Source organism: Blennius ocellaris (genome assembly GCF_963422515.1).
Source record: "Blennius ocellaris genome assembly, chromosome: 22".
NCBI lineage: Eukaryota > Metazoa > Chordata > Actinopteri > Blenniiformes > Blenniidae > Blennius > Blennius ocellaris.
Window position 1 is genome coordinate 196,856 of NC_137671.1, and position 138,764 is coordinate 335,619.

General features: G+C 51.6%; 11 protein-coding genes across 18 annotated transcripts in view; 2 read left to right on the forward strand and 9 right to left on the reverse strand.

Annotated features, from left to right (window-relative positions):
* Positions 1-9,965: 9,965 nt before the first annotated feature.
* On the reverse strand, positions 9,966-11,479 carry LOC308146308 (microsomal glutathione S-transferase 1-like). The gene is made up of 4 exons (XM_080518057.1): positions 11,431-11,479; positions 11,018-11,141; positions 10,663-10,754; positions 9,966-10,578 (listed from the first exon to the last, which is right to left on the reverse strand). The coding sequence occupies exons 2-4, from the start codon at positions 11,132-11,134 to the stop codon at positions 10,335-10,337; spliced, it is 453 nt and encodes a 150-aa protein (XP_080374183.1). The 5' UTR covers positions 11,135-11,141; positions 11,431-11,479; the 3' UTR covers positions 9,966-10,334.
* Positions 11,480-21,444: 9,965 nt separating this feature from the next.
* dera (deoxyribose-phosphate aldolase (putative)) lies at positions 21,445-35,145 on the reverse strand. The gene is made up of 10 exons (XM_080518646.1): positions 34,936-35,145; positions 33,089-33,186; positions 32,428-32,575; positions 30,861-30,956; positions 29,726-29,775; positions 26,950-27,034; positions 24,561-24,689; positions 23,257-23,369; positions 22,846-22,995; positions 21,445-21,919 (listed from the first exon to the last, which is right to left on the reverse strand). Exons 1-10 carry the CDS (start codon positions 34,964-34,966, stop codon positions 21,863-21,865), a joined length of 957 nt encoding a protein of 318 aa, XP_080374772.1. The 5' UTR covers positions 34,967-35,145; the 3' UTR covers positions 21,445-21,862.
* A 939-nt stretch (positions 35,146-36,084) lies between these two features.
* On the reverse strand, positions 36,085-46,806 carry msrb3 (methionine sulfoxide reductase B3). Of its 3 annotated transcripts, none has more exons than XM_080518278.1 (8): positions 46,682-46,806; positions 45,197-45,308; positions 38,831-38,939; positions 38,532-38,609; positions 38,309-38,337; positions 37,732-37,829; positions 36,904-37,146; positions 36,085-36,303 (listed from the first exon to the last, which is right to left on the reverse strand). In XM_080518278.1, exons 2-7 carry the CDS (start codon positions 45,294-45,296, stop codon positions 36,922-36,924), a joined length of 639 nt encoding a protein of 212 aa, XP_080374404.1. In that variant the 5' UTR covers positions 45,297-45,308; positions 46,682-46,806; the 3' UTR covers positions 36,085-36,303; positions 36,904-36,921. The 3 variants fall into 3 exon arrangements, with proteins under 3 accessions (XP_080374404.1, XP_080374405.1, XP_080374406.1); XM_080518279.1 differs by lacking the exon at positions 45,197-45,308 and adding an exon at positions 43,057-43,171 and having other exon boundaries at positions 46,682-46,805; XM_080518280.1 differs by lacking the exon at positions 46,682-46,806 and adding an exon at positions 43,057-43,171 and having other exon boundaries at positions 45,197-45,297.
* A 7,273-nt stretch (positions 46,807-54,079) lies between these two features.
* lemd3 (LEM domain containing 3) lies at positions 54,080-64,062 on the reverse strand (the record flags this gene model as incomplete). The annotated part of the gene is given in 15 exon segments (XM_080518281.1): positions 54,080-54,201; positions 54,295-54,417; positions 55,358-55,436; positions 56,496-56,601; positions 56,664-56,745; positions 57,500-57,593; positions 57,595-57,679; positions 57,982-58,084; positions 58,551-58,652; positions 59,204-59,349; positions 59,952-60,031; positions 60,457-60,530; positions 60,972-61,041; positions 61,329-61,369; positions 62,784-64,062. Coding segments are annotated over 14 exon segments (2,463 nt in total). The 3' UTR covers positions 54,080-54,201; position 54,295.
* A 1,205-nt stretch (positions 64,063-65,267) lies between these two features.
* tmbim4 (transmembrane BAX inhibitor motif containing 4) lies at positions 65,268-70,669 on the reverse strand. The gene is made up of 7 exons (XM_080518277.1): positions 70,485-70,669; positions 68,804-68,912; positions 68,394-68,499; positions 67,825-67,858; positions 67,604-67,721; positions 66,826-66,871; positions 65,268-66,466 (listed from the first exon to the last, which is right to left on the reverse strand). The coding sequence occupies exons 1-7, from the start codon at positions 70,573-70,575 to the stop codon at positions 66,260-66,262; spliced, it is 711 nt and encodes a 236-aa protein (XP_080374403.1). The 5' UTR covers positions 70,576-70,669; the 3' UTR covers positions 65,268-66,259.
* Positions 70,670-72,984: 2,315 nt separating this feature from the next.
* LOC308146455 (DENN domain-containing protein 5B-like) lies at positions 72,985-91,253 on the reverse strand. The gene is given in 23 exon segments (XM_080518276.1): positions 72,985-73,395; positions 73,553-73,754; positions 73,861-73,987; positions 74,349-74,431; positions 74,802-74,989; positions 75,143-75,261; positions 75,526-75,671; positions 76,319-76,440; positions 77,378-77,506; positions 78,855-78,927; positions 80,032-80,113; positions 80,224-80,376; positions 81,279-81,590; positions 82,602-82,698; positions 82,769-82,919; positions 83,216-83,447; positions 83,576-84,139; positions 86,846-87,033; positions 88,116-88,582; positions 88,584-88,762; positions 89,965-90,065; positions 90,621-90,668; positions 91,055-91,253. Coding segments are annotated over 23 exon segments (4,071 nt in total). The 5' UTR covers positions 91,179-91,253; the 3' UTR covers positions 72,985-73,211.
* Positions 91,254-92,818: 1,565 nt separating this feature from the next.
* On the reverse strand, positions 92,819-102,081 carry LOC308146253 (uncharacterized protein). 4 transcript variants are annotated; one of them, XM_080517985.1, is made up of 4 exons: positions 101,906-102,081; positions 94,450-98,803; positions 94,306-94,365; positions 92,819-93,693 (listed from the first exon to the last, which is right to left on the reverse strand). In XM_080517985.1, the coding sequence occupies exons 2-4, from the start codon at positions 98,672-98,674 to the stop codon at positions 93,638-93,640; spliced, it is 4,341 nt and encodes a 1,446-aa protein (XP_080374111.1). In that variant the 5' UTR covers positions 98,675-98,803; positions 101,906-102,081; the 3' UTR covers positions 92,819-93,637. The 4 variants fall into 4 exon arrangements, with proteins under 4 accessions (XP_080374111.1, XP_080374108.1, XP_080374110.1 ...); XM_080517982.1 differs by having other exon boundaries at positions 92,819-93,686; positions 94,306-94,368; XM_080517984.1 differs by having other exon boundaries at positions 94,306-94,368.
* Positions 102,082-102,861: 780 nt separating this feature from the next.
* Positions 102,862-109,522, reverse strand: ttll12 (tubulin tyrosine ligase-like family, member 12). Its single transcript, XM_080518140.1, has 14 exons — positions 109,318-109,522; positions 108,650-108,798; positions 108,000-108,198; positions 107,251-107,410; positions 106,845-106,978; positions 106,696-106,772; positions 106,367-106,483; positions 105,759-105,953; positions 105,570-105,681; positions 105,308-105,459; positions 104,814-104,895; positions 104,666-104,734; positions 104,429-104,567; positions 102,862-103,170 (listed from the first exon to the last, which is right to left on the reverse strand). Exons 1-14 carry the CDS (start codon positions 109,507-109,509, stop codon positions 103,019-103,021), a joined length of 1,929 nt encoding a protein of 642 aa, XP_080374266.1. The 5' UTR covers positions 109,510-109,522; the 3' UTR covers positions 102,862-103,018.
* Positions 109,523-110,235: 713 nt separating this feature from the next.
* Positions 110,236-120,517, forward strand: rint1 (RAD50 interactor 1). Of its 3 annotated transcripts, none has more exons than XM_080517872.1 (15): positions 110,236-110,496; positions 110,975-111,100; positions 111,577-111,692; positions 112,391-112,564; positions 112,646-112,786; positions 113,422-113,599; positions 114,344-114,454; positions 114,701-114,926; positions 115,626-115,772; positions 115,865-115,959; positions 116,043-116,147; positions 116,342-116,562; positions 117,642-117,822; positions 118,090-118,208; positions 119,742-120,517. In XM_080517872.1, exons 1-15 carry the CDS (start codon positions 110,317-110,319, stop codon positions 119,932-119,934), a joined length of 2,313 nt encoding a protein of 770 aa, XP_080373998.1. In that variant the 5' UTR covers positions 110,236-110,316; the 3' UTR covers positions 119,935-120,517. The 3 variants fall into 3 exon arrangements, with proteins under 3 accessions (XP_080373998.1, XP_080373999.1, XP_080374000.1); XM_080517873.1 differs by having other exon boundaries at positions 117,729-117,822; XM_080517874.1 differs by lacking the exons at positions 110,236-110,496; positions 110,975-111,100 and having other exon boundaries at positions 111,584-111,692; positions 112,404-112,564.
* A 6,137-nt stretch (positions 120,518-126,654) lies between these two features.
* LOC308146600 (prolactin-like) lies at positions 126,655-130,570 on the forward strand (the record flags this gene model as incomplete). Its single annotated transcript, XM_080518503.1, has 7 exons — positions 126,655-126,708; positions 126,794-127,038; positions 128,221-128,359; positions 128,619-128,708; positions 129,506-129,610; positions 129,686-129,820; positions 130,382-130,570. The coding sequence occupies 7 exons, from the start codon at positions 126,655-126,657 to the stop codon at positions 130,568-130,570; spliced, it is 957 nt and encodes a 318-aa protein (XP_080374629.1).
* A 1,124-nt stretch (positions 130,571-131,694) lies between these two features.
* hspa14 (heat shock protein 14) overlaps positions 131,695-138,764 on the reverse strand; it is an 8,167-nt gene continuing 1,097 nt past the window's right edge. Inside the window, 13 exon segments of the mRNA XM_080518397.1 lie at positions 131,695-131,824; positions 132,166-132,236; positions 132,313-132,425; positions 132,428-132,443; positions 132,446-132,478; positions 133,068-133,283; positions 133,364-133,466; positions 134,625-134,780; positions 135,282-135,443; positions 135,636-135,740; positions 137,006-137,096; positions 137,366-137,471; positions 138,418-138,466. Of these exon segments, the coding sequence (XP_080374523.1) occupies positions 131,737-131,824; positions 132,166-132,236; positions 132,313-132,425; positions 132,428-132,443; positions 132,446-132,478; positions 133,068-133,283; positions 133,364-133,466; positions 134,625-134,780; positions 135,282-135,443; positions 135,636-135,740; positions 137,006-137,096; positions 137,366-137,471; positions 138,418-138,466 (1,309 nt within the window). The 3' untranslated portion in view covers positions 131,695-131,736.

Consider the following 138,764-nt stretch of genomic DNA (forward strand, 5'->3'; position numbering starts at 1 on the left):
CTCAACAGGATCTGGACCAAAGACCAGGTCTGGGCTCAGGTTGATCACTGCAATTTCAGGTGGGAAGGCGAGTTCCTGATTTAGGTCAACAGTGGCAGAACAGAGGCAATCGGTTGGTCTGTAGCTTCTACCTTTCCCGTACGAATGATGTGGGCTTCTGGACGGTGGTCTGGGCCTCTCGGGGCAAAGTACTGGTAGATACCCTCTTGCTCTCCAGTGCAGCAGCTAGGCACTTTAGCACACTCGCTTCAAAACAGATCCGTGCAGAGATACATGCTCATGAGCTACTGCCACAAGAGTGGACAGATTGTCACATTTTCCTTTATATTTCTTTCATGTGAGATATGTGTAAACATACATGATCTTAACAGACACTGAGTAAATCCACTCTGAAACCAAACATATTGTAGATGAAAGTATGTTAGCAAACAAAAAGAAACAAGCACCTAGAATGTCCAGCAGAAGTTTATTAGAGAAAGAGGCCGGCTGGATTGTGCCCTGAACAGAATATTCAACCACAACATCTCAACACAGCTGAGCAATTACAATGCCTACAGACTTGTTGTTTTTCCAGTAATAGTTCCAGTGCACCATGAGGTCAGAATCTCTCCACCAATCAGAGCCCATGTGACATCACAGTGAGACAAGGACCCCCATCATTAACTCAGCCTCACGTCTCACTCTGCTGACTGCCAGTCTACAAGCTCTCACTGCTCAGAGTGTTATTAGGGAGGCTGTGGATCGAGCCGACGCTAACAACCACACCAAGCTCCACAAATGAGCAGGCTTGCTGGAATTGTTTGGTGGTAGTGCAGGACCTGAGACCAGAGTCCTACCGGGTCTTTAGGACTCCAAGGTTAGACTTGCTGTTGCCGATCAGCCTGTCCCCCCGATGGAGGCCGGGGCCTCACTGTGGCCACTGTTGACAGAAGCAGACACCTATAATACCCCAGCAATTCCCAGCCGGATGGCAGAGGTGGCCTGCAAAGACTGAGGAAGCTTCATCTTTGATATGTCAAGAATGGGGAACATTGCAGCATCGCTGTGAGACTGAAAGGCGGCTCCAGACGTCACACAAGCACTTCAACAGAACTGATTACTGATGTTAGACATTTGGGAATTACTACTGAGACACATTTCATTGCAGTTTGGGCCTCCAGGTGGATGGCAGAACACCATCAGCTTGATATTATCACAGTCCTCCTCTCTGACTTTGGTGCATTTACCTGCTGAGCCTTGGAGCCAAATTGCAGCATTAAAAAATAAGGTTTGTCATCCAGTGTTGAACAGAGTAAACAGCAGAAGAGAAGGTGAGAGGAAAGGACTGGCGCTCTTAATTGAGTCTGAAGTGTTTGTAGTGGTCTCAAAGATGAAGTGGACCAGTGGAGCAGCTGAACCAAAGACATGGCCTGGGGGTGGCCCCTGAGGCCTCCCAGCACTGCTGAGGTATCAGATTCACCAGGAACATGACACACACCAAAACATCCCAATGACACCTACATATATGGCCTAACACCAATTTAACCAACTTGACATGACTCAAGGTAAAAGCTGTGCTAATATGTTATTTTGAGCTAAACTCACATCTACATTTTGTCCTACTTGTTTTAGATCTTTTCTGTCAGCGCAGCTAAACTTTGGTTTGAGGTGTGATGATGGTCCCACAGAGGGCCTCCTCTTTTCTCCTCTTTAGTGCTCTTCTTCTCCGATGCTGTTTGTTTCTGAGGCTTTTCATTTTTACTGGAGCTCTTCTGTGGTGTTCTTGTTCTCTGATGCTCTTCTTCTGTGGTGTTCTTGTTCTCTGATGCTCTTCTTCTGTGGTGTTCTTCTTGCAACTCTTTGGTCATTTCGTCTTCTGCACAGTCAGCACCATGCTAATTTAAATCCTGTTACTAATTAAGGATGCAATGTATTATCTTTCTATCTTCATTGTTCTTTTTTAATCATATTTAAATTTGGGAATTGAAATAAGGAGTTACCCAGGAGACAGCATTCTGACTGGTACCGTCAAAGTGTCCCATTTCCCCAATCAAATGAAGTATTTCAAGACCCCCTGCACACCCAATCTCCTTTTACGTCCACGCATACACACCCTTTCCTCTCCTCCCTCAACCTAATCAAGTGGTGAAGTAAGGAAACAAGGGATACTAGATAAAAGTGTTGGGAATGGTAATGATGCCAAGTAATGATTTCCCTGGAGGCAATCTGATCTATTGCTGGAGGGAAGAGATGAAGAAGAAAGAGCTGAGGTGGGAGGGGGAAACAGATCAGCATTTCATGCAGAAGCACCTAAACCTGAGAGGAGAGGGAGGAGAGAGCAAAATAATGGAGAGGAATGATTCTGAGCACCATGTGGGGGGCTCCACCCTGCACCTCCTCCACCCTACCCCTCCTCCATTCATCCTTCCTCCAAGATAGCATGTATGAGAGAAAGCTCTGGGGAATGGAGGTCTAGCACAAGGTGAAATTAAACAGCTCAAAGATATGATTTAACAATGTTCAAAATTCAATAAGTGCAAGGTAAACATTAAATTAGACATGTCTGTGTTAGCAGCACAAGAGGAGGAGCTGTAATTCTCTGTATTGATCCCCTCGTCAAAAAGGAATCTGGGCGGCTGCTCCTCAAGGCTGCTCCCAAATGAAGAACAGCCAACACTTTCATTAAATGTCAGCCTGTTATACTTTTTCCAACCCTGTCTACATTGTGTTTACACTCAAATACTTTCTTACAATATGCGGCTAAATTCTGCAGGTAATTGCGACCCAGGATTAGTGGAATATAAATGAAAATGTTTCTCACATAACATTTGATAGTGATTCTACCCATCAGTGTGAACAGAATCCATTAATAGGGAACAATGTGGCCAAACCACTGTGAGCTATGTTTAATTTCACCCGGTAGGAAATGTGTTGTCGTCATCCAAGTATGCAATAGAAGCTGAAAGAGAAATCTGTCACCGATGCACGTTTATCAGTCTACTTTGTACCACAATGAGGAACGTCAGAGTCCCAATAGAAAGACATTGCTGCAGGTTGACACACAGCCCTTCATCCCACAGTAAAGCTGGGGTTTCAAACAAAACCACCACGATACAACCAGGCAGGTCTTTATCATTAAAAAATACCAGACACTATTATATAGACCTTTACAATTAAATGCTATGCCGGCAAGCTGGGAGCACATCTTCAATACGAGTCTGCATCATGGGAAGGTTCCTTCTGGTGGAAGACATCCAGTCCAGTTCCAGTCCCCCACTAACCCTAACCCAACCAGAGGACCTCCGACCAGCTCCTGCTACATCAAGCTAGGTCCCAGGTTCAACACACCCTGGAGCCCTCCAGTGACAGGGGAGGGTTGAGGACACCATCTTGTACCAGTGGCGCCGAGGATGGTGTTGGACTTCAGAGAGCCTTTAACACCCTCCAAGCCAAGCACTGCAGTGGACTCACACACTTCAGGCTTTCACTACAATTGGTATTTCTATACATTTACAATTTATAAGCATTTCATTTGTGTAGATTCTAGAGATTGTGAAATGAGAAATGTTGTGTGTACCATCTGTTAGTATTAATGTCAACCTGGATACTCAGTGGCCTTTTTTGTCTTTGTTCTGTTCTTTGTTTTCTTTGGGCTGACAATTAGGGGAACCAGATACGTGAGAACACGAGCTGATGATTCCTTTATAGCACCATTTGTTTTCAGAGAGAAAACCTCCAATTCAAGATTAAATATGTTCAAGAAACTGTGACATCTCTCCAGCAACACAGAATAAAACCACTTTAGATACTGTGATTTTGGAAGCTTCCCCTTGTGTGATATTCACTCGTGACTGTAATCTGTACGTTCATGTCTTTTCTTCGTGGAACACACCAACATCACATCCTGCAGCAGCAGCTGATCATTTAAAAGAAGCTCATCTATTATTAACTTGGCTCCTCATCATAGTAACATTTATATCTCGCCAAAATGGGCAAAATGATAGCGGTTAATTAGCCTCTCTGTAGTTTACTGAATCTCCTCCAGCACAAGTCGTTATCACAGATATGAATGGGATGGTTGCAGTTTGCTCCATGGGACGTTCATATCACTGGGATGCTCAAACCACAATAACATCCCAATAGAACAGCAGCTCTGATGGATCTTTCCTCTTAGCCTGGGTATTGATTTGGTATGGAAGCTACTAATAAACTAATTCAAGTGAATGAAATGACCAATTCTACTCAAATGCAGAGGCCCAGTTAGCACATTCTTTGTTACACTGTTAATGTGAGCACAACAAATACAGCACATACTCAAACAGACTTTAACTTCTACTCAATTGTCAGTGTCTCCATTTCCTGGGTAGGTTTTTGTGGCCCTGAAGTCCAGACCCATCCCCCTTGTGTGACCCTCCAGGAGCATCGCTCTGAAGGACACCAACCAAGTTCTCCCACTTCACAGTGGAGTTGTTTACCGGTCGGTCTACATCCCGACCCCCCTCTGGGCATGAAGTCTGCATCCTGACCCAAACAATGACATGGTTGATACAAGTTCTGGGCGTCACCCTGGGTGATGGAGTGGGCAGCTTGGCCATCTGGGAGTTGAGCCACATTCAGAGGAGCCAGTTGAGGGGTTCAGGTATCGGGACGCCCCCAGTCACCTCCTGTTTGAGGTTTAGATCAGGCATGAGGTCCCATGGTCTTCCCAGGACTCACTTAAGAGATAAGATCGCTGGTTCAGTTTTTTTTAAATGACCCCCCTAGTTCCCAAAACCTCCCCGGCCATATTGTGGTCTTACTACTCCACACAGGGACTCTATTTCGGCGTCTCCCATAATGGACAGTTGTCCATTCCTCCAAATCAGATATCGTTTAAATAAGTGTATAACTTTATACAATTATTCAAGGGAGTAGGAGGTTGATTGTAGATTATTTGTTTGAATAAAATGAACAGAAACAATTAATTGATTGTATATGCATACAATATATTTAAAAGGTCTATTCGTCCAAAGACTTTAAGAAGTGTTAACAATTCAATTTATACGAGAGTATCAGAAAGATGGTGGGTGAAAGTCAGAGACTGAAGGGGGCAGCGGCGCTATGTGCCTTTGTTTACTCTCCCATCAAGCGAAGAGACTCGACTTCCGGTTTTCCAGCAACTCAAACTTGGAAAAAAAGAATTACGGTCGGATTTTATTTCCCCAGTTTTGTTTCAGAAATGCATATCGGGAAAGCGGAATCCATCCGATTTCTGTTTTTCACTTTTCAATGTAAAAACAGGAGACAGCTCGTCTCCCGTTTTTCGTTTCCCAATATCACATCTAAAATCACAAATCGAATGGTTTCCGGTTTTTCGTTCTCTGACATGAAAAGAAACATCAAATGGCCGGAAGCTCCACGGACTCTTGTCAGTGGTGTTCTCTCCCTCGTGGCCAAGCTGCAGTGAGCCTGCAGCAGCTATTTATAGGGCTGGGTGGTGGGGAGGGGCGGGGCTAAAGGAGGGGCCGTGTTTAACCCTGGAGTTGCTGGATCTTTTGAATCCCTCGCTTTCTAGTGTGTTTCCCTGTTCAATTAGTTCCAATTATATGTTTATTTGTCCCTTGTCATTAATGTTTTGGAGTCCTTAGGTTTTAGGCATGTATTTCTAATATTAGGTTTCGGGCATATATTTTTCCATTTTTATATTCTTTAGGGTTAAGTACATTTGTAGGTTTAGGTTTGTACTCGTTGCTATTGTATTTTTATATATTGTTTTTTACATTTAGAGCAGAATATTATATATATATATATATATATATATATATATATATATATATATATATATATATATATATATATATATATATATATATATATACAATTTTTATGATATGCATCCAAGGCCTGTGGTATTTTATAAATAGTTCCCTCCAATTGGTTTTTAATAGATTTTATATTCTTAAAATATTCTGGTCTTTTTTTGAATTATTCTATTTATTGGTTTTAGTTTGGCTCTAACCAGAATATCCCCAGGTTGTATTTTTTCTGTATGCCGAAATGACCTGATGCTTTTTCAATATGTTGGAGTTTTCAATAAGCATTCTATAATTTATTTTTATTTTATTGTTAATCACCCTGCTGGTTGTTGAAAACTGGGTGATAAGTGGAATCATTTCTCTTTAATGTTTTTCTTTTTGTTCCTTGAATAATTTTAGACGTCCTCAAAGGAACGTTCTACTGTATCTTCTCTTACGTAATGATCTGAATAGAACCCTGATTGTTTCTGTAAAGTCTGTTTTTTGGGTACATATTCTGTTTTATCTTAATAATTGTGATTTTATCAGGCCCCTGAATGTGTGTTTTGGGTGGAAGCTTGTTTGAAATAGTAAAGCATGTGTGTCTGGTTTTTGTTAAGAATACTTGATGTCCAATTTTTGATTGTTTAGAAAGTTTTCCCCTTTGAATACCATCGTATCCAGGAAGGACTCACTTAAGAGATAATATCTCTGGTTAGGGTAGGGTTCGGGTAGAGTTAGGGTAGGGTTCGGGTAGAGTTCGGGTAGGGTTAGGGTAGGGTTGTGGTAGGGTTGGGGTAGGTTTCTGGTAGGGTTAGGGTAGGGTTAGGGTTAGGCTCGGGGCAAGAAAAGGAAGAGGGGCCAGGGATGCCTGAACGTCTTTGTACACACTTTGTGCTTCCATCGTAACCCTCTGTGGACTCCGGCCTCGTTTACACGGCAAAGAATAGGAGTTTATCCGCAAAACCTCCTTCACATCTGGGGTTAGGGTTAGGGTAGGGTTCTGGTAGGGTTAGGGGTAGGGTTAGGGTTAGGGTCCGTTTAAACCACACCAGTGTGCAGATCCACTGAATCGGCAAAGTTTTTAAATCTATTTCCCCTCTGCAAAGAATTGTGTTTATAGCGAAATGTTCTCTGCACACATTTCTGTGTGGATTAAAGTACAAAAACAAGACACAGCACCCTCCGGTGGACCGGCATACTAACTCCATCACTGTCAGTGTGTCTGCTGCAGCAGTGTGAACGCAACTCCTTTTGAACTGAGTCCAACGTCGTGGACATGGGGCTTTGGAGGGATGGATGGATGGATGGATGGACGGACGGACGGACGGATGGATGGACGGATGGATGGATGGATGGATGGATGGATGATGGATGGATGGATGGCTGAATGACTGGGGTTCATATGGGCAGAGATGTCAGCATGAGTAGCATCATTAGTGATGGATGACTGAGCGTTTGTCTCTGTTCACTTTCGAACCAGACGATGAAATATGGCGCAGCAGTTCTCTGCAGCCCAACGACCACTGAGGTATGGAGCCTGACAAGCATAAATTATCTTAATAGAATTTAATAAAAAACACTTTATTCCAAAGGTTTCAGTACTTTGAAATGCCAAGATGATCTAGTGTACTACCTGGAGAGAATCCTGAAGCTCAAGTTAGAACACTAAAATATTAAAACAAGAAATTGTAATCCCTGCTGGCAGAATGGCAGTGCATGATGAAAAATTAAGAATGCACAAGTGTGTCTCCCAGGTGGAGTTTTTCCAGTTATTAATTGATCTGAGAGCTGAATCTCATCCTCCATTATGGCTCAAAATGATAAAGATGATATGAAACAGATTTGAGAATATTTTAATGAGTGAATTGCCAGTATCATTTTTTTTTTTTTGCCATTTCCGCTTCATAATTTACCATCACAATGCTGTTGTTATCTGAAAACACCCAATTCTAATTAAGGAAAAAAAGTGCTTTTGTGTTAAGGTGGATGATGAGTAATGACGTCCATTAAAGTGTGGAATTATCAGAAAATTATTCTGATTAACACAAAAAATGCTGTTTTGTGGCCCAGCTCCCATCATTGTCCTTTCAAACACACACACACACACACGCACACACACTTATTTAAATATGGACTTTGCACATTAAATTGTACCTTCATCAACTCTAAATAACTGTCTCAAACCATATTCTGATGCAATAAAACACAAATATATAACATGGCAATTGACATTACTATTTCTGCAAATATTGAACCAATAATACATTCTGGGTTCACCAAACACATAAAGTCACATGAGGAGTCCAATGAATTACATTGATGTGAGCAAAGAAGAGCATCCTTCACGAGAATAAAAAGCCAAATGATACCATATTAACTATATATGGACATACACTCGATATATGAAACAGATATAAAATATCAATTAGAAACCATGTGTCAAGGTACAGTGTACAGGATTTATTTTCCCCAAAAGATTCTTTGACCTCACGTGTGGACGAGTTGAGTGTCTCACACACTCAATGCACATGAAGCCCATGTAAGACAAAAATACACAAACTGTAAGTGGCCAGAACAGTAAGACTCAAACATGGAAATATAACACGTAACTATGGCAACACAGAAACAATGTTAGGAGGAGCAGCCGCTACAATATTGTTGTGATGCAAATGGAAATGTGTTTGTGCAGAGTAGCTGGCTGGAGAGGCTGCACACGGTTTGGTGGTGGAACTGGTTGACTGTGACGGAGGTGGTCGGAGGTTTCCTCCACCGGAGCCTTCAGATGCCTGACTTGCCTCAGGAATGAGGGACCCTGGAGGACGAGGAGTCCCAAACAACAGGCCTCCCATAGACCTTGACTCGTGCAGGGACAGGACACAATGCAGACAAGCAGCCTTCACAGTCCTCGGAGGGTTTCACTGCACTCCGTCACCTTCAGGTGCAGCATGAAGCCTCCATCACAGCACAATGCAGCACATACAACAAAAGGTCTTTCACATGATGAGACAAGCAGCAACGCTGACGTAGAAATTCATCTTCGGTTGCATATTCAACTCGAGGAACCATTTTCTACGTTCCTACATATGTGCTTGCAAAATGAGCTTGAAAAGTTGAAAGTATGGTGAAGTCATAAAAAATAGATCCTGGCTCACCGTTCAATCCAAACTGGGAGGAGTCTGGCAGGAGACATGGCCGACACTCTTCTCAGGTATCAGGGTGTCAGACCTGAACCCTCAGCAGGTCCTGGACCAGGAACCCGTTCCACCACCACCAAGAGTCACCGGGTCAAAAGACCGATCAAATCCAGAATCACTGCAACCACAGCTGCTTAGAAAAAATAGTTGTGACCTTTTTGTTTGTATTGTCAACTGGTTTGGAAGATTGGACTTGATGGTCGGTGTTTTTCATCAACATGCCACTTTTTGACCAATCATCTTAGAAGTTTTCATTCTAACTTCACTATTTAAAGTCTCTCCGGAGATATTTCAGGATCAGCAGCTTCCAAGCTCCTGACACAACGTTCCTCCACAAAGTGAAGTGAGAGAAAGCAGATTGTGTGGAATGCAGGTTGAGATGACGCCTCTCACTCTGAGCGGCATCGGAGGCTTGAAATGTGTTTGTACAAACGCTAATGGAGCCAATTACTGAAGCTGAAGCACTTTTATGAGCTGCACCTGAGCCGGAAAGGACTCCTAATGAGCAGCACTTGATTTTGAAATGGCTCCCTCTAGTGGAAGAGCAACATGTTTGTACTGCAGGGAAAAACTTTATAGAAGCTAAATACTATCATGAAAAAACATGTCAAATACTGCATTTCACTCATTTTTAAAATGTGTCAGACTTTGGAGGTCTGTGTTAGAATGAAGTGAGGCCCCACACACACACACACACACACACACACACACACACACACACACACACACACACACACACACGCACACACAGATTACCGGCTCCATTAGAAATGTGTCTACAGGCTAAAGTCGGCCCTGAGAAAGATTCAATCCGGCCTCAAGGATGTGAAGAAATGATCAGTGGAACATATATATGTGTATATATAGATATATATATGTGAATGATGTGTTTGGTAATTCAGGTCTCGTACAATAGCTTGAAGTCCAACATGAAACACAGACAAAGGTAAATGTCAGAAAGCATTTCATTTCTCACAAAGTTACACACTTTGACATTAAATCACATGATGAGATTCATCGCGTCGCCGACAGGCGGGGAATCGACACAAAGCTTGTTTTTGCAGAGTCACGGTGAAAAGGACAAAGGAGCGGTTGAATGTCTGGCGTGGCGCCAGGTGTTGTGCAAGGTGTGGGCGGAAAGTCAGTCGGCCAATCACCAGCCTTCATTTGAAAAACAGACTTTGACACATTCATGAATGAGCGACGAGTTGGACTGTGTCAATGATTGTGTGTGTGAAGAGCTAGCTGTGGTAGAGCATGTTCCGACTGCATCAACAAAGTCCACAGTTCTTTCTAAAGACTGTTTGATAAAGACACAAAAAGCTGCAGCGGTGATGAAGAGAAGGAGAAACGTCCTGTCGGGGTGTGCCAGGTCTTCTGGGCTCTACAAGACCAGGACCTGCAGCACCCTGTAGGCCATGGAGAAGTTGACCCCCATCCCCAGCAGCCAGGCCAGAGCCCTGCAGGGCTGCGGCAGCGCCAACACGTACGCCACGCTGTGGAACAGCCGGGCGGCGGTGAAGAGGCGGAAGTGAAGCTGGGCGGAGGGAAGCTGGGGTCCAGTCAGGGTGTAGAGGAGGCCCAGCAGCACGAAGGGCACGGCGGTCTCCAGGTCGTTCTGGTGACACCTGCACAGTGACCACACGTCGGTGTGAAACCCTGCCGTTGAGCAAGCAGAGAAGAATCATGTCTGCTCAGCCTCGACCACCCACCTTCTCACTCGCTCCACATCTGGATGAGTCCTCAGCAGCTTCTTCCTCTCCTCTGCAGGCTTCCCCGCCACATCCTCCTCATTCGCAAAGGCCTGAAAGACACAGAGTTCATGCATGCACTGTTGTTGTTGTTGTTGTTGTTGTTGTTGTCGTTGTTGTTGTCGTTCCACAGCAGACGTGACCAGTAGGGTCAAAGATGCATGTGAAGAATCCAGGAAGAGGAGAAAACCATCATATTCAATCTCACTGTCACGTCAAAACACTTTCTGGAACTGGCAGCATCACAAGACAACTAACTAGCTAACTAACTACCGACATAACTACTGCTGGTGATCAAGATGTGAGCGACAGTCACCCCTCTGGAGAAGCGGAAGACGGCGGTCAAAGGTCCCATCAGTAGAATCTTCACAAGGACGATGGTGGCATGAGTGGTGAAAACTTTGAAGACCTCATCCTCCATCATAGCCGCCATTTTGGTTCTGTCCAACAAACATGGAAAATAGATCCAACATGGAAGCGTGAAGAAGCAGGGAAGCTTCCGTCGGAGCGTCACAACAACCTGCTGAGTTTCAGGACGCTGAGCGTTAAAGGCAGCCTCACATGTGAAACAACAGGTTTTTTAAAGTAGAAACACCTCAGCATGCTCAGGTGGTGTTAACAACTGCTCTGCTACGAACAACAGACTGAACTGAAGAAGTCCTGTTGTTCTTGTGCACAGAAAAGCACCTTTCCTGAGCCAAACCAATAGTTTCAGTGAGAACAACTTACCAGTGGAGCTCCGGACTCTGCAGGAGTGGAGCCGATCTGGATCTGTTGCATAACCTCACCGTTCACCCACTTCCTCCAGTGGGAGGAGCCTCGCAGCGAGAACCAGCTCCAGCTCCTCCGGTGGGAGGAGCCTCGCAGCGAGAACCAGCTCCAGCTCCTCCGGTGGGAGGAGCCTCGCAGCGAGAACCAGCTCCAGCTCCTCCAGCTCAGTCGCAGCTGTTTGTCCCTCAGACCAACAGGAAGCAGAGGTTTTTACAAGCGTTGCTCCAAAACTGTGGAACGACTTTCCTTTACACATCAAACAGGACGAGTCACTTCCTGTTTTTAAAACCGCTCTGAAAACACACTTTTCCTCTTTGGCTTCTAACTCAATCTCAGAGGTGGACTTTTAGTATTTTTTACAGTTGCAATTATTTTTATTGTTCTACATCATTTTTTATTGTGTGTTATTAAATTCTTCTTTTATTTGCTATGTGCTCCAGTGGGTGTGCCGCACTTTGGCCAGCCGTGTTGTTTTTAAAGTGCTTATGAATAAAGTTGAGTTGAGTTGTCAAAATGCTCTTCGGGTTTGTGTCCATCAATCACACAGAATAACATCAATCACTACATTTATGAATCATAATTCAGTTAAATTAGTTAAATTTCTAAGTGAAAGTCAAAATTAAAAGAAAACAAGAGACAAAACACTTTTTTTCTTTGGGTTTCAGGAAATGAACAGGTTTATAAAAGAAGTGAGGCTTGTTTTCACATAACCGCAACCCTAACCCTAAACCTGTGATTCCACCCAGCCCTAACCCTAACCCAGACCTAACCCACCCCGCCCTAACCCACCCAGACCTAACCCACCCAGACCTAACCCTAACCCAGCTCTAACCCACCCAGACCTAACCCACCCAGACCTAACCCTAACCCAGACCTAACCCACCCAGCCCTAACCCACCCAGCTCTAACCCACCCAGCCGTAACCCATCCAGACCTAACCCACCCAGACCTAACCCTAACCCTAACCCAGACCTAACCCTAACCCAGCCCGAACCCTAACCCAGCCCTAACCCACCCAGACCTAACCCTAACCCAGCCCAAACCCTAACCCAGCCCTAACCCACCCAGCCCAAACCCTAACCCAGCCCTAACCCTAACCCAGACCTAACCCTAACCCAGCTCTAACCCACCCAGACCTAACCCACCCAGACCTAACCCTAACCCAGACCTAACCCACCCAGCCCTAACCCACCCAGCTCTAACCCACCCAGCCGTAACCCATCCAGACCTAACCCACCCAGACCTAACCCTAACCCTAACCCAGACCTAACCCTAACCCAGCCCGAACCCTAACCCAGCCCTAACCCACCCAGACCTAACCCTAACCCAGCCCAAACCCTAACCCAGCCCTAACCCTAACCCAGCCCTAACCCACCCAGCCCAAACCCTAACCCAGCCCTAACCCTAACCCAGACCTAACCCTAACCCAGCTCTAACCCACCCTAACCCTAACCCTAACCCTAACCCAGAGTCTGGACCCTCATTAAACGCAGCGCTATCACAACGATGATCCAGGGAATATTATGTGATGAGAAGAGGATTAATTCATAAACAATAAATAGAGTAAAAAGATCTTCCTCCTATGGAGACTGCAGAGTGGAGCAAATCAAACCAAGGCGAACTTGTTGTTGGACGTGTCGTTCCAGGATTCAGGGTTCCGGTCGTGGACGGAACTCAACGTCATTAAACATGTGATATTATCAGTCGTCACTCAGGAGGTTCATCTCATGCAGGGTGGGTGAGTTTGACAAGCGGTAGATCTGAGAAAGGAATACGTGCTAAAGAGTTGGAATGTTGCAGGAAGAACGACGCTTGTATGCGTTGTTGTTGTTTTCCTGTGGTTCTATCAAACGTCCCTGCACATAGTAATCACAAGCCTCCGTCTTGTCTGGGAGGAGGGCAGCAGGGTCATGTGATAATCACACTGTGGGGAAGCAGGAGTCTGACAGAAAGACACCATTGGTCATGTGTGTATTTGGCCTGGGGCTCTTTGTTAATGCTCTGACATGTGGAAGCAGGATGCTAATGATATGTGATGCGCTTACAGATGATGCTAGCTTCCACTGCTCTGCCCAACGCTCCAAAGGCTTCAGCTGCCATCATGTCACATGTTTCTGTTTCTAACCAGCGTCGATACAAACAACAAACACCAGCTTCCAGCATCGTGGCGACCAAACAACTCCTGAATGTGAAGTGTTGACGTGACAAAGCGCTGCTGCATTGTGCTGCAGACCGTGGCTGTGCAGGACACAGTCAGCACTGGGACATGGACGTGAACCACAGTGGACGTTACAGTCTTCAGTTTGGCCACACATTTGGTTTTTAAATCTTTTGCATGAATCTCCTGCTGATTTCATCTTTTAGAACAAAGACTTGGAAATGTAACGACAGTATATATATGAGGGGAGACGTGCAAATGGGGACACTTCTGGGTTATGAAGCTTTACAGTTGAAATATAATGTTACAAACGGCTTTGTTTGTTAACGGCTGTTGGAATCCACAAGATCCACGACATGTTTCTATATATATTAATCAGTCTCCAAGTGTTAATACACACACGTATAACCCTTTATAATACATATTCATCTGCATTGGATTAACAACATAATCTTTAATTGACAAAAGGTTAGCTTTACCAAAATTATTCATAGTTTTACTCTTCCCTCATCACAATTATCAAATCAAAAGGAAAATGTGCTGTTGGAGAAAAAGCCTCTCCGCGGCGCCCCGCTGCAATTTGCAGAAAGGTTTTGTTCTATTTAATTACAGTTGTTGAAAGTATGTTCACAGTTTCCTGTATCTGCCGACGGCCTCAGCCTGTGGCTTTGAACAAAGTTTGTTCACAATGAAGACTTGAACCAGTCAGCTGAGGATTAGTTCTGATAGCAACTTGTAATTTCTCTGCAGTATTCAGTTTGAAATGGATTGTTGGCCTGTGATCAATATGTTACCGTCACACATCATGTCACTGGCGGCACAGATGATGACTTCCTCTGTGCACTTTCCCTTCTGCTGCAGGATTTCAACCAAACCCAAAAGGAAAGGAAGCGACGGGCCTCCCATGGATCTGAAACATCTACAACCAGGCCTCATCCTTTGTGCGACAGAAAACTAATGTCCTGTGATTTCCCACAAGGAGTGGTAATGGCACAAACCTGCATGGATTCCTTGCCAGCCCTGCCAGGCCCTAATTGGGAGGTTTGCTGCAATATTGTGCCATTGATTTCTTCTGGTAGCCGTGACGCTGCTGGTAGAGAACAACAATGACTGAAGAACAACCTGGCCAATGATCTTAATGCCACAAGCCAAGCACAGTTATTGATTTCATTACAGACGCCTCCCAGGTTCCAGGCACATACATTTTTTTATTGATTAGCAGCAGTGTCCACATCACTTCCAACACTGTCACATGCAGCCAATCAATGAGCAGCATGCTGAGCGCACAGAGCTTCAGCCGCAATATATTAGACAGCATTTCATCAGAGTGAGGAAGGTGAGGGTGACCCTCGCTGAGCACCTCCACCTGTGGCCTCACCTGTGGATGTGCGTCAATGAATTCTGTCTCTGCTCCCAGTCTCTGCTTGGATCTGATCCAGCTCACACTGAGTGAAGGCAGGTTCACCTGGACAGGTGGGCAGTGTCCACAGGACACACACCTCCAGGACATTCAGTCTCCACAGGACACACACCTCCAGGACATTCAGTCTCCACAGGACACACACCTCCAGGACATTCAGTCTCCACAGGACACACACCTCCAGGACATTCAGTCTCCACAGGACACATACCTCCAGGACATTCAGTCCCTCATTGGACACACACCTCCAGGACATTCAGTCTCCACAGGACACACACCTCCAGGACATTCAGTCTCCACAGTAAGGACATGCCAACTGGTCCCAGGAAGGGTTCGGGTTCGGACTGGAACCTTGAGCCTTGAGCTGACGGTGCCATCCACTGCTCCACCCACAAGCTCACAACTCAGCCACGACTTTACTTCCCCCTCCCGGACAAATAAAGTCTTTGATTGATTGATTGATTGATTGATTGATTGATTGATTGATCGGGGACGTTCCTCGTCCTTCACTGACGGGCTATTTGTGGCGAGCGGCAGAACAAGAGCGATGCAGGCGTCCTGCACAGGGCGGGGCTGCACCTCGTTAGGAAGCTATTTGAACAGAAAGGAGTTGAACCACGGCTCAATATTCCACACTTTTCCTCTCTGCACTCAAAAAGTGATATAAATCTCCTTTGGGCAGGATAATTACCAGGATAATTTTATCCATAATGATGCTTGTCAGTCAAAAGTGCTGATGAAATTAAAGAACTTTGTCTTGGTGAAGTTCCTCCTCCAGAATTATCCCAGATTTATGTCTGGGGAAGAAGAAAGAGAAAAGAGAAAGTTCCATTTCTAATCAATCTGGTTTGGTGGGTCGTGGCTGCAGGACAAGCAGAACAATCCCTGCTGTGTTCCAACTAATGTCACGTCCATGTGTGGAACTCAGGAAAGGACGGTCTGATTCCATCACTGTGCCGCGCTGCAAGTCAGACAAACTGCAATCTTTCTTCTCAAATTTCCATTCTTTTACTTGTCTTCGTCTGGGGGGGCAGGAGGGGGGGTTTAAGGGGCTACTTAAATTATTTCTGAGATGCTGTTATGAGCTTTGGTGGCAAAGGTAACGGCCTCCCGTGGATAAGAGGGGATAAAAGGGAAAAATACAAAAGGCATCACTGCCTGGATGTTATAATATTTAACATAAGCAGCGTCAAACATTTCTTAAAGGAATACATGTCATGTGTTTTCTTTTAACAAATTAACATGGAGGAATTGGGACCCTGTTATCCTGTGTATCACTCAACAAAGGAAGTGAACAGTGGCTTGTGTCAAAGTGTGACAATGACAGAATTAGAGCATGTTGTTCTTTCCTCCACGGGATCCAAAGTTTACTTTCCTCCTCACTTCAAATCTCCCTCATTTGCATTTTCTGGAGGAAAAAGAACCGTGTGTGAAAACAACATGTTTTAAGTGGAACCTTGGAGAAGTTCAGTGAGCAGAGCTGCCTGGTTCTCCGCCTGCAGGGTTCCTGGTTCTCCGCCTGCAGGGTTCCAGTGACAAAGAGGAAGTTCTGCAGCAGCTGCTGAACGTCTGCCTCCACCGCTGCTCCTCCACCCGCTTCACCTCCACTGCTTCACCACCACCCGCTGCACCACCACCACTGCTGCACCACGTCCGTCCGTCTCTGGGCTTGAGTTTCAAAGTGCTTGAGAATAAACTCAAGGTTTGCTCTGCTTGTCTAACTTTCTCTCGTTGCCTGGGTTTTGGGTTTTGGGTTTCGGGTTTCGGGTTTCGGGTTCTGGGTTCTGGTTTCGGGTTTCGGGTTTTGGGTTTTGGGTTTCGGGTTTCGGGTTTTGGGTTTTGGGTTTTGGGTTTCGGGTTTCGGGTTTTGGGTTTCGGGTTCTGGGTTCTGGTTTCGGGTTTTGGGTTTTGGGTTTCGGGTTTCGGGTTTCAGGTTCTGGGTTCTGGTTTCGGGTTTTGGGTTTTGGGTTCTGGGTTTCCGGTTTCGGGTTTTGGGTTCTGGGTTCTGGGTTTCGGGTTTGGGGTTCTGGGTTTGGGGTTCTGGGTTTGGGCTTCTGGGTTTGGGGTTTGGGGTTCTGGGTTTGGGGTTCTGGGTTCTGGGTTTGGGGTTTGGGGTTCTGGGTTCTGGGTTTGGGTTTTTGGTTTTGGGTTCTGGGTTCTGGGTGTGGGATTTTGGGTTCTGGGTTTGGGGTTCAGGGTTCTGGGTTTCGGGTTTGGGTTTTTGGTTTTGGGTTCTGGGTTCTGGGTGTGGGATTTTGGGTTCTGGGTTTGGGGTTCAGGGTTCTGGGTTTCGGGTTTGGGGTTCTGGGTTTGGGGTTCTGGGTTTGGGGTTCTGGGTTTGGGGTTCTGGGTTCTGGGTTTGGGGTTTGGGGTTTCGGGTTTGGGTTTTTGGTTTTGGGTTCTGGGTTTGGGATTTTGGGTTCTGGGTTTGGGATTTTGGGTTCTGGGTTTGGGGTTCAGGGTTCTGGGTTTCGGGTTTGGGGTTCTGGGTTTGGGGTTCTGGGTTTGGGGTTTGGGGTTCTGGGTTTGGGGTTCTGGGTTCTGGGTTTGGGGTTTGGGGTTTGGGGTTTGGGTTTTTGGTTTTGGGTTCTGGGTTCTGGGTTTGGGATTTTGGGTTCTGGGTTTGGGATTTTGGGTTCTGGGTTTGGGGTTCTGGGTTGTGGTGGTACTGAAGTGTGTGACAGGGTCTTTTGCTGAAGGTGTGGATTCAGACCGGGTCACTTGTCATGATTCATTCCTGATGACGTCGTGAAGAGCAGACGTTCCGCCGCTCCTCTGTTTATTCTCACAAACATGACAGCGTCTTGAAAGCACTGCTTCTAATGTGTGAGGTGAATGCAGCTCCATCCTTCTTCATTTGAGAGGCCCCTTATTCCCTCTCCGCCCTTGACTTTCTTCAATGTCAGCGCTCACTTCAAAAGCCTCGGAATGAGCTCTGAGGACTCCGTTGAGATTTCCCATAGCAAACAATTATTCTGTCCGTGGTTCTTTGACAGAGATTTCTCTAGATTTATATTTCTAGGCCATGAATAATATACTTTTGTTTCACGGTGTCTTGTGCTTCACAGTGGTGATGCTATTGACCCAAACCTTGAGCTGCATGTAGATCATTCTCTAAAGAGGGATCTAGGAACTGATAGAATTCAAAACAGCTCAGTCAAGAGCAGATTTATGGAAAAGCAGCGTTTAAGATGTTGGAGATTTTTCATCTTGGCTCAGCGCCTTCACATTCTGGGTTTCAGCAGGAAAAGTTCCCAAATACAAAGAAAGTTAGAACTTTCTCTTTCTGGTCAAAGCCTCCTTCCACCTTTCCCTGAGATCCCGAAGCGTCTCTGTACTCAGTTTCAGGTTTGAACACTTGGCTGAAGAATATTTGATTGTGTCTGTGCATCATCCAAAATAGATAAGAAAACCTGTCTTTTGCCACAGAAAGGGATTGTGAAGTCTCTCCAGCCAGCAGTGGTCCAACACTGGACCCTCCCTCAGGAACCACCACACAGACCCAGCAGCCGGGTCCTGAAGGAAACATGCAGAACCCCTGAACGAATACAAAGAAGACAACAAGCATCAGCTGTCCATATTGAACATTGCAGGTTCTGGCTGGACTCCTGTGTGAAGCTGGAACCTGAAGCTCCCGAGACACTGACAGGTCACGTCCCAAGAAACTCAGCCTGTAACCGTATAATGTTGGATTGCTAATCTAGCTGCACTTCACACTCCTGTTTATACACTTTCATGTTTCAATATGTGTGGAGGGTGTGTTCAAGTGCGTTCAGTTTCGTCTGTTATCAAATCATTTGCTAATCGGATTTGGAGACGCGTCTTGTACGTATGTCTGAATGTTGATTCCGGCACTTTGCTGGACGGTAAAGAGAATCGTACCTTCAGTCCTTGGTGTGCAGTCAGGGCGAGCACTGCTAGCACTGCTAGCACTGCTAGCACCGCTAGCCCTGTCAAAACCTTTTTTAGCTTTTTTTAATCATTAAAAAGTGATTCTGAAATCAGTGTCTGGAATCAATTAGTATAAATAATAATAAATTATAATAAACTTTATCCAGATGACGGTTCTATTTTGTGGAGCTCATATCTCCTACGTCCTCTAAACGCATCACAGCTCCTCTCCTCTGCTGGGCTAGCGGAGGAAAGCTGTGCTAGCCTCTGCTGGACGCTGCTATTGGGTTAAAATGTAGAGTGACCGTATCATCAGCCAATCAGATGTTGATGTGTTGTTGACAGAACACTTTAGGACCAGCAGAGTTTCTAGTGCTGGTCTGGGTGTGGTCGTTGAAATGATCCCGTGGCCAGGAGGTGACGAGGCTCTGCTGGTACCTGGTACCTGATGGCGGCTGATTTAACAAGACTGGATGATACGACGTGCTTGTAGTCCCTCCCTCCACTTCTCTTTCTCTGCACCCCCCCCCCCCCCCCCCCCCCCCCTCTATTTTTGTGTGAATAGATATCGGTCCTGGAATCATATTTTCTGTCTCACTGAGAACAAAGATGAATGAAATGTCCTCCTCGTCTGTGTCCAGGACTCGTCAGGCTTTACTCTGATCTTATTAGACCCAAACAACCACATTGACTCTCATTTCCTTTCAACATGAGGTGTATATGAGAGGAGACTGATTAATGCTTCAGTAAGAATCAGTGCTGATCAACTCGTATGACGACTGGGTGCTGGTGTTTGTGGAGACAGGTGAGCTTTGGCGGTTTTGATCTTTCAAACATGTATTCCATCTCTTCTCCCTCCACCAGGGAGCCTCCAACCAAGGTCAACGCTCAAAGGCAGAGTGCACCCTGGGAAATGAGCTGAGCATCAGAAGGAACAGCCTGACACTAGTGAAGTCCCCAGACAGCAGCCATCACTACCGCTTCCTGCCACAGAGGGAAGCAAAGACCTGCTCTACTTCCATCATTAACATCCTGCAGTCTGAGGACAATGATTCTCTTTGAACTTCACCTGCTTCAACCTTCAGTGAGCTTCTTTCAGTTCCACACCTGTTCTTCAGCCACAGCAGGACGAAGCTCCAGCAGCTGGACGCCGGCCGGACCAGGCAGGATGGACGACTTCTCAAGTTCTCACTGAAGACCATGTGGCGTGACGTGCAGCTTCTGAACATCCTCTGTAAATCACATGAGGTTCAACGTTAATACTGGTCCTGTTAGCATCTAGCGCTAGCCCGATTAGCAGTTAGCGTGTACCGTAGCTTCAGGGTGTCGTCATGTTGAACAAACATGGAGATTCTCCCAGTTCACCTCCTGGACCGCTGCACCTGGACCAGGTGAGCTGGGTGGGAGGGGTCTTTATGGACCAGGTGAGCAGGGTGGGAGGGGTCTTTATGGACCAGGTGAGCTGGGTGGGAGGAGTCTTTATGGACCAGGTGAGCTGGGTGGGAGGAGTCTTTATGGACCAGGTGAGCAGGGTGGGAGGGGTCTTTATGGACCAGGTGAGCTGGGTGGGAGGAGTCTTTATGGACCAGGTGAGCTGGGTGGGAGGAGTCTTTAGGGACCAGGTGAGCAGGGTGGGAGGGGTCTTTATGGACCAGGTGAGCTGGGTGGGAGGAGTCTTTAAAATCTTTGTTAATGAAAACCATTAAATTAACTGTTTCAGGTGCACAGTTTGCTCATTGTAATTCCATTTAAGGACCAAACTTGTCAGTGAACGTCTTCAAACTGTTTTTCTTTCATCCCATCAACTTCCTGTCATCAGATACGATCCAATAACAAATTTTTAGCGTCACTTCATTACATCAGAATATTGAATCAAAGTGAAAATCTAAATTTTTGTACCCTTTTTCATAAAAGACATAAAAACTTGTTCATAAAGAAAAGCAGTTTCCAGCCAGTTTGACCATATTAAATCTTTCTGAAGTCAAATGCTCTCAACTGAAGACTGAAGTGGAACGTTGCATCATGAAAGGTGTTGAAGTATAGAAGGAGATTCTCAACCCGGTTCTCATCAATCTGGCCTCATTTGCAGCGCCGCTGTCCTGAAGACAACCTTTCATGTTTTCCCCAACAAGCTGCTTCTCTCCACAATTAAGCGCCTCATTTATTCTGCGCTGCAGTCAAGGTCAGGGCTTGTGATATTTTAATTAAAGAAGAAAAGGAAACTTTTCTGCCTTCAAATGAAGCCTGCAATGTGTGAGCTGTTCAATGGGATCTTTTAAACTCACTTAACCCCGATTAATCCTCGGCGTTCCTCCGCTGGCCGAGCTTCCCACTAATGAAATCAACAGCAGAGAGCGTGGATCACACGTTCAGCGCGGCGTGCTGGGCGGCGTGGACGCTTGGCGGCGGTTAAATCAGCATGAGGGAAACTCCATTCTTTCATTTAAGACCAAGAGAGAACGACACGTCATACCGACGCTGAAGAACAAGGAGGCGAGACGAGCTGCTTCTTTACTACCGACTTTATTCTTCCAGCTGGAGGCGAAAGGAGCTGCTGCCTGTCTCCGTCTCAGGCCAGAGGACGGTCCTGATAGGCTGCAGACTGTCTCCGTCTCAGGCCAGAGGACGGTCCCGATAGGCTGCAGACTGTCTCCGTCTCAGGCCAGAGGAAGGTCCTGATAGGCTGCAGACTGTCTCCGTCTCAGGCCAGAGGACGGTCCTGATAGGCTGCAGACTGTCTCCGTCTCAGGCCAGAGGACGGTCCCGATAGGCTGCAGACTGTCTCCGTCTCAGGCCAGAGGACGGTCCTGATAGGCTGCAGACTGTCTCCGTCTCAGGCCAGAGGACGGTCCTGATAGGCTGCAGACTGTCTCCGTCTCAGGCCAGAGGAAGGTCCTGATAGGCTGCAGACTGTCTCCGTCTCAGGCCAGAGGAAGGTCCTGATAGGCTGCATACTGTCCCGTCACCTGGTGGTAGATCTGGGCAGCAAACAGGGAAAAACACAAACGTCTCAAAAGTGCTGAGAAAGTCGGAGGAGGAGGAGGAAAAAGCCCCCGATGATGATGATGATGATGATTCTTCATCAGTACAGTGAGGAACCACCAGTTCACTTTCATTTATTGATCATGTGCTACTTTCACAGATCCCGTCTCCTTCAGTCGTCTTCAAATCAATTCTTCAAACAAGAAAAGCCTTCTTCACAGCAAAACGTCCTCTGGTGAGAAGATGTGTTGGACAACATGAGACATGTCCTCTGGTGAGAAGACGTGTTGGACAACATGAGACATGTCCTCTGGTGAGAAGACGTGTTGGACAACATGAGACATGTCCTCTGGTGAGAAGACGTGTTGGACAACATGAGACATGTCCTCTGGTGAGAAGACGTGTTGGACAACATGAGACATGTCCTCTGGTGAGAAGACGTGTTGGACAACATGAGACATGTCCTCTGGTGAGAAGACGTGTTGGACAACATGAGACATGTCCTCTGGTGAGAAGACGTGTTAGACAACATGAGACATGTCCTCTGGTGAGAAGACGTGTTGGACAACAGGAGACATGTCCTCTGGTGAGAAGACGTGTTGGCCAACATGACATGTCCTCTGGTGAGAAGGCGTGTTGGACAACATGAGACATGTCCTCTGGTGAGAAGACGTGTTGGACAACAGGAGACATGTCCTCTGGTGAGAAGACGTGTTGGACAACAGGAGACACGTCCTCTGGTGAGAATACGTGTTGGACAACATGAGACATGTCCTCTGGTGAGAAGACGTGTTGGACAACATGAGCAACGTCCTCACAGTGTCCAGCTGGAGGACGTCCTCCGGTGAGAAGACGTGTTGGACAACAGGAGACACGTCCTCTGGTGAGAAGACGTGTTGGACAACAGGAGACACGTCCTCACCTGTCTCTCGAGGTCGGCCAGCAGGCTGCTGGCCCCGAAGCGGAACAGGTGAGGACAGACCCAGTCCTGGCCCAGTTCCTGTTGGACCAGCAGGAGCCACAGCAGAGACTCCTGGGCCGTCCTGATGCCCCCTGCTGGCTTAAAGCCCACCTGCAACACACACACATCAACTGAACTACATTATCTCTGCACACTCATTTTATTGTGAAATCCAGTCATTTGCATGAGACTTTCCTCAACGTGTCTGAATTTGAACCAAACCTTTGAATACGTGGTTCGTTATTGTGACTTGCAAAGAGCAACAGAGGAAGTTCAAGGTGAGTCTCAGAAAAGTGAGCGATGAGAAGAAGGAAGGTTTGTCCAGAACATAAACTGTTGTCATCCCGTGGTCAGTCGGTCCGCCGGCGGTACCTTGTGGCCCGTGTGCAGGAAGTAGTCCCGGATGGCTCTGGACATCACCACGGCAACCGGGTACGTGGCGTTGACCGACTCCTTTCCAGTGGACGTCTTGATGAAGTCTGACCCTGGGGGAGGAGTGAGGAAGATGAGGAAGGTGATGAAGGTGAGGAAGGTGATGAAGGTGATGAAGGTGAGGAAGGTGATGAAGATGAGGAAGGTGATGAAGGTGAGGAAGGTGATGAAGGTGAGGAAGGTGATGAAGGTGAGGAAGATGATGAAGGTGAGGAAGATGATGAAGGTGAGGAAGGTGATGAAGGTGAGGAAGGTGAGGAAGGTGATGAAGGTGATGAAGGTGAGGAAGGTGATGAAGGTGAGGAAGGTGAGGAAGGTGATGAAGGTGAGGAAGGTGATGAAGGTGAGGAAGGTGATGAAGGTGAGGAAGATGATGAAGGTGAGGAAGGTGATGAAGGTGATGAAGGTGATGAAGATGAGGAAGGTGATGAAGATGAGGGCTCAGAGGGCAGCTGCTTGGTCATCAATATAATCCTTCAGAACCAATCCCACGTTCTCAGCGTTGCTGATAAAAATAGAGAATGAAAAGACGTTTAATAGATTAGAAGCTGCCGCGGAGGAACGCCACCTCCGAGTCGCGGCTGTGTAACGACTGCTCATTACCAACACTTTACACTTCATTAAAGACATGTCCCATGTCTTTTCCCTCTCTCTCTCTCTCGCTCGCTCCTCTTTTTCAAATTGGCATAATCCTTAAGATTCGTTGTGGGGAGTCTTAATTACCAGATAATGGATAAGGGTTATTAAATGCGGGTGGTGGTAATGAAGCTCTTTTCATTTGCGCGGGCAGGGCGGGGGGGGGGGGGGGGGGGGGACGGCACGGTGGAACAGCCTGCATCACAGATTAATAAGTGAAATTATCATTTAATTTCAGGAATCTCATATGCAATTCATAGGAACACGAGGAGATTAAGGGGCGAGTGTGACGACAAAACCAATGCATTTTAATAATGATCTCTATCGGGCCGACAGTGTGTGTGTGTGTGTGTGTGTGTGTCAGGGACCACAAAACCTCATCATGCCCAAAGAAAAGATGAGCAATGGCGCCATGAAGTGGACAGTGACTGGAACTGCAGCAGCCTTTTACTTTTTGAAGCATCTCATCAGTTATCTCATCAGTTGTCTCATCTCATCAGCTGTACAGCTGTTAATCACAGCCATACAGCTGTTCAGGGTGGTGAGGTTGCAGCTGGACCAGTGAGGACCAGCGGTGTGACGCTGCCTTGCTGCCTTGCTCCACTGACCGGCCATCATGGCCACCAGGCTGGCCTTGTAGACGTTGGTCAGGGTTCCCAGCTCCCCCACGGCCAGGATGGTCTTCATGTGAGCGTCTCCACAGGCGTCTCGGAACTGACGGATCTCCTGGTACATGGCTGGAACAAGCAACAGGAGACGTGATGAAACATCTGGTCTGCAGCTGTCCTCCACTCACCTGGTCTACATGACCCTACCTCTGGTGTGCAGCTGTCCTCCACTCACCTGGTCTACAGGACCCTACCTCTGGTGTGCAGCTGTCCTCCACTCACCTGGTCTACAGGACCCTACCTCTGGTGTGCAGCTGTCCTCCACTCACCTGGTCTACAGGACCCTACCTCTGGTGTGCAGCTGTCCTCCACTCACCTGGTCTACAGGACCCTACCTCTGGTCTGCAGCTGTCCTCCACTCACCTGGTCTACAGGACCCTACCTCTGGTCTGCAGCTGTCCTCCACTCACCTGGTCTACAGGACCCTACCTCTGGTCTGCAGCTGTCCTCCACTCACCTGGTCTACAGGACCCTACCTCTGGTCTGCAGCTGTCCTCCACTCACCTGGTCTACAGGACCCTACCTCTGGTCTGCAGCTGTCCTCCACTCACCTGGTCTACAGGACCCTACCTCTGGTCTGCAGCTGTCCTCCACTCACCTGGTCTACAGGACCCTACCTCTGGTCTGCAGCTGTCCTCCACTCACCTGGTCTACAGGACCCTACCTCTGGTCTGCAGCTGTCCTCCACTCACCTGGTCTACATGACCCTACCTCTGGTGTGCAGCTGTCCTCCACTCACCTGGTCTACAGGACCCTACCTCTGGTCTGCAGCTGTCCTCCACTCACCTGGTCTACATGACCCTACCTCTGGTCTGCAGCTGTCCTCCACTCACCTGGTCTACATGACCCTACCTCTGGTCTGCAGCTGTCCTCCACTCACCTGGTCTACAGGACCCTACCTCTGGTCTGCAGCTGTCCTCCACTCACCTGGTCTACAGGACCCTACCTCTGGTCTGCAGCTGTCCTCCACTCACCTGGTCTACAGGACCCTACCTCTGGTCTGCAGCTGTCCTCCACTCACCTGGTCTACAGGACCCTACCTCTGGTCTGCAGCTGTCCTCCACTCACCTGGTCTACAGGACCCTACCTCTGGTCTGCAGCTGTCCTCCACTCACCTGGTCTACAGGACCCTACATCTGGTCTGCAGCTGTCCTCCACTCACCTGGTCTACAGGACCCTACCTCTGGTCTGCAGCTGTCCTCCACTCACCTGGTCTACAGGACCCTACCTCTGGTCTGCAGCTGTCCTCCACTCACCTGGTCTACATGACCCTACCTCTGGTCTGCAGCTGTCCTCCACTCACCTGGTCTACATGACCCTACCTCTGGTCTGCAGCTGTCCTCCACTCACCTGGTCTACAGGACCCTACCTCTGGTCTGCAGCTGTCCTCCACTCACCTGGTCTACAGGACCCTACCTCTGGTCTGCAGCTGTCCTCCACTCACCTGGTCTACAGGACCCTACCTCTGGTCTGCAGCTGTCCTCCACTCACCTGGTCTACATGACCCTACCTCTGGTCTGCAGCTGTCCTCCACTCACCTGGTCTACATGACCCTACCTCTGGTCTGCAGCTGTCCTCCACTCACCTGGTCTACAGGACCCTACCTCTGGTCTGCAGCTGTCCTCCACTCACCTGGTCTACAGGACCCTACCGTCAGACTGACGGAGACACAAGGCTTCACCAAGGGGAAGCAGAAGTCAAACTACATCAACCATCATTTACCAAAAGCTCCAGAGAGAAACTATCAGCTGAGGAACACCTGAGAGGAACCAGACCAGATACTGACCCAGACCAGATACTGAGCCTGACCAGATACTGACCCTGACCAGATACTGACCCTGACCAGATACTGACCCTGACCAGATACTGACCCTGACCAGATACTGACCCTGACCAGACGAGGTCCACATCTGTCAACACAACCTTCATGTTTAAATGAACAATCATGTTCTGAAGTGTTTTCAATGGTCTCATTCAACCCGCTGCTCCTGAATGAGCCTGTTTGGACCTGCAGCAGGTCCAGGTCTCCAGGTCCACGTCCAGGGTCAGGGTCTCCTGCTGAGTCACTCACCTTCCCACTGTCCTGGTTAGGGTTAGGTTGGGGTCAGGGTCAAGGTCAACATCAGGTCCAGGGGTCAGGGTCAACATCAGGTCCAGGGGTCAGGGTCAGGGTCAAGGTCAAGGTCAACATCAGGACCAGGGTCAGGGTCCGGGTCAACATCAGGACCAGGACCAGGGTCAGGGTCAGGGTCAACATCAGGACCAGGGTCAGGGTCCGGGTCAACATCAGGACCAGGGTCAGGGTCCGGGTCAGGGTCAAGGTCCTCACCTTCCCACTGTCCTGCCAGCGCCAAAGTCCTGCTGATCACGATGTCGATCTCCGTGGCTCCGTCTCTCACAGCCAAGGCAACTTCCTGACATGACAGTGACAACTCTACATCAAGGCAACTCAACATCACGGCAACTCAACATCAAGGCAACTCAACATCAAGGCAACTCAACATCACGGCAACTCAACATCAAGGCAACTCAACATCAAGGCAACTCAACATCACGGCAACTCAACATCAAGGCAACTGAACATCAAGGCAACTCAACATCACGGCAACTCAACATCAAGGCAACTCAACATCACGGCAACTCAACATCAAGGCAACTCAACATCAAGGCAACGCAACATCACGGCAACTCAACATCAAGGCAACTCAACATCAAGGCAACTCAACATCACGGCAACTCAACATCAAGGCAACTCAACATCACAGCAACTCAACATCACAGCAACTCAACATCAAGGCAACTCAACATCACGGCAACTCAACATCAAGGCAACTCAACATCACGGCAACTCAACATCAAGGCAACTCAACATCACGGCAACTCAACATCAAGGCAACTCAACATCAAGGCAACTCAACATCACGGCAACTCAACATCAAGGCAACTGAACATCAAGGCAACTCAACATCACGGCAACTCAACATCAAGGCAACTCATCACGGCAACTCAACATCAAGGCAACTCAACATCAAGGCAACGCAACATCAAGGCAACGCAACATCACGGCAACTCAACATCAAGGCAACGCAACATCAAGGCAACTCAACATCACGGCAACTCAACATCAAGGCAACTCAACATCAAGGCAACTCAACATCACGGCAACTCAACATCAAGGCAACTGAACATCAAGGCAACTCAACATCACGGCAACTCAACATCAAGGCAACTCAACATCACGGCAACTCAACATCACGGCAACTCAACATCAAGGCAACTCAACATCAAGGCAACGCAACATCACGGCAACTCAACATCAAGGCAACTCAACATCAAGGCAACTCAACATCACGGCAACTCAACATCAAGGCAACTCAACATCACAGCAACTCAACATCACAGCAACTCAACATCAAGGCAACTCAACATCACGGCAACTCAACATCAAGGCAACTCAACATCACGGCAACTCAACATCAAGGCAACTCAACATCACGGCAACTCAACATCAAGGCAACTCAACATCAAGGCAACTCAACATCACGGCAACTCAACATCAAGGCAACTGAACATCAAGGCAACTCAACATCACGGCAACTCAACATCAAGGCAACTCAACATCACGGCAACTCAACATCAAGGCAACTCAACATCAAGGCAACGCAACATCACGGCAACTCAACATCAAGGCAACTCAACATCAAGGCAACTCAACATCACGGCAACTCAACATCAAGGCAACTCAACATCACAGCAACTCAACATCACAGCAACTCAACATCAAGGCAACTCAACATCACGGCAACTCAACATCAAGGCAACTCAACATCACGGCAACTCAACATCAAGGCAACTCAACATCACGGCAACTCAACATCAAGGCAACTCAACATCAAGGCAACTCAACATCACGGCAACTCAACATCAAGGCAACTGAACATCAAGGCAACTCAACATCACGGCAACTCAACATCAAGGCAACTCAACATCACGGCAACTCAACATCAAGGCAACTCAACATCAAGGCAACGCAACATCACGGCAACTCAACATCAAGGCAACTCAACATCAAGGCAACTCAACATCACGGCAACTCAACATCAAGGCAACTCAACATCACAGCAACTCAACATCACAGCAACTCAACATCAAGGCAACTCAACATCACGGCAACTCAACATCAAGGCAACTCAACATCACGGCAACTCAACATCAAGGCAACTCAACATCACGGCAACTCAACATCACGGCAACTCAACATCAAGGCAACTCAACATCAAGGCAACTCAACATCACGGCAACTCAACATCAAGGCAACTCAACATCAAGGCAACTCAACATCAAGGCAACTCAACATCAAGGCAACTCAACATCAAGGCAACAGGAAAGACGGACATTGTTTGGGTTTAACGGGACCAGGTCTAAAACTAGAGCACATGACGCTGTGATGTCACGGAGGCTCAACACGCCTCCCAGATCTACACTTTTCATGTGGAGCAGCCAAACCTGGTCCGTCTCAACAGCTGGATGGACACTGTCTCAACAGCTGGATGGAAGCTGTCTCAACAGCTGGATGGACACTGTCTCAACAGCTGGATGGAAGCTGTCTCAACAGCTGGATGGACGCTGTCTCAACAGCTGGATGGACACTGTCTCAACAGCTGGATGGACACTGTCTCAACAGCTGGATGGACACTGTCTCAACAGCTGGATGGAAGCTGTCTCAACAGCTGGATGGACACTGTCTCAACAGCTGGATGGAAGCTGGAAAGTCTGTCAAGCTTTAGATTTGAGGTGTTCAAACAGAATCTATGTCACATTTGTCCTCAGACGTACGACCATCAGATCCTCGTCTTGTTTCACTCAGCGGATGCTTTACGATATGAGACATGCAGGACTGGGCGGAGACAGACATGAGAACCAGCCAGCTGATTGGTGGGACCATGATCACATCCTGATTGGTCGCCGTCTCGTCTCAAAGTGACCTGGTGTGTCTCCTGAGCCAATCAGACCGAGGACACATCCTGACACTGTCCTTGACCTTCATTGTTTCATCAACCCTCTGCAGAGATGTCCAACATGGACGTCTTCCAATCGCTTCTCACCTGTAGGCGCGTCTCCAGCGGCGTCTGTCCTGCTGGGAAACCAGTGGCAACTGTAGAGACAGATTGAGGACAACACAGTGAGACACAGACACACTGAGACAGAGACGCTGAGACAGTGAGACAGAGACACAGTGAGACAGACAACAGTGAGACAGAGACGCTGAGACAGTGAGACAGACACACAGTGAGACACAGACACACTGAGACAGAGACACAGTAAGACAGACACACAGTGAGACAGAGACGCTGAGACAGTGAGACAGACAACAGTGAGACAGAGACGCTGAGACAGTGAGACAGACACACAGTGAGACAGAGACGCTGAGACAGTGAGACAGAGACACAGTGAGACAGACACACAGTGAGACAGACACACAGTGAGACAGAGTCACAGTGAGACAGACAACAGTGAGACAGAGACACTGAGACAGTGAGACAGAGACACAGTGAGACAGACACACAGTGAGACAGAGACAGTGAGACAGACACACAGTAACACAGAGACACAGTGAGACAGACACACAGTGAGACAGACATAGTGAGACAGAGACACAGTAACACAGAGACACAGTGAGACAGACATAGTGAGACAGAGACACAGTAACACAGAGACACAGTGAGACAGACACACAATGAGACAGAGACAGTGAGACAGACACACAGTAACACAGAGACACAGTGAGACAGACACACAGTGAGACAGACATAGTGAGACAGAGACACAGTAACACAGAGACACAGTGAGACAGACATAGTGAGACAGAGACACAGTAACACAGAGACACAGTGAGACAGACACACAGTGAGACAGACACACAGTGAGACAGACATAGTGAGACAGAGACACAGTAACACAGAGACACAGTGAGACAGACATAGTGAGACAGAGACACAGTAACACAGAGACACAGTGAGACAGACACACAGTGAGACAGACACACAGTGAGACAGACATAGTGAGACAGAGACACAGTAACACAGAGACACAGTGAGACAGACATAGTGAGACAGAGACACAGTAACACAGAGACACAGTGAGACAGACACAGTGAGACAGAGACACAGTGAGACAGACACACAGTGAGACAGACGCAGTGAGACAGACGCAGTGAGACAGAGACAGCAGCCGTCCTACCTGAGGCCACAGGGAGGCGGCAGTTAGCTGCTTTCAGAGATTTAACAGCATCAGATACCCGAGACGGGTACACACACACTGCTGCTGTCGTGACTCCTGAGAACACACACACACACACACACACACACACACACACACACACACACACACACACACACACACACACACACACACACACACACACACACACACACACACACACACACACACACACACACACACACACACACACACACACACACACACACACACCTTTCATCAGGGGTGAAGGGTGCAGACATGTTTACTCATGTAGTGAAATGTAATCTGACTACTGTCCTCCTCCACTATTCCTACAACTCTGCTGGTCAGTCGCTGGTTTGGTGGACATTTGCTGGTTTGTGCAGTGTTATCACAGTGTGTGTGTGTGTGTGTGTGTGTGTGTGTGTGTGTGTGTGTGTGTGTGTGTGTGTGTGTGTCTGTGTGTGTGTGTGTGTGTGTGTGTGTGTGTGTGTGTGTCAGAGGAACTGTGAGAGAAGCAGCCAATCAGAGCAGGCCTCGCTGAGGTACATAGAGACGCATATGTAGAGATCATGGTGAATAAATGCTGAGAACAAAACCCGAGTCCTGCTTCCTGCATCCTGCATCCTGCATCCTGCTTCCTGCATCCTGCATCCTGCATCCTGCATCCTGCTTCCTGCATCCTGCATCCTGCATCCCGCTTCCTGCATCCTGCATCCCGCTTCCTGCATCCTGCATCCCGCTTCCTGCATCCTGCATCCTGCATCCCGCTTCCCGCATCCCGCATCCCGCTTCCCGCATCCCGCTTCCCGCATCCCGCATCCCGCATCCCGCTTCCCGCTTCCCGCATCCTGCTTCCTGCATCCCGCTTCCTGCATCCTGCATCCTGCTTCCTGCTTCCTGCTTCCTGCTTCCTGCATCCTGCATCCTGTTTCCTGCATCCTGCTTCCTGCTCCTGACCCTGACGGCTGTCTGGAAACACAGCAGAGTCACTCCTGCCACAAACAGTCCCTGTTTGAAAGTAGCTGGATCAGGAGGTCCAGGAGGTCCAGGATGGAGGGTGTGACCCGGTCTGGAGGATGGGGGTGTTGAGAGTCAGTACGCCAGTGTGAGGCCTGGGTTCTCCTGGAGCCTCGTTTCCTGTGATTTACATTCAAACTGGTGATGTGGAGTTTAAACCAGCGGTGGAAACGTCTTTCTTCTAGTTTCCATTGACCTGTCGTCTCCTTATGACATCACCGAGTGGAAGTGCAGTCCAACACTCCTTTAGGAAGCCTCCTAACACCCTGCCTCCTAACGCCTTGCCTCCTAACACCTTGCCTCCTAACGCCTTGCCTCCTAACGCCTTGCCTCCTAACGCCTTGCCTCCTAACACTTTGCCTCCTAACGCCTTGCCTCCTAAGGCCTTGCCTCCTAAGGCCTTGCCTCCTAACGCCTTGCCTTCGCTCCGTCACTTCCTCCAGGGGTGAAGGAAAGGTGGATAGGAAAGGAGGGACTGTTGGGTTTAGCGCCAGTCTGCTGCCAGGACGTGTCCTGAGACCAGGATTGTCCCTCAGGAGACACAGACCTTTGTCCTGCATGTGAATCTTCTTGAGCAGGTCGTGCCTGACGGGCCGGACGGCCTTCATGCAGAGCCGGTGGACGTTGGACGGCGTGTCGTCTCCAGACAGCGTGGTCAGGTCGATGCAGGTGACGGCCTTCAGCAGCCATGCGGTCTGCAGGACGAGCACATGGAAACACAACGGACACAATCCTGACAATGTCAGTGGCCGATTCTCAGTCTGTGTCCTCTGGTACCGTAGAGCCACCCGGCCCCCGGTACTGCAGTGTACACAGTACTGCAGTGTACACAGTACTGCAACGTGGGACGTAGAGGCACTTAATGGGCCATGAAAAAACTACAATCGGAACAGCCTTTATTTCTGTGTTTAGAAAACAAGAGGACTCGCAGTGAGTCACGTCACATGAGACCCAGATGTTCATGTACAACCAGAATTGTCTCACACTTTGTAGAGCTTTGAATTCAAGGATTCAAGGATTCAAGGATTCTTTATTGTCATATCAAAGAAATGATACGAAATTTGGACTCAGGTCCCGGTGAGCCAGTAATAAAATATATAGTAATAAAATATATAGAGCGTAAAATATATACAAATATACAAGAGCAGAAATGTAAGTGTGAAGTGTTTGTAGTGCAGGATGGCCTGGATCCTGACGCTGTGACTCACCTGGAACTGCTTCCTGGGGATCTTCTGAGCCTGGATCTGCTGAGCTCTCTTCTGGACGGATTGTGAGTTCACCCTCACTCTGGAGATCCACTCCAGGTCTGGGTATGACACACATTCATTGATGTCAAACAAGAGGAACAAGAAGAGTTAGGGTGTGTGTAGCTTATAAAAACATGTCACAGTAATCACAACCACAGATTTGTCCACAATCCCATCGAGGGACGGGGCCGATCCGATCCGGTATCGGGTTTCCATACCAAAGTAAATCAGGGATCTGAGATTTCTGCTCCATGAAGCTTCGTCTGCTCACTGCTGCTGAAACACTCGTGTTTCCCTGCTCTGCTGCTGCAAACTGCGGACTGGATTCCTCAAGGAGACCTGGAGGAACGAGTCAGGAAGTCCATTCCACAGTTTGCAGCCAGCCAGCAGGCTAGTGGAGCAGCACTGTGTCCTGCTGTTCATGACAACATGTTGCTGTTTGGACGTAGTTTACACTCAAAACGCTGCAAAGCATCGTGGGGGATGTCGTCAAAGCCGTTGTTCAGCCAGACGTTTTAAACCTGCAGCTCTCCAGGAGCTCTGACATCACAACAGTGAGCAGCAGCGCCCCCAGGCTGTCAGCAGGAGAGTCACACCTCCGTGAAGCTGCGTCCTCCTCCACCCTACACTCCCTGAAACAGTCCCAGCGGGTGGAGCTGCTGAGAGCTGAAACATGGTGCTGCTGCTGCTTGATGGAGAATTCCTCCTGATGGTGAGGTTGTAAACATAGAGCTAGTTTATTAGAGACCCACAGGGCTTAAAGATAGAACTAGTTTATTAGAGACCATGACGTCACTCAGACCCCCACATTGTCCACATGGAGCTCAAATACTTGGTCCTACTTCTTTTCCTCACCTTCTACTCAGGGATCGCGAAATGCCAAAGTGTTTCCCTGGACCCTGGTAAAGTTTGATAAACATACCTTTTCATACGAGGCAGTAATAAACAGACTCACAGTAAAGTAATAAATGTTTGCATGTTTTGTGTCTCCAGACGACTTGAGGTCAGAAGAAGGAGAGAAAAGAAGCAGGACAAAGTGTTTCCGTTCATGTTTATCGACCTTCTAGTGAAAGAGTCGCGGTCAGCTGAGCCTCAGTCACGAGCTCCTTAACGGTCAGCATGAAGTCCTACACTGCTCATGGGACCAGTACTCGTTACTCCCAGGTACTCAGTAACGTGTCCGTGCTGCACAAGTCACTGCTCATGTGACCGGTACTCGTTACTCCCAGGTACTCAGTAACGTGTCCGTGCTCCACAAGTCACTGCTCATGTGACCGGTACTCGTTACTCCCAGGTACTCAGTAACGTGTCCGTGCTGCACAAGTCACTGCTCATGTGACCGGTACTCTTACTCCCAGGTACTCAGTAACGTGTCCGTGCTCCACAAGTCACTGCTCATGTGACCGGTACTCGTTACTCCCAGGTACTCAGTAACGTGTCCGTGCTCCACAAGTCACTGGCCTCTGCTGTGAATCATTGACGATCCAGCTGAGACGTTAAACTGGCGAGCAGTTCTTATCCACAGATCATAGATGTATGTCGACTAGATAATATAGATCTACTATCCGCAGGACCATAGATAGAAACACTAGATATATATATATATATATACACATATGCGCAGGACTCTAGATTTAAACACGAGATATATCCCCTGAGGACTGTAAATTAAAACACTATATAAATACATCTATGCCCAGGACGGTAGATAGAAACTCTAGATATATACATCTATGACCCGGACAACCTGAGTTCTGCTGTGCCGTTGAACCCAGCAGAACCAGAACCAGAACCTATCGGACACTCACCCAGCTCCGTCCCCGGGTTCCTCTCCGACATGTCGGCCTGACAGAGCACGTACGTCCGGGGAAGTGGCTCGCGGTGTTTTGGATCCAGTCGTGTCCGTGTGAACTGGTGACCGACTTCCGGCAGTGCTCCTGGTCGCCGTCAGTCCCTCGTGCTCGTCGGACGTGTTGCTACGTCACCAGCACACCTGAGAAGCTCCCGACAGACACCGCTTCACAGCTCGACTGTCACTCTGCGGCTCTGCACGCGCTCAGATAACATGGCGTCCTGCCACGTCACTGAGGGGGCGTGGCTCTAACCGACTTTTCTTTAGATCGTTTAAGAATGTGAATGATTTTGTTCTGCCGTTGCTGCTGTGCACGTGATCTGAATGATTTCATTACAACATATTAGCCTTAAATGAATTAATGTTGACGATCTTCATAGAAACGTTGAGATTCTTGAAATGTGCACCTTTTTTCATTATTGTGGTGAGTCGAGGATGAAGTTGCTCATGATGACTCCAGCATGTTTACTTAGAAAAGGAAAAAACTTCCACAGGACATCAATGTAAACAATTAGAAAACCATGTCTTTCATCCACAGCTTGTTAAATCTAGGAAGTTAACATCTCCTCATCAATAAACTATCCTGCAGTATTAATCCACAACTGACTGATTTCACTTCCAAACCATATCCCAGCATGCACTTCTGTTTCCGAGGCTGGGGACCTGGGAGACTCCCGGGGCAGTCTGGAGGTCCTCCGGGGCAGCCTGGAGCCCCCGGGGCAGTCTGGAGGTCCTCCGGGGCAGTCTGGAGGTCCTCCGGGGCAGCCTGGAGATCCTCCGGGGCAGCCTGGAGCCCCCGGGGCAGTCTGGAGGTCCTCCGGGGCAGCCTGGAGCCCCCGGGGCAGTCTGGAGATCCTCCGGGGCAGTCTGGAGGTCCTCCGGGGCAGCCTGGAGCCCCCGGGGCAGTCTGGAGCCCCCGGGGCAGCCTGGAGATCCTCCGGGGCAGCCTGGAGCCCCCGGGGCAGTCTGGAGGTCCTCCGGGGCAGTCTGGAGGTCCAGGCGCCCTCTATTGGCCTCTATTCTAGTTGGTCATGTGATCAGCTGTCATGGGTTCTCATAGGTTCTATATGAAGTATGATGTGTGACACAAATCGTACAAAAACACTTGTGTGAAGAATTTTATTTATACGTGATTTTCACATCACATCGTTGACTATTTGCACTTTTCAAATAAATCAATTGTCAATATGAAAACTCACTGCAAACATAAATATTCTCCATAAATATGTGACTGCTGTGTGTGTGTGTGCGTGTGCGTGTGTGTGTGTGTGTGTGTGTGAGTGCAGTGAAGGCCTCGTGATGTCCAGTGAGCGCCCAGACGACCCTGAGGAACAAAGGGAAGATTTCAGAATCGACAGGTGGAGAGGACATCAATAAACAACCATATTGACATTAATCACATTCTTCTTCAGTGGTGCAAAACAAGTGGAGAATTAAGTCCAGCCAAAGTTCTACATACTTTAGCTCTGTACATGTAGATAAACACTGAAAACCTCACAGTCGTCTTTCGTACTGATCAGTTCATCATTTCCTCTCATGACTGGCCACTAGAGGGCAGAGCTGTGCTTCCAGCTGCTGAGACGGACTCTGGCAGGGACTGTGCTTTGTGTGCTTTGTGTGCTTTGTGTGCTTTGTGTGCTTTATGTGCTTTATGACTGATGGTGATGAGAGCTGGAACCATGAGCAGCACCCGGCAGAGCTGAAGGTTCAGCAGAGCAGCTCCTACAGGGCTCAGCAGAGCAGCTAGTTGGAAGTGCCCAAACTAATGAGTTGTTCCAGAAGAGCTGGAGGAGGAAATGACGTGGTTTTGTTCTGCAGCTCTGCTGAACGTTGGTGGTGTTCTTGTGGAGGACGAATCGTCCTCAATGTGGGAAACAAGCCACGTGTCTTGATGCAGTTTGCGGAGCTGGGAGTGAGAAGTTACCTCTCGAGTGGCTTCCTCTCACAGCTCCGTCCTGCCGTCGCCTCTGGAAGCTTCTCCAGGTTCAGCAGCAGAGCTGGAGGACGGCGCGGAGCTGGAGGACGGCGCGGAGCTGGAGGACGGCGCGGAGCTGGAGGACGAGGCAGCGCCTGCAGGCTGGAAGTCCAGCGAGGCCGAGTTGATGCAGTAACGTTTTCCAGTGGGTTTTGGGCCGTCGTCAAACAGATGTCCCAGATGAGCTCCACACTAAACAGTCAGGACGGTTAGGGTTAAGGTTAGCAGGCTAGGGTTAGCAGGTTAGCTTGAAACTGCACTGCCTTCAGAAGTTGAACTTTTCCCTAGATGTGAGTTGCAGCTGGTCATGAAGGGCTGACGGTGGCTTGTGACCAGCTGAGAACCACGGATCCAGAACTGGACTGAACTGAGCAGAAACAAGGAAAAAGGGAAGCGAAGTGGAAATGGAGGCAGTTTGTCCTCATGATCATCAAGTGTTCCTCGAGAAGTGAGGATTTCTCTGTAGAGCCAGTGTGAAATGACTTCCTGCTGCATGAGGCAGGCATAGAAACGCATGTTGAATTCACGAATGAGATTACAACTAGCATTCACGACGGTATTATTAACACGGCTTTAATCCAAACTGGAACCGTTTGGTGGTTTCAGCGGGACTGACTGGAAGGGTTCCACAGAGTTCCACTGCAGCAGACGAGGACTCCTGCTCCCATTCCTCCCGGAGAAACACTCAGGGTTCCTGGAGACGGCGATACTCGTCTCTGAGGCCAGAGCTCAAACCTGCAGGCCCAGCACATGCACAGGACGGACGTGGTGGTGTACCTGGCTGCAGGAGGCCTCCACCCGGTGCATGCCATGAGAGAAGTCATCAGCCAGGGTGACGGAGTCCTCCTGGACAAGGTCGGAGAAAGACGGCCAGCCTGGAAACAGACGTGGTCATTGAGCCCAGAAACACCAGGTCACTCGTGAAATCCCAATGTTTCCAGAGGAAACCTGAACAATGTCAACAAACACTCAAACCTTCACACTCGTTTGCAGTTCTAGTTCTTAGATGGAATCAATTCAAGCTGAACTAAACTTTAGTACATTTGGAATGTAAACTTTATGTCAGCTTAAAGCATCAAGATGTTTTGTGGCTATAGATTAATTTGATTTGGTGTAAAATGGTAAAAACATCTTTACATGATGAAAATGGAAACTTTTCTGATAAACAGGGAAAAGAAAGACGTTATTCCTCCTGAACACAAACATCAAAGACGTTATTCCTCCTGAACACAAACATCAAAGACGTTATTCCTCCTGAACACAAACATCAAAGACGTTATTCCTCCTGAACACAAACATCAAAGACGTTATTCCTCCTGAACACAAACATTCAACATAGAAGGAAGAAACTCACCTGATCCAGAGTTAAATTTTGTGTTGGAGCTACGAGAGAAAACAAACATGTCCATTAGATATAGATAGAACACACACACACACACACACACACACACACACACACACACACACACACACACACACACACACACACACACACACACACACACACACACACACACACACACACACACACACACACACACACACACACACACACACACACACACACACACACTCACTTGAAGAGCTGGGTTCCACAGACCACACAGGTGTACATGCCGTCATCCTTATGGCGGGAGAAGTGTCCAGTGAAGGCACTGTGGAGAGATGGAGAGATGAAGAAATGAAGAGGTGAAGAGATGGAGAGATGGAGAGGTGGAGAGATGGGTGCAGACAGTATGATGAACACATGAAGAGTCAGGAATTGTGTTGCTGGTTCCAAACTGTCTCTTCCTCTTCCTCTTCCTCTTCTGATGGAGGAAAAGAAAGAGGAAGAGGAAGAGTTAAGTTGCACTCTGAGGCTCAGCACCCGGCTCACCTCTCGGTCCCTTTCTCCTGCGTAACGTGGAACTGCATGGGGGTGAGACGCTTCCTCAGCTCCTCTGGAGGAAAAGTCAGCGGCCATGTTTTCTTTGTCCTGCAGAGTCCTGGGTGGAGACAGACGTCCGTCATTAAAGTCCAACAATCCAGACCAACAAGGTTCAAAGGGCAAATCAAACATCATCAGAGTGACTGAAGTACAAGAAATGTGACAAACCATCAGTCAGTGTGAGGAAGAGCTGGTCAGGTGAACAGTGAGTGAGGAAGAGCTGGTCAGGTGAACAGTGAGTGAGGAAGAGCTGGTCAGGTGAACAGTGAGTGAGGAAGAGCTGGTCAGGTGAACAGTGAGGAAGAGCTGGTCAGGTGAACAGTGAGTGAGGAAGAGCTGGTCAGGTGAACAGTGAGGAAGAGCAGGTCAGGTGAACAGTGAGTGAGGAAGAGCTGGTCAGGTGAACAGTGAGTGAGGAAGAGCTGGTCAGGTGAACAGTGAGTGAGGAAGAGCTGGTCAGGTGAACAGTGAGTGAGGAAGAGCTGGTCAGGTGAACAGTGAGGAAGAGCAGGTCAGGTGAACAGTGAGTGAGGAAGAGCTGGTCAGGTGAACAGTGAGGAAGAGCTCGTCAGGTGAACAGTGAGGAAGTGCTGGTCAGGTGAACAGTGAGTGAGGAAGAGCTCGTCAGGTGAACAGTGAGTGAGGAAGAGCTGGTCAGGTGAACAGTGAGGAAGAGCTGGTCAGGTGAACAGTGAGGAAGAGCTGGTCAGGTGAACAGTGAGGAAGAGCTGGTCAGGTGAACAGTGAGTGAGGAAGAGCTGGTCAGGTGAACAGTGAGGAAGAGCTGGTCAGGTGAACAGTGAGTGAGGAAGAGCTGGTCAGGTGAACAGTGAGGAAGAGCTGGTCAGGTGAACAGTGAGTGAGGAAGAGCTGGTCAGGTGAACAGTGAGGAAGAGCTGGTCAGGTGAACAGTCAGGAAGAGCTGGTCAGGTGAACAGTGAGTGAGGAAGAGCTGGTCAGGTGAACAGTGAGGAAGTGCTGGTCAGGTGAACAGTGAGGAAGAGCTGGTCAGGTGAACAGTGAGTGAGGAAGAGCTGGTCAGGTGAACAATGAGGAAGAGCTGGTCAGGTGAACAGTGAGTGAGGAAGAGCTGGTCAGGTGAACAGTGAGGAAGAGCTGGTCAGGTGAACAGTGAGTGAGGAAGAGCTGGTCAGGTGAACAGTGAGGAAGAGCTGGTCAGGTGAACAGTGAGTGAGGAAGAGCTGGTCAGGTGAACAGTGAGTGAGGAAGAGCTGGTCAGGTGAACAGTGAGTGAGGAAGAGCTGGTCAGGTGAACAGTGAGTGAGGAAGAGCTGGTCAGGTGAACAGTGAGGAAGAGCTCGTCAGGTGAACAGTGAGTGAGGAAGAGCTGGTCAGGTGAACAATGAGGAAGAGCTGGTCAGGTGAACAGTGAGTGAGGAAGAGCTGGTCAGGTGAACAGTGAGGAAGGGCTGGTCAGGTGAACAGTGAGTGAGGAAGAGCTGGTCAGGTGAACAGTGAGGAAGAGCTGGTCAGGTGAACAGTGAGTGAGGAAGAGCTGGTCAGGTGAACAGTGAGGAAGAGCTGGTCAGGTGAACAGTGAGTGAGGAAGAGCTGGTCAGGTGAACAGTGAGGAAGAGCTGGTCAGGTGAACAGTGAGTGAGGAAGAGCTGGTCAGGTGAACAGTGAGTGAGGAAGAGCTGGTCAGGTGAACAGTGAGTGAGGAAGAGCTGGTCAGGTGAACAGTGAGTGAGGAAGAGCTGGTCAGGTGAACAGTGAGTGAGGAAGAGCTGGTCAGGTGAACAGTGAGGAAGAGCTCGTCAGGTGAACAGTGAGTGAGGAAGAGCTGGTCAGGTGAACAGTGAGGAAGAGCTGGTCAGGTGAACAGTGAGTGAGGAAGAGCTGGTCAGGTGAACAGTGAGGAAGAGCTGGTCAGGTGAACAGTGAGTGAGGAAGAGCTGGTCAGGTGAACAGTGAGGAAGAGCTGGTCAGGTGAACAGTGAGTGAGGAAGAGCTGGTCAGGTGAACAGTGAGGAAGAGCTGGTCAGGTGAACAGTCAGGTGAACAGTGAGTGAGGAAGAGCTGGTCAGGTGAACAGTCAGGGTGAACAGTGAGGGTTTCTAACAGCGTTAACATAAGAAAAAGCACAAATACCAGGAAATTAGTTCTCAGATTAAAGTATAATCCAATTAATGAGTTGTTTGTTTTTACATGATTAAAATAAATAACACTTTATTCACGTCTTAGTATGTGATATGATGTTTTTGTGTATTAAACTATTGTGAATGAATCAATAACCACATTTAGATGTTTTGACGCAACACAACCATATTTATTTACTTTTCTGACTTCTAATGTCGACAGTGTGTGACGTTAGCTGCTGGTTAGCATTGCGCTACATGCTAGCATTGCGCTACATGTTAGCATTGCGCTGGTAAATAGGTGTAAACTCTTTTGTGACATTTCATCCAAACTCAGGTTCTCCATGCTTGATTTCAGTTTGGAACTTGAACTTGTAATAAAGCCAGTGAGTCTATTGTTTCCAGACCACATGAGGAGGACATGAGGAGAAACATGAGGAGGACATGAGGAGGACGTGAGGAGGACATGAGGAGGAAGTGAGGAGGACGTGAGGAGGACATGAGGAGGACATGAGGAGGACGTGAGGAGGACGTGAGGAGGAAGTGAGGAGGAAGTGAGGAGGACGTGAGGAGGAAGTGAGGAGGACGTGAGGAGGACGTGAGGAGGACGTGAGGAGGAAGTGAGGAGGACGTGAGGAGGAAGTGAGGAGGACGTGAGGAGGACGTGAGGAGGACGTGAGGAGGACGTGAGGGGGACATGAGGAGGACGTGAGGAGGACGTGAGGAGGACGTGAGGAGGACGTGAGGAGGACGTGAGGAGGACGTGAGGAGGAAGTGAGGAGGAAGTGAGGAGGACGTGAGGAGGACGTGAGGAGGACGTGAGGAGGAAGTGAGGAGGACGTGAGGAGGAAGTGAGGAGGAAGTGAGGAGGACGTGAGGAGGACGTGAGGAGGACGTGAGGAGGAAGTGAGGAGGACGTGAGGAGGACGTGAGGAGGAAGTGAGGAGGACGTGAGGAGGACGTGAGGAGGAAGTGAGGAGGACGTGAGGAGGAAGTGAGGAGGACGTGAGGAGGAAGTGAGGAGGACGTGAGGAGGACGTGAGGAGGAAGTGAGGAGGACGTGAGGAGGACGTGAGGAGGACGTGAGGAGGAAGTGAGGAGGACGTGAGGAGGACGTGAGGAGGAAGTGAGGAGGACGTGAGGAGGACGTGAGGAGGAAGTGAGGAGGACGTGAGGAGGACGTGAGGAGGAAGTGAGGAGGACGTGAGGAGGACGTGAGGAGGACGTGAGGAGGAAGTGAGGAGGAAGTGAGGAGGACGTGAGGAGGACGTGAGGAGGACATGGAAGACATTTTGCCACGTCAGCAGAACTGAGAAATGACCTGGACCTGGACCTGGACCAGGGACCACCAGGTCCTTGAGGAACGTTTGTTTAACTGTCAACAGTTTGGATCCAGTTCCAGTCAAACACTAAACTTCCTCCATGTTTGTAACACAAGGACTTCCAGAGTCCAGAACCACAGAACCGCCAGAGGAGGGCAGGTGGACCGAGCAGACCTGAAGAGACAAGAACCAGGCTGAAAGTGACTGGAATGGCCTCTAGGGGGACACTGAGACACACTTATGGTCCCGTCTGCCGTCCACGTCCACTGGGTCCACTGCACCACTCATGTCCAGCAGAACTAGAACCAGTCCAGCAGAACTAGAACCAGTCCAGCAGAACAAGAACCAGTCCAGCAGAACTAGAACCAGTCCAGCAGAACTAGAACTGTGCAGTCATTGAAAACCAGCCTGCAGTGCAGCTGAAGACCAAGACGGCTCCACACAGGAAGTGAAGACCAAGGCGGCTCTACACAGGAAGTGAAGACCAAGACGGCTCTACACAGGAAGTGAAGACCAAGGCGGCTCCACACAGGAAGTGAAGACCAAGGTGGCTCCACACAGGAAGTGAAGACCAAGGCGGCTCTACACAGGAAGTGAAGACCAAGGCGGCTCTACACAGGAAGTGAAGACCAAGGCGGCTCCACACAGGAAGTGAAGACCAAGGCGGCTCCACACAGGAAGTGAGGACATGCAGACACACCAGCAGGTTAAGGCGTCACACAGCAGCACAGCACACAGCAGCCAGTCGGAGGACCTGAAGGAAGACTGCAGGGCCTCAGAGCCACAGGCTGACTCTTAGTGATGAGGTGCAGCAGGTTGAAGCCTGACATCACTGCTGGTCCTCAGACAGCCGTCCAGCGAGGACGGCGCTGGAGAGGGGGACAGACAGACAGAGCAGGTCAACATGGTCCTAGACCCCATGGGGGACGAAAGCAGGACTCGGGTTCAGGTTCTTGGTCAGAAGGTTCCAGAGGAGGAAGGTACTGCCCCTTTAAATTGTTCTTTAACGGCTCTAAAGAGCAGGAGGCGTCAATCCCGCTTGATAGAGCTAGAGCTTGATAGAGCTAGAGCTGGGATAGAGCTAGAGCTTGATAGAGCTAGAGCTGGGATAGAGCTAGAGCTTGATAGAGCTAGAGCTGGGATAGAGCTAGAGCTTGATAGAGCTAGAGCTTGATAGAGCTAGAGCTGGGATAGAGCTAGAGCTTGATAGAGCTAGAGCTGGGATAGAGCTAGAGCTTGATAGAGCTAGAGCTTGATAGAGCTAGAGCTGGGATGGAGCTAGAGCTGGGATGGAGCTAGAGCTTGATAGAGCTAGAGCTGGGATAGAGCTGGAGCTGGGATGGAGCTAGAGCTTGATAGAGCTAGAGCTTGATAGAGCTAGAGCTGGGATAGAGCTGGAGCTGGGATGGAGCTAGAGCTTGATAGAGCTAGAGCTTGATAGAGCTAGAGCTTGAGAGAGCTAGAGCTGGGATAGAGCTAGAGCATGTAGAACACTGGCCTTCACTGGCCACCAGGAACGTCTCCTCTGGACCAACAAGACAACAACAACAACAGCAGATCCTGCCTGACCGTCCAGTGAGGCGTCTGTTGAAGGACACGTCCGTCTGCTCAGTCCAGCTCTATGTGTCCAACAAGACGGTGTCCTTTCTACAAACTGGAACGCCGGCGTCTGTCAGCGGCTCAAACACAGAGTCGTTTTACTAAATTGCACCAAACAACAACATGGACTCATTTTATCTGACGGTTCATTTCAGAAGACTTCAGGTCATGTGACCTGCAAGTGTCTCCTGACAGGAAGACAACATGGCGGACGTCTCCTCTGTTATATTTGAAGATAGACTGTGGCTTTAACTGCAGTATGAGTTACATACAGCTGACTCAGCGAATTTAATGTATGACAAGAAATAAAGTCATTAAACTCCCAGTAAAATATGTCAAGATAAACTAAGCAGAAATAAGTACCTAAGTACCTCTGAGAACAGAGTACCTATGAGAACCGAGTATGAGAGCAGAGTACATATGAGAGCAGAGTACATATGAGAGCAGAGTACCTATGAGGAGAGAGTACCTATGAGGACAGAGTACCTATGAGAACAGAGTATGAGAGCAGAGTACGTATGAGGACAGAGTACCTATGAGGAGAGAGTACCTATGAGGACAGAGTACCTATGAGAACAGAGTACCTATGAGAACCAAGTACCTATGAGGACAGAGTACCTAAGAGGAAAGAGTACCTATGAGAACAGAGTACCTATGAGAACAGAGTATGAGAGCAGAGTACCTATGAGAACAGAGTACCTATGAGAACAGAGTACCTATGAGGACAGAGTACCTATGAGAACAGAGTACCTAAGAGGAAAGAGTACCTATGAGAACAGAGTGCCTATGACAACAGAGTATGAGAGCAGAGTACCTATGAGAACAGAGTACCTATGAGAACAGAGTACCTAAGAGGAAAGAGTACCTATGAGAACAGAGTACCTATGAGAATAGAGTATGAGAGCAGAGTACCTATGAGAACCGAGTACCTATGAGAACAGAGTATGAGAGCAGAGTACCTATGAGGAGAGAGTACCTATGAGAGCAGAGTACCTATGAGAACCGAGTACCTATGAGAACAGAGTATGAGAGCAGAGTACCTATGAGGAGAGAGTACCTATGAGAATAGAGTACCTATGAGAACTGAGTACCTATGAGAATAGAGTACCTATGAGGATAGAGTACCTATGAGAATAGAGTACCTATGAGAACTGAGTACCTATGAGAATAGAGTACCTATGAGAACTGAGTACCTATGATAATAGAGTACCTATGAGAGCAGAGTACCTATGAGGAGAGAGTACCTATGAGAATAGAGTACCTATGAGAACTGAGTACCTATGAGAATAGAGTACCTATGAGAGCAGCACCCAGGAGAGGCCGAGGCCCTGAGCGGCTCAAGGACCCCAAGGACACCTGGAGGACCACCAGGCCCAGTCTGACGCCTCCTAGCATGACAGAGCTGCACTGAACACAGAAGAACACGTTATTGTGGAACCTGAAGCTCCACCTGGTCCTGTGGAGCCCGAACCAGGAAGCACTTTCAACCCTTTCAGCCAGATCAAAGAAACACGAGATGAAAACGTCACAATCTTCACACTTTTACACAAAAACTTTTCTTGTTTCTGTTTCAGTCAAGTTTCCATGAGGGGCCCTGGACCTGGCCCTGGACCTGGCCCTGGACCTGGCCCTGGACCTGGACCTGGACCTGGACCTGGACCTGGACCTGGGCCTGCAGGTTGCGCCACCTGCTGGACTTTAATCTCAACCATGTAATGAGGAGCTGACTCCTCCTACAGTGGTGATAACGCTGAGATCAAAGTGATCACAACACTGTGGTACCTGTCTCCAGGTATAATATGGAATAACCAGAGTCCAGCTCTGGACTGTGAGCTTGTTTCCACCCAGCATCTCCACCCGACCTGCTGCTTCCTCTCCACCCTCCGACTCCGTCACTCGTTAGTGGAGTTCAAAGAGCTGAGAACCAGAGCTGCCTGACGTAGTTCTGGTTAAAACAATAGACCAGCTAGAAATAGACTTTCACCATAGATCACAATTCAGAACATTCTATTATTGTTTATTCCTCTATGAACATCAAAATACTCCATGAGTCAGGATCAGAACTACATGTATGGAGTTTGCAGGAAGGAAAACCAGGTGAAGACGTGAAAGAACCGACTCTGTTCAGTGAGTCGCTCCATAAGGAGCCGTTCTGCTGAAAGAACCGACTCTGTTCAGTGAGTCGCTCCAGAAGGAGCCGTTCTGCTAAAAGAAACGACTCTGTTCAGTGAGTCGCTCCATAAGGAGCCGTTCTGCTAAAAGAACCGACTCTGTTCAGTGAGTCGCTCCAGAAGGAGCCGTTCTGCTGAAAGAACCGACTCTGTTCAGTGAGTCGCTCCATAAGGAGCCGTTCTGCTGAAAGAACCGACTCTGTTCAGTGAGTCGCTCCATAAGGAGCCGTTCTGCTGAAGAACCGACTCTGTTCAGTGAGTCGCTCCATAAGGAGCCGTTCTGCTGAAAGAACCGACTCTGTTCAGTGAGTCGCTCCATAAGGAGCCGTTCTGCTGAAAGAACCGACTCTGTTCAGTGAGTCGCTCCATAAGGATGGTTCCCCAGGACCCCGGACTTGCCCCCAGTATTCCGCAGTACTTTAGCTCTTTATGATCAAACTAATAAATTCCGACACGGAAACCTTGAAGTTTCCGTCAAAGCGGAAGTCAGTGAACTTTTCAGACTTCACGTCGTGTCGGTGGCTAACAGCTAACAGCTAGCAGCTAGCAGCAGCTCGTAAACAACACGATGAACACATTATTATTTCTTTATAAAGTCACGAGACTCACCGGAGGACAAGATGATCCACCGACCGACGATCAACCGGAGGAACGGCGGCGAAGCGCGCGGTCCCGAAACAGGCTGTGTGTGTGTGTGTGTGTGTGTGTGTGTGTGTGTGTGTGTGTGTGTGTGTGTGTGTGTGTGTGTGTGTGTGTGTGTGTGTGTGTGTGTGTGTGTGTGTGTGTGTGTGTGTGTGTGTGTGTGTGTGTGTGTTGGTGTGAGAGAGAGAGAGAGAGAGAGAGAGAGTCTCCTATTATGGCTCGGACCACTCAGCGTGTCCTGAAGAGACCAAACCAATAATAATCCCGCTGTATGGAAACAAAATGTCCCTGAACCGAAGTTAAACTACATAAGCGAGTCATTTAGGAGTTTTTACATTGAATAACAGATTCTGTGTGTGCGTCCTAATACTCCCTCCTATCTCCTTTCCTATACATTGTTCCTCAACTCTGGAAGGTTCGGGTTAGATCCATGATCAGGAACGTTTGAATTGTCGGACATAATAAAGAGTAGTCCCCGCATTGACCGCTACTCCCTATTGGCGCTGGCGAGCCTTGGCGTCGCCATCTTGGCCCGGTCGGCCGCTCTCACAGACATTATAAAGAGTAGTCCCCGCATCGACCGCTACTCCCTATTGGCGCTGGCGAGCCTTGGCGTCGCCATCTTGGCCCGGTCGGCCGCTCTCACAGACATTATAAAGAGTAGTCCCCGCATCGACCGCTACTCCCTATTGGCGCTGGCGAGCCTTGGCGTCGCCATCTTGGCCCGGTCGGCCGCTCTCACAGACATTATAAAGAGTAGTCCCCGCATCGACCGCTACTCCCTATTGGCGCTGGCGAGCCTTGGCGTCGCCATCTTGGCCCGGTCGGCCGCTCCCATACACATTATAAAGAGTAGTCCCCGCATTGACCGCTACTCGCTATTGGCGCTGGCGAGCTTTAGCGTCGCCTTCTTGGCCCGGTCGGCCGCTCCCATAGACATGTAAAGAGTAGTCCCCGCATTGACCGCCACTCGCTATTGGCACTGGCGAGCTTTAGCGTCGCCTTCTTGGCCCGGTCGGCCGCTCCCATAGACATTATAAAGAGTAGTCAGCGCATTGACCGCTACTCCCTATTGGCGCTGGCGAGCCTTGGCGTCGCCATCTTGGCCCGGTCGGCCGCTGCCATAGACATTATAAAGAGTAGTCCCCGCATTGACCGCTACTCCCTATTGGCGCTGGCGAGCCTTGGCGTCGCCATCTTGGCCCGGTCGGCCGCTCTCACAGACATTATAAAGAGTAGTCCCCGCATCGACCGCTACTCCCTATTGGCGCTGGCGAGCCTTGGCGTCGCCATCTTGGCCCGGTCGGCCGCTCCCATACACATTATAAAGAGTAGTCCCCGCATTGACCGCTACTCGCTATTGGCGCTGGCGAGCTTTAGCGTCGCCTTCTTGGCCCGGTCGGCCGCTCCCATAGACATGTAAAGAGTAGTCCCCGCATTGACCGCCACTCGCTATTGGCACTGGCGAGCTTTAGCGTCGCCTTCTTGGCCCGGTCGGCCGCTCCCATAGACATTATAAAGAGTAGTCAGCGCATTGACCGCTACTCCCTATTGGCGCTGGCGAGCCTTGGCGTCGCCATCTTGGCCCGGTCGGCCGCTGCCATAGACATTATAAAGAGTAGTCCCCGCATTGACCGCCACTCGCTATTGGCACTGGCGAGCTTTAGCGTCGCCTTCTTGGCCCGGTCGGCCGCTCCCATAGACATTATAAAGAGTAGTCAGCGCATTGACCGCTACTCCCTATTGGCGCTGGCGAGCCTTGGCGTCGCCATCTTGGCCCGGTCGGCCGCTGCCATAGACATTATAAAGAGTAGTCCCCGCATTGACCGCTACTCCCTATTGGCGCTGGCGAGCCTTGGCGTCGCCATCTTGGCCCGGTCGGCCGCTCTCACAGACATTATAAAGAGTAGTCCCCGCATTGACCGCTACTCCCTATTGGCGCTGGCGAGCCTTGGCGTCGCCATCTTGGCCCGGTCGGCCGCTCTCACAGACATTATAAAGAGTAGTCCCCGCATCGACCGCTACTCCCTATTGGCGCTGGCGAGCCTTGGCGTCGCCATCTTGGCCCGGTCGGCCGCTCTCACAGACATTATAAAGAGTAGTCCCCGCATCGACCGCTACTCCATATTGGCGCTGGCGAGCCTTGGCGTCGCCATCTTGGCCCGGTCGGCCGCTCCCATAGACATTATAAAGAGTAGTCCCCGCATTGACCGCTACTCGCTATTGGCGCTGGCGAGCTTTAGCGTCGCCTTCTTGGCCCGGTCGGCCGCTCCCATAGACATGTAAAGAGTAGTCCCCGCATTGACCGCTACTCGCTATTGGCACTGGCGAGCTTTAGCGTCGCCTTCTTGGCACGGTCGGCCGCTCCCATAGACATTATAAAGAGTAGTCCCCGCATCGACCGCTACTCCCTATTGGCGCTGGCGAGCCTTGGCGTCGCCATCTTGGCCCGGTCGGCCGCTCTCACAGACATTATAAAGAGTAGTCCCCGCATCGACCGCTACTCCCTATTGGCGCTGGCGAGCCTTGGCGTCGCCATCTTGGCCCGGTCGGCCGCTCTCACAGACATTATAAAGAGTAGTCCCCGCATCGACCGCTACTCCCTATTGGCGCTGGCGAGCCTTGGCGTCGCCATCTTGGCCCGGTCGGCCGCTCTCACAGACATTATAAAGAGTAGTCAGCGCATTGACCGCTACTCCCTATTGGCGCTGGCGAGCCTTGGCGTCGCCATCTTGGCCCGGTCGGCCGCTGCCATAGACATTATAAAGAGTAGTCCCCGCATTGACCGCTACTCCCTATTGGCGCTGGCGAGCCTTGGCGTCGCCATCTTGGCCCGGTCGGCCGCTGCCATAGACATTATAAAGAGTAGTCCCCGCATTGACCGCTACTCCCTATTGGCGCTGGCGAGCCTTGGCGTCGCCATCTTGGCCCGGTCGGCCGCTCTCACAGACATTATAAAGAGTAGTCCCCGCATTGACCGCTACTCCCTATTGGCGCTGGCGAGCCTTGGCGTCGCCATCTTGGCCCGGTCGGCCGCTCTCACAGACATTATAAAGAGTAGTCCCCGCATCGACCGCTACTCCCTATTGGCGCTGGCGAGCCTTGGCGTCGCCATCTTGGCCCGGTCGGCCGCTCTCACAGACATTATAAAGAGTAGTCCCCGCATCGACCGCTACTCCCTATTGGCGCTGGCGAGCCTTGGCGTCGCCATCTTGGCCCGGTCGGCCGCTCCCATAGACATTATAAAGAGTAGTCCCCGCATTGACCGCTACTCGCTATTGGCGCTGGCGAGCTTTAGCGTCGCCTTCTTGGCCCGGTCGGCCGCTCCCATAGACATGTAAAGAGTAGTCCCCGCATTGACCGCTACTCGCTATTGGCACTGGCGAGCTTTAGCGTCGCCTTCTTGGCACGGTCGGCCGCTCCCATAGACATTATAAAGAGTAGTCCCCGCATCGACCGCTACTCCCTATTGGCGCTGGCGAGCCTTGGCGTCGCCATCTTGGCCCGGTCGGCCGCTCTCACAGACATTATAAAGAGTAGTCCCCGCATCGACCGCTACTCCCTATTGGCGCTGGCGAGCCTTGGCGTCGCCATCTTGGCCCGGTTGGCCGCTCCCATAGACATTATAAAGAGTAGTCCCCGCATTGACCGCTACTCGCTATTGGCGCTGGCGAGCTTTAGCGTCGCCTTCTAGGCCCGGTCGGCCGCTCCCATAGACATTGTAAAGAGTAGTCCCCGCATTGACCGCTACTCGCTATTGGCGCTGGCGAGCCTTGGCGTCGCCATCTTGGCCCGGTCGGCCGCTCTCACAGACTTGATAAAGAGTAGTCCCCGCATTGACCGCTACTCCCTATTGGCGCTGGCGAGCCTTGGCGTCGCCATCTTGGCCCGGTTTGCCGCTCCCATAGACATTATAAAGAGTAGTCCCCGCATTGACCGCTACTCGCTATTGGCGCTGGCGAGCTTTAGCGTCGCCTTCTTGGCCCGGTCGGCCGCTCCCATAGACATGTAAAGAGTAGTCCCCGCATTGACCGCTACTCGCTATTGGCACTGGCGAGCTTTAGCGTCGCCTTCTTGGCACGGTCGGCCGCTCCCATAGACATTATAAAGAGTAGTCAGCGCATTGACCGCTACTCCCTATTGGCGCTGGCGAGCCTTGGCGTCGCCATCTTGGCCCGGTCGGCCGCTGCCATAGACATTATAAAGAGTAGTCCCCGCATTGACCGCTACTCCCTATTGGCGCTGGCGAGCCTTGGCGTCGCCATCTTGGCTGGTCGGCCGCTCTCACAGACATTATAAAGAGTAGTCCCCGCATCGACCGCTACTCCCTATTGGCGCTGGCGAGCCTTGGCGTCGCCATCTTGGCCCGGTTGGCCGCTCCCATAGACATTATAAAGAGTAGTCCCCGCATTGACCGCTACTCGCTATTGGCGCTGGCGAGCTTTAGCGTCGCCTTCTAGGCCCGGTCGGCCGCTCCCATAGACATTGTAAAGAGTAGTCCCCGCATTGACCGCTACTCGCTATTGGCGCTGGCGAGCTTTAGCGTCGCCTTCTTGGCCCGGTCGGCCGCTCCCATAGACATTGTAAAGAGTAGTCCCCGCATTGACCGCTACTCGCTATTGGCGCTGGCGAGCTTTAGCGTCGCCTTCTTGGCCCGGTCGGCCGCTCCCATAGACATTATAAAGAGTAGTCACCGCATTGACCGCTACTCCCTAATGGCGCTGGCGAGCCTTGGCGTCGCCATCTTGGCCCGGTCGGCCGCTCTCACAGACTTGATAAAGAGTAGTCCCCGCATTGACCGCTACTCCCTATTGGCGCTGGCGAGCCTTGGCGTCGCCATCTTGGCCCGGTTTGCCGCTCCCATAGACATTATAAAGAGTAGTCCCCGCATTGACCGCTACTCCGTATTGGCGCTGGCGAGCCTTGGCGTCGCCATCTTGGCCCGGTCGGCCGCTCCCATAGACATTGTAAAGAGTAGTCCCCGCATTGACCGCTAAAAATATTATATGTATAAGATACATACAGACAAGTTATTGATCAGAACGCAAGATTTTCAGAACAAAATCTCTGTTTTATTAATTTCAGGCATGTGGCACTTTACCTGTGTACAATCCCATACTGACCAATATTTCATATAGTCTGCACGTGTTTATGAGCTCAATTCTGTGCTGAAGCATCTTTTCACCACTTCATTAAACCGCCCGCGATGCATTTAGTGGAAGCAGTCTCACACGCTGGCACGTGGATGGACGAAGCTTGTAAAAAAAAAAAACAAGATATATATCTTTGATAAAAATATCTCTACTTTGATTTTTGACTTTTCCTGAAGGTTGTTTTTGGCTCCTCAACTTGATCTGTGTGAATAACATGTAGGAAAACATGCTCCAAGCAAGTCACTACAATTCTGGTTAATATTTGCGTCTACATGCAGTAAACTCCATGTTTCCAGCCTCCCCTTTGTTGAAACAACCGTTACTAATACTTCTGGTCCCGGAGTTCAAATATCTAGGAACTGTGTTTAATATTCTCCAGGGAATCCCTCGAAGATGGGTTAGGGTTAGGGGGTGATCTGGACTCTGGGTGATTTGGGATTAGAACAAACTGAATGGCTAAGGTTTGTAAAAAAAGGGTGGAAGGAAAGTGAACAATGGAGACATGATGTTTGTAGTATTTATTCTAAAAGGATTATCACACAAGGTTAAAATGTGATTTTAGTCCATTTTGCTCCACTTTCTTCAAAGAAACGTGAACAATGGTCAATATTGATCCTGAATGAAGTTTGAACGATTGAGCAGCTGCTCTGTAGAAGTGAAACACAAGAAGCGATGATAAAAACTCCTAATAAACCTTTAATTTGAGCAGTTTGTACAAGTGACACATTACATCAGAATGTCTGTCATGTTGCCCCCCCCCCCCCCCCCCATTCATACAATGCAATGGAAATAAAGCTGTATATAATGGTACATATTACACTTATATCAATGTACAGCGTTTATATGAAATACACCAGAGGGGAAAATGAGCTGGAGGTGTCCCCCACGTCCCCCATGTCCTCCAGAGACCTGCAGCTGTTTGACACCCTGAGGACCAAAGCAGCCAGGACGCAGTGACGAAACAGGAAACATGACCTGGGTTCTTTCAAAATAATAAATAGAAGCTTTTGGTTGGAGACCAAAGGAAACTGCTACAAAAGACCAAATGTGAAGGAATCCAGCAGAGCTACTGGACCTCAGTCCCTCTTCCAGAACCTTCTCCTACCAGGCTCCTTCCAGAACCTTGTCCTACCAGAACCTTGTCCTACCAGAACCTTCTCCTACCAGAACCTTCTCCTACCGAGGTACCACAGCCTCTTCCAGAACCTTCTCCTACCAGAACCTTCTCCTAGAACTTGTCCTGGAATGCAGAACAGCTCTCTAAGGCACAGGCGGGTCGTCTGGAATAAACTGTCTGGTTTACTGGAAACACTGCTGGGCGAGAGAGAGAGAGAGAGCGAGAGAGAGAGAGAGAGAGAGAGAGAGAGAGAGAGAGAGACAGAGAGAGAGAGAGAGAGAGAGCGAGAGAGAGAGAGACAGACAGAGAGACAGAGACAGAGAGACAGAGAGAGAGAGAGCGAGAGAGAGAGAGAGAGAGAGAGACAGACAGAGAGACAGAGAGAGAGAGAGAGAGAGACACAGACAGACGGAGAGACAGAGAGAGAGAGAGAGACAGAGACAGAGACAGAGAGAGAGACAGAGAGACTGATCGGTATGAAGCTCCACCATGACTGTGTGTGTGTGTGTGTGTGTGTGTGTGTGTGTGTGTGTGTGTGTGTGTGTGTGTGTGTGTGTGTGTGTGTGTGTGTGTGTGTGTGTGTGTGTGTGTGTGTGTGTGTGTGTGTGTGTGTGTGTGTGTGGACCATAGAGGGCATGTCAGGAAGCAAGAGCTAGATTGAAGGAGACGTCTGTCCTGGAGATGTTTGTCCTGGAGGAGACGTCTGTCCTGGAGGAGGAGACGTGTGTCCTGGAGGAGACGTCTGTCCTGGAGGAGGAGACGTCTGTCCTGGAGGAGACGTCTGTCCTGGAGGAGGAGACGTCTGTCCTGGAGGAGACGTCTGTCCTGGAGGAGGAGACGTGTGTCCTGGAGGAGGAGACGTCTGTCCTGGAGGAGACGTCTGTCCTGGAGGAGACGTCTGTCCTGGAGGAGGAGACGTCTGTCCTGGAGGAGACGTCTGTCCTGGAGGAGACGTCTGTCCTGGAGGAGGAGACGTCTGTCCTGGAGGAGACGTCTGTCCTGGAGGAGGAGACGTCTGTCCTGGAGGAGGAGACGTGTGTCCTGGAGGAGGAGACGTGTGTCCTGGAGGAGGAGACGTCTGTCCTGGAGGAGACGTCTGTCCTGGAGGAGACGTCTGTCCTGGAGGAGACGTCTGTCCAAGACTGTGAAGACGAAGTGGCTGCAGGTGACTGAAGGTGTGGAAAGTAAAAACCAGGGTGAAGCAGGTGTGACGCTGCCTGTGGACAGCAGAGAGACAGCAGAAAGACAAAAGGTGTTTCCAGTGTCCATGAGGACGTCAGACGGACACAGTGTGGACGAGGACTAGTCACCTCACGAGAACCCTGAGGAGCTGCTGGAGCTGGAGGCCTTCAGGGGACTGCAGCAGCTCTGGGCCTGAGGGAAGCGCTGGTGGTACCGGTCCAGGTGGAGGTACTTCACCGTCACCAGCTTCCCTGTGGAGCAGCAGGACAACGGCTCAGGGGTGTTATTACAACCTGAGGGGTGTTACTACTACCTGAGGGGTGTTATTACAACCTGAGGGGTGTTACTACTACCTGAGGGGTGTTATTACAACCTGAGGGGTGTTACTACTACCTGAGGGGTGTTACTACTACCTGAGGGGTGTTACTACTACCTGAGGGGTGTTATTACAACCTGAGGGGTGTTACTACTACCTGAGGGGTGTTACTACTACCTGAGGGGTGTTGTTACAACCTGAGGGGTGTTACTACAACCCCGAGGGGTGTTGTTACTACCCCGAGGGGTGTTGTTACTACCCCGAGGGGTGTTGTTACTACCCCGAGGGGTGTTGTTACTACCCCGAGGGGTGTTGTTACTACCCCGAGGGGTGTTGTTACTACCCCGAGGGGTGTTGTTACTACCCCGAGGGGTGTTGTTACTACCCCGAGGGGTGTTGTTACTACCCGAGGGGTGTTGTTACCACCCCGAGGGGTGTTGTTACCACCCCGAGGGGTGTTGTTACCACCCCGAGGGGTGTTGTTACCACCCCGAGGGGTGTTGTTACCACCCCGAGGGGTGTTGTTACCACCCCGAGGGGTGTTGTTACCACCCCGAGGGGTGTTGTTACCACCCCGAGGGGTGTTGTTACCACCCCGAGGGGTGTTATTACTACCCCGAGGGGTGTTATTACTACCCCGAGGGGTGTTATTACTACCCCGAGGGGTGTTATTACTACCCCGAGGGGTGTTATTACTACCTTTCATCAGACCAGTACAAACAAGATCCAGATTCAAGAAGCAGGAAAACATTTATTCTAAATACTGCAATAACATAAGTGTGATTGAACTCAGTGTTGAAGACGCAGTGTCCTGGGGACAGTGAGGGACGGTGAGACGGTGAGACATGTCTTCTACCGTCCAGGAGGAAACTCACCATCAAACCAGGAGCCATGAAGAGCCTTGAAGGCTTTTCCTGAGTGCTCTGCTGACAGACACTTCACGTAGACACAGCCCTGGGACATGAGGACACATGGGACATGTTCAGGGAGGGCTGCTCTCTCTCTCTCTCTCTCTCTGTTCTGCTCTCTCTCTCTGTTCTGCTCTCTCTCTCTCTCTCTGTTCTGCTCTCTCTCTCTCTCTCTGTTCTGCTCTCTCTCTCTCTCTCTGTTCTGCTCTCTCTCTCTCTCTCTGTTCTGCTCTCTCTCTCTCTCTCTCTGTTCTGCTCTCTCTCTCTCTCTGTTCTGCTCTCTCTCTCTCCCTCTGTTCTGCTCTCTCTCTCTCCCTCTGTTCTGCTCTCCCCCCCTCTCTCTTCTGCTCTCTCTCTCTCTCTCTGTTCTGCTCTCTCTCCCTCTGTTCTGCCCCCCCCCTCTCTCTCTCTGTTCTGCTCTCTCTCCCTCTGTTCTGCCCCCCCTCTCTCTTCTGCTCTCTCTCCCTCTGTTCTGCCCCCCCCTCTCTTCTGCTCTCTCTCCCTCTGTTCTGCTCTCTCTCTCTCTCTCTGTTCTGCTCTCTCTCTCTGTTCTGCTCTCTCTCTCTCTCTCTGTTCTGCTCTCTCTCTCTCTCTCTCTCTGTTCTGCTCTCTCTCTCTCTGTTCTGCTCTCTCTCTCTCTCTGTTCTGCTCTCTCTCTCCCTCTGTTCTGCTCTCTCTCTCCCTCTGTTCTGCTCTCCCCCCCTCTCTCTTCTGCTCTCTCTCTCTCTCTCTGTTCTGCTCTCTCTCCCTCTGTTCTGCCCCCCCCTCTCTCTTCTGCTCTCTCTCTCTCTCTCTGTTCTGCTCTCTCTCCCTCTGTTCTGCCCCCCCCTCTCTCTTCTGCTCTCTCTCCCTCTGTTCTGCCCCCCCCTCTCTTCTGCTCTCTCTCCCTCTGTTCTGCTCTCTCTCTCTCTCTCTGTTCTGCTCTCCCCCCTCTCTCTTCTGCTCTCTCTCCCTCTGTTCTGCTCTCCCCCCTCTCTCTTCTGCTCTCTCTCCCTCTGTTCTGCTCTCCCCCCCCCCCTTCTGCTCTCTCTCCCTCTGTTCTGCCCCCCCCTCTCTCTTCTGCTCTCTCTCCCTCTGTTCTGCTCTCCCTCCCCCCCCCCCTCACCTCTCTGGAGTTTTTGTCCACAGCGATGTGAACGATGCCGGCGTTGTCGCTGCACTTCTCCAGGATGGCCTGGTGAATAGCGAGGTCCCAGTTGTCCCCCACCTCCCTGAAGACAGACAGGAGTCAGAGGACACACAGAGACAGAGGGACGGAGGGACAGACACTCACATGACGGGGTCAAACATGTTCCTGATCTTCAGACATGGCGTCAGGCTGTTGGGTGGCGAGTTCCTCCGGTCCAGAGGGAAAGCTGAAGAAGAGCAGAAGACAAGCAGCAGTCAGAACATCTGGAGGACGTGTCCCGGACCCCGAACGTCCTCGTGGTGTCCCAGGGTGTGTGAAGGTGAGACACGTTACCATGTGTGAGGAAACCATGTGAAAACAACCCAAACACAACAATAAACTAGAGCAGTGATGGTCTTCATGGTCAGTAGAACACCTGCAGCTCAGAGACCTTACTGGTCCAGGAGGGTTTAGAGACAGGGTTTCCAGAAGGTCCCGAGGACCCTGACACCACCAGGCCTTTAGTGTTTAACTGCAGTTCCTCCAAACGTCCAGTGAGTGGAGACAAAGGACTCTGATTCCACCTTTGATCCACGTATTTTCTTTCTACTGCAGGATTTGGTGGAATTCTTTGAGGAGCCGTTGGTGGAAGGCAGCGCTTCTCTGCAGACCAGCTGCAGACCAGCTGCAGACCAGCTGAGGAGCTGCAGACCAGCTGCAGACCAGCTGAGGAGCTGCAGACCAGCTGCAGACCAGCTGCAGACCAGCTGAGGAGCTGCAGACCAGCTGCAGACCAGCTGAGGAGCTGCAGACCAGCGCAGCAGCGCTTCTTTCCACGCCCAGTCAAATGTACAGGTCAGTGGTATTTCCACCGATGTCGTATGTTTCAGATCAAAGTTTAGATCAAAGCTCCAAAGCTCAGCGTCACATAAGGAACCACCTCAGGTCTCCAACATCCACACCTGGTGAGCTGTCAACACCTCCAGGCCTCGTGGACTCACCTTTCCCCTGCCAGACCTTGGAGGGCATCAAGGAGTTCTTCTCCGAGGTGAGAGACGGCTGGATCCACCTCCACACCATGAAGTCCGCCCCCCCCGATCCTCTGGGACTCTGTCCGAACCCTGGACTCGTTGGCCGACAGGAAGCTGACGGCTCGACCCCAGACCTTCTTCATCTTCCTCCTGGGGACACCACAACTGCTCAGCTGGACGTCTCTGGACTGAGACTCAACTGGTTCTGAACCCTCAACCTTTTCAATCAGTTCCAAGTGGAAACTCTACATTCATTGGTCGAGACAGAGAAATGTCCAGGACCTTGAATATCGTCGCAAAGACTTTAGGAAAGCAGAGACAGGAAAAGTGCAGCACTGGAGACATTTCAAAATAAAGTCAGTTGGAGGAGTTAAAGGGGTCAGAGACCAGAACCACTGAACTCAAAGCTGGTGGTTACTGGTCCATGACCTCCAGAACCAGGAGCCACTCACCGGTCCTGTGGGGGAACCAGCGAGTCCCGGACATGAGGGATGGGCAGGTAGGGCAGCAGGTCCACGTTGTCCTGGCAGGCTTCACTGTGAGTCCTCAGAACATCTGGAGAGCAGAGAGCAGGTCAGCATGAGCACCACGGCCCCCTGCTGGGAGACCAGGGGCTCCAGACACCACGGCCCCCTGCTGGGAGACCGGGGGCTCCAGACACCACGGCCCCCTGCTGGGCGACCGGGGGCTCCAGACACCACGGCCCCCTGCTGGGAGACCGGGGGCTCCAGACACCCCGGCCCCCTGCTGGGAGACCGGGGGCTCCAGACACCACGGCCCCCTGCTGGGAGACCAGGGGCTCCAGACACCACGGCCCCCTGCTGGGAGACCAGGGGCTCCAGACACCACGGCCCCCTGCTGGGAGACCGGGGGCTCCAGACACCACGGCCCCCTGCTGGGAGACCGGGGGCTCCAGACACCACGGCCCCCTGCTGGGCGACCGGGGGCTCCAGACACCACGGCCCCCTGCTGGGAGACCGGGGGCTCCAGACACCACGGCCCCCTGCTGGGAGACACTCACCGATGATCCTCTCCACCATGTCGTACATGTTCCTGGTCTCCTCCTCCTCTCTTCTCCAGCGATACTTCATGTAGCCCACCACGGCCCACACCGAGCCCACCACTGCACACACACACACACACACACACACACACACACACACACACACACACACACACACACACACACACACACACACACACACACACACACACACACACACACACACACACACACACACACAGAGTTAAATCAGCTACAAGTTGAACAGAACAATAAAGGTGCAGTAGAGAAAGAAGGAGAGTTGAACAGTGACAAAGTGAGAATCTGTTGCTCTCCGGCTCGTCGTTAGCTTGTTAGCTTGCTAGCAGCCCTGCAGCGTGATGCTTCCTCCTCCTACTCTACAGGAGTAGACTCTAGTAGGCTTCGTCCCACTTTGGCCAGATGAGCCACATCTGTGCTCAAAGAGCTGAGGTTTGTTTGACCTGACCACACAACAGATGAGCAAAGCGTCCGTCTTCCTCCAGAGATGTCTTTGTGACCCTCAGACGAGGTTGTACATGCTCTGGGGGCAGCGGGGGGGACGACGTCCAGAGAAAGCACTTGGTCCCAGTCTCGGTAGGAGCCTCACTTGGTCTTTCAGGACCTCTGTGTGTCTCCAGAGCTTGACTTACCGGCTGCGATCAGGAACACTCTGCTGATGACCGTCAGGAAGGCGCGGCGGAACCGACAGGGGAAGGACATCTTGGGGTGGCTGGACTCCAGACGGGAAATCTCAGACACATCAGTCACTGGATGTTCAGCCTGATGTCCATAGAGCCTGGACACGAGACAGAGAGACGGACAGAGACAGTTAGATGGACAGAGACGAGACAGAGAGACGGACAGAGACAGTTACATGGACAGAGACACAGAGAGACGGACAGAGACAGTTAGATGGACAGAGACGAGACGGAGAGACGGACAGAGACAGTTACATGGACAGAGACACAGAGAGACGGACACAGACAGTTAGATGGACAGAGACACAGAGAGACGGACACAGACAGTTACATGGACAGAGACACAGAGACGGACAGAGACGCAGAGAGATGGACAGAGACGCAGAGATGGACAGAGACGCAGAGAGATGGACAGAGACAGACAGACGGACAGAGACACAGAGAGATGGACAGAGACAGACAGACGGACAGAGACGCAGAGAGATGGACAGAGACAGACAGACGGACAGAGACACAGAGAGACAGACAGAGACAGACGAGTGAGACACAGACAGATGGACAAACACACACAATTAGCGCCGACTGACAAAACCCTCTGGAGGAGCGTGAGGACGGTAGGGTCAGGGTTAGGTTAGGGTCGGGGGTTAGGGTCAGGGGTTAGGGTCAGGAGGTAGGGTCAGGAGGTAGGGTCAGGACTTACCTGATACCAACGTCCTGGCCCGTCCGGATGATCCACTCCAGTGACGTCAAAGTGAGATTGTCAAAGTCCTCATTCTGAGCCTGAGAGAAACACGTCATCACATCTCAACTCACAAGCAAAGGATTTCCCACACAGCTAATAGAATTGCACTTCTACCAAATGAAAGCCACATTCTTTTCCTGCAGCATTTGTGGGATGTGCAGCAGAGCAGAGTTTACAAATATTGATTATTTGTACACATAAGTAAACAAAGACCCCATTGGGACACCATGACAGGACTGATGTGAGTCATTCTGGACCAGGGACAGATTCCAGGACTTGATCAGGTTCATGTCTATATTAAGCAGCTACATAATGTACGGCGTTACCGTACTGTCTTGTTCACATGACAGGTAGAAAATCCGCTCAATCAACACAGCTGAAGAAATGACTTGTGCAAGTTGTCCAAAGTACTGAAACTATTCCTGTCCCACTATGTGGAAGATCAAGGCTGCAGAAGACCAACCCGTAAATAAGCAGACGTCTCCTGGATGGACAGACTCCTGTTGGGATGCTGCTTGTCTCCACAGTCATGCTGACCTGTCAAGACACAGACAGACGTAGCATCTGGAGATTACAGTCCAGACGTCCAGCCGTCGGGTGGCGCGCCACACTTGTTACCATGCGCTCACTGCAGCTACGATCACCTGCACCTCCAGCACTTTGTATGACCGTGACGTTGACCTGTGTACCACAGCTTTGTCTCCGTGTGAAGGAGGTGTTGTCTTTGTTTGGCCGTCAGGGACATGGCTTTCCCACCAATTCCTCCTGAGCCTTACTCTACTGGACTCTACTGGCCATTGAAGCTTTTCCACTACGCGTTAGTCCCCACTACCAGGGACCTTCATGGTACCGGCACAGCCGGGGTTCCAAGCAAGGCAAGGCAAGTAGAAAGTGTGATGTTGGCAGAGGAAAACCTTGACCACAAGCCTGGACAGCTACCAACAACAAAGTGGACAGCAGGTCCTGTGCAGCACTCACCAGCAACGAAGGCCAAGTGGTCGTGAAGGTTGAGCAGCAGGGTCAAGATCAAGTCCTTCTCCGTTTTCTCCTGAAACAAACGTGCAGTGAACACACTACCAACACAACTGTCATTGTTCATGAGCCTGCAATATGTGGGTCAACATGACATGAACAATAGAAGAGAAGATCAGGCTCCACTCATGTGTTTCTGCAGAGCAAAGGCTTGTCACACTGGAACTCACCACAAACCTTGAGCGCTCACAAGGACAGAAAACAACACTAGACCCTACTCATGACTGAGAAATGTTCAGAGTCACTACCAAGAGGCTGTAGAGCCACGACAGAGGGAACGTAGAGCCAGCAGGATGTACTTACATAAGAAGCATCAAAGTGTTCACCGAAGGGATGGCTCTTAACTGCAAGAGAAGAGAGCCAGAGTTAGAAACACACAACATCCACACAGTAAACCAAAGACCCCTCTGAACCAGGACCGGGTTCTGGTGAGCAGCAGCACTCGACTCACACCAACTGACACAACTCAGCAGACAGCGTGTCAAAGAAAAGATCAAAGCCACATAAAAGTGGCTCACCGCCGGGGAGCTTAGCTTCCTGAGGCCGAGGACAACAAAAACAATCAATAACAATCCTGGGATAGAAAAAGACAAAAGAGCAGTTGTGTGTAACTTTACGACAACTACATGAAAACAATGACTGTCGCTCATCACCATTGCTCATCAGTACACATTTACTGTTTGTTCCAGAAAAAAACCTCTTTCATGTGATGGATTTCTGTGGTTCAGGTCGATCTTGGCTGTCGGGGAATCCAGGTACGACTCCTGGAACCTTCCATGGTATCCAGCATCAAGGGTACAGACGACACCGAAAAGATGAACATAAAACCACACTTGTAATAATATTTGATCAACCACTGTGTTCTGGGTTTCTCTGTCACGTTTGTTGCACCTTCATGTCATCAAGCCCATAATGTAGTCCACTGGAGTGACTCTGCTCAGTGGACAGACAGTTCACCTGCAGACCAGCTGGTTTCAGGTCAGTTACTTCACTTTAGGAGAAACAAGCTCGTCACTGATGACGTGGACTACCAATCGCATTCCTTCCTTGGAGTCGGCAGCGTGTCATTAATCATTGTCGTCAAACGTCACATCTTTCCATCATCTTGTCTGTTGAAGAAACTTCTAGTGTTCTTAAAGGTCCTCCTCACTCTTTTTAGCGGTTTTCCACCTGAGGAGCACTCTGAGGCCTTAAGATGCTTTGTGAATTACTTTGATCCCAGGAAGGAAAAGTCACAGACAAATCTTGCACTTTGAGGAATTCAAAGATTTGTTTCGAGTGACGTCACTAACAGCTCTTCTTAGCCGGAGGATGCTTTGTGAAACCGGGACCTGGTGTTCAGGAATAAAGAGAAACAAACACACAGACCGCACACCAGGACCAGCTTGTGGGGGTCCAGTCTGGTCATAAGGTCACTTAGCAAGTTGTGAAAAAGAAGAAGCACAAATACTTTCAAAGAAAGAAACCTTCGTTTCTTCCACATTGTTCTGTTTCACACCACAGACAGGGGATGAAGTGGCAGGAAGAAACAGACACACAGCAAAGAAAGCACATTTCACTGGCTCTGGGGAGGGAGCTCATTGAAGGTGTAGAAAAGACATCCATTTTACTTTTAACATGTTCCACCATTCAGGTGTTTGTTAGGAAAAAAGGTTATTTACTGTGGTGTTACTGGTGTGAACTGCTGGCCACATGTGGCCCCTGAAACCACAGCTTGTACAGCACAAGAACACTGGGGGCCCTGGAGCCGGCACTTACTGACGCCCACCACCTCGGAGGGAGCAGAGCCCCTCATCCTCAGGTACACCAGCCCCAGCAGCAGGAAGAAGAGGCAGGCCGCACACAGCAGCACCATGGACAGGTAGTGTGCGCTGAAGCTCCGGGACGACGCCATCTCGTCCCTCTTGAACTGCTGCAGCAGCTCGTCCTCCGGGGCCGCCGCCTTCCTCTTGGGGGGCCCCGGGCTGTGCGAGTGGTTGGGGCTGTGGTTGGAGTGGTTGGCCCGGTACGTCTGGGACAGGCTGCTGTGGTTGCAGAAGCGAGGTCTGAGCCCGGAGCTGAACCTGCCGGAGCTCCGGGACGTCCCGTCCTCGTGGCCGTCCACATGGTTGTTCCTGGCGGCCTTGCCTGCGTGGTTGTCGGCCAGGGACAGGTAGATGGCCTTCCGAGAGAACCTCCGGCACCGCGAGCCCCCGTCGTTCTTCCCCTCCTCCTCCTCCTCGCCCCCCCCCCGGTTCACCAGCATGTCCAGGTCCCCTGACGGCTGCGCGTCGCCGCTCTTGTCTCGACCTCTTCCGTACGGAGGGGCTCCGCGGCGCTCCGGCCGGGGCCCCTCCTCGGAGCCGGGGCCCCCGACGTCCTCCTCGTCCGAGTCGGAGTAATCCCCCGCCGGCTTGCTGCTCTTGAGGCGGGACGTCGCTCGGCCGTTCAGAGAGCGAGAGTTCCTCCCCGCGTCTCGCTCGCGATCGTCTTCGTCGGCGGACTCATCGTAGTACCGGCCCCCCGCGTCAGAGCCGGCCGTGGCACTCACCCCCCAGCCCAGGGACACCCGCCTGTGTCCGGGCGAAGCCAGACCCGAGCTGCGGCTCAGCGACGCCGCGGCGCCTCCCGGACTCTTCCCGGACGCGCTGAGCGGAGCGGCGGGGTTGAGCTTGGCTGGCGGCGCCGCGGAGCTCCGGTACGGCCGGGCGCTGTGCTCCAGCTCTTTTCTCCTCAGCGGAGCTTCAGCGTCTGATTCGTCCGAGCTGAAGCCGAGGACGGTGGACTTCTGCCCGGCTCTCCTGCCCGTGCCCAGGTGCGTGACGTCAGGACTCCCGGGCCTAAATGCCGCCGTGCCGCCGCCAGCAGCGCCGCCGGAGGAGGCCCCGCTGCTGCGGGTCTTACCGGCCCTGGAGCCTCGCTGTTGTTGCTCTTCGCGGAGCTTCTTGAGTTTTTTCAGGTACACCGGCCGCGTGTTCTCGGTTACCGGTCCGGGAGTGAAGCCGAGCCGTTTCAACTCAGAGAAAATCTCCTCATCCGTTAACTGCGTCGACGCCATCTTGAAAAAACGTCGAGAGAAAGCAGTGAGACGGAAGTGACGTCGGTGAAAAGTGGCAGTTGCGTTCAAGAGCAAAACGTAGGAGTTTACGAACGTTAAACACTATTAAGTAACATCGTTAAACAACAGCGTTAAACCGTTATGCAACACTAATAATCCCTGTTTTTTTTATATATTTAATCCTGAACTCTGAGGGGGAAATCTATAGTTTAGAAAATAGTTGCTCTACTTTAAATCAAGTACTTGTTCCCAATGTTACAGAAGTTCAACGCAATCATTGTTTTTATTGATTTATATGTTTATGTTCAAATTAAAATAACACAACTACCCTCAATATTCCAAATCTCGCAGAGTCAAACGTGACTTCAGCGTCAAACACGGCATGTCGATGTAAACAAACATGTTGCCACAAATCACGACTCGGGATTTTCTTTTGTCTCGGTCACTTCGGGATTGAGGCTGAGATTTCCGCACTGCGAAGCAGATTCACTTCTTCCCGGGATAAATCCCCCAGGTAATCTGGTGTTTAACTGCGGAGCGGAGCACGAAGGCGTCGCCAGTGAATCGCATTTCTGTTTGTGCCTTCGGGCCTTCCGTCGTTGGAATACGCAAAATGCGCAATGAATGCGTTGGTTCGTTCGAGAATACATTGAATGAACGCAGTCTGACGTTAATGTTTCGAGCCTAATCAAGTGGACGTTTTGTCCAGACACGAGCCTCCAGAGTGGATCAAACACGGACCAATCACAGCTCTGGGAAAACGACCTGCCTATTTTCACACTATCCTGATTGGTGCTCGCATGTTTCCGCCATTTGGACTCGGAGTAATAGAATCATTCTTTTCTTTCCTCCAACAATCAACCATTTCTAACTCGAACTAAATTTCACATTCACACAAAACATGCCAACAAACGTGCATTTTTTTGGACGAGAATGTGTTTGTTTGTTTGTTCAAAGTTTGAAGGATGTTTTTGTTCTTGTTCAGCTCCGTGAGGATTGATCTGTAATAATGAGGTTCATAATCATGCTCAGGTCTTACAGAACTGCAGAAACACTAAGTTTTTCCTTGATGGTTGAGAATCTGTGTGAGCGGCACTGAAAACACGGGTTTTATTCTTTTCACTACTGATGATGTGGAAACAGGATCAGAACAGATTCATCACACTCAAGAAGTTTCCAGCAGAGACGGTTTTGGTCTTGTGCAAAATACGATCATGTTTATTTCCCAGCATGTGGATCAGCCATGACGGGTCAGAACCCGGTCCCTCTGCACACAACCACTGCTGAACGCTGCATGCACACGTTTCACCCCGAAGCAGCACATCAGTTCATCCTATAGTTACATGTACACCATCAACATAGTATATACAAGCACAGATATGACAGAAAACACTCAAACACCAAGAGTACGACTGAGCAAATCCTCTTTTCTGTGCTCAAACATGTTTAATTCTCAAAATAACCTTTTACGGTGGATAAAGTTGCTCGATTGCTGAAATTCACAAACGAAATATAAAGACTGAAACCATTTATTCCTTTCTTTTCCTCTCATATCAGCGTTATGTGACACTGACCCCCAGGCTGCCTCTTTAATCTAACCAGTTAAAATTAGACCACATGAAGGACTTGGACCATTACTTTAAGACGTTTTAGTCCTTTCACCTCTTTTAGCCAGTTTTGCTCTTCCACCAGTACATTTACACGTTAGGCTGTGAAACATCATTTAGCTGATGAACCTTCATTTAAATCTTTCTTCAGGAATAACTCAGACTGCTGCAGTTCTCAGTCCAGCACAATAAAACCAAGCACAACAGATCAGGGTAATGGAAGGAATACATTTAAAACGTCTTCAAGCTGAGCAGCATCACGTCTAATCTGAGGCGAGGAGAATTCTTATTTTACTTTGATCTAAACCTAAAAACAAGTCCTGACTTTCTTCTTGTTTCACTTCAAATAAGCACGAGTGATAATATCCACATTCTATTTACTTAGATGAGCTTCAGCCGTTTCAGGACAATTAAAACTTCACTTATATTCATGTCAACTCGTCATAAAGCAAAAGCAGTTACAAAGCATATGTATTTGTCTTCACAGCAGAAGTTTTTAGAGGAATGTTGGATGAAGTACTGTATTTTCTCTTGATGGAACCTTTTTCAGCTTTCATCTGCAGAGACTGGAGGAAAGGAGCAGAAGGCCTTCAGTGCTTCTTCATGGAGTTGAGGACACGCAGGACGTACAGGAAGAGGTTGACGATGTCCAGGTACAGGTTGATGGAGGCCAGGATGTGTTCTTCAGGGGACAGCTGCTTCATCAGCAGCTGGGTGTCGTAGATGATGAACCCACAGAAGACCAGAGCTCCGGCTCCAGAGACCAGGAGCTCCGCCGTGTCCGAGTGGAAGAAGAACTGAGGACAGAGGGAGGACAGACACTGAGGGACCGTCTTCACGTCAGGAAACCACCTGGTCAACCTTCACAGGGTCCAGAGGCGCCGCCGCGCACAGGAAGTCAATGGAACAATTCACACTGGCAGAATTAGGTTATTTCAATGATTGCAACCAAAACCCCTTCAAATGTCCCAGAGGAAGAAACCTGTGCTGTTTCTTTATGACTTCACACTTTAGGCCCCAGACCAGAACAAAGACGGCCCTCAGGCCAGGCGTTCGGCCCCTCGGGGCCCAAAATGGAACTCATGAAGACGTAGAGGCACGTTACTGAATGTAAAGGACGAGATTTCTCCTCCTTGTGTTTGTTTCGTCCACTCACCCTCATGAAGCTTGTGATGACGAGGATCCAGAGGAGGGCGAACAGCCTGCAGGTCAGAGGTCAGAGGTCAGAGGTCAGAGGTCAGTCAACACTGCAAACTACAGTCTAATGTTTCTTATGGCTTCACACATCTTCACTGTGTAGAGTCAAGAGAGCAGCTGCTAACTGCTAAACTCTGGTGTTTAAACCATTAGGAGCATTAAAACATGTATTACAATTATATTTTGGGATATGTGTATTTCTTTTGATCAGATATTGAAGTATCTCTTATTTGAACCACTTTTAAATGGACTTCATGAAAAGACCAAACCCAGCTTTATTCTGTTGACGTTGTGGTTGATGAAACGTGTCAGCAGCTCTGATCTGATTGGTCCACAACCAAAACAAACATCTGGCCAATCCTACGACTCCATTCTGTCATGGACCAAGTCTGGGTTTCTCCGTCCTGGCTCCCTTCTTACCGGGATCAATCACACTACGTTCTGGATCAGAGATCAAGGAACATCAAAGCTCCGCCTCCTGACCAATCAGAGCTGTTATTAAATGACCTGCCGTTCTTAGAAGATGCTGATTGGTGCACTGAGTGGACACACGGATGTTTGGTCACAATAATCGCTCTCTATGACATCAGCTGCTCTGCAGGGTTGTGATTGGTCAGAGGCTGCAGACTCCGCCCCTTTCATGTTTTCACTGATCCGTCGTTTGACCCCTGAGTTGATGAGCTGCTCTGTGGTGACCAGGATGACCAGGATGACCAGGATGACCAGGTGGAACTCACCCGGCGCCCATCTTGCTGAAGTCCCTCTTGGACTGGAAGGTGAAGGCCGTGAGGCCGGCGAAGACGGCGCAGGTGAGGAACAAGGCCTGCAGCACCGTGGAGTACTGGTAGAACGTCACTGTGGAGACAGAGGTTAGAACCGTGGAGTACTGGTAGAACGTCACTGTGGAGACAGAGGTTAGAACAGCTGGCGGCGGCGGACCGGCGAGAGCAGGACTTACAGGTCGTTGCCACGGAAACAGACTCCAGCAGCGTCTGCACACACAAACCCAGAACACCAAGTCAAGGTACTGAAGTAGTTGGTGGTACTACTCACTGTGGTTGGTGGTACTACTCACTGTGGTTGGTGGTACTACTCACTGTGGTTGGTGGTACTACTAGCTGTGGTTGGTGGTACTACTAGCTGTGGTTGGTGGTACTACTCACTGTGGTTGGTGGTACTACTAGCTGTGGTTGGTGGTACTACTCACTGTGGTTGGTGGTACTACTAGCTGTAGTTGGTGGTACTACTAGCTGTAGTTGGTGGTACTACTAGCTGTGGTTGGTGGTACTACTCACTGTGGTTGGTGGTACTACTAGCTGTGGTTGGTGGTACTACTCACTGTGGTTGGTGGTACTACTAGCTGTGGTTGGTGGTACTACTCACTGTGGTTGGTGGTACTACTCACTGTGGTTGGTGGTACTACTAGCTGTGGTTGGTGGTACTACTAGCTGTGGTTGGTGGTACTACTCACTGTGGTTGGTGGTACTACTAGCTGTAGTTGGTGGTACTACTCACTGCAGTACTTACAAAGGTGAGCAGCAGGTACAGGTTGACGGGGTGTTGGTGCCGGTACACCGCCAGGGCCAGCAGGACCGCCAGGGACAGCAGGGCCAGGACCAGGACCACCGCCGGACTGGGGACAGGAGGAACCCACAAGACAGTCAGGAGACAGCAGGGGGTCGGGGGAGGGGGGGCGACACAAATATAACCTGGAATAACATCATCATATCATATTCTTCAGAAACCTGCTGCTTCTAACACTTTTTGCTTTCTGCTTCTTTCTCCTCTAAACGTTCCTGTTGTGGGACAATCAAGTTCTGTCAAAACCCTCTGATGTCATTCTAAGTACATCCAGTTTAGTACTGCAGACTAAAGCGGTAATACGAGACGGAAAACAACCGTCGTCCTGAGAGCAGGACTCGTCTGTCCTTCCTCACCTGCTGTGGACGAAGTCCTTGATGGGCTGACAGAACATGAAGAGGGTGGAGGTGGAGGTGGTGAGGACGATCTGCAGGCTGAGCAGGGTGTAGACCTTCCTCAGGAAGTCTGCAGGGCGAGAGGGTGGTGAGACTAACCAACCAACCAACCAACCAACTAACTAAGTAACTAACTAACCAACTAACTAACCTTCTTCAGGAAGTCAGGAGGGCGACATGGTAGTAAGACTAACTAACTCTCCACATGGGCTGACAAACGACATGAAAACCTCACGTCATGTCATGTCATGTCATCATGTCATGTCGTCATCATGTCATGTCATCATGTCATCTCGTCATCATGTCGTCACGTCGTCATCATGTCGTCATGTCGTCATCATGTCGTCATGTCGTCATCATGTCATGTCGTCATCATGTCATGTCATGTCGTCATCATGTCGTCACGTCGTCATCATGTCATGTCATGTCGTCATGTCGTCACGTCGTCATCATGTCATGTCATGTCGTCATCATGTCGTCACGTCGTCATCATGTCGTCACGTCGTCATCATGTCATGTCATGTCGTCATCATGTCGTCACGTCGTCATCATGTCATGTCATGTCGTCATCATGTCATGTCACGTCGTCATCATGTCATGTCGTCATCATGTCATGTCACGTCGTCATCATGTCATGTCGTCACGTCGTCATCATGTCATGTCATGTCGTCATCATGTCGTCACGTCGTCATCATGTCGTCACGTCGTCATCATGTCATGTCATGTCGTCATCACGTCGTCATCATGTCATGTCACGTCGTCATCATGTCATGTCATGTCGTCATCATGTCATGTCATGTCGTCATCATGTCGTCATCATGTCATGTCACGTCGTCATCATGTCATGTCGTCATCATGTCATGTCGTCACGTCGTCATCATGTCATGTCATGTCGTCATCATGTCATGTCACGTCGTCATCATGTCGTCACGTCGTCATCATGTCATGTCATGTCGTCATCACGTCGTCATCATGTCATGTCACGTCGTCATCATGTCATGTCATGTCGTCATCATGTCATGTCATGTCGTCATCATGTCGTCATCATGTCATGTCACGTCGTCATCATGTCATGTCGTCATCATGTCATGTCGTCACGTCGTCATCATGTCATGTCATGTCGTCATCATGTCATGTCATGTCGTCATGTGGTCAACTTGTATTGAACTAGTGACCTGCTGACCCATGTTGCCAGACAAGGTGGGAATCCTCCGACTGATGAGCCAAATTCTCTTCTGTGCACTTATCAGTCAATCAATCAATCAATCAATCAATCAATCAGATTGGAACACTCCTTTTTACATAATTAATGTAATACAAAGCACTAAACATGATTTAAAAAGTGCAAAGATACAATAGATGTTTTAAAAAGACACATGAACAGAGAGAGAGAGAGAGACAGAGGGAGAGAGAGAGAGAGAGAGAGAGAGACAGAGAGAGAGAGAGATTGTTTGTGATTTCAAATGCGTCACGTGACCGCTTCATTTGATGCCATAAACACTGTAATCTTGACTGTTCCCCCAGTTTGTTTACACACGAACCCTGACAAACCGCAGTAACGGACCGACGTCCCGGTTTAATAACATGTAATGTGATTACAGCTCCGCAGCGCCGACAGACAGAAGGACGACCCGGTTCTCACCCATCCGGATCTGGACGCTCGCCGTGGCCACGTTGGTTCCATAGTTAAAATCGTCCTCGATGGAGGAACGCGGGTACTTTTCACTGCTCATGGTGCTGGTTCTGCTGGTTCTGCTGGTTCTGCTGGTTCTGATGGTTCTGCTGCTTCTGCTGGAGACGAGTCGCTCCGGACCAAAACACGGAAGAACTGCCACTACCCAAAATGCCCCGCGGTCCCTGCTCTTCTTCGTCTTCTTCTATTATGGCTGGCTGGTACATTACATGACAGTACCGCCACCTAGCGGTCTGGAGTGTGGATCGAACTACAACCTTCCCTTTCGCCCAAAACATAGATGAATCAATAGAATGATATCTTCTCCACTAACTTACTTCCTGCACAAACTCAAACATAAAGTAATACCCTGTACTCCGAGTACTGCCGTAGTACTGCTGTAGTACTCGGAATACTGCTGTAGTACTCCAAGTACTGCCGTAGTACAGTGTGATATTAAAAGCGTCCTGATCATTTCCCTACTTCCGAAGCCACGTGTCTTGATGTGTCGTATCTCGACATGTTCCACTGTTTCCTGTCGCCCACATTCACACATCCTACACTCCACATTCACACATCCTACACTCCACATCCACACATCCTAGATCCCACATTGACACATCCTACACCCCACATTGACACATCCTACACCCCACATTGACACATCCTACACCCCACATTCACACATCCTACACCCCACATTCACACATCCTACACCCCACATTCACACATCCTACACCCCACATTCACACATCCTCGGTATAATGTTGACAGACGTGTTCTTCTTTGAACATCATTCGACTGCAGCTTGAACATAAACAGTAAACATGAGACATTGTTGACTCACGTCTTTATTGAAAACATGATAAAGAGTCGTCAGTCCAACAACGGACTGAAGCTCCATGTTTACTTGTTGACAGACGTCTGTCCACAGGGACCGGTCCCTGAGTCCACCAGGTGGTTGACAGACGTCTGTCCACAGGGACCGGTCCCTGAGTCCACCAGGTGGTTGGAGAACCATCCAGAGGTTTGTCCTGCAGGAACCAGGACCTGGTCCACCAACACTTCCAGTGCATGTTTTGGGGGGTTCTGTCTCTTAGTGGTTTTGTGTGTATTTGGTGGTCCAGAGGTGGTTTTGCATTCAGTTGGAGACATTTTGTCTCCAGAGTCTCTGTGGTCCTTTCAGTTCAGTGCTTTTTTCCCTTCATAGTTCTTTTGTCTGATTGAGGGTCTTGGACTTCATGGTTCATGGTTCCAGATATCTCACCCCTGAACTAACCCTAACCCTGAACTAACCCTAACCCCTGAACTAACCCTAACCCCTGAACTAACCCTAACCCCTGAACTAACTCTAACCCCTGAACTAACCCTACCCCTGAACTAACCCTACCCCTGAACTAACCCTAACCCTGAACTAACCCTAACCCCTGAACTAACGCTAACCCTGAACTAACTCTAACCCCTGAACTAACCCTAACCCTGAACTAACCCTACCCCTGAACTAACCCTAACCCTGAACTAACCCTAACCCTGAACTAACCCTAACCCCTGAACTAACCCTAACCCCTGAACTAACCCTAACCCCTGAACTAACCCTAACCCTGAACTAACCCTAACCCCTGAACTAACCCTAACCCTGAACTAACCCTAACCCTGAACTAACCCTAACCCTGAACTAACCCTAACCCTGAACTAACTCTAACCCCTGAACTAACCCTAACCCCTGAACTAACCCTAACCCTGAACTAACTCTAACCCCTGAACTAACCCTAACCCCTGAACTAACCCTAACCCCTGAACTAACCCTAACCCTGAACTAACCCTACCCCTGAACTAACCCTAACCCCTGAACTAACCCTAACCCTGAACTAACCCTACCCCTGAACTAACCCTACCCCTGAACTAACCCTACCCCTAACCCAGTCCAGTGTGAACGAGGAACATGTTCATAAATAACTGTGCAGCAGTTCAATGACATGAGATCATAGAGGACTGAACGTTATAAAGTGGCTCAAAGGTGTACAATCAATAAATACTGAGCAAGAGGTAGGGTTGAAGGAATACTTCTGATACTCTAATACTTCTGACATCCTCACACTTAAACTGAACTTGTACTGAAGGCGAGTCTCCAAACGACTGTGGTTTAACCTCAGACGCCTCTGAGATACACTTTCAAGCTTATTAACAAAATAAGAAAATACCTAGAAGAAGTCCTGTCCCCCTGGTCCCTGGTCCCTGAGTCCCTGGCCCCTGGTCCCTGAGTCCCTGGTCCCTGAGTCCCTGGCCCCTGAGTCCTGTCCTAAAGCCTGCCCTCTTTCTCCACGTGGCTGCCACCGGCTTGGTTCAGGGTCGGTGGTTGTATGACAGGCAAGAAGGAAGAGTTCCTCTGCAGGGAGCGACTGGACAAGTCCTGCAACAGTCAGCACAGTTCCAGCCCCCCCGTCCCCGTCCCCCGTCCCCCACGGCAGGAAGAGAACCTCACCGTGGTTCAGAGAACCACGCAGGGCTGTACAACATTCTGCATCTCCAGTTATTACAGTAGCACCTGATTCACAAAGCCTGAGCGTCCATGAAGCTTGTGGCCTTCCAGCTTGGTTTGTCCACAACGTTTCCTGAGTTCCTCGTCCTCCAACCCCCCACGGGGCGGAACCAGGCGGAACCAGACGAGCTGGACAGCAGAGCAGCCTCCGGGCGTGGTCAGAGCTCGACGCCTTTGACCAGCGAGGCCTCCAGCATGATGGGCAGGTCCTGCAGGGTTTCCAACACCCCAATAAGAGCGTTGACAGCCGCGCGGTCTCGGAGCAAGGCCGTGTCGTCATACATCTGGGGGATCACCGGACACTCCACCAGCAGGGGGAGCCACCGCGCCAGCAGCTGGTCTCTGCAGAGCAAACAAGAACAGACCAGTTGGACTGCTTCCTGCACACCTTCCATCTATTCAATGTAATACTATTAGTAAACAATCTGGTATTTTCACATGTATGACATGAAAGTAAAGACGTCTGCAGGTTGTATTCCCTGATCCTCCAGACACTCGCCTGGCTCCGAGGCACACCAGCAGCTGAAACTTCCCGTCCTTCCCGATGTTCCTGGTGGTGGCGTTGATGGCGTTGACGTATCGACAGAGGGACCGAGCCCGGGGCTCCCGGGGCTCCCGGGGCTCCCGGGGCTCCCGGGGCTCGGTGGTCTGGGGGAGGTCTCCCGTCTGGGGGGCCGACTCCATGTGGGAAACAGCTTTTTCTATACCGAAAAAGAGGAACAGAAAATGTGATGCTGCAAAACACATGTTGATCCATGTATTCATGTCCCCACGTGGCCAGCAGGGGGCAGCACAGGTCACACTCACCCACAAAGTCCCAGACGAACACCGTCTTCTGGAAGAGCCTGGAGGACCTGAAGCCCTGATGGAAGAAGTTCTCCAGAGCAGCAACCAGGCTGTTCTCTCCACACAGCAGGACGGTGAGGCTGCCTCTCTGGGGGGGGGGGGGGGGGGGCAGGTGAGGACAGGTTTCCTTTCAACTTTCAACAGACTTTTTTTCTTTGATCTCGTCTGAGAATCCTCTTCTGGACGCACACGTTACAATATGAATGCTAATATTTCTAACAGCAGGACCTATTGAACAAGAAAGTATCGTGTGCTGACGAATGGGGGGGTCGGTGATGTGTGTGTGGGGGGGGTCGGTGATGTGTGTGTGTGTGTCCTACACCCCACACAGGTCAGAGTTAGGGTTAGGGTCAGGGTTTAGGGTCAGGGTTAGGGTTAAACCCCACACAGGTCAGGGTTCACTCACAGCTGATCAGTGATGAAGCTGACGTAGACAAAGAGTGACTGACCTCCTTCTCCGGCTTGTGGAAGTGTTTGATGATGGTGTTCACTGCGTCTCCAACGGCCTCCTGGATTTGTGCCGAGGTCGGCTCTGAGGGGACGGAGACAGCAGTCGGTACAAATCTCATCTTGGACATGCTAGCTCAACACGGGTCGCTGCTGTGGTGCCGTTTGTCTCCTTCTGAAGGAAATGTGAGTTTATTCTCCTGGAAGCTTGGTTCAGTAGTGAAACGAACAGAGGATTGGATCTGACGGATCACATCAAGTGATTCAGTAAAAGTCTTCGTTTGGTTCTTCTGCAGTGAAATCAGTGTGAAGTTAGAACAAGTGATGCAGATGGAGAACCAAACCAGTCAAAGTGTAAAGGGTCATGGTGTTGAAGTCACGAGTCAGCAGCAGCCAGGCACTAATTCAGCTTCTGTGTGTTGGAGGTGAGGGTTCCAACCCCGACAGACACTGACTGGACTTCCTGGCCGACATGGAGGTGATGCTGATGCGTCGGGTCTGGGAGGGCGACTGTTGCGGTGGGGGGGTTCGGCAGCCCCTGCCCCCATCTTCCCCCTTGCAGGACACCAACAGCTCTCCAATCAGGAGCCTCTCCAGGCTGCCGTCGTCCACGCCTCTGCCGAGCCAGCGGCCGCACGGGAACCTGCAGGAGAGGGTGGGTCAGGGTTAGCCTAACCCTGACCCTAACCCTGGCTAGCCTGGTTAGGGTCAGGGTTAGCCTAACCCTGGCTAGCCTGGTTTCCTCTGAAGACTCGTGGTGTTCCAGGACCAGAGAAGGAATAATGACGTGACTCACCTGTAGGTGTGTCCCGTGATCTCGTTACGCACCGTGACGCAGTCCACCAGCCATTTGGCCAGCAGGCCGGCGTTATCGTGACCCAGCTGCACCGTGGTGAGCCTCCCCAGGTTCTGACACTGCAACCAACCAGGACAGTCAGTGGAAGACCCCGAGTCCTATCAGGACCCTGACTCCTACCCTGACTCCTCCCAGGACCCAGCCAGTGGAAGACCTTGACTCTTACTATGTGAACCCAGCCTGAGACCTTGGAACACTGATGGTCACATGAAACCAGGGAGTACCTGGGGCCAATCTGGACATTTCCACTTCAGTCCAGCACGTACCCAACAACGTGAACCCCCCCCCCACCCTGAGGGTCCTGGGTTCTTCAGAGCACTCACATTGAAGGCCATCTCCAGGACATTTTTGGGGATCTGCATGATGCCCGAGTCCCCCAGCTCCCCCGACACACACACCCAAGGGTTGGAGGTGGTCATGGTGTTGCTCAGCGTCTTGATGGGGATGATGACGACTCTGTAGGGAATCACTGTGGGTACAAGCAAGGAGTCAGCGTGACAGGAACACTGACGTATTGTCTGAACCCCACTGGTTGGATGAGGTCATGTGAGCTCTGACATCACACAGCAGGAGGGAACTACTCTACATTCAGCTGAAGAGCTGACGGCTGCACTGGGTCGGCTCAAGAATACATTGTGCTTTAATGTTTGATTCAACTGCACTTCAACTCTGATGGTATCATTATGTCATAGCAGAGCTGGTCACTGATCACATGTGAGTCCATCCATTGCAGCGAGCAGATAACAGAGACGGGAGCAGAAAGAGGAGGTTCCTTCTAGATCTCACTGCAGGACAACAGTCCTGAGACCACTGGGAACTACCGTTACAGCTGGTAGGGTATTCCCCAGGTCAGACGGAGCTCTGAGGACGTGTCCTTCTTACCTGTGCTTTAACACCAGACCTATTAAAGCTTGACATGAAACTCTAGGAACTACTGCACCATCCTCCCATCCAACAATACTGGAACAACCCTTCACTGCACACCTTTCAATACGTCCTACATCCTCCACACTCGCTGTGAACATCAGTGCTCGTCACTGTGATCGTCACAGGGAAGAACATCGTGATTCAAATAGACCCTTTTGTAGCGTCTGTAGCTTTGAAGGAGAAACTGACCGATGGTGGTGAAAACGCTGGTGAAGCAGAAGTAGTCGGCGGCGTTGAGGGACAGCAGGTGGAACAGGAACTGCTCCTTCTCGTCCTCACAGCGCAGGAAGGCGTAGCGCTTGTACAGCTTCCTGCAGAAACCGTCCAACTGCAGCTTCATCAAACCATCCCCTCCTCAACACTTCAGTCTCTCTCGCTCTCTCTCTCTCTCTCTCTCTCCATCCATACGTACTTGTGTCAACAGAGTCTTCAGGTCCGATCAACTCAAACCCTCGTTCACATGACAGTCAACTGAGTTCGTGTTAAAAATAGAAAGTGAACAATCATCAAAACAATCGGAATGGAGCCTCAAGACCTGCAGTCGGAACGCGGCCTCAGCGTCCTACCTGGGTAAGACTTGTCTGGTCAGTGTCCTACCTGGGTAACACTTGTCTGGTCAGCGTCCTACCTGGGTAAGACTTGTCTGGTCAGCGTCCTACCTGGGTAAGACTTGTCTGGTCAGCGTCCTACCTGGGTAAGACTTGTCTGGTCAGCGTCCTACCTGGGTAAGACTTGTCTGGTCAGCGTCCTACCTGGGTAAGGCTTGTCTGGTCAGCGTCCTACCTGGGTAAGGCTTGTCTGGTCAGCGTCCTACCTGGTTAAGACTTGTCTGGTTAGTGTCCTACCTGGGTAAGGCTTGTCTGGTCAGCGTCCTACCTGGTTAAGACTTGTCTGGTCAGTGTCCTACCTGGGTAAGACTTGTCTGGTCAGCGTCCTACCTGGGTAAGGCTTGTCTGGTCAGCGTCCTACCTGGTTAAGACTTGTCTGGTCAGAGTCCTACCTGGTTAAGACTTGTCTGGTCAGAGTCCTACCTGGTTAAGACTTGTCTGGTCAGAGTCCTACCTGGTTAAGACTTGTCTGGTCAGAGTCCTACCTGGTTAAGACTTGTCTGGTCAGCGTCCTACCTGGTTAAGACTTGTCTGGTCAGAGTCCTACCTGGTAAAGACTTGTCTGGTCAGCGTCCTACCTGGTTAAGACTTGTCTGGTCAGCGTCCTACCTGGTTAAGACTTGTCTGGTCAGCGTCCTACCTGGTTAAGACTTGTCTGGTCAGCAGCTGCTTGAGATGCTGCGACAGCAGCTTCTTCTCCAGGGACAGACGGATCCAGGCTCGGGCTCGACCCACGTCTGTCTTGATCTCCGACATGTTCTGGACGTGTCTGCGGGACGGAACGAGACCAAGCCCGTCGATGGACGTACGCAGGTGAGTTTACACTGAAGCAACATCCACAGATTCCTTCAGAGTTCTTTTACCAACGCAGACAGACGTTCCTCTCTAATTCAGTCTTTCAGTTACGAAGACGTGGAACAGTTTAATGGGGTTCTTCGTTCTAGATCATCTGTGTGAGGAACTGAAAAGGGTTCAGGTCTATGAGAGCCAATGATTTGAAATTAAACATCTCTGAAATGTTGCTGATCAAGCACATATTCAAATTGTCAAAAGCGTCCCAGTTCATATATTATCCCATCATGCACCACAGACAAATGCACGATATTTTCAAAGATGTAATTGTTGAGATTTCACTGAACCAGATGTTCAAACTGATATTTAGGGAGGAGCTAGATCAGAGCCTAGTTGGCTTTCAAAATAAAACCCCACATCGTTCATCCCCTGTTCAACTGGGTCCTGAGGACGGAACCGTTCAGAACAGTTCAGCTCAGAGGTCAGAGGTCAGGGAGGGAGGGAGGGAGGGATGATGGAGGGAGGGAGGGATGATGGAGGGAGGGAGGGATGGAGGGAGGGATGGACGATGGATGATGGAGGGAGGGATGGATGATGGATGATGGAGGGATGATGGATGATGGAGGGAGGGATGAATGGAGGGATGATGGATGATGGAGGGAGGGATGGAGGGATGGAGGGATGATGGATGATGGAGGGATGATGGATGATGGAGGGATGATGGAGGGAGGGATGGAGGGATGGAGGGATGATGGATGATGGAGAGATGATGGATGATGGAGGGATGGAGGGATGATGGATGATGGAGGGATGATGGATGATGGAGGGAGGGAGGGATGATGATGATGGAGGGATGATGGATGATGGAGGGAGGGAGGGATGATGATGATGGCGGGATGATGGATGATGGAGGGAGGGAGGGATGATGGAGGGAGGGAGGGATGGAGGGAGGGAGGGATGATGGAGGGATGGCTGGATGATGGAGGGACGGAAGATGGAGGGAGGGATGATGGATGATGGAGGGAGGGATGGATGATGGAGGGAGGGAGGGAGGGATGATGATGCTGGAGGGAGGGAGGGAGGGATGATGATGCTGGAGGGAGGGAGGGATGATGGAGGGAGGGAGGGATGGAGGGAGGGAGGGATGATGGAGGGAGGGCTGGATGATGGAGGGACGGAAGATGGAGGGAGGGATGATGGAGGGAGGGAGGGATGATGGAGGGAGGGAGGGATGGAGGGAGGGAGGGATGATGGAGGGACGGAAGATGGAGGGAGGGATGATGGATGATGGAGGGATGATGGAGGGATGATGGAGGGAGGGCTACCTCATGTCCTGGATGAGATGGACAGGTAGAGAGGCTGAGGAGCAGTCGGACCTCCTCTCTTGAACTGGAGACTCTGTTGAAGAAAAGTGTGAGAAACGTTAGAGAGAAGAGACTGACGGGTCCTGGTCTGTCCCCCTGGTCTGTCCCCCTGGTCTGTCCCCCTGGTCTGTCCCCCTGGTCTGTCCTCTTGTTCTAACTCGTCTTCCACAATCACACTTAGAATTAAAGCTGTGAGCAGCATTGGCCGGGACCTCGTCCCCTGGCCTGGCGGGTCGCCCAATCAAGCCTCCAGCCAATCACAGCCTCCATCCAATCACAGCCTCCAGCCAATCACAGCCTCCATCCAATCACAGCCTCCATCCAATCAAGCCTCCAGCCAATCACAGCCTCCAGCCAATCAAGCCTCCATCCAATCAATCCTCCAGCCAATCAATCCTCCAGCCAATCAATCCTCCAGCCAATCACAGCCTCCAGCCAATCACAGCCTCCAGCCAATCACAGCCTCCAGCCAATCACAGCCTCCAGCCAATCAATCCTCCAGCCAATCAATCCTCCAGCCAATCACAGCCTCCAGCCAATCACAGCCTCCAGCCAATCACAGCCTCCATCCAATCACAGCCTCCAGCCAATCACAGCCTCCAGCCAATCACAGCCTCCATCCAATCACAGCCTCCAGCCAATCACAGCCTCCATCCAATCTAGCCTCCAGCCAATCACAGCCTCCAGCCAATCACAGCCTCCATCCAATCAAGCCTCCATCCAATCACAGCCTCCATCCAATCAAGCCTCCATCCAATCACAGCCTCCATCCAATCACAGCCTCCATCCAATCACAGCCTCCATCCAATCACAGCCTCCATCCAATCAAGCCTCCATCCAATCACAGCCTCCATCCAATCAAGCCTCCATCCAATCACAGCCTCCATCCAATCACAGCCTCCAGCCAATCACAGCCTCCATCCAATCACAGCCTCCAGCCAATCACAGCCTCCATCCAATCACAGCCTCCATCCAATCACAGCCTCCATCCAATCACAGCAGGAATCCCAGCAGTTTGATGTATAAAAGCTACAAGGAGCCCCTCCAGAGGGGCTGAAGAGGCTCCACACAGCACTGGATTCCATTCCATTCCGTTCCATTCCGTTCCATTGCACACAGGTGTTGACATGAGGGGTACCTGGTGACTCAGCCCGTTGCTGCTCCAGCGTGTCCTCGTGAGCCTGGTAGTGCAGGAGGTGGGACCAGAGGGCCGACTTCCCCTGAGGGGTCACAGTGAGAAGACGAACCAGGACAGGGTGAGACGTCAAGACCACGTCACCCTGATTATCAACCCCACCTTCTGGACAGGAAGTGATGTCACGGGTCTGACCTGCTTGACCTGCAGCCCGTGGCTCCAGATGCGCTCCAGCAGGTCACACAGGCTGGCGATCAGCGTGTTCTCCTCCAGGCCGGTGATGGAGGCCTCGCCGTGGCCCAGCGCCACCGCCTCCCGGCCCATCTTCTCCACCAGCAGGCGCTTCGTCTGGACACCAGGAGGCGTCGTTAGCTCTGTGGTCATGTGACTGGCGTCGTTAGCTCTGTGGTCATGTGACTGTATGGCTTCGTTAGCTCTGTGGTCATGTGACTGTATGGCTTCGTTAGCTCTGTGGTCATGTGACTGGCTGGCTTCGTTAGCTCTGTGGTCATGTGACTGGCTGGCTTCGTTAGCTCTGTGGTCATGTGACTGTATGGCTTCGTTAGCTCTGTGGTCATGTGACTGTATGGCTTCGTTAGCTCTGTGGTCATGTGACTGTATGGCTTTGTTAGCTCTGTGGTCATGTGACTGTATGGCTTCATTAGCTCTGTGGTCATGTGACTGTATGGCTTCATTAGCTCTGTGGTCATGTGACTGGCGTCGTTAGCTCTGTGGTCATGTGACTGGCGTCATTAGCTCTGTGGTCATGTGACTGTATGGCTTCGTTAGCTCTGTGGTCATGTGACTGGCGTCGTTAGCTCTGTGGTCATGTGACTGTATGGCTTCATTAGCTCTGTGGTCATGTGACTGTATGGCACCATGGCGACTTGTTGACAAACAGTGACATTATTGACAAACAGTGAGGTTGTTGACAAACAGACATTATTGACAAACAGACGTTGTTGCCAAACAGACATTGTTGACAAACAGACATTATTGACAAACAGACGTTGTTGCCAAACAGACATTGTTGACAAACAGTGACATTATTGACAAACAGACGTTGTTGCCAAACAGACATTGTTGACAAACAGACGTTGTTGACAAACAGACATTATTGACACACAGACGTTGTTGACAAACAGACATTATTGACAAACAGACGTTGTTGACAAACAGACATTATTGACAAACAGACATTATTGACAAACAGACGTTGTTGACAAACAGTGAGAGGAGGTGGTCCTCACCTTCATGCGACACTCCTTCAGCAGCCCCTCCACGAACTTCCAGTTGGTCTGAGCGATGACGGCGGGGGACAGGTCTGACAGTCTGGGCCGCCGCAGGGCCCCGGCCAGGCCCCCCGCCAGGCCCCGGGGTCCCACCAGGCCCCCGGCCAGGCCCCCCGCTGGGCCCCCGGCCAGGCCCCGGGGTCCCGCCAGGCCCCCCGCCAGGACCCGGGGTCCCACCAGGCCCCCGGCCAGGCCCCCCGCCGGGCCCCCGGCCAGGCCCCGGGGTCCCGCCAGGCCCCCCGCCAGGCCCCGGGGCTCCTGCAGGGACTTCTGAAGGCACACAGACGCTCAGCTCAAGGTTTTGTTTAGGATGAGGACTTTGACTACACGAGGGACTGACAGGAAGTAGATCAGGGGGAACTGAAACACAACAGGTGGCACAAGACGGTCGTCTACAGACTTAGTTTCACGTAGACTCTGTCAAAACTCAAGACACACCTTCTCAGTGTTTCCTCTTTAGCTTTGATGGCTAAACTTCAAAGTAGCAATGTTGGTCTTGGATGTCATGTGTTTATAAAGACAAAACCTTCACTGAGAAAGTGGATCCAAACCTTTGACTGGTCGTGTTTCTACTCCACAGCTTCCAGTCAAGTGTGTGTGTGTGTGTGTGGGGGGGGGGGCAGTCCACAGCACATTCAGATCCTGCACATACCAGACAACATGCAGAGGCTGATTTTTTAGGAGGTTTGATAGGCGGGGGGGGCGAATCGTCCCACTCCCAGAATGCCATGGAGTTCTGGACCTGACGGTCCTCCACCTGCTAGAGGAGGAGGAGGAGGAGGAGGAGGAGGAGGAGGAGGAGGAGGAGGAGGAGGAGGAGCAGGAGGAGGAGGAGACAGCATGGCAGCATGAACACCAGGACAGGACAAATGAAAAGAAGAAAAGAAAAGAGAAGCAGCGAACACAAAGTGAACAGAGGAGGAGGAGGAGGAGGAGGAGAAGGAGGAGGAGAAGGAGGAGGAGCCAACAAACTCCTGAATCCAGGAACAGAAGAGAAACCAAGACACAAACACATGAAGCCATGAGATGTTGAGAGGAGACAGGACAGGGGGCGCCCAGGAGGACAGGGGGCGGCCAGGAGGACAGGGGGCGCCCAGGAGGACAGGGGGCGGCCAGGAGGACAGGGGGCGCCCAGGAGGACAGGGGGCGGCCAGGAGGACAGGGTGGTTCAGGGGGCGCCCAGGAGGACAGGGGGCGCCCAGGAGGACAGGGGGCGGCCAGGAGGACAGGGTGGTTCAGGGGGCGCCCAGGAGGACAGGGTGGTGGTTCAGGGGGCTCTACCTCCTTCATGTGGCTGTGCTGCCTCGGGTGGTGCTGCTCCGCGGGCTGCAGGGGGCGCTCTTCCCTCCGTGGACTGGCTGCCGTCCTGTGAGACCACCTGCAGACGGGGGGACGGTTCAGTCCGAGGACTCAGATGGAGGGAGGTGTGACGGTGGAGGCGGACTCACTTGTTGTGGGGGGGCCCGGTGTTCAGCACGTCAGCCTGAAGGGTGGGGAAGAAGCCCTGCTCGTACGTCCCCTGACCGATCTTCATGTCCAGCAGGTGAGGCAGGACGGCCGTGTGGTCCACCTTCGTCAGCCGCTGCGTCACCGCCTGGGCTGCAGGGACAGGACGCCATCAGCACCGTCAGCGGCATCATAGTAATCATCATCGGGTTAGAGGTCAGGGTTAGGGTTACACTAGGGTTAGGTTAGGGTTAACCCCTGATCCCCGTCCCACAGCCTCCAGATCACCAGAGTCACCAGTCAACGTTAGCTTAGTGAGTCACTCTGCGTCACTTTGTGTTAAAAACAGGAAACGTGTAAACGCCGCTATCAACCAGACTGCCACCTGAAATGAAACGTCTTCCAGGATTTCCTACCATACAGGTCCCCTTGCCGTAGGGCGGTCTTACCGGCCTCCGTCAGTCTGGAGCACCTCTGGTAGTTGGAGGAGCGGTGGCTGGGAGCGCGGACGTTGTACAGACGAGCCTTGTCGATGCGAGCGTCGAAGACGCTCAGCAGCGGCTCCTTGTCCTCCCACTGGGACATGATCTTGTTGTCGATGAAGGTCGCAAACATCTGGGTCTCGATGAAATGGGACAGGAAGGGAAGGTAGGGCTCCGGCTGGTCTGACAGGAAGGAGGCCTGGACCATACAAAATAAAGGTCACGTCACTGAGGGATTCCTGTTTCCATCAGCAGATATTGGACTTTTCCTGAGAACTTCCTGCTGGTTTCATGTGGTTTGCTAGTCAAACACCAGAAGTGTCCCACCTTGTCGAAGTTGTGCATGTGCTCCCTGCTGGTGGACCAGGCCTGCAGGTCGCTGGCGCTCTGGATGACGAAGGCCTCGTAGTCAGCAAACATGGTGGTGAAGCGGCTGGCGAACACCTCCCTCAGCTGGACGTTCATCTGGCCGTTCCTCAGCTCCTCGTCCTCGGGCCCCTCGGGGCCGTGCCCTTTGACCCCGGCCCTCAAGGCGTCCACGCGGGCCACCGTCACCCCGGTGCGCCGGGCGAGGGCCTGCAGCCGCCGCAGGGTGGCGCTACCCCGCAGCCGCCGCAGCACCGCCTCGTCCTGCCCCCCCAGGTTCCCGTTGCGGCCGTCGTCCTCCAGCTGGCGGAGGGCCACCGCGGGCTTGCGCTCCCTGCCCGGGGTGCGGGGGGGGCCGGCGGGGCCCGGCGGGGGGGGTGGGGGGGCTCCCGGACCGGCGGAGAGGCCGAAGCTCAGCAGGACGTCGCTGAGCTCCTCAATCAACTCCGTCTTGTTGGGGAACTGAGGGAAGTCCTCCGGGAGCTCCATGAAGTGGTTGTCCACGTCCACAAAGCACAGGTTGGCCTGAAGCAGAGACAGACAGGAGGGGACAGCGTGGGGGACATGGACCTCAATGGACCATGGCCTGGAGCAGAGACAGACAGGAGGGGACAGCGTGGGGGACATGGACCTCAGTGGACCATGGCCTGAAGCAGAGACAGACAGGAGGAGACAGCGTGGGGGACATGGACCTCAATGGACCATGGCCTGAAGCAGAGACAGACAGGAGGGGACAGCGTGGGGGACATGGACCTCAGTGGACCATGGCCTGAAGCAGAGACAGACAGGAGGAGACAGCGTGGGGGACATGGACCTCAATGGACCATGGCCTGAAGCAGAGACAGACAGGAGGAGACAGCGTGGGGGACATGGACCTCAATGGACCATGGCCTGAAGCAGAGACAGACAGGAGGGGACAGCGTGGGGGACATGGACCTCAGTGGACCATGGCCTGAAGCAGAGACAGACAGGAGGGGACAGCGTGGGGGACATGGACCTCAATGGACCATGGCCTGAAGCAGAGACAGACAGGAGGGGACAGCGTGGGGGACATGGACCTCAATGGACCATGGCCTGAAGCAGAGACAGACAGGAGGGGACAGCGTGGGGGACATGGACCTCAATGGACCATGGCCTGAAGCAGAGACAGACAGGAGGGGACAGCGTGGGGGACATGGACCTCAGTGGACCATGGCCTGAAGCAGAGACAGACAGGAGGGGACAGCGTGGGGGACATGGACCTCAATGGACCATGGCCTGAAGCAGAGACAGACAGGAGGGGACAGCGTGGGGGACATGGACCTCAATGGACCATGGCCTGAAGCAGAGACAGACAGGAGGGGACAGCGTGGGGGACATGGACCTCAATGGACCATGGCCTGAAGCAGAGACAGACAGGAGGGGACAGCGTGGGGGACATGGACCTCAGTGGACTTCATGTCCCTCCCTTGGGATTAAAGCTCTGGAAACAGGAACAACGTTCCAGGACTTCCTGATTCTAGTCTGATCCCTGTGTGCTGAGACATAAACACTAGATGGTGCTCAGCCTCACGGCGCCGCCATCTTGGAAAGGTCTCCACTCAAGAAAGATCAAAGATCTACACAAAGACCTCAGGAGAGAAGATCCACTAAAACACCCAGACTAACACATTGTATGTGGGAGTGTAAAGATATACTACAATGTTGGAAGGAGGAGCTTCAATGCTTATGAGAAATGTTTGAAGTGAAGATTCTCCTCCCGCCAAGCGTCGTACATTGGGCATACAGCAGAACAAGGATGGATGTTGGGCTGCTAGCGCCAGGAGAGCTCCGCGTGAAACCAAGAGGCTGGAGGCTCCGTCAACACAACAATGGATCAAAGCTGTTTCACAAAGCTTTGGACTAGAAAGACGAACTTATACTGCAAAAGGAAAACAAAGGGCCTTTGAGAGGTTATGGAACCTCACATGACCATCAAAGGGACTTTGAGAGGTGGTGGAATCTCACATGACCATCAAAGGGCCTTTGAGAGGTGATGGAACCTCACATGACCATCAAAGGGACTTTGAGAGGTGGTGGAACCTCACATGACCATCAAAGGGCCTTTGAGAGGTGATGGAACCTCACATGACCATCAAAGGGACTTTGAGAGGTGATGGCACCTCACATGACCATCAAAGGGCCTTTGAGAGGTGATGGAACCTCACATGACCATCAAAGGGACTTTGAGAGGTGATGGAACCTCACATGACCATCAAAGGGCCTTTGAGAGGTGATGGAACCTCACATGACCATCAAAGGGCCTTTGAGAGGTGATGGAACCTCACATGACCATCAAAGGGACTTTGAGAGGTGATGGAACCTCACATGACCATCAAAGGGCCTTTGAGAGGTGATGGAACCTCACATGACCATCAAAGGGCCTTTGAGAGGTGATGGAACCTCACATGACCATCAAAGGGACTTTGAGAGGTGATGGAACCTCACATGACCATCAAAGGGCCTTTGAGAGGTGATGGAACCTCACATGACCATCAAAGGGACTTTGAGAGGTGATGGAACCTCACATGACCATCACAACACATTAGTTGTTACTTTTTTTGTTGATGTTTCCTGTTTTTCCTCATTAATATTTCTGTATCCAAACCATTGTGTTGTACTGTACGGTCTATTTAAAAGTGTTAATTTATTTTCGCGTGCAAACTTCCCTAAGTGTGTGTGTTTGTGTGTGTGTGTGTGTGTGTGTGTGTGTGTGTGTGTGTGTGTGTGTGTGTGTGTGTGTGTGTGTGTGTGTGTGTGGATGTATGAATGTGCGTCTCATGTGTTATGCTCATATCCTGTGGTACAGGGTGACGTTACCAGATTGTTGATTGTATTGTATTATTAAAAACCAATAAACATATTTGGGGAAATAACACTGGGAGCTGGCACTGGTCCAGGTAGGGCTAGGGTAAAGCCGAGGTCCAGGTAGGGCTAGGGTAAAGCCGAGGTCCAGGAGGACTTTCCTCTCACAATCATCTACATGAACTTTTACACTGATATGAGATTTAAACAAGTTTGTTTTTTTTACATTTCATTGTATTTGGACCAGAAAGTTTCATTCAAATTAACTTTATGTTGAGATTTTGGTCATTTTCAGTACAAACTCTTTGATCTAGAAACAATATAGAACATTTCATTCTCGACACTGTGACGTAACAAAGAAACCCTTTGAAGACTCCATGTAAAGTTCTTGTAACAATATTGTATTACCTCCTGAGGCAGGTCCAGGTCTGAGCGCTCCGCCCCCCCACTGGACTGCAGACCCATCAGGTAGGGAACCGGAGCGTCCAGGAAGTGCAGCAGGGAGGCCGGCAGGATGGGGACGTACACGTGCTGCCACTGGAAGGGGAACAGCAGCGTGGTGACGCCCTCCGCCACCGTCATGAGGCGCTGGTAGTCTGGGGGGGGAGGGGGGGGGGGGAGAGGGGGGGTCATGAACCACCAGGTGAACCAGGGAGGGGGGGGGGAACCACTGGAAGGGGAACAGCAGCGTGGTGACGCCCTCCGCCACCGTCATGAGGCGCTGGTAGTCTGGGGGGGGAGGGGGGGGGAGAGAGGGGGGGTCATGAACCACCAGGTGAACCAGGGAGGGGGGGGGGGGGGGGGGGGGAACCACTGGAAGGGGAACAGCAGCGTGGTGACGCCCTCCGCCACCGTCATGAGGCGCTGGTAGTCTGGGGGGGGAGGGGGGGGGAGAGGGGGGGTCATGAACCACCAGGTGAACCAGGGAGGGGGGGGGGGAACCACTGGAAGGGGAACAGCAGCGTGGTGACGCCCTCCGCCACCGTCATGAGGCGCTGGTAGTCTGGGGGGGGAGGGGGGGGGGGGGGAGAGAGGGGGGGTCATGAACCACCAGGTGAACCAGGGAGGGGGGGGGGGGGGGGGGGGGGGGAACCACTGGAAGGGGAACAGCAGCGTGGTGACGCCCTCCGCCACCGTCATGAGGTGCTGGTAGTCTGGGGGGGGAGGGGGGGGGGGGAGGTTGTGAACCACCAGGTGAACGGGGGGGGGGGGGGGGTTCTGAACCACCAGGTGGGGGGGTCTGGTCCTACTGCAGCAGTGACCAGGACGATTTGAAACTTGAACTTAAGGGACGAGTTTCTCCATCTGAACAGGTTCTCTAAGACCCAGTACCAGACCCAGTACCAGACCCATCTAGATCCAGTACCACACCCAGTACCAGACCCAGTACCAGACCCATCTAGATCCAGTACCACACCCAGTACCAGACCCAGTACCAGACCCATCTAGATCCAGTACCAGACCCAGTACCAGACCCAGTACCAGACTTAACCACTTCAAAGGAGTGACACCAGGTACCTGCTGGTCTATATTTATATCTAAAGCCCATGTCAGAGGCAGAACCAGAAGAGGTCTCTAGAGACCAGGACCTAGTAGAACCCGTTTCTTAATGAACTGAAGCAGTTTGAATGAACAGGAAGTTTGTTGGGGACCGAGGGACCCCCCTCGGGGGACTTACCCTGCGAGTACAGCAGGATCTGCATCTCCAGCAGGGTGCAGGTGAAGACCTGGACCAGGTTGTGCACCCCCAGCAGACAGAAGACCTCGGCCAGGGGGAAGTCCGCCAGCGGGAGCTCCCCGGGTCCCGGTCTCTGGCACACGATGGGCGAGAACACGCCCTGGAACCTGAGGGAGCGTCCCGGGGGGGGCAGCGGCACCTCGTACAGGATGTTGTGGACGTAGCTCTCCAGGGGCAGGGGGGGCGCCGCCGTGGCCCGGACCACCCGGACCAGCTGGGACAGGAAGTGGCGGCAGGCCCGCATGAAGGGCAGGGGGGTGATCAGGCACAGGGCCTTGGACACGTACAGGGTGTCCCGGGACGGGTCGAAGCCGTCCAGCGGGACGGACGAGGAGCCGCCGGGGGAACGGGACCCGTCCAGACTGCTGGCCAGGGAGTCCGTGCTGGAGGACCAGGAGGACGGGGGGGGGGCGCTGGTAGAGGGTCTGCATGGCGGAGCAGACCTGCTGGCTGGTCACCTCCTCGTAGAAGGTCTGGACGAACCCGTAGGTCCGGGACCCGTCCTCCCTGGTGATGATGAAGGAGTGGAACCGAGGGGGACGAGGGTCCGCCTGGGTCCTGAACGACAAGCCTCCAGGCATGCAGAGCTGCAGGGAGACCAGGGAAACCAGGGACCATCAGGGACCGTGAGGGGCCATCAGGGACCGTGAGGGGCCATCAGGGGCCGTCAGGGACCGTGAGGGACCGTCAGGGACCGTGAGGGGCCATCAGGGGCCATCAGGGACCGTGAGGGACCATCAGGGACCGTGAGGGGCCATCAGGGGCCGTCAGGGACTGTGAGGGACCGTCAGGGACCATCAGGGGCCATCAGGGACCGTGAGGGGCCATTAGGGACCGTGAGGGGCCATTAGGGACCGTGAGGGGCCATCAGGGACTGTGAGGGACCGTCAGGGACCATCAGGGGCCATCAGGGACCGTGAGGGACCGTGAGGGGCCATCAGGGGCCCTCAGGGGCCATCAGGGACCATGAACAACCATCAACAACCATCAACAACCTCACATTGCATGAAAGAGTTACTACAAGTAAAAATTCAGAGCTTTTTAGGACGAAGAACCAAATGTAATGTCCAGTGGACGCCTTGTCTCAGGTCAGTGGAATCAGATGAAATCAGTGGAAATCAGATGAAATCAGTGGAAATCAGATGAAATCAGATGAAATCAGTGGAATTCAGTGGAATTCAGTGGAAATCAGTGGAAATCGATGAAATCAGTGGAAATCGATGAAATCAGTGGAAATCGATGAAATCAGTGGAAATCGGTTGCATGAAAGTTCCTTTCTTTGTACTTTGGACTTCCAGGAGCAGTAGAACACAAAGTACAGTAGAAAGTAGCAGTAGAACACAAAGTACAGTAGAAAGTAGCAGTAGAACACAAAGTAGAGTAGAAAGTATGACAGTAAAACTTAGTGTGGCTCCGATTGGCTCATTTCATGTTGATCCGGCTTTGGACAGTTAAAAAATGTTACTATGTATTTCTTTAGGAAACCACGGTGCTTCTGCAGTGTGTGGCGGCGTAGGGTTTCTGTAGCCTTGCCGCAGCGCCACAGTTCAAACGCTGCCGTAAGGCGGTAAGGCGGTAAGGCGGTAAGGCGGTAAGGCGAGAAGCTCGGTGAATTATTCAGAATCGGTGGAAACACAAGGTGACGGAGTCGTAAACAGTTTCTACATCGTGTGAAGTTCTGACTGGAACCTGTTGAGCAGGGGAGGGGGGCCTGTGGGGGGGCTGCCCCCTGTGGGGGGGCTGCCCACCCTACAGGGGGTCTACCCAGTGACGTAGCTCCTCCACCCACCATGTTGACAGCATCCTGGTCAAAGGGGTTCCCCTCCACGTTCTGCGGGAACCGAGCCAAGACCTTGGACTTGAACGTCCTCTTCAGGGGACTCTGGTCTCCTGGACGGAGACAAGAGACAATCTGGAGACACTCATTGGAGGAGACAGACAGAGAGACAGACAGACAGGCAGAGAGAGAGACAGACAGAGAGACAGACAGACAGACAGGCAGAGAGAGAGACAGATAGAGAGACAGACAGACAGACAGACAGACAGACAGACAGAGAGACAGACAGACAGACAGACAGACAGGCAGAAGGACAGACAGGCAGACAGAGAGACAGACAGGCAGACAGAGAGACAGACAGACAGGCAGACAGAGAGACAGACAGACAGACAGACAGACAGACAGACAGACAGACAGGCAGAGAGAGAGACAGATAGAGAGACAGACAGACAGACAGACAGACAGGCAGACAGAGAGACAGACAGAGAGACAGAGAGACAGACAGACAGGCAGACAGAGAGACAGACAGACAGGCAGAAGGACAGACAGGCAGACAGGCAGACAGAGAGACAGACAGACAGACAGACAGACAGACAGACAGACAGACAGACAGACAGACAGACAGACAGACAGACAGACAGACAGACAGACAGACAGGTTCAGTTTACCAGCAGGATGTCCTCCTCGGCGTTCTGCTTCCAGCCAGCGGTGCAGCGCTGGACAGGAGACATGTGAAGACCAATGTTGGGGGGGACATGGGGGGGGACAAAAACAAACACAGCAAAAAGTCAAACCAGATGCACAGAGAGAAGCACCACCCTGTCTCCACCCTGTCTCCACCTTGTCCCCACCATGTCTCCACCCTGTCTCCACCTTGTCCCCACCATGTCTCCACCTTGTCCCCACCATGTCTCCACCTTGTCCTCACCATGTCTCCACCATGTCCCCACCCTGTCCACACCTTGTCCCCGTACGCTGACCTGTGTTTTACCGTAACGGCGTTAATAAAAGCGCAGTTCAAATTGAGTGCGGGCTCACTGGACGGCAGTGTCCCAGTGGACCAACAGTCCTGGAAGCGCGAAGACAAGAGACGGACACCGACCTGCTAACTCGTCTGTCTCCAGCCCGGACTCCGTGTCGATCCCGCAAACCACGAAGTAGTGCGCGAAGCGGCCGGGGGCTCCGGACCCGGGGGACCCGGGGGACCCGGGGGGGCCGCCGCTCATCCCGGCTTCAGGCTGCAGCCGCTCCGCATTCCCAGCGGGGACAAAGTCCAGCGAACCCCGGGACAGCCCGGGACAGCCCGGGACAGCCTCGCCGCTGGTTCGGGGTCGCTGTAAAGTAGTTTTCCGCGGCGGCGCGCGCCTGCTGGACGAGCGCGCTCCCGCGGGACGAGCTTCCCGACACCGGCTCGGCGCGGAGCGGAGTCCTGCCGGTCCCCGCCTCCGTGCGGCCCGGGGGGCTCTGCTGGGGGGGGGGGGGGGGCTCCGCTGGGAGGGGGGGGGGCTCCGCTGGGGGGGCCGCTTCTCTTCAGCTTACTTCGAGTTGTCCTCCAGCTCGTCTTCAGCACGAGGACAGTGAGCTCGTCCACCTTTGTCCTCTCAGAACGACGCGCACTTCGGCGCCATGACGCAACCGCTTCCAGAAGCTCCTGCCTGTGTTTGGGGGCGGAGCTCAATGTGGGCGGAGCCAAACGGGTCCCTCCTCTCTCCTGATCAGTCGGATTGACGGTGGCCCTGAAGTGCAGCAAATCATTAAACACTGCAACAAATTCAAAAACACAACACAAATGAAAACAACAACGACATTAACTTCAAAGGAAGAGCATCAGGAGCTCTCTGATTGGACGACGGAGCCGTTCAGCCTTTGAACCAGAAGTGATTCTGCCTGGAACACGAATTTCAAAACATGGAAAAGTTTGGTGACTCCTCTACCGACTCTTTCCTCCAGCTGGACAAAACTGTGTTCCTCCTTCCTTCCCGATATTTTCTGCTCTTGAAACTAAACGAACCACAAGAGAAATGACCTCTGGTTCATAGGCGCTACTGTCCCGTCGTCCAATCAGAGCATCTCTCTCTGCTAACTGGTACCGACCTTTTGTGTTTAAGTTACCGTCTTGTGTTTTTGAATTTGCAGTTGTGTTTTTCCATTTGTTGTTGTGTTTAGTGATTTGTTGTTGTGGTTTGCCCTTCAGGGCCACCATACTAACCCCCTGGATGACGTCACGGGGCTAAGGAAAGGTGTCGGGAGGCTTCCGAGAGGTGGCACGTTGGTGGCAGCCGGCACGCCGTTCCACTGTGTGACGTCATAATAAAGCGACGGCGGGGCAAGTTAGCGACGTCTGCTGGGGTGAGGGAAGAACTACAAGTTTGTGAACATGGACTATAAAAGGCTCATTGGGGTTTCACATGATTTAAAGTTGTTCAATGCGGATTATTTCTTCGGGAACTGAATGTTCTGCTCATTTTCTGACATTGTCTTATCTTATCTTGTATTTTCGTAAAGATGCTGAAGTGAAGTCAATTTACCAAAGTCTGTATATCCATCAAACGCTGCTATTTTCTCTGGAGCTGCAGAAACGCCACTCAGGATATTCCAGCTGTTGAAGGTTCTGAAGACCTTAGTTAGCCGAACAAACAGTTTAACATCTGGCTCTAAATTCCATTGTTTGTAAACATATTGACACCTTGTTTTCCTGTAGTGGATTACTCTGTGCAGACGTGATACTTTTGATGGGAAGTATATTAGCATGATTTGCTTCTAAAGGAATTGGTCTGTATACCACCATGAGTTCCACGTGTTCTTGATCCAAGAGAAGTAAAGACAAAGTGATACTGTCAAACAGAATTTATTGTCATAAAGCAAAAGGATACAAATTGAATATAGCAAATCACAAGTGCTTGGTCCGTTGTTGGGAACCAGCCGGGGTGAAGGGCCCCGGGCCCCGTTCTTCAGGGTCTGGCTCTACGTCACGGTCGCCATGGTGACCACTTGCATGTTGAGCTTGCTGACCAGTGGGTTTCTAACTTGATCACTTCCTCCCGTCTGGTATTGATCACGTTTTGACATCTTAGTTTACACCACATATGGATGTGGTGTTCACTTTTCTAGGTGTCGGGCTTGTTTTGCACACTCGGCTAAATACGCCTGCCAGTGAAGAGTTCCGCCACTCGGCGCCGACTTCCTGTCCGAGGCGGAGACACCGTTCTACTGTGAGCTCATTATTCTGCTGCTGTTAGGAGTAATGCATATTTAAGATACATATTCTTCACTTCTTGCAGAGCAACTTGAAAGATTCCATGGAGAAGCACTGGAGAACCACTGGAGCCACGCCCCCCCCCCCCCCCCCACTGCAGACCACCTACTGAGCTCAACATGAGACGACGCCTCCTTCCAGTGGGAAAATAAAAATGATCTGAACAGAAGAACAGCGATGAAAAAACTATTTTCCATTTAATGAAAACAAGAAACATTTTCCAAACTGTTCTGAAGATAAAGTGAAACAAAACATTTCAGCTTTCAACAGTGTTTATAGAACATTGAACTCAACTCTCAACTTTTTTGAAGTTATTAAAAAAAACAACCTCGGAACATTAAAACAACCAAATAATGTCAACAAGACACATAAAATCAGTCAAAATATGAACGTTTCAGTCTTGTATTTGGTCCTGGAGGTAATGAGTGTTTAGTCCCAGTCCAGCTCCGGAGACGAGGGACACTTTGTCTTCTGCCTCCTGGAGCCTGAAACAAACAAAACCTGGTCAGTTTGCAGAGCGGCTCCATCTCACATTTAAACAAGAAACAAACAAAAACAATGAATAGAAATGAAAAATGTCTTTTTAAGGTTTAAGGTTTCACATGGTGGAAAATGTAGAACCATGAATGAAGAGAAATGTTTGATGAAGACGACTCAGACGATGATTTCTCCTCAATACACTGAACGTCTTCTGCAAAAGGTTGTAAAACTGGATCTCTGATTAACATGATGCTAAATGGCAAAGTACAAACCGGCTCTTCTGCCCAGAACCAAACAGGAAGTATGAAAATAGAAGTGCTGGGCTCCAGCTTCAACCAGCATCCTGCCATAGTTTGCTGACACTGCGAGGACTTGCACAAGTTGAATGCTTCAGGTCCTCCAGAGTGTCAACGACTCAGTGAACTCACTGCAGACAAATGTCCTGCAACTGCAAAGCTGAGAGCAGGTGTCATTCAGGTTTCCTTCTCATCGGCGTTACGAAGGTTTCTTCAATGTTTAAAAACTACTACAACTACTAGAAGTACTCGTGTGGCAAAGCCACAGCAACCCTCTGGACCAGCAGCTGCAAGGTTCTAAATACAAGTGTTGTACATCACCTTCACATTCCCGTCTTTCTCTGCGACTCTTCCACTTGTAGTGACCAGCGACAGCAGGACCTGCTGCACAAACCACTTTTACTTGGACTGAAGTGACTTGAGAACAGGTTCAAGGACTCAAAACAATGGAGGGAAAATACACACTGTGTCGCCTTTGTGGGTTATGATTGATGTCCCGCGTCCTCTCTTTGGCCTCAGACTTGGTCTTTTTCATCAAAGGGGTTTCCGACTTTAGGGAACAGTGTCTTCGCCGGTGTCCCTTTGAAGGGTTGCTGGGCCCCGGCTCCGTGTCCCTCACGGGGTTCCCGTCACTCTTGGACTGGTCCTCTGTCCCCAGGCTAGCTTTCTTGTGTACAGGAATTGGGACAAATTGATCTTTCCAGATACCCTTCACTTTGTCCCATGCTGAAGAATGTGCCGATGAAGGCAAGGAGTCCTTCTTTGGGTATGGATGAGCAAGGCCAGAAGTGGCAGGGCTGCTGAAAGAACGAGACATGGGTTGTCTGTGTTTCGTGGGAGCAGAAGTACTTGGTTTACCACTGGGAGACTCAGCTGCAGGCTGTGGACTCATTGAGGACTTGGATTTGGGGACAAGGTTCCCGTCTTTACGTCTGTTCCTTTGTGACGCCTGCCATTTAGAATCGGCCTTTTTCATTGTTGCAGGATTGGTGTTTGCAGTCCCACGAGCTTGTCCGTCTGCACCGTGGGTCTGGACAGGGAACTGTTTAGAAATCTGCAAGCGTTGGTTGGACGGAGACTCCTGGACATAAAGACGATTGATAACGCAGCTTTCCAAGGACGGAGAGGTGCCGTCCGCACACTGGGGATGTTTGTCGGCTGCTTCTTTGTGAGACAATCTCTTGTTTTGATTGTGAAGAGTGGAACTGTCTGGAGGGTCAGAGAAGTCGTCCTCACGGTCCTCGGTCTCTGGTCGTTCAGCTGTTCTGGTGTCTTTCTCCACTTCATCGTCAGTGTTCATCGTTTTGGAAGTCGGCAGTAAGTTTGCCTTTGGTTGAACGTGGTGAGTTCCATCTATCTGACCAGTGTTTCTATGTGTGTTGACATGCAGACTCTCTGACCCATCAGGAAAGGCCTCCTCACGTTGCTCCTCTTCTGAGGAGTCTGAGTAGATCCTTGCTGCCCGTCTGGCTTTTCTGCTTGTTTTGCCTTTTGTCTTTGCTTTGTAAGCAGCCTGGTTGCCTTCTGGTGTTCTTTCCTGGTTTGTGTTGAGCGGAGCAGGACCAGTCATCAGTTTGAGGCTTTGTTTGGTCTCTCTACTAGCTGGAGGTTCTGCTGAGGCTCCAGGTGCTTCTATCGCCTGTCCAACCTGAGATTGATGCTGAGGACTTGGCCCAAGGTGTTGGGTGGCTTCACGTTGACTATCTTCTTCCATACCGTCGTCACCCCCGGAATCGGAAGATGACGCGCTACTCTTTTTGGCATTGTTGTAGTTTGCATCATCAGAACTGTCTTCGGTCTCCCTGCCAGGGACGAGTTCAGTTCCACCTTCTGGACGGGTTTGACCAGACGGCTCTTGTGGACATCTGGACAGCTGCTCTGTTGATGCTCCTACAGTTTCACAGTGAACTTCTTCTTCTTCTCCTGAAGAATGTCTCTTTTGAAGATGAACTGAAGTTGCACCAATATCCTCTGAACGTGGAGGGATTGGCTTCTTTCTTTTTTTGCTCATCTTTGCCCCACTGTCATTTTCGTCCTCACTGTCAGAACCAAGGTTTGATTTGTCCGTCTTTGTTGAAGACTTCTGCCTCCTCCTCTTTTGATTTAGGTGAAGACGTGTTCTCTTGTCTTCATGCTGAGGAGGTGAAGGAGCTGGCAGCTTCTTCCAGGCCTGCTGCGACACCGTCAGATAATTACGTCCTTGAGTAGGCATGTAGTCACAACTGTCTTCAGTCTCACAGGTATCGGACTCACAACTGGGATTCCTGCTGCTGTGAGGTTCTTCAGTTTCCACCTCAAGCTTCCCCACTGGTGGTGGAATGTGAGAACAGCTCAGAGTCATTGTGTTGTCAGTAGCGTCCAACACCTCCAGCAGGGGCGACGTCCAAACTGCAACTGGGTTTGGTGTTCCAATGTGTCCTCCTTCATGATTGACATCATCTGGCTCAACCTGGCCGTCCTCCTTCAAGGGGATCGCAAGACAATCATCCCTTTCATCATCGCTCTCGTCAGTCTTTTTCAAAACAGTGGAGGGAATCCGTGATTCATTTGTCCATCTCTCACCCTCACATTTAGGACAAAGCACATGTTCAAAGCCAGTCACAGTTTCAATGTAATATGGGCAACAGCAATTTAGTGGAGACTCTGGACTCGGTCTGGCCCAGGATCGTGACTCTACCTGGTCATGTGACTGAATTGTCGATGGAGAGTCTTCTGATGGACGGACTGTATTTGCAGTCTGTAGATTTTCATCATCACTGATAGTTTCCACCAATGCAGCAAACTGGGACTCCTTGTGCTTCTCATGTTGCTGCACTGGATCTTCAGTGTCAGACACGTCTTCATATTGTGGAACTTTTACAACACTCACAAAGAAGGTGTTTTTATCCAATGACGTGGCTCCATGGTTGTTCAGCACAGTCTCTCCAGCACGAGGACAATCTGAGACAGGAAGCAACTGCTGTCCTCGGTTCTCATCCCTCAGTGGAACTTGTTCACTGCAAATGTTCTGCATTGATGAACTTTGTTTGGAATTGGAGAGCACCTCCTTGCAACTTTCCATACCTTTTGCATTGTTCTGCTTGTCTGCACTCGTGCCTTGCTCTCTCGGGGGTTGTGGATCCACTGCTGTCACACTCTGAACACTGCCAGTGTCCTGTGGTTTGAGGCCGGTACTCCCTTGGTCTGTTGCTGTTGTGTGTCTGGTAACAGTGGAAACACTTGTCCAAGACGTTCGGTCTTCCTGTGGCAAGTGGCTGCACAGCGATGACCCAGGTGAAGACACCTGAATGACGGTGGGACTCTCTTCTTCATGCCTGGTGCAAGCAGCAGCCACTTCCAACATGATCTGCGGATATTCTGTGGCTTCAAAGACATCGATGTTGTCTCGATCACCATTCCAATACTGCTGCAGTAGAACTTCAGAAACATTGTCCGTCTTTGCGTTGGTGACCACAGCATCCAAACGTGCTACCAGTCCTTTCAGTGCAGTTAGAGAATGTCCAACATGATTTACATCCACAATGTTTGTCACACGTTTGTGATTGACTTTCTCTGAACGTGATGTTTGAACGTCACGCTCTTGTGACCAAACACATTTGCTGCCAGCACTTGTTTGTCGAGGCGGGTGTACACCTGCAGTGACGCGTTGGTCCAAGGTTTCACTGAGACGCAGTTCTGCAGACGTGGTTGTACCTTCTGGATGTTCTTCACCCATCTCTCCAAAGATTGCAGCAACTTGTGACTCCTGGTGTTGCTTCCCTGGTTCTTCAGTGTCTGAGACGTCTTCGTATGGTTGAAATTTAACAACATTCAAAGAGACATTTTCTTTATCCCAAGAAGTGTCTCCTGGGTTGTTGGCTGCAGTCTCTCGCCCGACAGTCATGCACTGGTCAATGATTTCATGAGGACCGACTCCTACAGAAGAAGTCTTGCTACCTTTAGAATGTGTGAATGCAAGTATGTTTCCACTCTTGTCACAAGTAGAAGTGAACTTTGGATTTGCACGTGTGCTTGTCAACCGATCCGCCTCAAAGGCTTGTCCAGCCGCTATGGTGCCTTGCTTTGTAAGAGAGCAGCTGAAGCTTTGCATCGTTGCATCTTTCTTGTTGGAGGAAACAGACGTGGACTGAAGAGGGACACTGGGGAGATTTGGCCACTTGTGGTCTGGCTTGTGACGACGTGCCCTGAACGACGCAACCCTCTCATTGATCAGTTCCAGTACTTCAGCATTCGTGCGGAACAAAGGCACCTGTGGAGGTCTTCTGTCCACGTCCACTGCAGAACAACTGTACGTGGACGGATCAGTGCCGAGTGAAGAGTGGAGGACATTTGTCTGGAAGTGTCCACAATGAGTGGCTGAAGGATCTGGTGTTCTTGTCTGTCCACATCTGGATGAAACCAGGACAGTTGTCCCTTTCTGACTCATGTGTCCTTTTACAGGAGGATTTGTGCTTTCCAGTCCAACGGTGTCAGTTTTCTTCACTGAAGAAGTTGAGCTCACCAAGTGTTGAAGACCAAGTTCATCACCTTCCAATAATCCAGCTAGTAATGGGTTGGTTTGACAAATCTGCTGACTCTTCTGAAACGATGACGTAGCCTCAGCTGGTCTTCTGACGTGAGGGTGATCGTCCTGCAGAGTCCATGAGCCGTCCTTAGGTTTTGGCTGCTGGCATTTATTGCTTGACGTCATGATGTCCTGGTGGTTGGGTCGTCTCCTGGACAACGAGCTCCTCACGTCTCCTCAGGATGACAAACCATTATTTCCACCGCAGGAAGTGCAGCCTTTCAAATGACGACTCCTGCCAAGAACGTCTCTTCACTGAGAGACAAAGGAAAAAAAGACAAATGTCACATTTAAAACAACTTTCTCATTGTGAACTGCAGCGTCCAGCTCCTGCTGAGGCTCTGCCTCCTGGTCCTGAGAGGAGGAGCTCCTGCTGAAGCTCCGCCTCCTGTTCCTGAGAGGAGGAGCTCCTGCTGAGGCTCTGCCTCCTGGTCCTGAGAGGAGGAGCTCCTGCTGAAGCTCCGCCTCCTGTTCCTGAGAGGAGGAGCTCCTGCTGAGGCTCTGCCTCCTGGTCCTGAGAGGAGGAGCTCCTGCTGAAGCTCCGCCTCCTGTTCCTGAGAGCAGGAGCTCCTGCTGAGGCTCTGCCTCCTGGTCCTGAGAGGAGGAGCTCCTGCTGAAGCTCCGCCTCCTGTTCCTGAGAGGAGGAGCTCCTGCTGAAGCTCCGCCTCCTGGTCCTGAGAGGAGGAGCTCCTGCTGAGGCTCCGCCTCCTGTTCCTGAGAGGAGGAGCTCCTGCTGAAGCTCCGCCTCCTGTTCCTGAGAGGAGGAGCTCCTGCTGAAGCTCCGCCTCCTGGTCCTGAGAGGAGGAGCTCCTGCTGAGGCTCCACCTCCTGTTCCTGAGAGGAGGAGCTCCTGCTGAAGCTCCGCCTCCTGTTCCTGAGAGGAGGAGCTCCTGCTGAAGCTCCGCCTCCTGTTCCTGAGAGGAGGAGCTCCTGCTGAAGCTCCGCCTCCTGGTCCTGAGAGGAGGAGCTCCTGCTGAAGCTCCGCCTCCTGGTCCTGAGAGGAGGAGCTCCTGCTGAGGCTCCACCTCCTGTTCCTGAGAGGAGGAGCTCCTGCTGAGGCTCCACCTCCTGTTCCTGAGAGGAGGAGCTCCTGCTGAAGCTCCGCCTCCTGGTCCTGAGAGGAGGAGCTCCTGCTGAGGCTCCACCTCCTGTTCCTGAGAGGAGGAGCTCCTGCTGAAGCTCCGCCTCCTGGTCCTGAGAGGAGGAGCTCCTGCTGAAGCTCCGCCTCCTGGTCCTGAGAGGAGGAGCTCCTGCTGAAGCTCCACCTCCTGTTCCTGAGAGGAGGAGCTCCTGCTGAAGCTCCACCTCCTGGTCCTGAGAGGAGGAGCTCCTGCTGAGGCTCCACCTCCTGTTCCTGAGAGGATGAGCTCCTGCTGAGGCTCCGCCTCCTGTTCCTGAGAGGAGGAGCTCCTGCTGAAGCTCCGCCTCCCGTTTCTGAGAGCAGGAGCTCCTGCTGAAGCTGTACCTGAGCTTTAGCCCCGCCACCTCCGTGACGTCTGTTTACACACTCACCATGTCAGGATGTGACCTGAGCTTTAGCCCCGCCCCCTCCGTGACGTCTGTTTACACACTCGCCATGTCAGGTTGTGACCTGAGCTTTAGCCCCGCCCCCTCCGTGACGTCTGTTTACACACTCGCCATGTCAGGATGTGACCTGAGCTTTAGCCCCGCCCCCTCCGTGACGTCTGTTTACACACTCGCCATGTCAGGTTGTGACCTGAGCTTTAGCCCCGCCCCCTCCGTGACCTCTGTTTACACACTCGCCATGTCAGGATGTGACCTGAGCTTTAGCCCCGCCCCCTCTGTGACCTCTGTTTACACACTCGCCATGTCAGGTTGTGACCTGAGCTTTAGCCCCGCCCCCTCCGTGACGTCTGTTTACACACTCGCCATGTCAGGTTGTGACCTGAGCTTTAGCCCCGCCCCCTCCGTGACCTCTGTTTACACACTCGCCATGTCAGGTTGTGACCTGAGCTTTAGCCCCGCCCCCTCCGTGACCTCTGTTTACACACTCGCCATGTCAGGTTGTGACCTGAGCTTTAGCCCCGCCCCCTCCGTGACCTCTGTTTACACACTCGCCATGTCAGGATGTGACCTGAGCTTTAGCCCCGCCCCCTCCGTGACCTCTGTTTACACACTCGCCATGTCAGGTTGTGACCTGAGCTTTAGCCCCGCCCCCTCCGTGACGTCTGTTTACACACTCGCCATGTCAGGTTGTGACCTGAGCTTTAGCCCCGCCCCCTCCGTGACCTCTGTTTACACACTCGCCATGTCAGGTTGTGACCTGAGCTTTAGCCCCGCCCCCTCCGTGACCTCTGTTTACACACTCGCCATGTCAGGTTGTGACCTGAGCTTTAGCCCCGCCCCCTCCGTGACCTCTGTTTACACACTCGCCATGTCAGGATGTGACCTGAGCTTTAGCCCCGCCCCCTCTGTGACCTCTGTTTACACACTCGCCATGTCAGGTTGTGACCTGAGCTTTAGCCCCGCCCCCTCCGTGACGTCTGTTTACACACTCGCCATGTCAGGTTGTGACCTGAGCTTTAGCCCCGCCCCCTCCGTGACCTCTGTTTACACACTCGCCATGTCAGGTTGTGACCTGAGCTTTAGCCCCGCCCCCTCCGTGACCTCTGTTTACACACTCGCCATGTCAGGTTGTGACCTGAGCTTTAGCCCCGCCCCCTCCGTGACCTCTCCAGACCCTTGGGCTCAGTATTATCGGTACGTCTGAAACGAGCAGGTGCTGAATGACACAAGGTCTCACCTGTTGGTCAAACAAGGATCTAGAACCACAGAAGACTTTATTGTGAAGGTGCTTCACAGGCGTTCGCCAGGACAACCTCAACTTCCTGGTTTCCAGCATCTAACCCCTAACCCTTCAGGGGACAAACCGGCGAAGACACTGTCCCCTACAGTCGGAAACCGCTTAGATGAAAAAGACCAAGTCTGAGGCCAAAGACACGACGCGGGTAACTAACAACTGACGCTAAAGGAGCTCAGTCACCTGGTCACATGGTCACCAGTTAAAACTAACTAGTTAACATGGTCACCAGTTAAAACAGTCACTAGTTAACACGGTCACTAGTTAAAACAGTCACTAGTTAACACGGTCACCAGTTAAAACAGTAACTAGTTAACACGTCACTTCCTCTGAACAATCAGACTTTAAAGGTCAGTAAAGTGACGTCAGGCTCACAACTCCTGCAGTGAAACAGAAAGTACTGGAGTAAAGGTGGAGAACGCGGGCAGCAGAAGTGGAGCTGTTTACGTTCCGTTCCGTTCCGTTCCGTTCCCCCGGTGGAGCATGGCCAGCAGCGGACCTCGCGGACACCAGGAGCATGAGAGACCTCGACTCACCCGAACTCCTCATTTCCGCGTCGAGACTTTCAAACGGGGAGTTTTCAAAGTGTCACCGGGAGTCCGTCCGGGGGACGCGGGGCTCCGGGGGACGACACCCGCCCGGAGGTCCCTGGTCCTCCGCTGGAGAGTTCCGAGCTCCCGAGACGTCGCTCTCCTCCTCCTCCTCTCCTCCTCCTCTCCTCTCCTCTCTTCCTCCTCGAGCGACCCGGGCGCTGAGCGGAAGCAGCAGCGGAGTTTCTGGCTTCCACCGCGGCCTCTGATTGGCTGATCTTCTTTCAAGCTGTTCTCTGATTGGATGAAATAATAAATCTACAATCTGATTGATAGTTTGTTACAATTCATGTCACGAACAGGAGAACTCGAGTAGTTATTGTTGTTGCTTAATTTAATTGATTACTACTACTGCTACTATAACTAGTACTACTACTGCTACTATAACTAGTACTACTGCTACTATAACTAGTACTACTACTGCTACTATAACTAGTACTACTGCTACTCTAACTAGTCCCCCAAACCACGCCCTGGGGGAACCTGAGCAAGGCGCTGCTCCACTGGGGATTAACACAGTACAGCATTCATAATGATAGAGTACTAGGTAGTACTACTACCACAGGTGTAAGAACGAGGCCTGTCCCCCATACTGGAGGTCCAGACCTGGTCCACACCAGAACAGGTAGTTGATGTTTGGAACTAGTTTACTACGGAAGATATTTCTTGTGTCACAAAGCAAATTCACTTTAGCAGAAGAAAGAAATGAGGCTGAACTAAAGTCAACTAATCACCAAGAGGTCCAACAGGAAGCACCTGGTCTCTGTAGGACCAGTTAACCTCTGGTCCTACAGAGACCAGGACCACATTGGGAACTTCAGATAAGATAAGACATGTCCTTCATGAAAACAATCACAAACACGGATTTGTCCAACGTTTTTATTTTCCCTCTGACCTGCAGGTTTTATTTACAGAAGCACACAGGATGAAATGGACTTGGTGGAACCAGGACCTCCCAGGCCTCCCAGGACCTCCCAGACCTCCCAGGCCTCCCAGGACCTCCCAGACCTCCCAGGACCTCCCAGACCCCCCAGACAGCAGGTGGCGCCACACCTTTCCTTACACAATCTGTGTGACGGGGCAGTCCTGGGCCTGGTCCAGGAACAGGGTCTGGAACATGTGGTTGTAGAAGGAGGGGTGGTAGAGGCAGGCCCGGCTGCAGTCCGGGCAGAAGTTCAGCTCCAGGATCTGAGGCTGCATGACGGGCTCCCCTGAAGACCAGGACAGGAACCAGACAGGAACCAGACAGGAACCAGACAGGAACCAGGATGTGAACCAGACAGGAACCAGACAGGAACCAGGATGTGAACCAGACAGGAACCAGACAAGAACCAGACAAGAACCAGGATGTGAACCAGACAGGAACCAGACAAGAACCAGGAACTGAACCAGACAGGAACCAGGATGTGAACCAGGAACTGAACCAGGAACTGCGCGCCGCCACACAACTACTGTCAACGTGGCCTTACTTTCTCCATGTATGGTAGGGCAAGGTAGGAAAAGTCAACATGGTGGAGATTGGAAATGTTTGTGTGAAGAAGTTGAGAGAACTTTAAGAAGTAAAGGTTGTACTGCTATACTATACTACTATATGCATACTAGGTTGTACTGCTGTTCCTGAAGGGTCGGTCTGGGTTCTGGTCCAGTCGGCTGAGAGACATGAAGGGTTTGTAAAAGGACCTTGAAAGGTTTTAAAGAGAGATTTAGTAGAAGTCAGGATTTGAACCAGCAACAGAAGAGTTCCTGCTCTGCAGCTCATCAAGTCACAACAGAAGCAAACCGTTTGGCTAAAGCGTAGGAGTTTTGCATATTACACACTTTTGTTCCCAAATTCAACTGAAACATGAAAGTCAGAGGAACGGTGAGAAAGTGCAGAGAACATAAAGATGAATCTGTGGTAGAGGAATGTTGTTTTGTCTCTAAAGAGTCATGAATCAGTCCAACATGTCAACCTTGGACAGAATCAAACAAGAGTTTGATAAACTCTTCCACTGTGACAACAATCCCGTCAGAAACCTTCTCCAATGGCTCTCAGTCTGATTCCTGAGGCTTCCGTCTCCGTCGTCCCAGGAAAAGCCTCCCGACAAAGAAAACAAGGTTTGTCCTACGAGTTTGCAGGACGAGGGGATTTGAGTCGCTGGTTCAATTCCTGTTTCACAACAAAACCATGTGAAATTGAGAAACACCATGGAGATAAACATTGGGTATGAATGAATAGAAATAATACGATGAGACCACAGAACAACCTTCCGGTAGCGTGGAGCTGAGATCGGTGAAGTTGCTGGTAGATTTGGTCTCATTGCCTGTTTCTCATATCGTCAATACAAGTTGGAGGACAAGTTGATTTCCTCACAATGGAAGAGCAAAGATGCCCTTTCTAACACCACATGGTAACGAGGACACGTCACTGCAGAATACATAGTTCAATAAAGTGATTCCCTGAACGAGGCGTAGACGGCGCCACCCTACCGTTCTGCCCGGCGCTCCACTTCAGCATGACGTCGGCGGCGTAGATGGCCCGGGAGGACGGCGAGGCGGCGAGCCCGTATGGAGCCGGGCGGCAGGAGGCGGCCTGGAAGAGCTCCTTAAAGGCCTGGAACAGGTGGGCCTGGGCAGGAAGCACGGACAAGAGGATCCACCGGGTTCCAGGAAGGACGGAGGACAGAAAGACTGGACCAGGTGTGGAGGAGCGTTGAATTCACTCACCTCCACCTCCCTCCAGGGGTACTGTGGGTACTGCTCCTCAAACATGGGGATGAAGTCGTCATAGTGCACCTGCAGGAGGCGGGGCCACAACAACCGGTCAGTTCACTTCAAAGACATCAAAGAGCCGGACATCAAAGAGGGAAATGACCTGTTTCAGTTCCACTTCGTCGGCGTAGTTCATGACCGTGAAGTGTTTCTGGTAGTCGTCAAACTGGTCCAGAGAGAAAGGTCTGGAGAGGAACCAAACAGCACATTGAAGGTCTGCTGGACCCGGGTCAGGACCCTGACCACGGAGGAGGGGGGACGTCTGGCCTCAAGTGTTTCCTGTTAGACTGGATGCATTTCCTGTCCAAATTCAAACCCCGTTTGCTGGACAAGACTCGGGGATACAAGCTTGTTTTGGGCCGTGGTACCAGAGAAGCTAGCTCGTGTTTGGAGGGTCCAGGACCAGGTCCAGATCCCACTGCTGACAGGCTTTGATTGTGAGTTTCTACATCAAGTGTTGCTGGTATTCTAGTGTTTCTAGAAGCACTACTGTGGCTACAGAACAGCTGGACTACGTGAAACTCTGGACGTCCCCCCCTGTGCAGGATCGGTTCTGGTTCAGGTCTACCCACTTTGAACGGTTCAACAGAACCACACCTGTTAGCAAAGCGCAGCCAGAAGACGTTGTAGGCGTAGAGACGCAGCGGCTGCACCGAGCGAAGCATCAACATGTAGCGGATATCAAACTTCACCAGGCCCACCTGGTCCCGCCGGAACAGGACCGGGTCCTCCAGGTACTTACACACCACCTGCAAGTAGACCAGGTGTCAACAAAGACCAGGTGTCAACAAAAAACCATGAACAAAGACCAGGTGTGAACCAGATCTCCGAGGACCTGGTTTAAAGAGGAGGGGGGTACCTTGGGGGACCCCTCCCTCTGCCGGATGATGAAGTCCAGGTTGCTGGAGATGTGGGTGTCCAGACCCCGGGCCAGGTTCCAGGGCTTACAGATCCAGTGGTTGTCGTCCCCCCTGAAAGAACCCAGACCTTCATGACCCTCCCGAGGACCGTCAACCACCGACGTCCAGCGGAACAAGACCGTCCCTACCTGCGCCGCCTTGCCAGGTAGTGCTTGACGAACTGGGGCAGCTCCGTCCGCAGGTTGAAGGTCTCGGGCAGCCAATCAGGAAGCGGGCCCCCCTTCACCCGGCGGGCCACGGCGGCGAGGCAGTCCTTCACGGTGACCAGGCTCTCGCAGGGGAACTGGTTGATCATGACGTGAGGCCGCTGTACGCTCAGCGTGCTGCCACACACAGGAAGACGCTCGTCAACACTTCACTTTCCCTCAAAGTCCGCCGTCGTGAATCGCCACGACAAAGTGGACCTGGAACCGCGGGGTTTGCTAGCAGGGAGACGAATTGTGAAGACGAATTTGTGGTGTTTCTGCTTTTACTTCCTGTTGTTGTTGTTGTTGTTGATGAACCTGTCAGATAAACAAACAACCTTGATATTTATCTTGACCTGCTGTAACTGGAACCCACTGGGTACCTGGTCTCAGCAGGTAAAGGGTTAATCTGGAGCTTCACAATCCTTCTACTGGGACCAACCTGGGTCCAGGGTCTGGTTCTAGTCCAGAGGAGACAAGGAACCAGTCTGCAAACTTCAGAGTCCAGCAGGAGTCCAGCTGGACTCCCTGCTGGGACTCCAGGTTCTTACTGGTAGTCTTTAAAATGCTGGAAGGCCCAGATGATGTCGGCCTCGTCCTCGTCCTCCGTCAGCTGGAACCCAGGGTGTGTCAGGTGGTTTTGGACCTGGGACATCACCGAGTAAACCCTGGAGACCAGAGACACGGAGACACAGAGACACGTGAGGACGGATCCTGAACAAGTTCATTATCATGCAAACATTGGCACTAATGAGACACTTGTCTTAGAGTCGGGCTTCTACACCAGGAAGAACCAGGTTCTAGTCCAGGTTCTAGTTCGAAGCAGTACGGAGAGGTATGGTGATACCAGTCCAGCCCTGCACTGTTTGAGTGTCTTTACTTGAGGACCTTGCCCTGGGGGGCGGGGCTCCAGGGACGGCCCACAGGAAGCAGCTCCCCGTTGGTCCTCAGGATCTCCTGGAGGAGCAACACAAAGTCTGAATCAATTCAAACGTTTACCAAGACTTCCCTGGGGGGTCCGGTCTTCACCTCGTAGTACCCGTCGGGGGGCTCGGCTGTCCTGCTGCTGACCCCGTCCAGGTCGTCAGGTTTCCATGGCAACAGGCGACACCTCCTCAGCAGCGTATCCGTCTCCCCGTAAGCGTAGTCCCGGGTCACTTCCTCTGTGGAAACACCGCTAGGTCACTTAGCGTGGACGGAAGACGGAACTGTTGACCGCTAATATGCAAATGAGTCTTACTTTTCAATTCAGAGGAAACACTATTGATATATACTGTTGATATTTACTGCAGCGTTAATACATCCCCCCTCTGGAGGGGCGGAGTCTCAGAGATCAAAGCCCTTTATAAAGCCCACATGATTCTATCATTACTTTGAAGTGACTGCAGCTGTGAAGCAGGTGGATGTGATGAGGGTGTGGTTCAGGTGGAGTCACCTCCTGGCTGCAGGTCCTGCAGGGGCCACATCAGGCTGTAGGCCACCTGGGTCTGCAGGGAGAAGAAGGGGGCCACGGCGCAGCTGGGCCGGTCGCTGTGCTGGACCCGGGACCCGAACTCATCCATCACGTACCAGACCGGAACCTTGTCCTCCGCCGACTGAGGACACATGGGGGGGGGGGGGGTCAAGCCATTTCTACCAATTGTAAATACCTGGAATAAGAACCTATTTGATGGAACCGTTCTACACTCACTGCTCAGTCACATCATGAAGCTAAACGACGTCACGCTAGCGAGGATGAATGTTTTCATAGGAGTTCTAGAGTTCAGTTACTTCAATTCATACCATGAAATCATACTGTGATAAATACGATTAACATTCTTCTTTCAAATATTATCTATATGAAATGAAAAGAAGCATTCTCATTGGCCAATCACTCCCCCCCCCCCAATAGATTTAGAGGTTTCACTCAAATTAAACTCTGCAGGTCGGTGGAACCTGACGTGGTTGAATCAGCCAATGACTGATGAGTTTCACAAGCAAAACAACTGGTTTCCTTTGTGACATCATTCCTTTGATTTTTGAGCTTTTCAGAGCCACTTCTAATTCTGCTCTATTGTGTATTGTCTGGGTTGCCATGGAAACGAGGTGGTGTAGTTCAGGGTCCTGCGTTTCCATGGCAACGCGGCGGCAGGTTGTTACAGTGGACGTGTGGGGACGTCAGGACTGGCGGCGTCTCCGTCGTACCCCCCGGGACAGCTGATACGTCTGGCTGTACTTCCACAGGCGCTCCATCACCAGCTCCACCCTGTCCTGGTCGGGGGCCTCCCCCTGGACCTCCACCCCCACCAGGGCGGCCATGCGGGGCAGCAGGCCGGGGATCTGCTCCAGCTGCTGCCGGGCCTGCTCCACCCGGTAGGTCCAGGCGTGGTCCACCAGGAAGACACTGCGGGGACACGGACAGAAGGAGGACGGAACGTCTCCGGTCATAAACATCTAGACTCTTTCATGGTCCAACAGGACCAGAAGGTATAGACGTCTAGAAACAATAGGTAGCTACTAGTTGTTCCATAACCAGTAACCCAGAGAGGACGTCCTCTACGTCACCTGGTGTTACTAGTTGTTCCATAACTAGTAATCCAGAGAGGACGTCCTCTACGTCACCTGGTGTTACTAGTTGTTCCATAACTAGTAATCCAGAGAGGACGTCCTCTACGTCACCTGGTGTTACTAGTTGTTCCATAACTAGTAACCCCGAGGGGACGTCCTCTACGTCACCTGGTGTTACTAGTTGTTCCATAACTAGTAACCCCGAGGGGACGTCCTCTACGTCACCTGGTAAACCAGTCAGAGCGACAGGTTTAACTGGAGGACTGAAGGAACAACCTGATTCTCACCTGGTGGAGTCGGAGGTCTGCAGTCCGTCCTCCCGGACCACCACCACCCTACACCTGGAGGAGCCTGAACAACCACCTCCTCCTTCCTGCTCCTCCTCTTCCTCTCCTTCTTCCTCCATTATTCCAAAAACCTCACCAGCATCATAAATCTACAACACATCAGAGCCAAAAGCTTTTCAGAATACAATAGAAATACTTTACAATGTCCGTTCAACACAATAGAATAAACACAATAAATACAATAGAATAGAATAAACATAATAAATACAATAGAATAGAATAAACAATAGAATAAACTATAAACACAATAGAATAGAATAAACACAATAGAATAGAATAAACAATAGAATAAACATGATAGAATAGAATAAACACAATAGAATAGAATAAACAATAGAATAAACACAATAAATACAATAGAATAGAATAAACAATAGAATAAACATGATAGAATAGAATCAACTCTGTCTCGCCAGAGATATAAACACATGTTGCTACCAGTAACTAACAACTGACGCCCAAGGAGCTCGGTCACCAGTTAACATGGTCACCAGTTAAACTGGTAACTAGTTAACATGGTCACCAGTTAAACTAGTAACTAGTTGACATGGTCACTGGTGAACACGGTCAGCGGGACGTGGTGAGGCGCTGCCCGGCAGGAGGCTCACCTCTCGGCTGATCTTGTTAAAGAGGCTCCGCCAGTAGAGCCGCGGGAGTCCGGAGGACCGGAGAGCCTCGGCGTGGAGCGACACGAACACCCGGTACTGCTGCTGCTCCTGCTCCTCCTGCTCCTGCTGCTGCTGCTCCTCCTCCTGCTCCTCCTCCTCCTCCTCCTCTCCGGTCCGCACCTCCGTCGACATGACTACAGGTTAAAACAGGTTCGGACAAACTCACGTGTGAAACCCGGAAGTCACAGTATGAAGCTGACCAGCGGTGCATTGTGGGTAGACAAGATAAGCCCCGCCCACCTTTTTTTCTCCGTCGCATCTTTCCGCTGACAGATAAAATAGTTTCTGTTAAACGGCAGTTCGCTGTTTTATCTCGTCTATAAAACGTTACAAACTACGTTACTACAAGTAATGAAAGTGTGAAGGAAGTAAAACTGCTGATGAGACTGAATCATGTTGCTCCTCTTATTTACTCTTTATTACGGTGGAAGTTGACCTGCAGTCTGAACACAACAACTAACCTCATACGCTTCAGAACTCAACTAGAAAATCAAAGTCGAGAGTTTTTTTCGGAGGACAAAAATGTGTTTTCATACATTTCAGAAGAATTCTTGGCCAATGTATGAGTTTGCTCATTTCTTCACTTGTAAACAAAACAGGCAAATCCTTTGCAAACCAAGAAGACAACTTTTTTCACCATTTAATTGAAATTCAGGCTGTCGGCCTGTCTGCTGCCTGGTTTCCAGCTAAACAGCCCAAAACTGTGGTTTTCTAAAAGGGACGATTCAGCCTCTGCTTGTATTTACTTCCAACTCCGACCTGGTGGAAATGACGTAGCGAGGCCGAGCCAGCAGGTGGCGGTAGTGAGTAGATATACAGGCTGCAACCTGCCGTTGAACCGCGAAGAAGAAGAAGACTCAGCAGCAGCAGCAGAAGAAGAAGAAGAAGACTCAGCAGCAGCAGCAGCAGAAGAAGAAGAAGAAGAAGAAGAGGAGAAAGATGGCGGCGCCTGCTGCAGCTTTGGTGGAACGAACAAACAGTGAACAAAGTTTAGAAACTGCGTCAGACGATGTCGCGGATTTCCTGCAGAACGAGTTGGGAAACGATCTGCGCGCGTTGAAGGATGTGGGCGAGCTGCTGGGGAAGCTGAGGGGAGAGACGAGTTTACTGCAGGAGCAGGTGAGGACGGTCTCCCGGGGGGGGGGGGGGGGGGGGACGTTTGTGGAATTTGAAACATAAACAGACTTTGACTGCAGTTCTCTGCAACTGACGTGTCACCGCGGCCGCCATCTTGGATGAGGACCCTGTCTCCAGGAGTTGTTTACACAATTTACATAATCAAAACTCACTGATTTCATCTGGACTATTTGTTTACAAACATCTGGCGTGTGACCCTGGAAGATCCTACATATTTAGTACAATCTAAACGTAGACTTTCACACTCACACATTCATTGTCAAGATAACTAGTGGTGGATTGATGGAGGCGTGATGGATGGTGGCTGGCGAGGACTAAATGAATCTGGAGGAAACGCTGGGGGGGACAGGTGGTCCTGGGGGGGACAGGTGGTCTCTGGAGGGGGCAGGTGGTCCTGGGGGGGACAGGTGGTCCTGGGGGTCCAGAGCGGGGGTCATGAATGCTCTCTGGTCTCTTGCAGGTTGTGAATGCTTCCAGTTCCGTGCCTCCCAAAGTGTCTGCAGCTCTTTCAGTGGCTCATGAAGCCAGACGGTCCCTGGAGGACCTGCTGCACCAGGAGCAGCTTCTGTCCAGCACCGTGGACCAGGTGGGACCCTCACCCTTCAAACCAGGAACTGGTTTCCATCAACAGGATGGTTGAACCAGATTAGAAAACAGGTCCTACCTAAACCCACACTAACCAGTACATCTGGACATTCTAGTCTCACTGCTCCGCTGTCTTCCACCTCATAAACTGTCTTTCTGGACATTTCTGGAGGATTTGCAGAATATTTAAATGCTCGTTCAGAAATAAGTGTGCATTAGTGAGGTGAATGCTGAATGTGAATGCTGAATGTATGTGATTGCAGAAGCTCCTGCTTCAGAACAGTTGTAGTTTGCAGACGGAGAATTCTCACTAATCATGTTGTTCATCATGTTCATCATGTTCATCATGTTCATCATGTTAATCATGTTCATCATGTTCATCATGTTCATCATGTTCATCATGTTCATCATGTTAATCATGTTCATCATGTTCATCATGTTCATCATGTTAATGATGTTCATCATGTTGTTGTCCAGCACTTGGCAGCCGTCCAGCCCTGGATGGACCAACTGGGTGAGACACGGGACCAGCTGGACACCATAGAGAGACACATGAAGTACCTCCGCTGCCTCCAACACGTGGAAGAGCTCAGGTACTGGAAGTGGACTTTATCAGGTCTTGCTGCAGTAACGCCCTGCACTGTGTGTGTGCAGCGCCGCAGTAACGCCGCAGTGACGCCGCAGTGACGCTGCAATAGCGCCGCAGTAACGCTGCAGTAACGCCGCAGTAACGCTGCAGTAACGCCCTGCACTGTGTGTGTGCAGCGCCGCAGTAACGCTGCAGTAACGCCCTGCACTGTGTGTGTGCAGCGCCGCAGTAGTGCCGCAGTAACGCCGCAGTGACGCCGCAGTGACGCTGCAATAGCGCCGCAGTAACGCCGCAGTAACGCCGCAGTAACGCTGCAGTAACGCCCTGCACTGTGTGTGTGCAGCGCCGCAGTAACGCCGCAGTGACGCCGCAGTGACGCCGCAGTAACGCCCTGCACTGTGTGTGTGCAGCGCCGCAGTGACGCCGCAGTAACGCTGCAGTAACGCCCTGCACTGTGTGTGTGCAGCGCCGCAGTGACGCCGCAGTAACGCTGCAGTAACGCCCTGCACTGTGTGTGTGCAGCGCCGCAGTGACGCCGCAGTAACGCCCTGCACTGTGTGTGTGCAGCGCCGCAGTGACGCCGCAGTAACGCCCTGCACTGTGTGTGTGCAGCGCCGCAGTGACGCCGCAGTAACGCCCTGCACTGTGTGTGTGCAGCGCCGCAGTGACGCCGCAGTAACGCCCTGCACTGTGTGTGTGCAGCGCCGCGGTGCAGCAGTGTCTGATGACCAGCAGCGTGTCGGAAGCCGTCCGGGCCGTGGACGCGCTGGCGGCGCTGGAATGTGGCCTGAGCCGGTCTGCATGTTCTCACCTGCAACTCTTCCTCCACAAGACGCTGCGCTTCTGGCACAAGATCATCAAGGACCGGCTGACCAGGTCTGGTTCTGACCCACATCCTCCTGGGGGGGGGGTTGGCTCCACCCGGTTCTCACCTCCTCTTCCTCTTTGCTCCGTCAGCGACTTGGACACCATCCTGGTCCAGCTGCACTGGCCGGTGCTGGCGCCTCAGGCTCCGCCCCTCACGCCCACCGCCGGCTGTCCTGAGGTCAGCGGCCAGCTGGAGCTGCTGGTCGGCCAGCTGCTGGCCCTGCAGGCCTCGTATCCTCCCTGGGGGGCCACAGGACGCCTCCTCAAGTCTGTCATCATAGTACAAGACATATTGTTGAAGCGACGTGCAGAAACAGTTCAGTGCTGAAGCTTTTTGCAGCCACAAGAATGTTTTGTTTCACATTTATTACAGGTTCATTATTTCCCCCAAGTGAGTTTTTCACTGTGATTTTCTGCTGAGTCGTCGACGTCTCGGCTGCTGCTCTTGTGGATTGACGCTCCTCAGAGAAACCACTGGTCATGTTGACACGTCAACCAGCACAGCTTTTTGAAAAGGCCTCATTTTCAGTGTTTCCTGCTTTTGAGAAGTTTTGGTCGTAGAAACATGAACTCAGACGTAAAATATGATGCAAAAACAAAAAAGACCATTTTTGATGAGTTGATTTTAAAAAGCTCCCGACACCTTCAGGAAGCTTCAGTTGTCATGAACAGAACTTTGGTTTCTGTCAGTTTCAGTGTCTTTGAACTTGGTATGAAGCTGCAGGTTGAAACGAGCTGCTTCCCTCCTACAGGAAGCAGCTTTTAATCTGAAGGGCTGCCATTGTTTTCAGCTTGGGATGTTTTGTCTTTGCCGGCGACGTCGTCCTGCAGAATTGTGTTTGAAAGTCTTTAACGCTCTCGGTCAGTGACGACATCATCTGCCAGGCGTCCAGTCGTCCCGTGTCTCCGGCCCCGCCCCCGGCCCCGCCCCCGGCCCCGCCCCCCCGGCCCCTCTGCCTCCCCATCCAGATCATGCTGCTGCCGCTCAGCAAGAGGTTCAAGTACCACTTCTCTGGGAACCGACAGACCAACTCCCTCAGCAAGGTTGGTCACGCCCTCTAACTCCTCTGACGATGACGCTTCCTTCCAGATGTTCTCCTTCTGCTTCCAGATGTTTGACTCCTTTCAACACGTTTTTGCTGCTCGTATGAATCAATGCATGTTTCTAACAACAGTGTGAGTTTGTGTGTGACCTGACACTGGACTGAGGCAGCGTGGCTTCCAATGGGAAGGTTGCAGGTTCGATTCCCAGCTCCACTGTCCACGTGCAGAAGTGTCCTTGGGCCAGACGCTGGAGCCCCAGTGGAGTGACGGCGCCTCCATCGGGCTGTGATGAAGGACGTAAAGCCACCGTGATGACTCACAAAGCCCATTCACCTTTGATCTGGTCAACTATTAATGTTGGCCAAACGAGTATTTTGATTCTGAAATATAGAGTGTATCATTTTACTTTTAAATGAGGCTTCCCTTCTATTCAGAATCAACATTTCCCAGTAACTTGCTGAAGCTTTTTAATGCAGTTCCACTGGTACGACACTAAACTCTTCTATTCTCAGCTTTGAGACGTGGAGCTTTAAATGAGACCAGTCGAATCTGATACATCTGATACAGCTGATACATCTGATATATCTGATATATCTGATATATGACATATCAGATATATCAGATATGTCATATATCAGATATATCAGTGCCCAACAAACGGATGGAGGTGAAGACGAGACACGATGTATTTACAGTCATTGTGTGTGGATGAGAATCGTCCTTGTGTTCCTGTGTGCCTTGCAGCCGGAGTGGTACCTGACCCAGGTTCTGCTGTGGCTGGGGAACAGCTCCGCCTTCCTGGAGGACAAGGTCCAGCCGGTTCTGGATCGATGTGGAGCTTCTGTCAACGCCAAGGTCGGTTCTGTTCACTGACTTCATCCAGATCCGAGTCATGTTTATCTGGTTCTCCTGGTGGAACGTTGGAAACACTGTGTGTGTGTGTGTGTGTGTGTGTGTGTGTGTGTGTGTGTGTGTGTGTGTGTGTGTGTGTGTGTGTGTGTGTGTGTGTGTGTGTGTGTGTGTGTGTGTGTGTGTGTGTGTGTGTGTGTGTGTGTGTGTGTGTGTGTGTGTGTGTGTGTGTGTGTGTGTGTGCGCGTGCAGGTGGAGCTGTGTCGCGGCCTGCTGTCCCTGGTGCAGGACAAAGTGTCCCTGGACGCGTCCCGGCTGCTGTACGACGACGTGCTGTTCTGCCACCTGGTGGACGAGGTGCTGCAGTTTGAGAAGGAGCTGCGCTGCAGCTTCTTCTACCCCAAGCTGCTTCCTGGCCTGCTGCACCTGCTGCTGGACCACGCCGTCCTGCACAAGTGGCTGGTGGTGGAGAAGAAGAGTGAGTGTCTCGTCTGTCTCGTCTGGCTCGTCTGGCTCGTCTGGCTCGTCTGTCTCGTCTGTCTCGTCTGGCTCGTCTGGCTCGTCTGGCTCGTCTGGCTCGTCTGGCTCGTCTGTCTCGTCTGTCTCGTCTGTCTCGTCTGGCTCGTCTGTCTCGTCTGGCTCGTCTGGCTCGTCTGGCTCGTCTGTCTCGTCTGTCTCGTCTGGCTCGTCTGGCTCGTCTGGCTCGTCTGGCTCGTCTGTCTCGTCTGGCTCGTCTGGCTCGTCTGGCTCGTCTGTCTCGTCTGTCTCGTCTGTCTCGTCTGTCTCGTCTGGCTCGTCTGGCTCGTCTGTCTCGTCTGTCTCGTCTGGCTCGTCTGGCTCGTCTGTCTCGTCTGGCTCGTCTGTCTCGTCTGGCTCGTCTGTCTCGTCTGTCTCGTCTGGCTCGTCTGGCTCGTCTGGCTCGTCTGTCTCGTCTGGCTGCTTTGAGAAACGAGCCTCCAGCTTCTTGTTGGTGGTTTGAGTCAGAATTAAAGTACGGAGATGAACAGTCTCCACTGTTCTACTGGAAAATGTTCCAAGATTTCAATCCTTTCATCTTTCCTGCTTTTCATGGCAGGAAAAGATCCAGACAGGAAGTGAGTTGTTAAATACGTTCCTGAGGGACCTGAGGGACATGTTGACTGACGACCTGTTGTCCCTGTTGTCCCTGTTGTCCCAGTGGCGGTGGAGAAGATGGATGCCATGCTGTCAGCAGAGGGCGCCTGGAGCTCTCAGTACAAAGACATCAAAGACATCAACGACCTGGACGAGCTGAAGGCCCCGGACTGTGCAGAGACCTTCATGACCCTGCTGCAGGTCATCACTGGTAAGACCTCGTCCTGGTCCCTGTGGTCCTCTGAGCTCAACGTCTCTGAGGGGGAGACACTGGGACGTCCTGATCATGTCCTTGTGTCTCAGACCGGTACCGAGCTCTGCCCTGTCCTGCTGCTCAGCTCAAGTTTCTGGAGCTTCAGACGGAACTGGTGGACGATTTCAGGATACGACTCACTCAGGTGAGACTGCTGCTCTGCTGCTCTGCTGCTGCTCTGCTGCTCATCAACATGAACAGTGGATGATTGATGGTTAATGATTCCAGGTGATGAAGGAAGAGTCTCGCTGTCCTCTTGGTCTCCGTTACTGTTCCATCCTCAACGCCGTCAACTACATTTCTACCATCTTGACTGACTGGGGGGACAATGTGGTGTGTTTAACACACACACACACACACACACACACACACACACACACACACACACACACACACACACACACACACACACACACACACACACACACACACACACACACACACACACACACACACACACACACACACACACACACACACACACACACACACACAGAACCGGTACATTGAGTCTGGTCCTCCTTCAGTTCTTCCTGCAGCTGCAGCAGGCGGCCGTTGCCGTGGGCGACCAGGCGGTCCTGAGGGGTCTGGGCATGACGGAGCTGGGCCGCCTGGCGTCTCTGGAAGGGTCCCTGTTTGACGGCCTGCTGGCCCTGCTGGACCGCCTGAAGGGGGACATGCTGGGGAGGCTTCTGGACTGGACCATGAGGGACATCACAGAGAAGGCCAAACCTTACTGCCAAGACAGGTACTGGTTTACTCTGGGTTCACTGGTTTTAATTCACTGGTTTAATCTGGGTTCACTGGTTTTAATTCACTGGTTTACTCTGGGTTCACTGGTTTTAATTCACTGTTTAATCTGGGTTCACTGGTTTAATCTGGGCTCACTGGTTTAATCTGGGTTCACTGGTTTTAATCTGGGTTCACTGGTTTTAATCTGGGTTCACTGGTTGTAATTCACTGGTTTAATCTGGGTTCACTGGTTTTAATTCACTGGTTTAATCTGGGTTCACTGGTTTTAATCTGGATTCACTGGTTTCATCTGGGTTCACTGGTTTTAATCTGGGTTCACTGGTTTAATCTGGGTTCACTGGTTTAATCTGGGTTCACTGGTTTTAATCTGGGTTCACTGGTTTAATCTGGGTTCACTGGTTTTAATTCACTGGTTTAATCTGGGTTCACTGGTTTTAATCTGGGTTCACTGGTTTAATCTGGGTTCACTGGTTTAATCTGGGTTCACTGGTTTAATCTGGGTTCACTGGTTTAATCTGGCTTCACTGGTTTTAATTCACTGGTTTAATCTGGGTTCACTGGTTTTAATCTGGGTTCACTGGTTTAATCTGGGTGCACTGGTTTTAATTCACTGGTTTTCTCAAGCCTGTTCATCAACAGTTCACAGTTGTTCTCTCACATGTTTATTAAAAGTGACGAAACTCCGAGTCTCGTTTTCTAAAGTCTTTGTGAAGAGACGTCAGATGAATTTATCCACAAGAGGCTCGTTACTGGAACCAACGTTTGATAGACGTCCTTCTACCAGGTGACAAAATCAACCACAATGATTCGTGGTTGATTCCCAGTATGAGAACCCAGTATGAGAACCCAGTAGAACCTTCTCAGAACCACGGGGTCCTTTAGAGACGTCACACACCGAAGACGTCAGGATTTACTCATAACTGTTCACTGGGCTGATTGTAGACGTGTCTGGAATCAATAGAGTTGAGCGTTCAGAGCTAGCATTAGCATTAGCATTAGCATGAGGTTAGCCCCGCGGGCGGAGAACGTCGTCCAGTGCACCAGAGTGATTTTACCGTTCCGCTGCTCCGTCAGGTGGCTGTCCCTGCCGTCGCAGCACGAGCAGTCCACCATGTCCCTGTCCTCTTCAGCCTGTCCCCTGATGCTGTGTCTCCGGGACAGACTGCTGCACCTCCAGCAGACCCTCAGTGTGTCTCTGTTCCAGCTGGCCTGGCAGGGCCTGGCGGAGCGGCTGGACCACTTCCTCTACCAAGAAGTAAGAGACACACCCTGGAGACGTGAAGACACGTCCTGTGACTTGTCCTTCACTCAGGACCGACCTGCATGACGGAACAAACGTTCACATTGTTTTCTTAATAACATGTTGAAGTCAATGAAAAGGTTGATGGAGAAACGAGGTTTCTGTTTTCTTCATTATTGTTCAATTCAAGTGAAGCAGAAACGGTCAAAGAGCCTCTCAGTGTTGGATGAAGGTCAGTGACCTCTGACCTCTGACCCCTGACCTCTGACCCGGTGTGTCCAGGTGATCCTGACCAACCACTTCAGTGACGGCGGCGCGGCTCAGCTGCAGTTTGACATGTCCAGGAACCTGTTCCCTCTGTTTGGACACTACTGCAAGAGACCCGAGAACTTCTTCAAGCAGTGAGTGTCTTCCTGTCTGTCTCTAGACAGCAGTGAGTGTCTTCCTGTCTGTCTCTAGCCAGCAGTGAGTGTCTTCCTGTCTGTCTCTAGCCAGCAGTGGGTGTCTTCCTGTCTGTCTCTAGCCAGCAGTGGGTGTCTTCCTGTCTGTCTCTAGCCAGCAGTGAGTGTCTTCCTGTCTGTCTCTAGCCAGCAGTGAGTGTCTTCCTGTCTGTCTCTAGCCAGCAGTGAGTGTCTTCCTGTCTGTCTCTAGCCAGCAGTGAGTGTCTTCCTGTCTGTCTCTAGCCAGCAGTGGGTGTCTTCCTGTCTGTCTCTAGCCAGCAGTGAGTGTCTTCCTGTCTGTCTCTAGCCAGCAGTGGGTGTCTTCCTGTCTGTCTCTAGCCAGCAGTGAGTGTCTTCCTGTCTGTCTCTAGCCAGCAGTGAGTGTCTTCCTGTCTGTCTCTAGCCAGCAGTGAGTGTCTTCCTGTCTGTCTCTAGCCAGCAGTGAGTGTCTTCCTGTCTGTCTCTAGCCAGCAGTGGGTGTCTTCCTGTCTGTCTCTAGCCAGCAGTGAGTGTCTTCCTGTCTGTCTCTAGCCAGCAGTGACTGTCTTCCTGTCTGTCTCTAGCCAGCAGTGAGTGTCTTCCTGTCTGTCTCTAGCCAGCAGTGACTGTCTTCCTGTCTGTCTCTAGCCAGCAGTGAGTGTCTTCCTGTCTGTCTCTAGCCAGCAGTGGGTGTCTTCCTGTCTGTCTCTAGCCAGCAGTGGGTGTCTTCCTGTCTGTCTCTAGCCAGCAGTGAGTGTCTTCCTGTCTGTCTCTAGCCAGCAGTGAGTGTCTTCCTGTCTGTCTCTAGCCAGCAGTGGGTGTCTTCCTGTCTGTCTCTAGCCAGCAGTGAGTGTCTTCCTGTCTGTCTCTAGCCAGCAGTGGGTGTCTTCCTGTCTGTCTCTAGCCAGCAGTGAGTGTCTTCCTGTCTGTCTCTAGCCAGCAGTGAGTGTCTTCCTGTCTGTCTCTAGCCAGCAGTGAGTGTCTTCCTGTCTGTCTCTAGCCAGCAGTGACTGTCTTCCTGTCTGTCTCTAGCCAGCAGTGAGTGTCTTCCTGTCTGTCTCTAGCCAGCAGTGGGTGTCTTCCTGTCTGTCTCTAGCCAGCAGTGGGTGTCTTCCTGTCTGTCTCTAGCCAGCAGTGAGTGTCTTCCTGTCTGTCTCTAGCCAGCAGTGAGTGTCTTCCTGTCTGTCTCTAGCCAGCAGTGGGTGTCTTCCTGTCTGTCTCTAGCCAGCAGTGAGTGTCTTCCTGTCTGTCTCTAGCCAGCAGTGGGTGTCTTCCTGTCTGTCTCTAGCCAGCAGTGAGTGTCTTCCTGTCTGTCTCTAGCCAGCAGTGAGTGTCTTCCTGTCTGTCTCTAGCCAGCAGTGGGTGTCTTCCTGTCTGTCTCTAGCCAGCAGTGAGTGTCTTCCTGTCTGTCTCTAGCCAGCAGTGGGTGTCTTCCTGTCTGTCTCTAGCCAGCAGTGGCGAGACGGGCTGGTGACCAGGTGGACGATGGTTTGACGATGGTTTGTGTCTCTGCAGCGTGAAGGAGGCCAGTGTGGTCTTGTGTCTCAACGTGGGTTCTGCCATCCTGCTGAGGACCCTCCTGGAGGACGGGACGGGGGACGACGACCCTCCACCACAAGCCGCTCTCAACGAGTTGGGAGTTTATTGTTTGGCGGCGAGTGACGTGGTGATTCTCCTCCACCTGCGAGCCTCGTGGCCCGGACAGTAGAGCCTCCGTCACCTGGCCACTCTGGACAGTAGGGCCTCCGTCACCTGGCCACTCTGGACAGTAGAGCCTCCGTCACCTGGCCACTCTGGACAGTAGGGCCTCCGTCACCTGGCCACTCTGGACAGTAGAGCTTCCGTCACCTGACCACTCTGGACAGTAGAGCCTCCGTCACCTGGCCACTCTGGACAGTAGCGCCTCCGTCACCTGGCCACTCTGGACAGTAGGGCCTCCGTCACCTGACCCCTCTGGACAGTAGGGCCTCCGTCACCTGGCCACTCTGGACAGTAGGGCCTCCGTCACCTGACCCCTCTGGACAGTAGGGCCTCCGTCACCTGACCACTCTGGACAGTAGGGCCTCCGTCACCTGACCACTCTGGACAGTAGGGCCTCCGTCACCTGACCACTCTGGACTGCTCATGTCCCTGTCTCACGTCTTCACCACCGTCAGAGGACGGAGTCTGTCTCGGCCAGGGGACGGCCTAGAGAAATGTAAACACTAACTGTTTCACCTCTTGTCACATGTAGGACGGTATGGCAGCACTGCTATGGAGACGTATGGACTTGAGAATGTCTGTATCACAATGACTCCAGTCCTCAAGGTTTGGAAGACGTGAATAAAGTCTTTAATGCATCAGTCTGTACGAATAATTAAAGATCCTCCAGGAGACATGTGAGGACATACCAGGACAGAGGTCAGGACATACCAGGAGACAGACCAGCAGACAGGTCAGGACATACCAGGAAACGGGTCAGGACATACCTGGAGACAGGACACCAGGAGACAGGTCAGGACATACCTGGAGACAGGACACCAGGAGACAGGTCAGGACAGACCAGGAGACAGGTCAGGACATACCAGGAGACAGGTCAGGACAGACCAGGAAACTGGTCAGGACATACCTGGAGACAGGACATCAGGAGACAGGTCAGGACAGACCAGGAGACAGGTCAGGACATACCTGGAGACAGGACACCAGGAGACAGGTCAGGACAGACCAGGAGACAGGTCAGGACAGACCAGGAGACAGGTCAGGACAGACCAGGAAACTGGTCAGGACATACCTGGAGACAGGACACCAGGAAACAGGTCAGGACAGACCAGGAGACAGGTCAGGACATACCTGGAGACAGGTCAGGACAGACCTGGAGACAGGACACCAGGAGACAGGTCAGGACAGATCAGGAGACAGGTCAGGACATACCTGGAGACAGGACACCAGGAGACAGGTCAGGACAGACCAGGAAACTGGTCAGGACATACCTGGAGGCAGGACATCAGGAGACAGGTCAGGACAGACCAGGAGACAGGTCAGGACAGACCTGGAGACAGGACACCAGGAGACAGGTCAGGACAGACCAGGAAACTGGCCAGGACATACCTGGAGGCAGGACACCAGGAGACAGGTCAGGACAGACCAGGAGACAGGTCAGGACATACCTGGAGACAGGACATCAGGAGACAGGTCAGGACAGACCAGGAGACAGGTCAGGACATACCTGGAGACAAGACACCAGGAGACAGGTCAGGACATACCAGGAGACAGGTCAGGACATACCTGGATACAGGACACCAGGAGACAGGTCAGGACAGACCAGGAAACAGGTCAGGACAGACCAGGAGACAGGTCAGGACATACCTGGAGACAGGTCAGGACAGACCTGGAGACAGGACACCAGGAGACAGGTCAGGACAGACCAGGAGACAGGTCAGGACAGACCTGGAGACAGGACACCAGGAGACAGGTCAGGACAGACCAGGAGACAGGACACCAGGAGACAGGTCAGGACAGACCAGGAGACAGGTCAGGACATACCTGGAGGCAGGACACCAGGAGACAGGTCAGGACAGACCAGGAGACAGGTCAGGACATACCTGGAGACAGGACATCAGGAAACAGGTCAGGACAGACCAGGAGACAGGTCAGGACATACCTGGAGACAAGACACCAGGAGACAGGTCAGGACATACCAGGAGACAGGTCAGGACATACCTGGAGACAGGACACCAGGAGACAGGTCAGGACAGACCAGGAGACAGGTCAGGACATACCTGGAGACAGGTCAGGACAGACCTGGAGACAGGACACCAGGAGACAGGTCAGGACAGACCAGGAGACAGGTCAGGACAGACCTGGAGACAGGACACCAGGAGACAGGTCAGGACAGACCAGGAGACAGGTCAGGACATACCTGGAGACAGGACACCAGGAGACAGGTCAGGACAGACCAGGAGACAGGACACCAGGAGACAGGTCAGGACAGACCAGGAAACTGGTCAGGACATACCTGGAGGCAGGACACCAGGAGACAGGTCAGGACATACCTGGAGGCAGGACACCAGGAGACAGGTCAGGACAGACCAGGAGACAGGTCAGGACATACCTGGAGACAGGACACCAGGAGACAGGTCAGGACATACCTGGAGGCAGGACACCAGGAGACAGGTCAGGACAGACCAGGAAACTGGTCAGGACATACCTGGAGACAGGACATCAGGAGACAGGTCAGGACATACCAGGAGACAGGTCAGGACAGACCAGGAGACAGGTCAGGACATACCTGGAGACAAGACACCAGGAGACAGGTCAGGACAGACCAGGAGACAGGTCAGGACATACCTGGAGACAAGACACCAGGAGACAGGTCAGGACATACCAGGAAACAGGTCAGGACATACCTGGAGACAAGACACCAGGAGACAGGTCAGGACAGACCAGGAGACAGGTCAGGACATACCTGGAGACAGGACACCAGGAGACAGGTCAGGACATACCAGGAGACAGGTCAGGACATACCAGGAGACAGGTCAGGACAGACCAGGAAACTGGTGAGGACATACCTGGAGACAGGTCAGGACAGACCAGGAGACAGGTCAGGACATACCTGGAGACAAGACACCAGGAGACAGGTCAGGACAGACCAGGAGACAGGTCAGGACATACCTGGAGACAGGACACCAGGAGACAGGTCAGGACAGACCAGGAGACAGGTCAGGACATACCTGGAGACAAGACACCAGGAGACAGGTCAGGACAGACCAGGAGACAGGTCAGGACATACCTGGATACAGGACACCAGGAGACAGGTCAGGACAGACCAGGAAACAGGTCAGGACAGACCAGGAGACAGGTCAGGACATACCTGGAGACAGGTCAGGACAGACCTGGAGACAGGACACCAGGAGACAGGTCAGGACAGACCAGGAGACAGGTCAGGACAGACCTGGAGACAGGACACCAGGAGACAGGTCAGGACAGACCAGGAGACAGGACACCAGGAGACAGGTCAGGACAGACCAGGAGACAGGTCAGGACATACCTGGAGGCAGGACACCAGGAGACAGGTCAGGACAGACCAGGAGACAGGTCAGGACATACCTGGAGACAGGACATCAGGAAACAGGTCAGGACAGACCAGGAGACAGGTCAGGACATACCTGGAGACAAGACACCAGGAGACAGGTCAGGACATACCAGGAGACAGGTCAGGACATACCTGGAGACAGGACACCAGGAGACAGGTCAGGACAGACCAGGAGACAGGTCAGGACATACCTGGAGACAGGTCAGGACAGACCTGGAGACAGGACACCAGGAGACAGGTCAGGACAGACCAGGAGACAGGTCAGGACAGACCTGGAGACAGGACACCAGGAGACAGGTCAGGACAGACCAGGAGACAGGTCAGGACATACCTGGAGACAGGACACCAGGAGACAGGTCAGGACAGACCAGGAGACAGGACACCAGGAGACAGGTCAGGACAGACCAGGAAACTGGTCAGGACATACCTGGAGGCAGGACACCAGGAGACAGGTCAGGACATACCTGGAGGCAGGACACCAGGAGACAGGTCAGGACAGACCAGGAGACAGGTCAGGACATACCTGGAGACAGGACACCAGGAGACAGGTCAGGACATACCTGGAGGCAGGACACCAGGAGACAGGTCAGGACAGACCAGGAAACTGGTCAGGACATACCTGGAGGCAGGACACCAGGAGACAGGTCAGGACAGACCAGGAAACTGGTCAGGACATACCTGGAGACAGGACATCAGGAGACAGGTCAGGACATACCAGGAGACAGGTCAGGACAGACCAGGAGACAGGTCAGGACATACCTGGAGACAAGACACCAGGAGACAGGTCAGGACAGACCAGGAGACAGGTCAGGACATACCTGGAGACAAGACACCAGGAGACAGGTCAGGACATACCAGGAAACAGGTCAGGACATACCTGGAGACAAGACACCAGGAGACAGGTCAGGACAGACCAGGAGACAGGTCAGGACATACCTGGAGACAGGACACCAGGAGACAGGTCAGGACATACCAGGAGACAGGTCAGGACAGACCAGGAAACTGGTGAGGACATACCTGGAGACAGGTCAGGACAGACCAGGAGACAGGTCAGGACATACCTGGAGACAAGACACCAGGAGACAGGTCAGGACAGACCAGGAGACAGGTCAGGACATACCTGGAGACAGGACACCAGGAGACAGGTCAGGACAGACCAGGAGACAGGTCAGGACATACCTGGAGACAAGACACCAGGAGACAGGTCAGGACATACCAGGAAACAGGTCAGGACATACCTGGAGACAAGACACCAGGAGACAGGTCAGGACAGACCAGGAGACAGGACACCAGGAGACAGGTCAGGACAGACCAGGAGACAGGTCAGGACATACCTGGAGACAAGACACCAGGAGACAGGTCAGGACATACCAGGAAACAGGTCAGGACATACCTGGAGACAGGACACCAGGAGACAGGTCAGGACAGACCAGGAGACAGGTCAGGACATACCTGGAGACAAGACACCAGGAGACAGGTCAGGACATACCAGGAGACAGGTCAGGACAGACCAGGAGACAGGTCAGGACATACCAGGAGACAGGTCAGGACAGACCAGGAGACAGGTCAGGACATACCTGGAGACAGGTCAGGACAGACCAGGAGACAGGTCAGGACATAACAGGAGACAGGTCAGGACAGACCAGGAGACAGGTCAGGACATAACAGGAGACAGGTCAGGACAGACCAGGAGACAGGAGACAGGTCAGGACAGACCAGGAGACAGGTCAGGACATAACAGGAGACAGGTCAGGACAGACCAGGAGACAGGTCAGGACAGACCAGGAGACAGGAGACAGGTCAGGAACTCCAATCTGCTTCATCTTGAGCTCCTTTGATAGAAAAAGGTTTGAAGAGCAAACTGTCAAGCGCTCGGTGACAGTTTGGGGGCGTGGCCATGACCTCACCACCCAGCTTGACGCTTCGCCGTGGAACAGGAAGTGTGCATCGTCAGACCAGCCTGGAAATTGACGCACTGCATCAGTCATCCCTGATCGCCTCGTCTCAGAGACATCAAGACAAAGATCGTCGGTGTCATTTGGAGGAAATCTTCTTTGACCTCCGTCAACGTCTGAACGTCTGAACGTCAACGTCTGAACGTCTGAACGTCAACGTCTGAACGTCTGAACGTCAACGTCTGAACGTCTGAACGTCAACGTCTGAACGTCTGAACGTCTGAACGCCTGAACGTCAACGTCTGAACATCTGAACGTCTGAACGTCTGAACGTCAACGTCTGAACGTCTGAACGTATGAATGTCTGAACGTCAACGTCTGAACGTCTGAACGCCTGAACGTCTGAACGTCTGAACGCCTGAACGTCTGAACGTCTGAACCTGAACGTCTGAATGTCTGAACGTCTGAACGTCTGAACGTCTGAACGCCTGAACGTCAACGTCTGAACGTCAACGTCTGAACGCCTGAACGTCTGAACGTCTGAATGTCTGAACGTCAACGTCTGAACGTCTGAACGTCTGAACGTCTGAACGTCTGAACGTCTGAACGTCTGAACGTCTCGACACGACGTATGTGAAGTTTGTTTTATTTGTCAACACCTGGAATCATCCTGCTCGTTGTCTCACTGATTCTGTCCAACCTGGTTTGTCCCCTCAGAGCTGCAGCTTTGTACCATTTCCAGTTTGAATATCAGCACAGTGACTCATCCCCCCCCCTCCCCCTCCCCCCCCTCCCCCGCCAGCCGGCCGGTGACCTCCAGCCGGGGCACGCTGGTCACTGCTGGGCAGCCTGGAGGAACAGACTTCCAGGAACGTCAGGACAGTAGCCAGTAACAGACCAGAGGTTCTCCTGAGAACAGTGAGGTCACTGTGAGAACGTGGTCCAGGTGAAGGTCACTGGTTCTCCTGTCACACAGGCCAGCCCGTCCCCCGCTGGCGGAGCTGCTGTGGTTCCTGGTTCTGACGTCAGTGTTATTTCTATCTAATATTCACATTGAGACGTTCTTCAGTCGTCATCCATTGTTCAGCAGTAAACATGACGTGAAGGACCAGGTCCTCTAAAGGCGCCGTAGCCTGCGGGGATTTGAACCGTCACCCTGTCAGTCTGCAGGTCAGTCTGGAGACGACAGCAGGAGACCATCTGCCCAACGACACCAGACGTCCTCTGAGGGACGACGTGCAGCAGCGTCCTCTGTGAGAGACAAGGTGCAGCAGCGTCCTCTGTGAGGGACAAGGTGCAGCAGCGTCCTCTGTGAGGGACAAGGTGCAGCAGCGTCCTCTGTGAGGGACAAGGTGCAGCAGCGTCCTCTGTGGGAAAAGGTGCAGCAGCGTCCTCTGAGGGACAAGGTGCAGCAGTGTCCTCTGTGAGAGACAAGGTGCAGCAGCGTCCTCTGAGGGACAAGATGCAGCAGCGTCCTCTGAGGGACAAAGTGCAGCAGCGTCCTCTGAGGGACAAGGTGCAGCAGCGTCCTCTGTGAGGGACAAGGTGCAGCAGCGTCCTCTGTGGGACAAAGTGCAGCAGCGTCCTCTGTGAGAGACAAGGTGCAGCAGCGTCCTCTGAGGGACAAAGTGCAGCAGCGTCCTCTGAGGGACAAGGTGCAGACGCGTCCTCTGAGGGACAAGGTGCAGCAGCGTCCTCTGAGGGACAAGGTGCAGCAGCGTCCTCTGAGGGACAAGGTGCAGCAGCGTCCTCTGAGGGACAAGGTGCAGCAGCGTCCTCTGAGGGACAAGGTGCAGCAGCGTCCTCTGAGGGACAAGGTGCAGCGTCACACGGCTCCATCAGTCCAGTTAGAGACAAACTCTGGTTTAGTTTCACTTCATGAAACGTTAAAAGAATTTCTGACTTTTGTTTTACAATAAAAAGTTAAAACAAAGAAAATAGAGAAACAAGAAGAATTAGTGGGAATAAAAACCTGAACTAGTGTTTTAATCCTGTGATATCAGGGTTAGCGTCTGTCTGTCTGTCTGTCTGTCTCTCCCTCTCTCTCTCTCTCTCTCCCTCTCTCTCTCCCTCTCTCTCTCCCCCCCCCCCGCCCCCCCCCCCCCCGCCCCCCCCCCCCCCCCCCGTCAGACCCTCATATGAAGCTTCCCGGTTGTAGAAACACAGTTTGACTCTGAGCTCTGAAGCAGGAGCTTCTCTCTCTCTCTCTCTCTCCCTCTCTCCCTCTTTTCCTTGCTCTCTCTCTCTCTTGCTCTCCTCTGCAGGATGAGTGGGCGAGTCAGACCAGGCAGGTATTTCATGACTGGAGTTCTGCTTCAGGCTTCATGTGGACGTTTCTGTTTCTGTTTCATCTGCTTGGAGACGCAAAGACCTTCAAGGTTGAATTCAACTTGTTTGTCTCTTGTCTTGTTTGTGTCTTGTTTGTCTCTTGTTGTCTTGTTTGTCTCTTGTCTTGTTTGTGTCTTGTTGTCTTGTTTGTCTCTTGTCTTGTTTGTGTCTTGTTTGTCTCTTGTTGTCTTGTTTGTCTCTTGTCTTGTTTGTGTCTTGTTTGTCTCTTGTTGTCTTGTTTGTCTCTTGTTGGTGTCTTGTTGGTCTCTGGTTTGTCTCTTGTTGTCTTGTTTGTCTCTTGTTGTCTTGTTTGTCTCTTGTTGTCTTGTTTGTGTCTTGTTGTCTTGTTGTTGTCTTGTTGTTGTCTTGTTTGTGTGTGATGGTCTCTTGTTGTCTTGTCTTGTTTGTGTCTTTTTTTTGTCTTGTTTGTGTCTTTTTGTTGTCTTGTTTGTGTCTTGTTGGTGTCTTGTTTGTCTCATTTGTGTCTTGTTTGTGTCTTTTTTGTCTCTTGTTGGTGTCTTGTTGTCTTGTTGTCTTGTTGGTGTCTTGTTTGTCTCTTGTTGTCTTGTTGTTTTGTTTGTCTCTTGTTGTTGTCTTGTGTGTTGTTGTCTTGTTGTTGTCTTGTTTGTCTCTTGTTGCCTCGTTGTCCTGCAGTGTGTGCAGTGTGGCTGGTGTGTGTGTGTGTGTGGTTGTGCAGCAGGTGCCGGCCGGTGGGCGGAGCCTCTATCTGCCCCGATGCCCCGCCCTGCCCCGCCCTGCCCCTGGCCCGGCTGTTTGACCGGCTCCTGCAGCACTCGGCCCGGATGCAGGGCCTGTCCGACGAGCTGCACTCTCACTTCGTAAGTCCTCACCTCCTAACCACCTGCTTTCTGGACATTTTGTCCCTGGGGACGCCTCAGGCTCCGCCTCCAGCCCCGCCTCCAGCTGGTTCAGGTGTGAGTTTCTGCTGCTCACAGGTGAACAAGGGAAATGAAGCTTGACTTCACGTGTCTTTCAACGTTCCGTTCTGAGACTGAAGCACTTTTTACTCTAAAAGTCGCGTCGTCGCCGACGTTAGCCTGACCTCTGACCTCTGACCTTTCTTTCATGTTTCGTCAGGAGCTTTTCTTCTGGCCTCCCAGGAACCGACACTGTCACACGTCGACCATCGTCACTCCGAACGGCAAGGAGAACGCTCAGAGGATGACGGTACGTGTTTCTGTCGCTTGTTTTCCTCTACGTGCTTTCTTCCTCCTCGTCAATTTGCACAACTGTGAGATTCCCTGATTCCCCGATTGATTCCCCGATTGATTCCCCGATTGATTCCCCGATTGATTCCCCGATTGATTCCCTGATTGATTCCCTGATTGATTCCCTGATTCCCCGATTGATTCCCCGATTGATTCCCTGATTGATTCCCCGATTGATTCCCTGATTGATTCCCTGATTGATTCCCTGATTCTCCGATTGATTCCCTGATTGATTCCCCGATTGATTCCCTGATTCCCCGATGGATTCCCTGATTGATTCCCCGATTGATTCCCTGATTCCCAGATTCCCCGATTGATTCCCTGATTGATTCCCTGATTCCCCGATTGATTCCCTGATTGATTCCCCGATTGATTCTCCGATTCCCCGATTGATTCCCTGATTGATTCCCCGATTGATTCCCTGATTCCCCGTCACACTGCTGCTTCAGGACAAGCTGTGGTTCCAGGCACCATTTGAAACCACATTGAAATCAGGTCACATAAAGGGAACCGTCTCATCACTTTGATCTCATCACTTTGATCTGTCTCTGGTTGAATTATGTTCCTTCTGTTGGTCCAACGACGTGTCAATAGAGTCTTTGTTTACCTTGTTGACTGTTTGGACGGCGACTTGACCCGAGTCTTCTGACGTGTCGGTCTTACTAGGCGGTCTGGCAGAACCTGGCAGAACCAGCTAGAACCAGTCAGAACCTCACAGAACCAGTCAGAACCAACCCTCACCTGTTGTGTTTGCAGCAAGAGGAGCTCGCTGAGGTGATTCTGAAGCTTCTGCTGGCGTGGAGAGGTCCTCTGCTGCACCTCCACCACCACCACCACCTCCACCAGCAGCAGCTCCACCAGCAGCAGCTCCACTACCAGCAGCTCCAGCAGCAGCAGCTCCACCCGCAGCTCCTCCACCAGCATCTCCACCACCAGCAGCTCCACCACCAGCATCTCCACCAGCAGCTCCACCCGCAGCAGCAGCTCCACAAGTTGAGCTTGAACAAGTCTCTCGAGATGAGCACGATGGTGCAGGAGCTGGGGAAAGGAGTGCAGAAGGTGGTGGAGAAGGTACCGCTCGTCTTGTCTGACATCAAGTAGAACATAGAAATATGACACATAGGAGTTTTGATGAAATAGCTACTTTGTGTTCAGGCATTGCAGAAAGAGTTGAAAAAGGCCTTTTCCTCCGTATAGATGAACAATTGCAGCTCCACATTTAAAGTCCCAGTGAAACGTAACGCAGTACTTTGCAGAAGATGATAGTTGGGTTCTACTGGTAAGGTTCCTCCGACTCTGCCCCTCCACTGTTGTCGCATAACAAAGTTATTTGAAATTTGAATCTCCAGCCGAGGAAGTCGGGGGAATCCTTCTCCTTCGTGGGCGGAGCCTATGTGTGATGTCATGAGTTGTGCAGATCTGGATCTGTTGTGTTTATATCGGCTTGTTTCCTCTTAAATATCAAGTTTTTACAGTGTTTTGAAGTTCTAGTCTGCGTTTTATGAGCCTTGATGAAAGATTGAGCCTGGAAGAGACCAGAGGAGGAAAGGAGCACGGCTAGCGGCGGGAGCGGCTAGCTGTTAGCGGCTAGCCTTAACTCATCAACTCACCTCCTCCTCCTTCCTGCTGCAGATGCAGATGTTGGGGCTGATGAGGAACTCCGTCAGCAGCTGGGCTCCTCCACCTGACGGAGCTGACGGAGGCGGGTGGCGCCTCATGAAGGACCAGGACCTGCTCTACTGCTTCCGCCGGGACTCCAACAAGGTCCAGAACTACCTGAACCTCCTGAAGTGTCGCGTGGTTCCTCAGCACGGCTGCTGAAGTCCAACAGGAAGTCCTGGTTCTCCTTCTGGTCTGGGTCCTGGAGGAGGGACGGGACCCAGGACCGTCCCGGTCCTGGAGAAGGGACGGGACCAGGACCGTCCTGCCGAGTCGTCCTCTGAGACGACGGACAGGAGACTCAGTGTGGAAGACGAGATGAATACATATCACACTGGATATTAAAGATATATATATATGTATATATGTACTGTATGTTCTTTGTTCTGCCGACCAGGAAACAACCTTCTAGAACGTCTCTCTTCCTGGGAGGATCAGGACCAAGTAGACTAGAACCTCCAGACGGGGGGGGGAGGAAGGAAAAAGTAAGAAGGAAGGAGAGAAGGAAAGAAGGACAGAAGGAAAGAAAGAAAGGAAAGGAGGAAAAGGAAAGAAGGAAAGGAGAGAAGGAAAGAAGGAAAGAAAGAAAGGAAAGGAGGAAAAGGAAAGAAGGAAAGGAGGAAAAGGAAAGAAGGAAAGGAAAGAAGGAAAGGAGGAAAAGGAAAGAAGGAAAGGAGAGAAAGAAAGAAGGAAGGTAAAGGAAAGAAAGAAATAAAGAATTAATTAAAAAACCCGACATCTCAATTCATCCCTTCTGACAAATAAACAAACTGGTTTCACCAGAACCGGATCAACTGGTTTCACCAGAACCGGATCAACTGGTTTCACCAGAACCGGATCAACTGGTTTGGACCAGGATTCAACTGTCTAAGTATTTGTAAAACCTTCTGGTGACCTCCAGGACCGAGCAAGTCCTCCAGGACCGACTCCTCCAGGACCGACTCACTCCTCCAGGACCGAGCAAGTCCTCCAGGACCGACTCCTCCAGGACCGAGCAAGTCCTCCAGGACCGACTCACTCCTCCAGGACCGAGCAAGTCCTCCAGGACCGAGCAAGTCCTCCAGGACCGACTCCTCCAGGACCGACTCACTCCTCCAGGACCGAGCAAGTCCTCCAGGACCGACTCCTCCAGGACCGACTCACTCCTCCAGGACCGAGCAAGTCCTCCAGGACCGACTCCTCCAGGACCGAGCAAGTCCTCCAGGACGCCTCCTGACAGAACATGTAGATTCTGCTACGTCAGCTACGTCAGCTACGCGACGTCTCGACAGGAAAAGCAACCAAACAAAGATTCAAAGTTTTTATTTATTGTGTGAAAAAGAAAAGCTTCAAGAGGCTGCAGCTGCTGTTGCTATGGTGACGACCTCTGACCTCCCGGTCACCTGCTCCACACAGGACACGTGGACGGAGCCGTCCCTGGAAGACACCCAGCTTGTTAGGGTGGAGGTGGTGGTGGGGGGGGTGGAGTGGAGGAGAGGAGGAGGGGAGGAGGGGGGGGTGGGGGAGAGGTGGAGGAGGGGTGAAGGAGAGGAGGGGGGGGTAGAGGAGGTGGTAGTCGGGTGGAGGAGAGGTGGAGGAGGGGTGAAGGAGAGGAGGGGGGGTAGAGGAGGTGGTAGTGGGTGGAGGAGAGGTGGAGGAGGGGTGAAGGAGAGGAGGGGGGTAGAGGAGGTGGTAGTGGGTGGAGGAGAGATGGAGGAGGGGTGAAGGAGAGGAGGGGGGGGTAGAGGAGGTTGGTAGTGGGTGGGAGGGACCCTCACCTCTTCATGGTCACCACGGCGTCCACCGAGCGTCTCGCCTCCTCACTGGGCTGCAGCTCCTGGAACACCACCTGCTGACAAACACCACCTTCAGGAACATGGACATTGAGAGGGAACGGCTGAAGTGAACCTGGAATTCCAGGCGACCTTGGACAGCTTCTCCGGTTGCTCCCTGACCCCCCGCTGGTAGATCTCCAGGCACAGAGAGGACAAGTGTCCCGGTCCAGTCAGGACGTGGTGCCGGCGGGCCGGGAGGGGCGTCCTGAAGGCAGCAGCACCGGGTGAAGAGCTCCGCCCCCGACTCATCCGCCTCCTGGAACCAGGAACCAGAAACCAGGAACCATCAACCACAACCTTCCTCCATGGTCCACCTCCACCCAGCAACACAGGAAGACCTCCACCCTGGTTTAAACCCCACTTTTCAGAAATGTGTCTAAACGTGTGTCAGGGAGCCCCCTCCCCTTCACCAGATAGCCCCTCCCCTTCACCAGATAGCCCCTCCCCTTCACCAGATAGCTCCTCCCCTTCACCAGATAGCCCCTCCCCATCACCAGATAGCCCCTCCCCATCACCAGACAGCCCCTCCCCATCACCAGACAGCCCTCCCCTTCACCAGATAGCCCCTCCCCATCACCAGATAGCCCCTCCCCTTCACCAGATAGCCCCTCCCCATCACCAGATAGCCCCTCCCCATCACCAGATAGCCCCTCCCCATCACCAGATAGCCCCTCCCCTTCACCAGATAGCCCCTCCCCTTCACCAGATAGCTCCTCCCCTTCACCAGATAGCTCCTCCCCTTCACCAGATATTGGGCAGAACCTCATGTTGAGCAGAACCACAGGACCCCCCCAGGAGGTCATTTCCCACAGACCAGGACTGAACCCAGAGAACCGGAGTGGGACCTTCAGCAGGATGTCTGCAGCAGAGACGTCCACCGTCACAGACTCGTCCTCCGGGTCCACGGCGTCTCTGCCCACCAGCAGTCCCGCTTGGACGGCGGCTCCCACTGCGATGACCTCATCAGGGGGGGCGGAGATCAGGAGGTCCACGTCAGGGAACATGTCCCGGATCAGGTGCTGCAGACGAGGGATCCTGGCCGAGCCCCCGCAGAGAACCACCTCCAACACAAGACCCACTTCCTGTCACTCACGTTCAGGACTGATGTGCTGCTGTTCCAGCGGCCCAGAGGAGGCGTTACCGTGGTGATGCTGCTGGCCGACACCCCGCTCTGCTCCACCAACGCCCTGATTGGCTGGATGCTCTTGTTGAAGAGTGACGAGCACAGCAGCTCGAAGCGAGCCCTGAAGGGAGACACACCGAGACTGAGAACTAGTCCTGGAGGGAGACACACCGAGACTGAGAACTAGTCCTGGAGGGAGACACACCGAGACTGAGAACTAGTCCTGGAGGGAGACACACCGAGACTGAGAACTAGTCCTGGAGGGAGACACACCGAGACTGAGAACAAGTCCTGGAGGGAGACACACCGAGACTGAGAACTAGTCCTAGAGGGAGACACACCGAGACTGAGAACTAGTCCTGGAGGGAGACACACCGAGACTGAGAACTAGTCCTAGAGGGAGACACACCGAGACTGAGAACTAGTCCTGGAGGGAGACACACCGAGACTGAGAACTAGTCCTGGAGGGAGACACACCGAGACTGAGAACTAGTCCTGGAGGGAGACACACCGAGACTGAGAACTAGTCCTGGAGGGAGACACACCGAGACTGAGAACTAGTCCTGGAGGGAGACACACCGAGACTGAGAACTAGTCCTGGAGGGAGACACACCGAGACTGAGAACTAGTCCTGGAGGGAGACACACCGAGACTGAGAACTAGTCCTGGAGGGAGACACACCGAGACTGAGAACTAGTCCTGGAGGGAGACACACTGAGACTGAGAACTAGTCCTGGAGGGAGACACACCGAGACTGAGAACTAGTCCTGGAGGGAGACACACCGAGACTGAGAACTAGTCCTGAAGAGACGACACACCGAGACTGAGAACAAGTCCTGGAGGGAGACACACCGAGACTGAGAACTAGTCCTGGAGGGAGACACACCGAGACTGAGAACTAGTCCTGGAGGGAGACACACCGAGACTGAGAACTAGTCCTGGAGGGAGACACACCGAGACTGAGAACTAGTCCTGGAGGGAGACACACCGAGACTGAGAACTAGTCCTGGAGGGAGACACACCGAGACTGAGAACTAGTCCTGAAGAGACGACATACTGAGAACTAGTCCTGAAGAGACGACACACTGAGAACTAGTCCTGAAGAGACGACATACTGAGAACTAGTCCTGAAGAGACGACATACTGAGAACTAGTCCTGAAGAGACGACACACTGAGACTGAGAACTAGTCCTGAAGCTGCTGCTGGCCCCGACCAAAACCTCCGCCACCGGAACCAAGGAACCCAACGACCCCAGCAGCCGACGGCAGAGCGACTCACCTGGACACGTTGCATTCGAAGTCGATGCCGTCGTGCAGCGAGTCGACGAAGCAGTTGGCCGCGCCCAGAGAGGACAGGGAGTGTTTGGCCATGTCGGCGCCGTTCATCAGCTTCAGCATGGCGCGGACGTTACCGCTCACGTCGTGCTTGAAGGTCCTGACGAGACGACGGAGCGTTTTAATAACGACTTCCAGGAGGAACTTGTTCAGACCGTCTCCTTTAGTTTGACTAGAACCACTGAGGAACGTTCTTCTCAACGTGCTTCACTTTACCGTCAAAGTCTGTTCAGGTTTTAAATGGGACTAAAGAAACTTCATTTGACAACAAAGTGTAACTCTTCAAACTCATTCTGATCTTGATTCTTCCATTAATTCACGAGAGACTAACAACACTTTGTGCTTCAGTTGTTACTATTTTAGCTTCAAGCTCATTCAAAAGGAAGAATGGAGGTTAAATAAGGATTTAGAAAAGTGGGATGATTTTTATTTCCTCTTCTTCACTCGACTCATGCCTCGTGTATATATATGTGTATATGTATATACTTTCTCAGAACTCCAGTCTTCTGTGTTCATCGGTCAGAAGTACCGACCCCTCAGCCCTGTGATGGATTCTGAAGCGAAGATGGAGAAAAGCTGAAGTTCAACTCAAGTTTCCCACCGTTTGAACTCGGAGGCCAGGTGCTGGGCCAGGACCTGGGTGAAGCTCTCGCCCCCGATGCTGTGGTCCGTCAGGGTGTGCAGGACCCGGTACAGCCCACCACTGACCTGCAGCACCGTCACACTGAGGGACGTCCCCCCGAGCTTGTAGACCAGGACGTGGCTGCAACACAGGGACACACGGGCTCGTCTCAGGAACGTCCTTGGTGCTGAGACCACTGGGACCACGCCCTCCAAAATAAAAGCGGTCTACCTGTTTCCAGAGGACGACTCCTCTATATTTACCAAAATAAAAGCGGTCTACCTGTTTCCAGAGGACGACTCCTCTATATTTACCAAAATAAAAGCGGTCTACCTGTTTCCAGAGGACGACTCCTGGCCGAGGTTGTAGGACAGAAGAGCAGCCGCCGGTTCATGGATCAACCTCAGGACATGGAAGCCTGCAGCTTCTGCTGCGTCCCTGCAACAACCGTCAACACCGTCAACACAACAACACACCAACACACCAACACAACAACCCACCAACACCGTCAACATAACAACCGTCAACACCGTCAACACAACAACGCACCAACACAACAACCCACCATCACCGTCAACATAACAACCGTCAACACAACAACCCACCAACACAACAACCCACCATCACCGTCAACACAACAACACCGTCAACACAACAACGCACCAACACAACAACCCACCATCACCGTCAACACAACAACACAACAACCCACCATCACCGTCAACACAACAACACACCAACACAACAACCCACCAACACCGTCAACACAACAACCCACCAACACAACAACCCACCATCACCGTCAACACAACAACACAACAACCCACCAACACCGTCAACACAACAACACCGTCAACACAACAACCGTCAACACCGTCAACACAACAACCCACCATCACCGTCAACACAACAACCGTCAACACCATCAACACAACAACCCACCATCACCGACAACACAACAACACAACAACACAACAACCCACCAACACCGTCAACACAACAACCGTCAACACCGTCAACACAACAACCCACCAACACAACAACCCACCACCACCGTCAACACAACAACCGTCAACACCATCAACACAACAACCCACCAACACAACAACCCACCATCACCGTCAACACAACAACACAACAACACAACAACCCACCAACACCGTCAACACAACAACCGTCAACACCGTCAACACAACAACCCACCAACACAACAACACAACAACCACCCAACACCGTCAACACAACAACCGTCAACACAACAACCGTCAACACAACAACCGTCAACACTGTCAACACAACAACCCACCAACACAACAACCGTCAACACAACAACCCACCTACACTGTCAACACAACAACCCACCAACACAACCGTCAACACAACAACCCACCAACACTGTCAACACAACAACCCACCAACGCAACAACCGTCAACACAACAACCTACCAACACCGTCAACACAACAACCGTCAACACAACAACCCGTCAACACAACACGTCAACACCGTCAACACAACAACCACCCAACACCGTCAACACAACAACCACCCAACACCGTCAACACAACAACCACCCAACACCGTCAGCACAACAACCCACCAACATGTCAACACAACAACCCACCAACACCGTCAACACAACAACCCACCAACACACCAACCCACCCACCAACCATACGATCTCAGCCGAGAGGCTCCGCCCACCTCAGAGCTTGTTTCTGCGCCTGGGCGAACTCGAAGGGGACGGTGATGACGGCGTCCCGGACGTCTGAGCCCAGAGCCGACTGAGCCGTTTCTGTCAACAACAAGCGTCAGATCATTTGTGCAGCCTGAACAAGAACAAGTCCACCACAGCGTGACTCAATATTTCAGAAAGGGAAAGTCATTATGCAGATTGAAGGGTTTCGGCTTCCAGGTGATCAAAACACAAATAAAGACAAACGGCTTCTAAAAGCACTTTCACTGAGAAAGTCAGCTGAAGGGAATCTAAATCTAAAGAATAATAATAACATAAATACTAAAGACCAGAGTTTGGAGACAAACAGCCTCGTCCACACTGTTTACCTTTCATTTTGCAGAAAATGAGTTTAGCCACGTCCTCCGGAGCCACGAACTGGCTCTGCCCCCCCGCTGTGATGTCATAGTACGGCTTCTCGTCTCTGTTGACGACCTGCAAACCACACAGGATGTTCTGAATTCAGAAATCCACATTAGAGCTGCTCCATGGTGGAAACAACATAATCCTTATTGTGGGTAAAACTGAAATCACTAGAATGTCTTTGAAGCTGAAACGGCATTTATTGAACCTGTTCAATATATACAAATATCTGGTAATGGAGCAGTAAAGTTGTACGTCTCCCCCTCTACAGCCGTACGTCTCCCCCTCTACAGCCGTACGTCTCCCCCTCTACAGCCGTACGTCTCCCCCTCTACAGCCGTACGTCTCCCCCTCTACAGCCGTACGTCTCCCCCTCTACAGCCGTACGTCTCCCCCTCTACAGCCGTACGTCTCCCCCTCTACAGCCGTACGTCTCCCCCTCTACAGCCGTACGTCTCCCCCTCTACAGTCGTACGTCTCCCCCTCTACAGCCGTACGTCTCCCCCTCTACAGCCGTACGTCTCCCCCTCTACAGCCGTACGTCTCCCCCTCTACAGCCGTACGTCTCCCCCTCTACAGCCGTACGTCTCCCCCTCTACAGCCGTACGTCTCCCCCTCTACAGCCGTACGTCTCCCCCTCTACAGTCGTACGTCTCCCCCTCTACAGTCGTACGTCTCCCCCTCTACAGTCGTACGTCTCCCCCTCTACAGCCGTACGTCTCCCCCTCTACAGTCGTACGTCTCCCCCTCTACAGTCGTACGTCTCCCCCCTACAGTCGTACGTCTCCCCCTCTACAGCCGTACGTCTCCCCCTCTACAGCCGTACGTCTCCCCCTCTACAGTCGTACGTCTCCCCCTCTACAGCCGTACGTCTCCCCCTCTACAGTCGCATTTCTAGAACATTCAGCCTGTCAGTGTAACACATGCAGGTGAACGATGGCGGCCGCCGCCACACCTGCCTCACCCTCCTCACCCCCCTCACCCTCCTCACCCTCCTCACCCTCCTCACCCCCCTCACCTGACACTTGGTCTTTGCTGCGTGGCTCCGGGTCTCTGGGTCAGTGAAGCTGCAGGAGAGGACAGACAGGGGACAGACAGAGGACAGACAGGGGACAGACAGGGGACAGACAGGGGACATCAGCAGGGTTCTGGACCAGGACTCTTCTGGGTCCAGGACCTGCTGACGTCCCAGACTTTGGTTCCATGTCCTCGCTCCAGACGGGGGGCGGAGCTTAGAGCACAATGCTGTTAGTGGGTTGGTTAGTGGGGTTAGCGAGTTGGTCAGTGTGGTGAGCGGGTTGGTCAGTGGGGTTAGCGGGTTGGTCAGTGTGGTTAGCGGGCTGGTCAGTGGGGTTAGCGGTTTGG

Bases quoted from the DNA above. Each gene is read 5' to 3' on its own strand.
- LOC308146308 (XM_080518057.1), bottom strand. From the start codon at position 11,134: ATGGCGGCTATGATGGAGGATGAGGTCTTCAAAGTTTTCACCACTCAT. The intron at 10,755-11,017 runs GTGACTGTCGCT...TGTGTCTTTCAG, and splicing joins TCTTCCGCTTCTCCAGAGGG to GCCTTTGCGAATGAGGAGGA. The intron at 10,579-10,662 runs GTGGGTGGTCGA...GTCACTGTGCAG, and splicing joins GATGTGGAGCGAGTGAGAAG to GTGTCACCAGAACGACCTGG.
- dera (XM_080518646.1), bottom strand. From the start codon at position 34,966: ATGTCGGAGAGGAACCCGGGGACGGAGCTGG. The intron at 33,187-34,935 runs GTGAGTGTCCGA...TGTCATACCCAG, and splicing joins GAACCCGGGGACGGAGCTGG to ACCTGGAGTGGATCTCCAGA. The intron at 23,370-24,560 runs GTCAGTGGAGCA...CTCCTCCCCCAG, and splicing joins CCTGGTGGCCATGATGGCCG to GGTCAGACTTCATCAAGACG.
- msrb3 (XM_080518278.1), bottom strand. From the start codon at position 45,296: ATGCTAGGAGGCGTCAGACTGGGCCTGGTGGTCCTCCAGGTGTCCTTG. The intron at 38,940-45,196 runs GTACTCTATTCT...GTCTCCACCCAG, and splicing joins CCTGGGTGCTGCTCTCATAG to GACTCTGCAGGACAAAGAAA. The intron at 38,338-38,531 runs GTGAGTGTGTGT...TTTCTCTCGTAG, and splicing joins TGTGGAACCCAGCTCTTCAA to CTCCAACACAAAATTTAACT.
- tmbim4 (XM_080518277.1), bottom strand. From the start codon at position 70,575: ATGAGCAGTGAAAAGTACCCGCGTTCCTCCATCGAGGACGATTTTAAC. The intron at 67,859-68,393 runs GTAAGTACTGCA...TTGTGTGTGCAG, and splicing joins TGTACCTGCTGCTCACCTTT to ACGCTGCTGGAGTCTGTTTC. The intron at 67,722-67,824 runs GTAAGTCCTGCT...CTGTCTCCACAG, and splicing joins TGTTTCCGTGGCAACGACCT to TGACGTTCTACCAGTACTCC.
- LOC308146253 (XM_080517982.1), bottom strand. From the start codon at position 98,674: ATGACGTCAAGCAATAAATGCCAGCAGCCAAAACCTAAGGACGGCTCA. The intron at 94,369-94,449 runs GTGTGTATTTTC...TGGTTTGTGCAG, and splicing joins TAACCCACAAAGGCGACACA to CAGGTCCTGCTGTCGCTGGT. The intron at 93,687-94,305 runs GTGATGTACAAC...TTCAGGCTCCAG, and splicing joins AGAAAGACGGGAATGTGAAG to GAGGCAGAAGACAAAGTGTC.
- ttll12 (XM_080518140.1), bottom strand. From the start codon at position 109,509: ATGTCGACGGAGGTGCGGACCGGAGAGGAGGAGGAGGAGGAGGAGCAG. The intron at 105,682-105,758 runs GTAGGGACGGTC...GGGTTCTTTCAG, and splicing joins TACCTGGCAAGGCGGCGCAG to GGGGGACGACAACCACTGGA. The intron at 104,896-105,307 runs GTGTGGTTCTGT...GTTCCTCTCCAG, and splicing joins TGGCTGCGCTTTGCTAACAG to ACCTTTCTCTCTGGACCAGT.
- rint1 (XM_080517872.1), top strand. From the start codon at position 110,317: ATGGCGGCGCCTGCTGCAGCTTTGGTGGAACGAACAAACAGTGAACAA. The intron at 111,693-112,390 runs GTACTGGAAGTG...GTGTGTGTGCAG, and splicing joins CAACACGTGGAAGAGCTCAG to CGCCGCGGTGCAGCAGTGTC. The intron at 114,927-115,625 runs GTGAGTGTCTCG...CTGTTGTCCCAG, and splicing joins GCTGGTGGTGGAGAAGAAGA to TGGCGGTGGAGAAGATGGAT.